At 44.9% G+C, this 134,932-nt stretch overlaps 4 protein-coding genes across 7 annotated transcripts; 2 read left to right on the plus strand and 2 right to left on the minus strand.

Annotated features, from left to right (window-relative positions):
- The first annotated feature begins 15,276 nt into the window (after window positions 1–15,276).
- Window positions 15,277–45,258, plus strand: CSF1R (colony stimulating factor 1 receptor). Its single transcript, XM_072824550.1, has 21 exons — window positions 15,277–15,520; window positions 19,768–20,025; window positions 20,465–20,749; window positions 21,978–22,114; window positions 22,782–22,941; window positions 26,467–26,653; window positions 29,313–29,428; window positions 29,619–29,739; window positions 29,847–30,034; window positions 31,757–31,872; window positions 37,171–37,297; window positions 37,436–37,540; window positions 38,036–38,146; window positions 38,788–38,950; window positions 40,953–41,044; window positions 41,171–41,268; window positions 42,310–42,432; window positions 42,516–42,627; window positions 43,162–43,261; window positions 44,144–44,252; window positions 44,349–45,258. Exons 1-21 carry the CDS (start codon window positions 15,472–15,474, stop codon window positions 44,493–44,495), a joined length of 2,904 nt encoding a protein of 967 aa, XP_072680651.1. The 5' UTR covers window positions 15,277–15,471; the 3' UTR covers window positions 44,496–45,258.
- Window positions 45,259–45,413: 155 nt separating this feature from the next.
- HMGXB3 (HMG-box containing 3) lies at window positions 45,414–92,607 on the minus strand. 3 transcript variants are annotated; one of them, XM_072824548.1, is made up of 21 exons: window positions 91,911–92,017; window positions 89,587–89,725; window positions 88,514–88,688; window positions 84,884–85,381; window positions 83,721–83,819; window positions 78,148–78,279; window positions 72,962–73,108; window positions 72,690–72,865; window positions 70,477–70,652; window positions 70,257–70,354; window positions 67,670–67,768; window positions 65,740–65,889; window positions 61,733–62,034; window positions 61,094–61,221; window positions 56,588–56,719; window positions 55,567–55,751; window positions 51,588–51,807; window positions 50,622–50,755; window positions 49,670–49,786; window positions 47,837–48,046; window positions 45,414–46,828 (listed from the first exon to the last, which is right to left on the minus strand). In XM_072824548.1, exons 2-21 carry the CDS (start codon window positions 89,721–89,723, stop codon window positions 46,361–46,363), a joined length of 3,783 nt encoding a protein of 1,260 aa, XP_072680649.1. In that variant the 5' UTR covers window positions 89,724–89,725; window positions 91,911–92,017; the 3' UTR covers window positions 45,414–46,360. The 3 variants fall into 3 exon arrangements, with proteins under 3 accessions (XP_072680649.1, XP_072680648.1, XP_072680650.1); XM_072824547.1 differs by lacking the exon at window positions 91,911–92,017 and adding an exon at window positions 92,333–92,607 and having other exon boundaries at window positions 72,690–73,108; XM_072824549.1 differs by lacking the exon at window positions 91,911–92,017 and adding an exon at window positions 92,194–92,307 and having other exon boundaries at window positions 72,690–73,108.
- A 281-nt stretch (window positions 92,608–92,888) lies between these two features.
- Window positions 92,889–99,046, plus strand: TIGD6 (tigger transposable element derived 6). Of its 2 annotated transcripts, none has more exons than XM_072824553.1 (2): window positions 92,889–93,071; window positions 95,689–99,046. In XM_072824553.1, exon 2 carries the CDS (start codon window positions 95,772–95,774, stop codon window positions 97,344–97,346), a length of 1,575 nt encoding a protein of 524 aa, XP_072680654.1. In that variant the 5' UTR covers window positions 92,889–93,071; window positions 95,689–95,771; the 3' UTR covers window positions 97,347–99,046. The 2 variants fall into 2 exon arrangements, with proteins under 2 accessions (XP_072680654.1, XP_072680655.1); XM_072824554.1 differs by lacking the exon at window positions 92,889–93,071 and adding an exon at window positions 93,292–93,372.
- A 6,609-nt stretch (window positions 99,047–105,655) lies between these two features.
- Window positions 105,656–113,253, minus strand: SLC26A2 (solute carrier family 26 member 2). The gene is made up of 3 exons (XM_072824552.1): window positions 113,120–113,253; window positions 111,763–112,499; window positions 105,656–110,216 (listed from the first exon to the last, which is right to left on the minus strand). Exons 2-3 carry the CDS (start codon window positions 112,468–112,470, stop codon window positions 108,696–108,698), a joined length of 2,229 nt encoding a protein of 742 aa, XP_072680653.1. The 5' UTR covers window positions 112,471–112,499; window positions 113,120–113,253; the 3' UTR covers window positions 105,656–108,695.
- Between the last annotated feature and the right edge of the window lie 21,679 nt (window positions 113,254–134,932).

Genomic DNA, 134,932 nt, shown 5'->3' on the forward strand with positions numbered 1-134,932 from the left:
AAAGCACTCAGCCAAGGTTGCAGAGCTGGAGACAGGGGAAGCCTGAGTCCCAACCCCTGTCTCCAGACTCTGGACCTGTCTGGTGCCCAGACCAAGGAGGGACTAAGTGAACCTGAGGGCTAGCAGAGGGCTTGGACCCCACACTCCCCACCCCCAACAGAGGGCGTGCAGGAGTCGGGGGAGGGGAGGACCATAGGTCACCTCTGCAGCTGGCTCCTGCCTCTCCTCTCAGGCGGGCCCAAGGGAACTGGTGAGCTAGAATTTTCCTCCCAGACGGATGAGCCACCTGGGCTGTACAATTCTTCCACCACCCCATTCACAGCAAGGAGCCTTGTTCCTGGAAAAAGAGGGAAAGACTAGAAGGAGCTATTGCTTGAGGGGCTCTGCGTCTCAGCTGACACACGGCTCGCAACCCCCTCTGCACCAGGGCACACAGTCTAACAGCCTCTTTGATTTCTTTGTTCGATGTCATAAGGATTAAAAATTGCTTTTATAAAAGTATTTATGTACCATACACGTGTATTAAAAACAATCCGTCATCAAAATAAATAATCTAGAAGGTCTTTCCTTTGTGTATTTTGCATCTTAGACTCCAGTAACATTGTAAATGCGTCTTTTCTTCACTCAGCAGCTCTGAGTATAGGAATTTATCTTATGGAAATCCTGCTTCTCACTGTTAACAGTTTAGTTATATCCTTCCAGGGCTTCCCTCCCCCGGCCCCGTTACATCTATGTATTTTCTGTACCTATCTGTGTAAATATATAATTACAATTTTAAATAAAATGACTGCTACCATTTTGCAACATTTTTGTTTTTCACTTAAGAACATGTCATGGCCACACGTGTTTCCAGGTCAGTGGTACATGTAGATAGCAATGCGTTCATTTTGAGAGTCATGCATAATTTAAAGCATGCCTGTGCCATTCATTATTTGACCAGTCCCCTATTGATGATGGGCATTTAGTGGTTCCAAGTTCTAAATTATGCTGGAATGACCATTGTTCATCAAGTTTGTTTGTTTGTTTATTATTTTTAAAGTAGGCCCCACAGCCAGGGTGGAGCCCAATGCGGGGCTTGAACTCATGACCCTGAGATCAAGACCTGAGCCCCATGAGATCAAGAGTCAGACATGTAACCCAGGTGCCCCCATAAAGTATATGTATATTTGCACACTTTGGTAAGTATCTATTTCCATAGGTTAAATTCCTAGACAGAGTTGCTTAGTAAACAAAATAAGCATTTAAAAGGTTACTGGAGTCTAAAAGTTGCCTTTAAAATATGCAAAATCATTAAGCTTCCGAGAAGCTAAGAAGATCAAGCATGCAAGTGATGAAAACAACATTATTTAATTCTAGCTAGGTGCTCTGACCTCCTGAGAGAAGTCTGGAGCCTCTTCCATTTGTTGGAAAAAGCCACAAACAAGTGGTGGAACAGAGTTCAAGACAGAGTGCAGTGAGTGGAGATCTTCCCCCTGGAGTGACCCGCCAAGGCAGGAACTTGCCTGCGACTCTATTCAGTGCTCCCATAGGTTGGCCGTCAGCCCACATCCAGAGGAACCCCACTTGTTGGGAAACCCAGCTTGCCCTGGCCACCCGGGCCCTGCCCAGGGCCCCTTGCTGTTTAGAGAGTGTGTCCCTGACAGTGGCCACATGTGAAGCTCATAGTCAGCCTGTGAGACAAGCTAAGGGCTCAGTCCCAGATGACGAAGCTGAGGCTTAGAGCCATCCAATGCCGGCCCAAGGTCACACACAGCAAGGCTCTTTCCTGCCAGTCTGGTGTCTTTCTACTGCCTTCTTCAAGGAGTTTCTAAGGCCACTTCCTGGACTCACAGGGAGCAGCAGACTGAGCCCTGGCATCAGGGTGCTGGCTGCCGCTCAGTGGGGCTCCTGGAATCCTTGGGTGGTTTCTTCTTGGAGTGGGATCCAGGAGCTTCTCTGAGCTACGACAGACTCCCACAGCTCAGAATAAAATCTGCCACGGCTGCCACAACGGCCTGATGAGAGGATCGCAGCCTGGGCAGGGGGCTGGCTCTTCTCAGGATCCAGCAGTGACATAGGGATACCACAGAAACCAGACTGTCTCCCTGTGACTTCCTCTCACTGGCTTAGCCCCTGGCCCTTCTCTCTGGGCCCTGGGTGGTACCATGCTTGCCCTCTCCAATAGCTCCTTACACCCCCTTAGGGTTCTTCTCTTCATAGGCGTGGGGGCAGTTCCATAGTCTCTTTCTGGTTTGGGGTTTCATGGTAATCACTGCAAGGAACTAGAAAAGTCATAAACAGGGGAAGTAACAGCTTCTGGAAAATCACTGAATTCTCAAGGGTGCTTGTTCCCCTTCTGAAGGCACAAGGTGGAAGCTTCCATGCCTGAGAGTTTCTCTTCTTTGTTATTGATGATCCTGAAGCATACCATGATCTTGACTCTCTTTCACTCAGACATCTTCAATGGCTCCCCATGGCCCAACAAACAAAATCTAGGCACCCTAGAGTGGTCTTCAAGGCCATCCTCGACCTGGTTCCAACGTCTCCCCCCGTCATTGACCCTCCAAGGACTGTCTACCCCCCTATGGACCACAAGCTTTCCAACCCTCCAACTGTGCATAACAGCCTTCTTTTCTCCTCAGGCTTGCCCACACTTGCTACCTCTTGTCTTTGGAATACTAGCCATCCTGACAGGTGTGAGGTGACATCTCATGTGATTTTCATTTGCATTTCCCGGATGATGAGTGACGTTGAGCATCTTTTCATGTACCTGTTGGCCATTTAAATGTGTTCTTTAGAAAATGTCTAGGCACCCTTTTTTTTTTTTTTTTAAAGATTTCACTTTTAAGTAATCTCTATACTCAGTGTGGGGCCCGAGCTCCCAACTCTGAGATCAAGAGCCAGTTCTGATCCCAACTCTGATCCCAACTTCCAACTCTGAGTTCCACTGACTGAACCAGCTGGGTGCTCCACTTCCACCCATTTTTAACTCAGATTCTTTGGTTTATTGTTGTTTTTGTTTTTTGCTGTTGAGTTATATGAGTTCCTTAATATATTTTGGTTGTCAACCTCTTATCAGGTAGATGGTTTGCAGATCTTTTTTTCTCATTTAGTAGGTTGATTTTTCATTTTGTTGACTGTTTCTTCTGCTGTTGCAGAAGTGTGACCTGTGTACTTTTATCGGTGTAGTCCTTGCCACTGAGGGTGCCCAGCCCACTATGGCTAAGGGCAAATGGGCCCAGATCAAAGCAATCTCCTCCAAGAAGCCTTCCTGATCACTCAGTGGGAAGTGGTTTTTCTTCCCAGCCCTTTGACAGCCTCAGTCTCTGAATGTCTTTATCTCTTGGTCTGTTCCATGCTATCTCTCTTTTCTGGGATATTCCCTACTCTCCCCTGCACCTCCCTCCAACTCCTGGTCAGCTTAGGCAGACTCCTTTTTACTCCCCTCTTCAGTGTTCCCAGGAATTCCTACCACCCCCTGAGTTCCTGGTTCCTCTCCTGGCTCTGCCACCAGGCTGTGAGCTCCAGAGCAGGGACAGGGGATGATGACAGCCATGTTCACCACTGTGTTCCCAGGGCCAGGACAGAATAAATGCTAGGTAAATATTTGGGGCGTACACTAGCCTGTGTTATTGTCTCACCGGATCTAAGTCAATGATCCCTCCCGCACTTCACCAGTGAAGAAACTGAGGCCTAGGGAGGCCAGGGACCTGGCTGGGGTCACACAGCTAGGAGTGGAGCATTCCTGGTCTCTCTGGCTCTAAGGCTCAGGTCATTCCCCTCTAGCCTTGCCTTTCTGAGAGCCCCTGCCATTGCTGAAGGCAGATGGTTAAGCAGATGGGTTCTGGAGCCAAGTTCTTGGATTCAAATGCAGTTCTGCTACTTACTAGCTATATGGCCCTGGGCAGGTCGCTTGCCACCTCTGAGCCTGTCTTTCCGCATCTGTGAAGTGGGATAATTATAGCTGTCTCCAGATGTGGTGGTGAGGATAAGATGAGCTGGTCTGTGCAGAGACTGACACAAGGGGAGTGCCCAACAAGCAGGGTGATGGAGAATGATCCCTCCTCATGCCCCTGTGTTGGTGAAATTATGCATAGCAACCCTCTTGGTCTCAAAGGCCCCCATTTGGATGATGGATATGGCAGCACAGATCCTGCGGCTGCTTAGTGCTCATGTTACCTCCCACTGAGACGGGCAGGGCCCTGCAGGCAGAAAGAGCCCTGAGCCTTCTCCTTCCCAGGCAAAGAGCAGAGCCAGATGCATGAAGTACCCAGTGTAGTGGCTTCTGAGAGCCCAGAATTCCCTCCACTGTCTTCTGCCAGACGTGGGCCCAGCGCTGGGTGAACAGGAAATGATGAGGAGACACGTGGGCCCCACCAAGGAGCTTGCTTTGGGGGTGGAGTCAGTCAGCAACCCCCTTGGAACAGCACTTGTGCTGGGTGCTGTGAACTCAGGGGCCAGGGAGAGGGTGAGACAGGCCGAGCTCAGACCAGACAGAGGCAGGGCACATCCACAGCAAGAAGGAGCCAAGTGAGATCAGCAGCTGAAAACCCAGCATGCAGTGCAGGGAGAGGGCGGACTGAGAGAGGAGAGACCAGCAGGGAGGAGATCACAGGGCTCCCAGAGGCCCTGCTTGAGTAGGGATGTGAGCTGCACTACTGGGCTGAAATAGGGTCCCATGGTATCCTACACCAGCTGCTAGTGCCTACCTGATCCTCCAGCCTGGAGGGAGGGCCAGTGGGACCTCTCTGGCCTGGGGTCAAAGCAGGACCAGTAGCCAGCTCTCCTGGTCCCTGGCTCCTGGCTCAGGCTCCTCCGCTCTGAGATGGGGGAACTTACCAGATTCGAAGGCATGGGTTGGGGCTGGGGTTGAGAAATCTGCACGGTGGGGGCCAAGTTGTCCTTGCCATGAGGTCTGGAGGTGCCAAGAGCCAGGAGCCAGGCAGGGAGATGAATTTCAGGCCCTTAGTATGTGCAGAAGCATGACAAGGCTCACACAGTTACTCTGGGATTTCCTAATCCTCGGGCTGACATGCAAACCCTTTCTAAAGTTCCTCTGCTGCAGGAAGGAGTGATGTCAATCCAGAATTCCTGCTCATCAGCCTCCCGGCTGCATCATTGAGGCTTCTGCTGGGCATCACCCCACTGGACCGCAGGCCACCTCCATCCCATGGCCGCTGGTGGTCAGCAGGCTTGCTGCTGGGGAGGACTCAGCAGCACTCTGTGCAGTGAGTGTGGTGGTCACTGGCACAGGCTCTGCAGCCAGGCTGCCTCGTTCCAACCCCAGCTGTGTCACCTGCTGGCTCTGGGACCTCGGGCAAGTGACCTAACCTCCCTGAGCCTAAGTTTCCTCATCTGCAAAATGGGAATAATTACTAGAACCAGGCTCATGGCTGAGCGGATGAAATGAGATAAATATGCAAAGAGCCTGATGTGGTGCCTGCCACATAAATGACAATCAGAGCATGTTAGGCCTCCAGAGACCATGTTCACAGGAGGGGAGAGTACTTTCCTGCTTGGAGTTTCAGAACACAGCCTTTATCCAGGGACTCATTCATTCTTCAAATATCTAAAGTCAGTGGATCAGAATGGTCACGGACACCATAGGCTCAGGAGGCAGAAATACCTTCACTAGCTGTGTGATCTTGGGAAAGTGACTTAACTTCCCTGAGCTTTGGAATAATAACAATACCTGCCTCTAGGGTTGAGGATTCAATGAGAAAACTTCAAAGAGCACGTGGTGTGCTGCTGATGCATAGTAAGCACCTGATAAACCTTTGCTAAACCTCATCTGCTAAGTGAGGAAAGTACCGGAATGGCCTGGGATGCATAAGGACACTTACCAGTCTGTCAGGGCTAGGAAGGCCTCCTGGAGGTAGGGGGTGGGAGGAGCGATAGGGGTTTGCTGGGTGGACAGAAATGACAGAGGGAGCAGCTTCTTCTGATCTGGGGACAGAGACAGGTTCTGCTGAGGTGGCCTAAGCCACCCCTCAGGGCCACCCACCGTGGCCTCCGACCCCCAGGCCAGCCGCGCCCCTTCTCTACCTCAACAACTTCCACCTGGGAGTGGTCTCTGCCAGACTGGGTCAGGGACTTTGTGAGAATGGCATGGAAGCTGGGCATCCGATCCTGGGCTCAGATGCAAACTTTACTGATATGTTAGGGGTTCTCAGGTTTCCTTGAGGCTATCTGTGGGCTCTTGAGAGCAGCGGCCACCACCATGAGTGAGCATCGGAGTCCCGTAGGGAGCGTGTTTCCTGTGCACCCCTAATTCAGCAGGCCTGGGATGGCCTTAGATTTTGCATTTTAACAGGTACTTCTATGAGTCTGAGGCTGGAGTCCCCAGACTACCTTGGAGGCTCCCATTAAAAGTCCATGGCCTACAGGGTAAAGTCGGAGCTCCAGGCCGGGTTGTCAGGGACTCTTTGCTTCCTACCTCCACCTCTGCTCCCTCCCTCTGGCTGGCCTGGATTTCTCACCCTCTCTGCCCCTACATTAGTCCTTCTACTAAATAACCTCTCTGCCTGGAGTACCCCTCCACGGCCCACTCTAAAGGCCTCCCAGATGATCGGTCCTCTTTCCCCTTATGACATCTGCACCCCTTTGGACCTCTGTCACCACATGAAGGAGCTCCCTCTAAATGTGTTGGACTTGAAAAAGTTAATGTCACATTGATGACCTCACGTATGTTAAAGATCTGATGAAAGTGAAGATGACCAGATGCTTTTGGAGACCAGGTCGGAGGAGGACTATTAAGGGATCAGAGTGCCCAACCCAGAGATGTGGTGTCTTCAGGGAACACAGGGCTGCCTCCACATCACGGGAGGCTTATCGAGAGGCAAGGAACACAGTTGTTTGGGGGTCCAGAAGGCAGAAGCAGAAGCGACAAGAGGTGCCCCAGAGAGGCAGTCTGTTCCTTGGTAGGGAAGCATGGGCTACAGCTTTCCAACATCAGGAGGCACGCGGGTGACCTGCCAGGGGACAGGGAGGGGAATGGTATTGGCCCAATGCCTCCAGAAGCAGGGAGTGGTGACCTTGGCTTAAGCTGAGAATCCCAAACTGGCTCTGAGTTTTCCCCAAAGTAGCCCTGACCTGAGATAAGTCACTTACCCTCTTTGACCTTCCTGTTTTCTTATCTTTACGGTGGAGATAGTGTGCACTTCGCTTCGTGCCTGTGGCTCAGGCCTGTATGAGAACGTGGAAATGAAAGTGCCTGGTAAACAATAAATGGCTCGCCCTGCCTTCGACCGACATGAAACCCAGAAGCCAGAAATGAAAAGCCCAACAGATTTGACTACATATAGAGTAAAAACTTCTGTGTACCTAAAGACATCAACAAAGAGAGTTAAAACGGTAGACTAGTGGAAAATACCTCAACATATGTGATGGTAGGGTTGATAGACATAATGCAGAATACAAATAGTCCCAACAAATCAGCAAAAGACAAAAGCAAATAGAAACATGGACAAAGGAGATCTAGAAGAAATACACTTTAAAAAACGTGTAGATAGCCAATGATCCGTCCAATGTCCTTCCCCACCCTGCAACCTTGCAGTGCCACGTCCATCATTTATCAAATGCCTGCATGTAGAGATCTGTTTCTAGGATCTTTATTCTGTACCATTTGTCTGCCTGTGGGTCAAGAGCAAACTCAACCACACTTTATCACAGTATTTCTTCATATCTAGTAGAACAAGACCTTCCATTTCTTTCATCTTCTTTAGAACTGTCTTGGCTATTCCTAGCCCTATGCTTTTAGTTCTCGTTTTCTTTGTTAAGAGTTAAATAATACAGAGGAAAACTCGCCCTATTAATCTACAGTTCTTTATAGTAGTCTATAGTGCTGCTTCTGTTTTGTTTTGTGTAATCTCTGCACCCAGCTTAGGTCTCGGACTCAACACCTGGAGCTCAAGAGGTGCATGCTCTTTGGCCTGAGGACACCCCTATGGTGCTACTTTTGACAAAGGTATATAGTCATGTTATCACTACCACAAGTAAGATATAGTTCCATCACCCCTCATCGGATGGATCATTTGCGAAGATCTTCTCCCATGCAGTAGGTTGCCTTTTCGTTTTGTTGATGGTTTACTTTGTTGCACAAAAGCTTTTTATTTTGGTGTGGTCCAAATAGTTGAGTTTTGCTTTTGTTTCCCTTGCCTGAGGAGCTATATCTAGAAAAGCGTTTCTACGGCCAATGTCAAAGAAATTACTGCCTGTGTTTTCTTCTAGGATTTTTATGGTTTCAGGCCTTACGTTTAGGTCTTTAATCCATTTGGAGTTTATTTTTGGGTATGGGGTGAGACAGGGGTCCAGTTTCATTCCTCTGCATGTAGCTGTCCAGTTCTGCCAACACCATTTGTTGAAGAGACTGTCTTTTCCCCGTTGCATATTCTTGTCTCCTTTGTCATCGGTTTACTGACCATACAAGTATGGGCTTATTTCTTGGCTCTCTATTCTGTTCGTTGTTCTATGTGTCTGTTTTTGTGCCAGTACCATACTGTTTTGATAATTACAGCTTTCTAGTATTCCTGAAATCTGAGTACTCCAGAAACCTCAAGCTTTGTTCTTCTTTCTCAAGATTGCCTTGGCTATTCAGGGTCCATACACATTCCATACACATTTTAGTGTTGTTTATCCTAGTTCTACAAAAAAATGTTGTTGGTATTCTGATAGAGATTGTGTTAAATCTGTGGATTGCTTTGGGCAGTATGGAAATTTTAATAATATTGGTTCTTCCAATCAATGAGCATAAAATGCCTTTTCATTTGTGTCATCCTCAATTTATTTCATCAGTGTTTTATAGTTTTTGGAGTACAGGTCTTTCACCTCCTTGTTTGATTTTATTCCTAGGTATTGTATCATTTTTTGGTGCAATTATAAGTGGGATTGTTTTGCTTCTGCTACTTCATTGTTAGTGTATAGAAATGCAACAAATTTCTGTACATTAATTTTGTATCCTGTGACTTTGCTTAATTCATTTATCAGTCCTAGTAATTTTTTGGTAGAGTCTTCAGGGTTTTCTATATATTATATCATGCTATCTGCAAATAGTGAAGGTTTTACTTCTTCCTTGCCAATCTGGATGTATCTTATTTCTTTTTCTTATCTAACTGCTGTGGCTAGGACTTCCAGTACTATGTTGAATAAAAGTAATGAGAGTGGATATCCTTGTCTTGTTCCTGATCTTAGGAGAAAAGCTCTCCCTATTGAGTATGATGTTAGCTGTGGTTTTTCATATATGGCCTTTATTACGTTGAAGTATGTTCCTTCTAAACCTACTTTGTTGAGAGTTTTTATCATGAATGGATGTTATATTTTGTCAAATGCCTTTCTGCATTCTGTTGAGATGATCATATGGCTTTTATATTTTCTCCCGTTAATGAGATGTAGGACCTTGATTGATTTGCAAACACTTTAACCATCCTGCATCCCTGGAATAAATTCCACTTGATCATGGTGAGTGATTTTTAAAAATGTATTGTTGGACTTGGTTTGCTAATATTTCTGAGGATTTTTTGCCTCTGTGTTCATCAGTGATATTGGCCTGTAGTTTTATTTCCTTGTGTCTTTGTAGAGTTGTGCTATCAGGGCAGTGCTGGCATAACACAATGGTTGGAAAGTGTTCTCTCTGCTACATTGTGGAAAAATTTGTGTAAAGTTGGTATTATCTCTTCCTTGTTTTGTAGAGTTTGCCAGCAAAAATATCTGGGCCTGGAATTTTGTTTTGTTTTGTTTTCTAGGGGTCTGTTGTTATTGTTAGAAGGTTTTATATAAATATAGGACCATTCACGTGAGATTGGCACATTGTGCCTTTCAAAGGAGTAGTCCATTTTCTCTAATCTAAGGAATTTATGGGACTAGGGTTGTTTGTAGTATTTTCTTACCAGCCTTTTAGTGTCCATAGGGCTGGTAGTATTATCCACACTTTCATTCTTGATATCAGTAATTTGTGTCTTTCTTGTTTGTTTGTTTTTTCTTGGATATTTTATTTATTTTTTTCAAGAGTTTTACTGGTTTTTCTCCAACATTTTTGTTCTGGATATCATTGATTTCTGGTAGTATCTTTAGCTTCTTCCTTATAGTTGCTTTGGGTTTAATTTGTTCTTTTTCTAGTTGCTTAAGATAGAAGTTCAGATCATTGATTATTTTTTTCTTTCAGTTTAAAATATTTTCTGATTTCCTTTGTGATTTCCTCATTGGCTCATGAGTTGTTTATAAGTGTGTTATTCAATTTTCAAATATTTGTGATTTCCCAGAGATCTTTCTGTTAATGAATTCAAGTTCAATTCTGTTGTGGGGCTGAAATAATTTGTAAAATTTAGTTATCGGTGTTTTTTATTTTTATTTTTTGTGAGCCAGAATATAGTAATTTTGGTGATTTCCCATGTGCCCTAAAAAAGAATGTGTATTCTGCTACCATTAAGTGGATTATTCTATAAATATCAATTAGGTCGAGTTGGTTTATAGTTTTGTTCAGGTCTATATCCTTACTGTTTTCTCTCTACCTGTACTATTTATTATTGAGAGAGAAGTGTTGCCAGAGATTTGTCTATTTGTTTAGTTCTATTGGTCTTGTCTGCTATAGTTTGAAGCTCTGCTCTAATTGAGGTGCATAAATATTTAGAATTGTTACGTCATCTTGGATAATTGACTCCTTTGTCATTCTGTAATGTCCTTCATTATCCTTAGATGTATTCCTTGTTCAGAAGTCTACTTTGTTTGATATCAATGCAGCATGCCAGCACTCTCTCTTTCTGTGTCTCTTTAAAAATAAATAAATAAAGTGGGGTTCTTGTAGAAAGCAAATAGCTGGAGTTTGCTGTTTTTTTTTTTAATTAAAGGTTTTATTTATTTATTCATGAGAGACACAGAAAGAGAGGCAGAGACATAGGCAGAGGGAGAAGCAGGCTCCCTGCAGGGAACCCCATGCGGGACTTCATGCCCGGACTCTGGGGTCACGCCCTGAGTCAAAGGCAGATGCTCAACCGCTGAGCCACCCAGGCGTCCGAATGTCTAGTTCATTCTTATCACCCCAAAAGGGAACATTGTCCCCATGGAGCAGTCACTCCTCATCCCCCACCCCCCCAACCTCCTCCTGGCAACCACCAGTCAGCTTTCTGTCTCTGTGGACTTATGTATGTATTCTGGATGTTTCATACAAATGTAGTCATACAATATGTGAGTTTTGCACCTGACTACCTTCACTTGGCATAATGTTTTTGAAGTACATTCATGTTGTGACATTTATCAGCACTTTATTCTTTCTTTTTTTTTGTATTATTTATTTTGTTTTTTAGTAATCTCTACACCCAACATGTGACTCAAACTCACGACCCTGGTATCAAGAGTTGCATGCTCTTCTGACAGAACCAACCAGGTGTCCCTAATTCTCTTTATGACTGAATAACATTCCATTGTATGGAGATGAAATGTTTTTGTCTATCCATTCATCAGTTGTTTCCACCTTTCACTTATTGTAAATGGTGCTGCATTAAACATTTGTGCTAAGGTATTTGCTTGAGTCTCTGTTTTTAATTCTTTTGGATATACCTAGGAGTGGAATTGCTGGGTCATATAGTAATTCTGTTTAACTTTTCTTTCTTTCTTCTTCTTCTTCTTCTTCTTCTTCTTCTTCTTCTTCTTCTTCTTCTTCTTCTTTTTTATTAAGAGTTACTTATTTGAGAGAGAAAGAGAGCATGCATGAGCTGGGGAAGCGCCAGAGGGAGAGAGAGAGAGATAATCCTTAAGCAGACTCCCAGTGAGCACAAGGCTTGATCCCAGAACCCTGAAATCATGACCTGAGCCAAAATCAAGAGTGGGCCACTCAACTGACTGAGCCACCCAGGCGCTCCTGTGTTTAACTTTTTGAGGAACTATCAAACTGATTACCACAGCAGCTACATCATTTTATGTTCTCACCAGCAATGCACAAGGGTTCAATTTTCTCCCCATCATGCACTTGTTATTTTCTGATTTTAAAGTTATGGACAACCTAGTTGGTATGAGGCAGTATCTCATTGTGGTTTTGATTTGCATTTCCCTGATGACTAATAATGTTGAGCATCTTTTCGTGCTTTTTGGTCATTTATACATCTTTTTTTTTTTTTAAGATTTTATTTACTTATTCATGAGAGACACAGAAGGAGAGAGGGGCAGAGACACAGGCAGAGGGAGAAGCAGGCTCCATGCAGGAAGCCTAATGTGGGACTCGATCTCGGGTCTCCAGGATCACGCCCTGGGCTGAAGGTGGCGCTAAACCGCTGAGCCACCCAGGGATCCCCTATGCATCTTTTCTGGAGAAATATCTACTCAACTTTTTTGCTCACTTTTAATTGAATTGTTGACCTTTTGATTCATGAGTTAGAAGAGATACATATATTATGGAGACTAATCCTTATCATATATGTGATTTGCAAATATTTTCTCCCGTTCTGTATATTGTCTTTTTATTCCCTTGATATTGTCCTTTGATGCACTAAAATGTTTCATTTTGATGGAGTTCAACTTATTGACTCTTTTGTTGCTTGCACTTCAGGTAACATATCTAAGAGATTTCCACACCCAGATCATGAATATTTACCCTTATGTTTTCTTCTAAGAGTTTTTCAGTTTTAGCTTTTGTATTTAAGTCTTTGATCCTTTATAATTTTTATATATGGTGTGAAGGGTCTAACTTCTTTCTTTTGTACGTGGACATCCAGTTGTTTTAACATCATTTGTTGCAGAGTTTTCTTTCCACATTAATGGTCTGGGCACCTTTGTTGAAAATCAGTTAACTATAGATATAAAGTTTTCTTTTGGGACTTTCAATTTTCTTCTGTTGATCTAATATGCCTTTCCTTATGCCAATACCACACTGTTTTTATATCTGTAGCTTTATACTAAGTTCTAAAGCTAGGAAGTGTGACTTTTCCAACTTTGTTCTTTTTAAAGATTGTATTGTCTACGTGGAGTCTCTTCAAATTCCATGTGGATTTGAGAATCAGCTTTTCCATTTCTGAGAAAATGGCCAGTGGACTTTTAATAAGGGACTGCATTGAATCTGCAGATCACCTTGGGGAGTTACTGCTATCTCTATGATATTAAATATTACAGTCTATGAACATGAGATGTCTTTCCATTTACTTGGTCTTCTTAACTTCTTTCAGCAGTGTTTTGTGGTTTTCAGGGTATATGTCTTGCAACTTTTTTGGTTAAAGTTATTCCCAATTATTTTTATTCATTTTGGTGTTATTGCAAATAAAATAATTTTTTAAACCTCCTTTTTTGGATTGCTCATGGTAATTGTATAGAAATAAAATTGGATTTTGTGTGTTGATCTTGTACCTTTCAACCTGGTTGAATTTATTAGCTCTAATAGGTTTTTTGTTTTTGTTTTTGTTTTTGTTTTTTTTACCATACATTCTTTAGGATTTTTCTATACATAGGATTATGTCATCTGTGAAGAGAGATCATTTTACTTCTTCCTTTTGAATTTGGGTACTTATTTTTCTTTGTGATTGCTCTGCCTAGAACTACCAGTACAGTGTTGAACAGAAGCAGTGAAAGTGATGTCCTTGTTTGTTCCTGATTTAAGGGGAGAAACTTTCAATCTTTCACCTTGGGTTAACTGTGAGTTTTTTATCTACGGTTTTAATCATGTTAAAGATGTTGCCTTATATTCCTAGTTTGTTGGTTTCTTTTTTTAAATCATAAATTTTGGCAAAGGTTTTCTCTGCATCACTTGGGATGATCATGTGGGGTTTTTTTTCACTCTAGCAATGTAATATGTTAGATTGGCTTTCATATGTTGAACCATCTTCTCATTTCTAGGATAAATCCCACTTGGTCATGGTGTACAATCACTGTAATGTGCTGTTTCTTTCCACATTAATGGTCTGGGCACCTTTGTTGAAAATCAGTTAACTATAGATATAAACTTTTAGATATAAACAGCTTTTAAGGTGTTTTTTGCTAGTATTTTGCTGAATATGTTTGCATCTATGTTCATCAAGGACATTTGTCTGTAGTTTTATTTTCTTGTGATGTCTTTGTCTAGCTTTAGTATCAAGATAATGCTGCTTTCATAGAATGAGTTAAGAAGGGTTCCTTTCTCTTCTATTTTTTGAATGAGTTTGAGAAGAATTGGTGTGAATTATTTGAGTATTTTGTAGAATTGATCAGTGAAGCCATCTGGTTGTGGGTTTTTCTTTGTTGGGACATTTTTGTTTACTGATTTAACCTCTGTACTAGTTATAAATCTATTCAGATTTTCTATTTCTTCTTGAGTCAGTTTTGGTTGGTATTCATGGTTACTCGATGTTAAAAACTCTTTTTTTTTAAAGATTTTATTCATTTATCTGACAGAAAGAGAGCGAGCACAAGCAGGGGGAGAAGCAGAGGGAGAGGGAGAAGTAGAATCCCTGCTGAGCAGGGAGCCCAATGTGGGACTCGACTCGATTCCAGGACTCTGGGATCATGACCTAAACTGAAGGCAGGCACTCAACTGACCACCCAAGTGCTCCTCAAAACACCTTTCTGAAAAAAAGGTATATATAAAATATATTGCATATACTTAAGTACATGGAAAGACTAATCATTGGAATTTTTTTTATGTTGGAATTTTTTTAGTTTCAAGAAGTAACTTCATAACCATGTTATTTAGAAATAAGAAGGAAAATACTAAGGGAATCCATTGAAAGGGATAAAAGCAATTGACTTCAGGAAAGGAAGTGGCAGAGGAATGCTATTTTTCTGAAGAAATATAGCTGCACAATTAGACTCTTTGTAAAAATAACAAACAAATAATAGGTGATGTAACAAGAGTTCTACAATCAGGCTGTCTAGATCTAAATCCCACCTTGCCATTCAGTAGCCGTGTAATTATGGGCAAGTTCAAGGTGTCTGATCTCTCAGAGCCTCAGGTTTTCCATTTGCAAAATGGTAATGGCAATGGTACCCAACATATAAAGGATCTATGGGAACTGGAGGAAACAGTGAATGTGAAGGGCTTAGCTGGGGAGTGTCCTGGAAATAGAAGCTTCTTCTACATCAGGCTGTCTCAGACCAAACTAACTTTCCTTTTGACTAAACCAGAACTGTCTGGTCACTCTAAAGACCCCCTACTTGTGTTACTGACTGACTACTTGACCTTCAGTGTGTCTCTTCTCCTAGGATCCTTTGGAGGCAACTTCAGAAGGGCCCTAAACTTAGCTAGCTCCCCCAAGCACAGGCTGGCCCTGTCCCAGACTCCAACTCCTCCCCCTGGGGGTCATGGCTTTGTTTTCTTCTGAAGACCCAAGATTTCCAAACTCTGTGGTTGCCTTGCCTTGCTAAAAGGGGAAGAAGAGGATCAGCCCAAGGAGGAGGAAGAGGAAAACAAGAGAAACAGCCAGTACAGCAGAGAGGAGTGTGTGTCCAGCAGCCCTGGTCCCTGCGGAGCTAGCAGCTGAGACCCCAGTGCCTTGTCTATCCCTCAGCCCCGCATCAACCTGCCGCCTCCCCACTGAGGCCATGGGCCTAGGGGCTCCACTGGTTCTGCTGGTGGCCACAGCTTGGCATGGTAAGAGCAAAATCGGGAACTCTTTGGGTTGGGGGGCGGAGATGAGTGACAGAGAAAGCCCCTGTGTAAGGACCTCGTAAACTCCTGCCTCTCCCTGAGTGTCCCCACTATATGCCTCCATCTCCTTAGCCTGGACTGCAGGTTTGTGGGTATCTGCTTTCGAGAGGCAATGGAGGGAAAAAGAAAGTGTGAGTGGGGTGGGACCAGCCCAGCCAGGGTTGCAAATCTGTCCCAGCTCAGATGTTGACTCACTGTGTGTCCTGAACAAGCCCCTGACGCCCCAGGGCTTCTGTGTGCCCATCTATTCAATGGCAGGTTGTTGGGGGGCAGTGGTGAGCTAGGCGAAAGAATGCTTTTCAAACTCAGCTCTGCACAGATTACCTGGGGATGTTGTTACACTTTCTCACTCAGTAGGTCAGTAGGTCCCAGGTACGAGATTCTGCATTTCTTACAAGCTCCTAGGAAATGCCAATGCTGCTGATCCAGACCTACAGCTCATTGGGAGGCCCTAGAGAGCTCCGAATGGCCCTCCAGCTCTGCCAGCCTGTGAGCCACAAAGTAGGCAGGACCTGACTTGGAAAGGGCCGAAGAGGCAGGGGTTACTCTGGGGAGGCTTGGATAAGGGGCTGGGAAGTTCGGAAATAAGAGGTTAGCCTCTCTGGTCCAGGGCTCAGGTGAGGCAAATTTGGGAGGCTACTAGAGGAGGACTCGAGTAGGGCCTGTGGAGAGGACAGTGCAGGTGGCCCTGGCCAGCACGTTCCCAGACACAGGCTGCCTGGCCTCAGGACAGGTAGCTCTGTGACAGACCCTGTCCCACCTCCTACCTTCTGGTAGCAGCAGCATTGATGCAGAAACTCTCATCCCAGGTGGGTGCCCAACTGGAGGTGAGGGGCTGGCGGCTTGGCTTGTAGCTACAGTTCTGTTTTATCACATGCTTGTTTGGAGGGACCTTGGGACAGGATGGTGATGGTGTGGGGTTGGGAAGGCAGACTCAGCTCTGGCCTCCCCATAGCAGGACCTGAGGAGTAGGTGCAGCTGGTCCCCATGAGGAGATAGCCCACCGAGGGTCTTTTGGTGGCCCAGGCTCTCTGGGCCTGAGCGTCTGTTCTTTGTTACTGAGATGTAGTTTACATACAAGAGAATGCAGATTCTTAAGTATACAGCCTGATGGGGTTTGACAAATGCATATGCTTGTGGACACGGCATCCCAATTAAGATGGAAACGATTCCCCTCTCTCCAGAAAGCCCCTTGGGTTTTATTTCACTTCCTTGTCCTATCTTCCTGTCCAGATTCTCACTACTGGGGGGTGGAAGGGTTGTTCAGTATCTAGACCCAGAAAAAGAAAAAATGGAAGGCAGCAGGCCAGGAGTCTCAGCTTTCAGCCCAGGAGGCTTATGAGTGAGAGGTGAGTGAGTGGGGGTGCAGGGGTTGCTGTGAGGGAGTCAAGGGCCGGGCTCTGAACACCCTAGTGATGAGGAGAGGCTCACTAAGATCCTGCGCTGAGGAGACCGCGATGTCCTAGGCCTTGGTGTGCAGTGTGGGGGAGGTGTTGAGGGAGAGGTGTGGAGGTCGAGGCACATCCTGGAAGCCGAGATGGGAAACAAGACAGAAGAGGACCTTGATCAGTGTCCACCAAGGCCCCAGCCCCCACCCCAAGGAGGATGAGCCTGAGCAGGCTTTCCTTTCCCGCCAGCCAAACCAGCAGGGGGAAGTGAAGGGCAGAAGTTGAGGGTGTCAGCCTGGCCCTGCATGAATATCCGGGACAACAGGACAGGACAAAACAGGACACATTTCTCTGACCACATTTCCAGGAGACCGAGACAGGGGCTAGAGGGACAGGGCAGGGGAGGGGAAGGAGAAGGCGCCACTGAGACCAGGCGGGTGCAGAAGAGGAACACAACGAGAATTACAGAATTCAAGACAGCGGATGGTACAGTCACAGGCTGTGACCTTTAAAAGTTAAAAATTGGGACTCCTGGGTAGCTCAGCGGTTAAGCGCCTCCCTTTGGCCCAGGGCATGATCCTGGAGACCCGGGATCGAGTCCCGCGTCAGGCTCCCTGCATGGAGCCTGCTTCTCCCTCTGCCTGTGTCTCTGCCTCTCTCTCTCTCTATGTCTCTCATGAACAAATAAATACAATTAAAAATAAATAAATAAATAAAAGTTAAAAATTTTAGGGACACCTGGGCAAAGTCCGTTAAGTGTCCAACTCTTGATCTCTGCTCAGGGCTTGAACTCACAACCCCCTAGATTAAGGGGTTGTGATCTCGGGGTTGTGAGTTCAAGCCCCATGTTGGACTTCATGGCTGGCATGGAATCTACTTTAAAAAAATTTTTTTAAAACAAGTTAAAAACTTTAGGCGTTAAAGTGTCAGGATCAGAACGGGGGGTTAGAAATGTCATAACTGAAACTGTAGCCCAGGACAAGAGCAGTTGAACGAGCCTGGGACTGCTATAGTTTCATTGAATTCTCCCAAGACCTCAGAGGTGGAAACACACTGTTCCCATTGGATGGAAGAATAGCCTAAAAGTCAGAGAGGTTAAGCAAGCTACCCAGCACAAGGAAGAACCAAGTTTCAGCCCATGGGGGTGTGACCCTACCATCCAAGCTCTTCCCTGCAGTAAAACCCCAGCTGGGGCCCTGCATAGCTGCAGCTATAATGGGGGAGCACAGGCTCCCAGAAATGGCGCTTGCTCCTCTGCCTGGTGGTCATGTGGCCCAGGAGGGATACAACCCCCGTGTTGGCTGTGGCAGTATTCACCAGTTCACTCCATTTTTTTATGCTGCTCAGAAGCTCAGGCAGTGAGGCAACTCACCTCTAGATGGATATAAAGTCAAAACATTTAATGAAGCCATCCTGAAATACTTCGACAGAGGAGATCTTCCCAATTCTGGAGTCCACGGTGGGGATGGGGTGGAAATACCCACCCAGAGAACTTTTGTGCAGGAGAGCGGAGAACCCTGAATTCAGCCGATACTCGGGGGGCAGCAGTGTCCATGGCCCTGTCACCGGAGTAGAGGGGTTGGATTCATTAGAGACACCCAGGTGGTCAGTGGCAGAGCCAGGCCCTACAGCCCAGCATGTTCCAATGTGCAGCAGGTGGCACTCCATCTCCTGGGGGTCTCTCCACTGGAGAGGGGACAGTAGCCAGGAGGGCCAGGAAACAGAAGTGAGAACATCCCTGGGACAAGGGCTGCAGGCTGAGCGGAAACTGGGGGCCAGGCTGGATGCCAGCAATGTGCTTCCGCCCACACAGGCTCAAGGGTGCCTGGCCGCCCCTCCAAGGCCTTGAATCAGCTCTCACTTCCCTCCTTTACCCCTATTTTAGGCCTGGAAAAATGCTGACACTGCAGAGGCAACGGGCCTTCTTCCCGGAGGGCCTGATATGGGTTTCAAGTTCTCTTTTCTCCTTCAAGAAAATTTTCCTTAAAAGAGATTGGCTTCCTAGTAAACACAGCAGTGCTGGTATACTTGGCTAGAGTGATGACCAACTCTTACTATTTATTTGGAGATAGGTGAGGTTCCAAAGGCTTTCTCCATGCACTTAAACCTCCTGGCATCCCAAGAAATGCATATAATTATTGCTCCCATTTTATAGGTGGGGCAAGTGAGACACAGAGCCTCTGAACCGTCCCATGGTGCTGCAGAGCAGATGTCCAATGGTGGGGGTGGGCATGACACAAGTCTCCTGGAACCCTTCTAAATCTGCTGTGCCAAGATCCTATGGCCTTTCTCTTCTTCCCCATACAAATTATGTTGGAGGACTTTGCTATGAACATTCCACTTATTTGTTTTTTCTGTTGCTTGTTTGCGCCCCCTGCTCTGAGCCAGGTCCTGGGTCTCGCACGAGGGATACAGCACATTTTATACATGAGGCTAAAGGGGTCCGCCCCTAGGGAGAAAGTTGCATCACAGCTGGGAAGGCTGAGGCTGGGGGAGACTCCGTGGGACAGCAGCTGACTGGGAGCTGAGAAAGCTCCCAGGTCTCTGTTTCTCAGAGGAGGGGCCTGCTGGACATCAGTCCCTCACCTGAGTAGATTTGAGGTGTGGGGAAGGGAGGGTGGCGGGGAGGAGGGCCCAAGCAAATGACAAAGGGGACAGGACTGCTCAAGGTGACCCCAAGTCACAGCTGAACCCCAGCCCCATACTTCCCCTGCCAGGGCACCACCCATCTCAGAGGCTAGGGTCAGCAGATCAGGGAGTGCCTCCTCAGGGCTCACCTCTATCCCCTCTTTGCCCCACCAGTTCGAGGAGTCCCAGTGATAGAACCCAGAGGCCCAGAGCTGGTCGTGGAGCCAGGCACAGCAGTGACCCTGCGATGTGTGGGCAACGGCAGCGTGGAATGGGAAGGCCCCATCTCCCCACACTGGAACCTGGACCCTGATTCCCCCAGCAGCATCCTGAGCACGAATAATGCCACCTTCCTGAACACCGGGACCTATCGCTGCACTGAGCCTGGAAGCCCCCTGGGGGGCAGTGCCACCATCCACATCTATGTCAAAGGTGAGGACTCTGAGCCCACTCCCAAGAGGCCTGGCCCAACAGGCCCCGCCAGGAACGGGCAGGAGGGCTGAGCCCTAATATTAATAACCATAACAAGCCAGCTCTACATTTATTGAGCGCCTGCCATTGACAAAGACCAGTGGCAGTGCTTCCAATTTCATGTAGTCCTCATAATAACCCTGGAGGTAGGTTCCATGACTATGCTCATTTCCCAGAGGCTCAGATGGGTTGAGTCATTTGCCCAAGGTCACACAGCACCAAGGAGTAGGGCTGAACCTGGTTCCAGCGCCCCCACTCTGAAGCATCGGCTGAGCTTCTCAGGTGTTGTGTGACCTCTGGCAAACGATCAGCTTCTCTGAGCCTCCCTGTCACCAGTGTTCAGAGACCACTTGGCCTGGTAGAGGAAGACAGTTGTAACCCCATATCCGCTCTACCCCAGACCCTGTTCGGCCTTGGAAGGTGCTGACCCAGGAAGTGACGGTGTTGGAGGGGCAGGATGCGCTGCTGCCCTGCCTGCTTACCGACCCAGCGTTGGAGGCAGGCGTCTCGCTGATGCGGGTGCGTGGCCGGCCTGTCTTGCGCCAAACCAACTATTCCTTCTCGCCCTGGTATGGCTTCACCATCCACAAGGCCCAGTTCACCGAGACCCAGGGCTACCAATGCAGCGCTCGAGTAGGCGGCAGGACGGTAACGTCGATGGGCATCTGGCTTAAAGTGCAGAAAGGTGTGTGGGGCTGGGAGGGACAGGCCACCGTGGAGGGCAGGGACAGAGAGCCGGTGACTTGCGAGCCGTGGCAGGGCTTGGGCCTGATGGGGAGTAATGGGGTGTCCCTCTTCTTTCACTTCTTCCTTCTAATTGCATCATGGTCATCTATAAGGGGCCCTTTGGGGCAAGACAAGCAAAGTGTTGGGCCCAGAGGCAGCCCAAAGATAATCTCAGCTCATGAGACACACTATGCAAATCATTCCACAAGGGGATAGGAGAGAGTGGGGAGGGGAGGCGCTCTGAGAGAGTGACATTTTATTGGAGCTGAACTGTGAATGATGGGAAGCAGGTGGCCGTGCAAAGCTCTGCTTCAGCAGAGGAAACAGCAGGTACAAAGGCATGAGGTGGGAACAGGTTCTGACTGTTCCAGGAACGGGAGGAGAGCCTGAAGCTGTCCCACATCCTCAGATCTGGGTTTCCCACTCAATTCATTGAACTTGAATTCAGTGTCTACTCTGTCTCAGGCACCGCGCTAGCCACCGGGGATACTGCTGTCCACCAGGGGTAGGGGAGACAGACTAGAGAGAGCAAATAACATGCTGACGGTGATCAACAAGAAACCAAGCTGGAGAAAGCTAGGTGTGTGTGGGATGGGGAGGCTCATTCAGCTGACTGGTCACAGAAGGCTTCTCAGAATGAAAGATCTAGAGGATGAGAGCAACCACCCACTCACAATGTGGAAGGAAAAAGCACTCCAGGAGGGTGGGCAAGTGTGCAGTCTGTGTGGCCAGGAGGCCGGTGTGGCTGCAGAGCGGTGAGCGAGAGGTAGCAGGCACTTGGATGGTCAGTAACGGGCCTGGGCTAGCATCCCATGAGTGATGGGAAGCCACCAGATCCCAGCCCAGGAGTTGCATGTGATCCAGTCCACATTCTTAAGAGCTCCTTGGGCTGCTGCAAGCAATCTGTGTTGTGCAGGGGTCAGAAGAGAAGTGGGGGCCTTCCAGGTGGCTGTTGCAGGCACCCAGAGCAGAGACCAGGGTGAGACTGGGGAGAGGTTGGCGATGCAGGGGAGTAGGCTTCTCAGAGTCCGTTTAAAAAACAGGACCTACTGTCTGAGGCCTCCAAGGCTGCCTCCTGGGTTTTGTGATAGGAGTGGGGTGGGGGCCTCAGCAAGTTTCTCCCTGTGGCAGGGAGCAGAGTGACAGCTCAGGCCTGGGTGTTTATGGGTCGCTTTCCCTGGCCTCAGTCATCCCAGGGCCCCCGACCTTGACGCTGAAGCCTGCAGAGCTGGTACGGATTCAGGGAGAGGCCGCCAACATCGAGTGCTCGGCCAGCAATGTTGATGTTAACTTTGACGTCTTCCTGCAACACGAAGACACCAAGGTCAGTCCCTGGGGTGACAGTGGGATTAGGTGTGCCCATCGTCCCAGCACACCAGGCCCTGCAGGACGGAGCCCCAGTCCTCCTACGAGCTGGCTCTCTGGACTGAGGGCACGGCCCAGGCCCTAAGATCTCACTGCCCGTCAATGGCTGATTCAGAACCAGGACTCAGGCTCACGCCACTGAATCTTGTGGGGGGAAGGAGGTGATACTCTACCACCTTGACCCATGACCTTTGTTTGCCCCAGTCTGTAGACAAGAGCCAGAGGTCAGTTCACTTCTGACTTAGTGAGGGGTTCCTAGGCCACCTCAAAGCCCAGGAATATAAAGGCCATTTCAAAAAGATTGGAGAGAGGGAAGCAGAGAGCATCTCCAAAGGAGAACGGCACTGGGCTGCTTCGAAGAGCCCCTTGCTGTCCCACTGTGCCTACTGTGTGCCAGGCACAATCCTACCCACATTTACAAGCAATAGCTCATTGTTCTTCCCTACAACCCTAGGAGTATGGGCTAGTATTAGTCCCATTTTGCAGATGAAGACACCAAGGCTCAGAGTTCAGTCTTTTGCCCAAGGAAAGGCAGATGGTAATCTTTAAGGGTTGATGATTTGAACGCAGGGTTTTCTAATCCCTAAACAATATTGGTATCCCATTTTCATTCTTTCTGGCTACAGCTCACAATCCCTCAACAATCTGACTTCCAAGGTAACCAGTACCAAAAAGTCCTGACCCTCGAGCTCGATCACGTAGGCTTCCAAGATGCTGGCAACTACACCTGCGTGGCCACCAATGTTCGAGGCATCAGCTCCACCTCCATGATCTTCCGGGTGGTAGGTAAGCATCAGGGTGATGGGGGAAGGCTGACAGAGATCCCAGCTGGGCGGGGGGGTGCAGAGAGAGTGTGTGAAGGGATTGAGAAGGAGGGAGTTGATGGCACAGAATGAAGAGACACTGTTGAGAACACCTGCACTAGACTCCCCTTATCCTGGGCCTGGCTAGGGAGCCACACCACTGGGATCCTTCCCAGGTCCTTCCCAGGTCCTTCCCCAGAATCCCTCACTCCCTTCCTAGGGCTCCTATTGTGCTTTTTTGTTTTGTGACTGATGTCCAGTAACTCCCTGTTGGATTGCCGTTCACTCCATCATTCATCCCTTCATGCCTGGAACACCCACATCACGTGGACATTGGAGCAGACGATGCTCACCCAGTGTGATCCATGCAGGAAGTATGGAGTGTCCTGAGGACACCAAGGGGACCCCCCAACCCTGACTTGAACAAAGTGGCCTACGTTAGGCTCAGAAAAATCGAGGCAGGTTAGCAAGGCAGAAGGGTAACAGCACAGCATGTGGAAGGCCTAAAGGGAAAGAGATCAGAGAGCATTTGAGACGTGGAGAGAAGTTGCCCATGGCTAGGATGTGAGTGGTGTGACAAGTGGCCCAAGAGAAGCAGAGACGGAGGCACCATCCAGATAGTAAAACGGGTGGGAGGTTTGCATCATATCCTGTTGGGAAGTCATTGAGAGTCTAAGAGGGGAGTGATGGGATGAGACTGTGTGGAGGGGTACGTGGTGGTGGCCTGCAGCCCATACTCCCAAGGCAGCATCCCAACCTGGCTCCGCCAATGACAGCACATTGCTTCTCTAAAAAACAGGGATACTAACAGTACTAGGAGTCACTGTCTCATAGGTCTGTTGTGGGAATTGAGTGAATCTATTTATCATTATCATCTATCTATCTATCTATCTATCTATCTATCTAATCACTCTGGCACAGACTAAATGCTGCCTCGTGTGCATAGGAGCTGTGATCTCAGAAGGCCAGTCAGATGTCCTGTGCATTAGATGGGAGATGGGAGTCTGGGCAGGCTAAGTGGGAGTTTCTCAAGGTCAGGACAGGCTGAATGACTTTGGTCTGGCCACACCTCATGTGTTCAATGTTATGGGAGATAGAGGGGTATTGGGGAGACCAAGCATGACCATCACCACCCTTATAGCACCTGCACTCCCCTAGGCCCCATTGCTGGGAGCTGTGTGGGGTGAAAGAGGGGAGGAGCTCATAGCATTGTTCCCCAGTTACGGGTTCTGAGCCTGTGTGTTTCCTAGTGTACGGGTACCACAGTCACTCAATGTTCGTGTTCGTGCACACTTCTGGGCAGACACTGCTCTCGATGCTGAGGGTGCGGCTGCAAAGGAAACATACATGGAGGCCCCTGCCCACATGAAGTTTGTGCTCGAGCTGGGAAAAGACAAGTGATGAGAAACACAAATTCTGAAAACTGAATCAGTTCTAGAGTTTGCCATTTAAAGTAGAGTGTGTCCTCAAGGAAGGTCTCACTGGCCAGCTCACATTTGAGCAATGACTTGAAGTTGGTGAGGGGGTAAGCCATGCAGATGTACTGCCGAACAGAGCTCCAGGCAGAGGGCAAGCGATGTCCTTGGCAGGACTGTGCTGGCCACGTGCAAGGAATAAGTCAGCCAGTGTGGCTGGGGTGGAGCTCGGGAGGAAGAATGGTACAAAGTGAGCCAAGACGTATAGTATCCAATTCCACAGGGCCCTGTAAGCTGATATAAGGACTTGGTTCTTTTCCCCTTGAGAGAGATGGGATGCCATTGGAGGATCTGAGTAAAGCGGTGTGACACAATCCGACTTGCATGTAATAAGATTTAACATGGTGCTTTGTGGAGAGTAGAAGAAGGGAGACGAGGTAGGAGGCTACTGTGATTGTCCAAGCTAGAGGTGGTGGTGGCTTGATTAGGCTTGATTAGGGTGGTGGAGGTGGAGGTGGTGGGAGGATGGATGGAGGATGGAGAGACTCATCCTCCTCAGATAGATGGCTGAGGGGAGAGAGAGAAGAAGACAGAAGCCTTGCCCTAAAAGCTCCCAGATTAGTTAGAGAGGATGGCTATCTGAAGGGAGAAGATGTATGAAGTAGAATAGATGTGGTGCCTAATGGATGTGTAGTCTAGAAGGGCAGCAGGAGTCCTGAGGAGGAAGAGCCCCCTGTGGCCTGAAGTGGTGGATGGGGACCCCCTGATAGGGATGAGCCTGGAAGGATGAGAAGGATTGAAATAGAAAAGAGGAAGTGGAGGGGGCTCCTGGTGGAGAAACTGGCTTGATAGAAACCTCCACGGTAGGAATGACTGTGGTGTATTCAGGGCCTATGAGAACGCCCAGATGGGTGGAGCAATATGTGTGTGTGTGTGTGTGTGTGTGTGTGTGTGTGTGTGTGTGTAGGAAGAGGGGCGACAGCTAGACGGGCATAAAGAGAGACCTGATTGAGGAGAGCCTTGACTGCCAATCTGTATGGCTCCAAGGGGAGCCAAAGGGACTTAGGAGCAGGCAGGTAAAAGAGTGAGTTTTAGATTTCATAGACGAGTAAGGAGAAGAACCTTTAGAGATCATCTAGTTCCAGGCTTTTTGTAAAGTCTTGGGGGATTTGAAAAAGTATTTCAGGAGCTTCCGTGAGAGGCATGGAGAGGGTAAGTGGGGATTCTTGCCATAGCTCCTCTGCCTGAGATTCAACCAAAGCAACTTGATTTTAATTCATGCAAGATTTAATTAGAAGAAACAAGTCAGGACTTTTTCAGGCATAGGTAACAGAAATCAACTTGAGCTAGCCTGATCACAAGAGGATTTTATTGGCCTTATAGCTAAAAAGCCCATGGATCTGAGCTTCAGGTGAACTGGATCTTGGTGTTCAGTTGATATGGACAAGAACCTGTTGCTTCTTGCCTCTCAGCTCAACATTTTTCTTGTGGACTCCTTCAAGTATCAGGCTTGACAACCCCCTGGAGTTAGGGCTTCTCCTTTCCCAGAGCTCCAACAAAAATCATGGAAGTAAGTGTCAAAGGACCCAAGGGCTCATGTGCCTACTCTAAACCACTCACTGGTCCAAAGGGGACACACTACTTTGACTGGCTGGCCTAAGTCACATGCCCTCCTTAGAGCTAGATGTGGAAGCTTCACTGCCTGAACTATAACCAGAAGAAGGGGAAATGAGTGAGGGTGTCTTTGCATTTTGCCACTTTGATTTTTTTGCCACTGAAAAACTTTCAAAGGTTATACCAACACAAAATATTCAATCTCTTGGTTATATAAATAAGGAGGCAGAGGTAGCAAAGAGGATAAGAATTTGTCCGAGTTCTCCCAGGGGCTCAGCGAAGTGTTTGGGTTTCTGTGGGGCTGTGGTGGGAAGGGAGATGCCAGAGCATGAGTCTTGGTTAGGGGTGGGGGCTGCACACCTGGTGCACACAGGAAGGGTCCAGCTAAATGGCTGAGTCAATGGGTGGATCACCAAATGAGCAAATAAACTGAGACATCTTCCCAGCAATGCCAGATCTTTACGTGTTCTGCTTTCCAGAGAGTGCCTACTTGAACTTGACCTCTGAGCAGAGCCTCCTCCAGGAAGTGACTGTGGGTGAGAAGGTCGATCTCCAAGTCAAGGTGGAGGCCTACCCAAGCCTGGAAGGTTATAACTGGACCTATCTGGGACCTTTCTCCGACCAGCAGGCCAAACTCAAGTTTGTCATCACGAAGGACACATACAGGTACCACCTGTCAGCTCAAATCTGGATGGCCCCACAGCCAGAAGGGGAACACTTCAGCCAGGAAGCAGGACACTGACTGGGTCATATCTCAGCCTTGCTAGTGACCTGGATCAAATAAATCCCTTCCCTTTTCCGGGTCTCACTTTTCCTGACTATAGAACCTCAATATCAGTCATCTGTGTTTGAGACTTTGATAAAATTGGCTTGCCCCTCTGTCCCACATCCTTGGAAAATCCAATGCCCTCCTCAAGAGTTCTACTATTTCTTGGGGTGTGTATTCTCAGGCTCACTGAAGATTCTTTTTTTTTTTTTTCACTGAATAATTCTTAATCCCATTAATTCTCTTCTTTTGTGGCCAATCCAAATATAGAAGACAGTGCTTCATGATTTCTTTTCTTTTTCTTTTTTTTTTTTTTTTAAGATTTTATTTATTTATTCATGAGAGACACAGAGAGAGACACAGAGACACAGGCAGAGGGAGAAGTAGGCTCCATGCAGGGACCCCGACGATGTGGGACTTGATCCCGGGTCTCCAGGATCACGCCCTGGGTTGAAGGCAGCGCTAAACTGCTGAGCCCCCCGGGCTGCCCCATGCTTCATGATTTCTACTCCTAGACACCCTCCTAATAATGACTACACAGGCAATCTACCGCATACATGGGTTTAGGGGGTAGACAGAACTAGCATCACACAATCACATATACATCAAAAGTTCTTTAAAGGGCTCATTCTTCTCTACAGGCTCAAAATGCTTCTCATAAAGTGTCATCTGACTCCTTTTCCCCCTTCTTTCCACTTCTAGAATCTGGCTTATCTCCCAAACACAACATGTTAGAAGTCTATTTTCTGTCTCCTTACGACCTCAGGGTGTCACTTTCCCATCCAAAGTGGTGTAACCAGGTTGTCTACTACATAAGAGTCTCGTCTATAGGAGGAACACCAGTAGCAGGTGTTAAAACAATAGCTTCTTTACCCACTTGTGTCTGAACAAGAGTACGGCACTCAAGAACAGCAAGCATGCGCTGTGCATGCAACCCATTCCTATCCCACGCTCTTGACAGACTTCTCTATTCTACTGTCGAGCTCTTTCCCTCAGGGTCCCCATGCAGCCTGGGAGTCCTTGACACCATCTCCAGCCAGTATTTTCATCATTAATTGACTTAGGAGAGGAGACATATTTGCCATTATTTAGGGATTTGCTAGATGTTTGCTAGATACTCCCTTAGCCAACTTCTAACTCCAGAACTCTCCGGAGTTCTTTTTCTAGCTTCTGAAGCCCAGACTTCATGAATGCCTGGCTTCCAGCTTGCCAAATTTCAGAATCAAAACAGAACAAAATGTTCAGCAGGACAAAAATGTTTCCTTGTCCTCCTCATTTTTCTCCTCCCAGTTCCTTTCTCATCTATTCTGGTCAGGATTTCTAGCTTCTCCTTGTCTAAAGCAGAAGTTCTGAATCTAGAGTCTATAGACCCCTGGGAGGGGGTGGTCCATGGACAGGTTTCAGGGATCCATAGACAACAGGGACATTGCAAAAAAGAAACTCTGGAGATCCCCCAAACACGGTAGTGTGGGGTCATCCAGCACAGGGCAGAAAAACCTGGTCACCAAACAGCCACCAAACTGAGCTCATGTGATGGATGTGTTCATTCATGATGGTGACTTTGAGTCACACAAAAAAGTTAAATTCTTCCAGCTTAAGAGGCAGGTGTGTAGAGGGGTTCTGTATGCCTAAGGTCTAGCTGAATGAGATTGCCCTTTGAATACCATGGGTATTAGCCCAGTGTAATTTATAATGATATGCTGTAGTTTATTTTTAAAAAACATATCTGTTACCTAAACAGTGCATGTCCATAATGGACAAATGCTAAAATAGAGCTTAAGAAAAGAAAAAAAAAAGGAAAAATTATCTGGAATCAGCTGAGGATAACTTGTTATTTGCATTTGCTTCTGGGTCTTTTCTGTAACAAAAGGCACCATTAAATTGGTATATAACCGCAATCTACATTGAGTTGGGCTCTGAGTCAAGTACCCCGAATATATGCCCCTTTCGTCCCCAGGCCAAGCCTGTGAATTAATAACCATCAGTGTAACCCTCACAGAAAGGGAAGCAAAGGATCAGACGTTGAGTACCTTGTCTAAGATCACACAGCTAAGAAACAACAGCACAAGAACTTGAACCCTGGTTTCTGCAGCCCTGGGGCTACATCCTGCCTCTCATCCCTCTCACAGTCCCTCTTGGCAGGGTTGGTGCTTTCGGGGCTGCAGCTAACCTGGGTGCTGGTGTTTTGAGCAGGGACTGCTTAACCCAGTGATGGTGGTGTAAGTAGATACATTCGGGGGCTGGGGGGAGGGCTTTGATGTGCTTTCCAGGGTCGGCACTTCACAGACATCATTTCTATGAAATCTCAGGACAAAAAAAAAAAAAAAAAAGAAGAAATCTCAGGACAAAACTACTTTGCAAATGAGAGAAGCAATTAAGGAATTGGGTTGCTGATTAGGTTTGCTGATTTTCCCATGTCTCAATGGCACTCAGCCTGTGCCTGGCTCAGCCAAGGCCTTTGTGTCCTGGACAGTTTACCAAAAATAAAAAAGCCCTTTAGGAAGGTTGTCCAAGTACCAGGACTGGGGTTCACTCCAGACAGCTTGCCCCTCTTTGCAGGTATACCTCCACCCTCTCCCTGCCTCGCTTGAAGCCTTCAGAGGCCGGTCGCTATTCCTTCCTGGCCAGAAACACTAGAGGCGGGGATTCTCTGACCTTTGAGCTCACCCTACGATGTGAGTGATGGGGCAGGTGCGTGGGGGTGGGAGCGGGAGTTCAGTTAGGGGGCTGGGGAGTAAGGTCCCTGGGCTGCCTGTAGGTCCCTGGGGCTTGCAGATGGACGATGGAGGGAAAGCAGCTCAGTGCAGGGGACTCGGGGCGTCTGGGGCTGATCCTTCCCTCTTCCACTCCTCTTTTTCTCCTCAGACCCCCCAGAGGTCAGGATCACATGGACCACTGTCAACGGCTCTGACGCACTGCTCTGTGAAGCCTCTGGGTATCCCCAGCCCAATGTGACATGGCTGCAGTGCAGAGGCCACACAGATAGGTAAGAGGCTCTGCTCACCTTCTTCACCCCAGGCCGAGGGGCTGAGGGGCCGAGGGGCCGAGGGACTGGGCATCCTGAAACTCTAAGCCACACTCTGCTCTTCTCAGATGTGATGAGGCCCAAGCGCTGGTCCTAGAGGACTCCTACTCGGAGGTCCTGAGCCAGGAGCCCTTCCACAAGGTGATCGTCCACAGCCTGCTGGCCATGGGGACCATGGAACACAACATGACTTATGAGTGCAGGGCCCTCAACAGCGTGGGGAACAGCTCCCAGGCCTTCAGGCCCATCCCCATAGGTGAGCCCTCACCCCTCCCAGGCCAGCGTGGGAGCTGGGCCCAAGAAACTGCCCCAGCCCCAGGGAGCCAGGGAGCCAGGGAGCTGGAGCCGGAGGGCCAAAGTGGAGCAGATCCCAGCCCTACCGAGTTCCACCTGTCTGGGTCCGACTCCAGCCACCTCCTGAACAAAGGTCTCCTGAAGAGGCAGGTGGAGGAGTCCAGAACCCATAGGACTAGAAGCACAGGGGGCGGGGAGGAAGAGCGGAGGGCAGGAAGCCATGAGGTCCGGAGAGAAAGCAGCCTGAAGCGTGGCTTCGCAAGTATGTATTTAGCATGAGCTGTGTGCCAGGCACTCAGGGATGCACAGGGGGACGGGGCATCCGTGCAGCTCCGAGCACGGGGACAGAGACAGGCAACAGGTGGACACAGCCCAACCACACCTCAGGGCCAGCCCCCTCAGCCTCCTCCTTCCCTCTCAGACACTCTTCCCTCCAGATACAGTCTCCTTCACTCCGGGCCACTGTCCAGGGGTGCTGATGGCTAGCCGGGCACTGACGCAGGCCGCGTCTGCTTAGAGGAAGGGGTGCCTTTCCCTGTCACACAAGGGCTCCGGCTGAGTGTGAGTGAGAGGCCTGCAGCCGCAGACACCCGCCGCACCTTCAGACTTCGGCCAAGCAGGACTCAGCACCACTGTGTGCCTGGCCCTGGCGGGGCTCTCTGGGCGGACAGCGCAGGGCGAGCCTGTGCCCAGCTCAGCGGGGGCCCTGCGGGGGCCTCGGAGCAGCTGCGACTAGGCCCAGACTCCACACGCAGCTGCCTGCGGCTGCTCTGCCTCACTGCTGGGGGGCGTATGTGGACAAATCTAAACGGATGGTGCGCTGAGTGCTTACGCTGTGCCAGGCGTCGTGCTGAGCACCTTACGGTCATTGTCTCAGCTCACACAAGCCTGGGAGGTGAGCACTATTTTCCTTCCCACCTGGGAGACGATGAACCAGAGGCTTAGGGAGAAGTCACAGACTCGACGTCACATGCCTCTTGAGAGGCAGAGGGGAGATTTGGCCTCAGACCCCCACACTATTGATCTGGGCAAGATGATGGACACTGTGTCCTTCAAACGTATTGAAAGAAGTAAGGTTATTGATCTGGGAAGAGGAGGCCCAGGGGCCATAAGCCAAGCTTTCAGACCCTCAGAAAGGCTGTGGTTCCAAGGGATGTTCGAGAAAGCAGTGGGGGAAATGCTGGGACGGCAGATTAGTCCAAGCGCTAGGTCTTTCTGTGTGAGCTGTCCGGAGGTGTGGGTGGTGAACGCCCATCCCTGGGGGTGGGGGTGGGTGGGAGTGTGTATGGTGTGCATGAGTGTGTGCATGCGTGCATGCGTACACACAGAAGCCACAGCTGGGCACTAGGCCAGCCTGCTGCAGAGGCTCCTTGTACTGGCAGGAGGGGGTACTGCAGCGACCTGAGGGGCTCCCCAGCCACAGAGGCTGTGACTGAGCAGGATTTGGGGCTGGGCGTGAGCAAAACTGGAGGGGCTGTCCTCCCTGCTCCTGGCTGGGGGAAGGTCTATAGGAATACTCCCTGAGGCTCTGGGGCCTTCTGGGTGAGAAGACACTTTGTTCAGTCAACAGGCATTTATTGAGCACCTACTGTGTTCCAGGCAGTGCAGTGGCCTGATCTCAGTGGTGGCAGGAGGTCTCGGAGGCCCCCTCTGCCGGCTTACTCCTCTGCTCCACCCCTTCCAGGAGCCCACATCCAGCCTCCTGACGAGCCGCTCTTCACGCCTGTGTTGGTCACCTGCATGTCCATCATGGTCTTGCTGCTTTTGCTGCTCTTGCTGCTTTTCTACAAATATAAGCAGGTGAGCCTGGGCAGGGCAGTGGCGGGGGGAGGGTGCATCCGGGCGCCAGAATGAGCCAGACCCTGGGACGGTGCCACCAGGTTGCGAGAATCCACCCTGTAGCCCCCCTAAAAGCTCCCTCATTCTGTCAGCCATTCAGCCAACAGCTCTTTAGTGGGCACCAACTGTATGCTAACATGAGCAGCCGGGTGCTGAGTGAGCCAAAACTCAGAGCCTCTGAGGCTCTTCCCTCGAGGGGTTCACTGTCTAGAGTAAGAGGTGGTTGCCTGTCAAACAACCAGAAAAGGGAGGGTGAGGATTACAGAGCCAAGGATGCAGTGGGGAGAGGAATGGTGTTCCGGGCGAGCAGGAACATGGGGGTCTGTCCCCCTGGGGGATTCAAGCACACAGAGAGGGCCTCACGGGGCCGGGTCTGTGTCTCACGTCGGGTGGTGGGCGGTCTAGTGGAGGAGGAAGGCTTGACCATCATCATCCCCTTCGTTAGTTACTGCTAACGGAAGCTGCCCTGGACGGCACATTGACGTTTAGCGCACTGCCTGTCACCCTGAGCTCTCAGTCAGCGATGGCAATTTTAGGGGCAATGTTGTGAAGCCTGTCACTTACCTCCTCTCACTGAATGTCCTCGACAACAGCGCGCGGATAGCATCGCTAAGCCTGTTTTACAGAGTTGGAAGCTGAGATTCCGAGAGGTGGAGGCAGCTGCCCTAGTCTACGGCTGGTCGGTGGCAGAGGCTGGGTTTTAAGAAACCATGTTCCTAGTCATCATGTGAAACACTGAATCATCTTATCTTCCCCTCCCGACAAGCTGGGAGCAGGGACTGTCTGGCAGTCAGTATTTTATTTCATTTTTTTGGCAGTCGGTATTTTAGAGTTAAAGGCGCTGAGGGCTGGCGAGGTTGAAGAACCGGCCCAAGGGTCCCAGGTGCCTCCCACATGGCAGCCCGAGGCCTCCTGCCACCCCGCCTCGCTGCCTTCCTACACAAAAGGTGGTGTCCCCTGCAACAGTGGCTGAGGCCAGGTCAGAGCGGGATGGATGTCTTCCCCTAGTGGGGAAGGGAGACTGCTTGGAGAAGGTGGTTGTCATGAGTGGGACAGATCTTGGAGAATGCAGGGTGTAGCAGGGGGACGGTAAGGGATGGAAACAGTATCTCTGGGGGAGAGGGCAATGTGTACCCGGGGGAGGGTGGGGTGGGGTGGGGACCACCAAGGCAAGATTTAGAAATGTTGGTGCCTAGAAGAGGAGGCAGGTTGGGGAGTCCAAGGAGTTGGGATCCATCCTGTAGGCTCAGAGCTATCAGTGGGTTCGAATAAGGGAGCAATGTGATTTAGGGGTGAATAACCCACGTTGCGGGCCTCCTCTGGGCCTTCTCTTCTGCACCCCTGCCTTGGGGGTTTTAGTATGAGAAGAGGACTTAGTGTGGATGGGATGAGGGGGCCCATGGGGGCCCATGGGTTCAGCTCTCATGCTCATGCCAACACCCAGCCTGAAGAGGCAGCTTTGACCACAGCCTCCAAGAAGCAAAGCTGCCGGGTCAAGACTTGAAGGATCTGGGTCCCGCTCTGAAACTCTTATTTGCCGTGTGACCTTGGCTGACTCACTGCCCACTCTAGTCCTCAGTTTCCCCACCTGTACCATGGGACTGGTTACCAGTCTTCCTCCTCTGACACTCCAAGAGCCTACTGATAGTCTGGTTTAAGAGCCAGGGGTTGGGAGTTGGATGGATGTGGATCCTGCCTCTGCCAGTCTCCAACTATGGTAACTCAGGGGAAGCTGGAGGTGTCTCTGTTTCTCCATCTTGCAATGGGTTTAATAATGGTGGCCGCCCCACCAGGTTGTCATGAGGATTTAACAAGGGACTGCATGTAGGGGACTTAGCAAGGCGCTGGGCACAGACAGTGCTCAGGACAGAAGCTGCACGCCCTTGTGCCAGGAGGAAGTGGCCCGGGGAACCCATGTTAGCTCATGCATCTTGGGATTGTAGGAGTGTCCCAGATTGGGCATCTCCTTGACCACACACCCACAGTGGTTGTTGGGCCCTGCTCGCCCACCTCTGAGGACAGGCCTTAACTCACTCCTGTGGCCACCTCTTCCTTCTCTGAGCAGCTCCAATTGTTGCAAACTTCTTCCTTTTATGGAGCTGAAAACTGCCTCCCACTGCCCCTCCTAGAACTGCCTCCTCAGCCCAGGACACTCCTGCAGAGATTCCAGAGTAGGGCCCAGTTCCCTCTCCAGCCCTTTCTACCTTGAGGTGCCCAGCTCCCCGGGCCAGCATTGGCTTGGGGACACCTTACCCTCTTCTCCATGGGACCATTTTTGGAACATGTGGTCCCAGCCACCTTGTTTCCCATCCAGGAAATGTAACTGCCCCCCTGAACCAATCAATCTAAGGCCAAGAAAAGGAGGGCATCCCATGGGACAAAACCTCAAGGGGTCAAGATGGTCATGCTCTTGCCTCTAGGCCCTTCCGTCTAAGTCCCCTCTGCTTTGCCCCATGGGGTTCTGAGCTTTGCGTCTGCACTGGGGACCCAGCCTGGCCCGGCCTCCCTGCCTGTGCCTGCAGTGAGGGGGAAGGGTTGGTTCTGCCTCAGGCCTGAGTCATCACCTTTCTGGCCCCTAGAGAGACCACGGGGGTGGGGCTGGGGGTGGGGGGGAGAAAAAGGCAGGAGTCAGCAGGCTGGAAGGAGGAAGGAGGCAAGGAGGAAAGGATGAGGCAGGGAGGCAGGAAGGGTTGGGATCCTGGAGTCAGAACTGAGCTCTGGGGCCTGGAGGCCAACTGGGGCAGTACTGGAGGGTCCCCAGGGTTTCCAGTGGGAAGTGTTGAGGTCCTACCTTTTCCTAAGACAGAGAACATCCAGCAGCCCAGAACCGGCAGGCCTAGATGGGGAGGGTCACAGGACTTGGAGGTTGGCCTGCCCAGCTCAGTCACTGAGGGGAAGTGGGGTGAGGCCTGGGCCTGGGCCTGTCCTACGGAGTAAGTGAGATGTGAGATGACGCACACCCAGTGTGCTGCCACAGGGGCTGCTCAGGGAGCACGCTGCCATTAGGGACAACTACTGCCATTAGGAAACCTGGCCCAGGTGGCCCGTCCCGACTTCCCTGGAAGGGCTCTCCGTCAGGCGGGCACCCCAAGGGAGAAGCCCTGGGCGGCCAAGGGCACAGAAGCCGAGCTGCAGGCTGCCTCCCAGGAAGGGGTCGGGATGCCAGAGACGTGGAGGGGGAGGTGGGGGGGGGGGCGAGCTGCGTCTTCCTCCAGGTAGAGTCTGAGATTCAGAGACCAGAGATCCAGCCAGAGGACATCTTCCTCCTTGGAGCCCCCCCTTTCCCCAACACCCCTGCCTGGCTGGGGGCGGGGCAGCGCTGGGGAGGGGGCTGACTCAGCTGCAGGGGCCAGAAGGAGAAGTGGCGAGGAGGAAAAACAGCTCTGGCCACAGGAGCCCCTGGAGATGGAAGTGGCCTGGGGGAGGTCAGAGAGTCCCCTCCACCCCCCCAGGGCTTTCTCTCCATGTTTTGAGCTGGGGAAGTCACCCCACACGAGGCTGGAGTCCTCTGTGACTCGGGAGCCTCCTCCTTTGCTCCTGCTTCCGACTCTCCTCCCCAAACCATGGCATGGATGTTAAGTTTGCCCGCAGGCTCCCTCCAGAGTCAGAACCCGGAAGTTCTTCTTTGTGTCTAACCACAGTCTCCTCTCCCAAACTGCCATCAGGAAGTTCTTCCCTACGGCTCTCTGGAGTCTTTTCATCTGGTGCAACTTGCAGCCCCCGGCTGCCTGCCTCCCCAACACCCATTCACGTACCCTTTAGCTCCCCCAGGCTGGGTGCCTGGAGAAGGAGCCCAGCTGCTAAGCACAGCCCAGCTGGTCCCTGTCCCCAGGGGCCGACCGGAAAGAGTGGGACTGCTGAGCCAAGGCCTCAGTGTCCTCTACCATCCAAGCCCAGCTTCCACTTTCCCCCTAAAGTCCCTCTTCCATCAGCACTTCTCAGGGGCACCCCCCCTGGCATGATGCCCCCAGGCAGCTGCCACCCTGGGCAGGAAGGGGAGGCAGCCATTCTCTTCCCCAGATCTGGCTCTGGCCTCTCCCTCCTGCTTTACCGATATAAAGTCCGACGTCTCCCTCACTTCCATCCCACCCTCAAGGGCTCCTCGGTGCAGGTAGGAGGGAATCCATTCACCTATCCCAGTGCTCAAGATTTGCCGCCTCTGGAACAATCCCCACCTCCCTGCAGCCCACGGCAGCTTCCAGCCCCGCACACTGGCTAGGACTTTGCCCACTGCAGGCCTCTGCACCTGCTACCTACTGAGCCTGCGACGGTCATCCGACCGGCTTCGCACCTCCTCTGGGGCCTTCCCTGACCTGCCCTCGGACCAGCACTCTCTAGCCCATTACCCGGTTTTATTTTCTCCACAGCACTATACGAAAATGTCAGACATATACATTTGGTTGAGGTGAAGGCCTGTCTTAGCCCCTTGCATGCAAACTCCGTGGGGGCAGGGGCTTTATCTTCTTCGGGTCTGAATCCATGGTGTCTGGCACTAATAGGAACCCGGTGAAATATTTGTCTGGAAATGTTATTCAGCCTTAAAAAGGAAAGAAATTCTGACACTCAGATGACCCTTGAAGACATTAGGCTCAGGAAAATAAGCCAGTCACAAAAGGACAAATACTGCACGATTCCAAATAAATGAGGTACCTAGAGTCGTCGGATTCAGGAGATAAGTGGCCAGGGGCTCAGGGGAGAGAGGAATGGGGAGTCACTTAATGAGTACGGTCGCTTAATGAGACGCTTAATGAGTCACTTAATGAGTTTTGCAAGATGAAAAGAATTCTGGAGACGGGTTGCACAAGAGTGTGAATGAACTAGTGAAGGGTCTACTCAAAACTGGTTGAGATGGTAAATTTTATGTTGTATGTAGCTTACCACAATTAAGAATAAAACTAGACAACATTTGGATGGGAGGATGGATGGATGAATGGGTAGAGCTCAAGATCTTCCCCTCCCTCCTGGCTCAAGAATTACCAAGTTGTCAGAGCTGCCAAGGCTCTCAGAGGTGACCCTGTCCACGCATTTCAATACAGGGATGGGGAAACAAAGGCTTGCCCAAGGGAAGGTCACATGGTGAGGCCAATCCAGGCAGGGACAGGGCTCTCAGTGCCAGCCCCTCCCACCCGCATCTCAGGCCACCCCTGCCTCCTCCTGCCTGCCTTGGAACTGCCCACACCCCTGTTCTCGGGGGTCAGGGATGAGATCCCAGATCCGCCTGTGGGTCCAGCTGACATATGCCTCCCCTCTCCCCTGCAGAAGCCCAAGTACCAGGTGCGCTGGAAGATCATCGAGAGCTACGAGGGCAACAGCTACACGTTCATTGACCCCACCCAGCTGCCCTACAATGAGAAGTGGGAGTTTCCACGAAACAACCTGCAGTTTGGTGAGATGGGATCTCAGCACCCACCATGCCCTCCCGTCATGGTGCACTGCAGGGAGCCTGTGGGCCCTCAGATGAAGGGCCCTTTGTCGTCCAGGGCTCTAAGTAGGCTATGTGTGTGTGTCTGTGTGTGTGTCACAGGGAAGACTCTCGGAGCCGGTGCCTTTGGGAAGGTGGTAGAGGCCACAGCCTTTGGTTTGGGCAAGGAGGATGCTGTCCTGAAGGTGGCTGTGAAGATGCTGAAGTGTGAGTGAGGGGCAGGGGCTTCGGGAATTTGGGGGAGTCAGGAGAAGGTGGGTATGCTAGGGGAGGGCCTGCCCTGGCCTCACAAGAGGCACCACCCACATTTTTGGCCTATCAGAGCCTGGGGGACAGGGCCTGAGATTGGGGGCAAGGACTCTTGGCCTCTTTTGTGAGCTCCAGCCTCCCGCTAACTCCTGGGTCAGGAGAGGCTTCTGATGGAGCCTGAAAGAGGCCAGGCACACAGAGGTCACCCTGGGCCATGGTCTGGCCACAGCTTGGTTTTCTGCCACTTAAGAGCAGTTCAGGGATGAGCCACCTCTCTTCTCTCCCTAAGTGCCATCTGTGTGTCTGCATTTTTCCTTTTCCCTTTTTTGGTCACTAATCACTTTGGGGCACTGGGTGCACCTGCTTGCTCTCCTGGGTGTCTCCCGTCTGTCTGTGTGACTCTCTATGTCCTGCTTTCTCCCGATCTATGGGACCTGTGGTTCCATCTTCCAGCCACAGCTCACGCAGACGAGAAGGAGGCCCTCATGTCGGAACTGAAGATCATGAGTCACCTGGGCCAGCACGAGAACATAGTCAACCTTCTGGGAGCCTGTACCCATGGAGGTGAGGGGTCCTGGCAGGCAGTGGAGCCCATGGTGTTGGAGCCTCTTGAGTGTCTCAGGGCCCAGGGCCACCTCACTCCATCCTCTCCTTCCCATCTCCTCCAAGTGACTGTAGGATTTCTATAGACCTCAGAGTTCCTCAAATTCCTGGACCAGGTGCCTGGATTGGTCAGAAGCTGTTTATGACGGATTGACAGTTCTGTGTGCTCTGATCAGTGGTTCTGACCTTGGTGGGTGTCTGAGTCAGCCAGAGAGGGGATAGAGTGCAGATCCCTAGAGTGCAGAAAGTCTGATTCTGGGGATCTAGAGTGAAGCTCCCATCCAAAGACACTTGGACACACCACAGATGGGCCTCAGGGCCCGTCAGGACTTCCAGTCTCTCCCTTCCTCTTCCAGAGCAGCTTTGACCCATGGAACCCATGGAACTACCATAGACTTCCTTTGAAGAAAGAATTCTTCAGCTACAGTTTTTGAGATTCCTCTGCTTTAGACAGATGGGATTACTGAGATGCAGAGAGCAGAAAAAGCTGTTCACAGACAGGATTAGAATCTAGGACTCCCGAGTCCCATTCCAGGGGGCCATGTTGCCCCACCTCATATTCCTGTCCATGTGCCCTTACCCCACTGTCTTGGCTGCTGTAGGCCCGGTTCTGGTCATCACCGAGTACTGTTGCTATGGTGACCTGCTCAACTTTCTGCGAAGGAAGGCTGAGGCCATGCTGGGACCCAGTGTGAGTGTGGGCCAGGACCCCGGGGCAGGTGCTGGCTACAAGAACATCCACCTGGAGAAGAAATATGTCCGCAGGTAAGATCCTGGCAAAGGACAGGAGCAGGGGTAAGCCCTGGGTGTGGCCGTAAAGCTAACTCAGGCTTGGGTGGCTGTGTGGCCTTCGCATTCCTATCTCTGCCATGGGGAGAAGTCACCCCAGATTATATGGGCCAACTCAGCTTTTCTACTACTTGTTCCTATCATCCAACAAATACTGGGGCATCTACTATGTTCTAGGAGTATTGAGGGCAAAGATGTGCAGCTCAGAGTCTGGTGGAGACAGGCATTAATAAAATCATCACTTTAATGTATATAAAAGATCAAACAAGATCCATTCAGGGCTCTGGGCAGAGATGGGCAGATCTTGGGGGCAACTGCCCTATTTCTCCCATACTGTCAGGGGCTGATGCTGTCAGGGGCTGGCTGCACAGCACCTGGACAGAGTCTGCTGTTTGTTGGGTGAGAAGGTGCAAAACAATGTGACTGTGGCCAGGTCCCTGATCTACTTGGGCCTCAGTTTCCCTGGGGTGAGCTTTCAGGGGGTTGAACCTCTCAGAGTCTTTCCTACTCTGTTATCCTATGATGCTGTGATTCCTGGAAGCCACCCGGACGCAGATGGACAAAGCCACATGGGGAACCAGAGAGAGGAAGTGGCCAGTTCCCTGTCACACATGAGTCAGGGGCAGAGGCGGAGCCTGGGCTAGAACTCTGTTCCCTGAACTCCTGGTCCAGTACTCACCTAAGCCCACACCACTGTCCTGAAGTCTCAGTCTTGGGGCGTGTGGGGCCTCAGGGTCAGGCTGCCGAGACAGGAGCAGAACGAGAAGGGTATACATTGGGTTCCTAACTTAGCCACTGTCAGCTGCCAAGCCTGGGGAGGCGAAAGGGGAAGGAGGCCATTTCATTCCACCCAGTATCCTCGAATATGAGGGCTGGCAGGATCTGCTTCCTCTTCTATTCTCTGTTGCCCCTCTGAGAGGGCAGCTCACGCTGGGCCCCTGCAGGCTGGAACCTCAGGCCAGGTCAAATCAAAATGAGAACTAAAGTAAAGTATTAACTTCTTATCTTCAAACATACAGGTGGGGAAAGTGCTCAGTGGAGCAACTTCAAGGGCAAATGGCATGTGAACCAATCTTGCCAGTGGGTTCCCAGGCCACATTAATGGAAGTATAGTTTCTAACCCAAGGGAGGGGATGGCTTTGCCATGGTCACAGCATAAATAAGACACTCCCTTCTCTTTCTGGGAACACTAGAGTATGGGTATTGTCAAGGTGCACATCTTCATCACAGAGGGAACAGGAGGGGGTGGAGAGAGTCCAGAAATCATACCTAGTTGGAATATTAGAAGCAGTAGTGACTATTCAATCTAAAGAAGTGCTTTCTTCAACTGCCAACTCAAAGCATGAGCTCATAGGCGTCACCTGAGACTTTTAGAAATGTAGGAGCTCAGGCCACCAGACCTGCTGAGTAATAAGATCGCTATTCATAGGCTCACAAATTAGTTGTGGTCTCAACTCAGGCTGCACCCTGGAATCACCTGGCCAGATTTCAAAGTGTGAATGACTGGGTTTTGCCCCTAGTTTTGGAGGTGGTCTGGGCACAGGGAGAGTTGACAACTCCCCAAGTGGTGAGAGACACTGTCCAGACAGAGAAGGCTCAAAGAAGGGGCCCTAGAATATGCTCAAATGCCTGCAGAGCTGTTATGGGGAAAGGGAGCTTAATTGTCTATGGCCCTTGAGCAAGAACCAGCGGGAGGAAAATCCCAGGGGGCAGACCGGCATGAGGGACAGTGAAGAGCTTTCTAGCAGGCAGAGAGCTGCCCAGCGATAGAACAAATTGTCAGCTTCCTCATGGAAGGCCAAGCAGAGATCAATGTTTACTCACATAGAACGTGGCATGGGATTCCCGGTCAGAAAAGGATGTTCAAGTTGACCTTGAGGTCACTGTCCTTCCCTGCCCATTGGTGAGGCCAAGGCCTGAGCTGAGTGGTGTAGCAATAAGAACTCACCCGCCGTCCCCAACCTTTTCTCCTGTACAGGGACAGCGGCTTCTCCAGCCAGGGTGTAGACACCTACGTGGAAATGAGGCCTGTCTCTACTTCTTCGTCAAACGACTCCTTTTCTGAACAAGGTGAGGAGGTGCTGGGCTGCAGGGTGGGGTGGGGGTGGGGTTGCTGTGCAGAGAAGGGCTGCTGGGGTCTGGGCAGGGAGGGGCAGGGGTGCGATGGGGCTGCTGTGACATCTCTCCCCACACCAGACCTGGACAAAGAGGATGGGCGACCACTAGAGCTGCGGGACCTGCTCCATTTCTCGAGCCAGGTGGCTCAGGGCATGGCCTTCCTTGCATCCAAGAACGTGAGTCATAAACTGGGTCTGAGCATGATCAGGTTGGGCAGGGGGGATGGCTGAACCTCTCCCCCACCCCTACCCCGATGAGGCTGGATGACTGAGGATGAAGGGGAGGAAAGGGGAGCATGTGATGGAGCTAAGGAGGAGCCAGAGTGGCAGAGAGCAAGTGGGCAGCGGCCACACTGCCTCTAGGAGTGAGTGGGAGAAACCTGTGCCTGCGAGTTCCTCCTCCGCAGGACAGGGAGAGCCCCAGCCTGCGCAGCCCCGTTTCCCTGGTGTGCAGCAGGCTGCAGAGGACCCCATTTCCAAGAACAGGCTTCATTCCTTGGTTTGGGTCAACAGTGTGAACAGGACAACCCATGTGTCCCCTTGTGAAGCACACGGTCTCGTGGGGCTGATAAAGGGAACTCCCTGAGTTGTTGTGAGAGTATGAGAAGGTGTTGTGAGGGTATGTGTACAACACACTCAACCCAAGAAGGGCCCAGTGAGTGGGAGCTGTGACCGTCCTCCTTACAGCAGATCTGGGAGTCCAGAGTTTGATTATTGGCTCTGCCATTTGCTGTGCGACTTTGAGCAACTATTGCGATTCTCTGAGCCTCAGTTTCTACATCTATAAAAATGGGCATAGTCACAGGGTTATAATGTGGGTTGATGCTTAGAGAAGAGCCTGGCTTGGTAGAGCCCTAGAGGTGGCAGGTGCTGTTGTTAGTAACCAGCGAGGGGGGCAGAGGCTGTTCCCAGTGCCAGGGCTCACTACTTCTCTGCCCGAGCAGATTGCTTAGCTCCAAGTCAAGACCTGGTGCTCAGGGCCAGAGGGCCACAGCAATTGGTGGTTTTTAAATACTAAACTATCTGACAGCATTAAATTTCCTCCGACCTGGGTCTCAGTAGAAGGTAGGGACAGGAGCCAGAGTAGAGGACCATGACTGATGCCCACCCCCTCAATGAGGAGCCCAAGGCCTTCTGGGGCCCTGGCTGGTCCCCCCCAGCACCTCAGGCTCAAGTAGGGGAGGGGCTGAGACTAACCCTGCAAGCGCTTCCCTTCAGTGCATCCACCGGGACGTGGCAGCCCGAAACGTCTTGCTGACCAGTGGGCGTGTGGCCAAGATTGGGGACTTTGGGCTGGCCAGGGACATCATGAATGACTCCAACTACATCGTCAAAGGCAATGTGAGTGCGGGGATGTGAGGGTGGGCCAGGCTGGGGAGCGGGGGTGAGCCAGGGTCCGAGATGACCGGTGTCTGCTGTGCCAGGCCCGCCTGCCCGTGAAGTGGATGGCTCCAGAGAGCATCTTTGACTGTGTCTACACGGTTCAGAGTGACGTCTGGTCCTACGGCATCCTGCTCTGGGAAATCTTCTCACTCGGTAAGCCGCTGGCCCAGTGCAGGATCGGCCTGGGGCTGACTCGTGTTGTTACCATGGTGTCCGATAACTCATGGAGGATGCCACTCAAGGATACCTGGTGCCCAGGGCGGAGCAAAGGCTGATGGGAGTGAAATGATGGGCAAAGAGTCTGAAAACCAAGCAGTGCAGCTCCCGTGAGGGCTGAGCAGAAGCTCACGCCACCAGGCATCCTCTCCAACCTTTTCCCTCACTTGCCTGCCCATGCAGTTGCCACTTCCTCGATGCAGTTTTCTCTTGTAATGTGCCTATCTTGCTTTTGGAGCACTAGGCCCAGGGACTTGGGCTAAGCCCTTCAACAAGCTCCTCTAACATCTTATTCCAAAGCCTGTGCTGGAATTCTGGGTGTAACTGCGAGGCCTGCGTGAAAACCCCCCAGTTCTATTGAAGCCTACGGCCTTTGTAATGCGCACCCCAGCCTTCCCAAGATGTATGTGGGTGTGGGGAGATGAAGGTGAGCACTGAGCATGGTCTCCTACGCGATCTTGGCCTTTGCAGGGCTGAACCCCTACCCTGGCATCCTGGTGAACAGCAAGTTCTATAAACTAGTGAAGGATGGATACCAAATGGCCCAGCCTGCATTCGCCCCCAAGAACATGTAAGTGAGGGACCCCAGGAAGGAAAGAAGACACCCCAGGCTTTGGCTGAAGGGGCTAGAAGTGCGCCTGGTCCCAGTCTCCCTATCGGGTGGTCCAGGGCCAGGCTTTACCTCCCCCACAGTGGGCCAAACCAAACCTGTTTCAGAGCGAGTTCAGGGTTTGCACTGGTTTCCCAGGTAGCCTAGAGGGTGTTCTCAGAGGTCTCCTAACTGGGACTGGTTACACAAATGATTTTTAAATCAGACTCTTATCATGACCTCAAGGCAGGCTCCTGTCATTTCTTCTGTCCTGGCAAACCATAGTGTCAGCCAGCCTTTCACTGCACAGCCTGCAGCCACTGCGGCCTCTCCACTGCCTCAGCACAGCTGGCCCACCAGGAGCTGCTGACCCCCCACCGCACCGCGGCCTCTGCACAGGCCAGCCGGCCATGAATCCACCCACTGCACTCCTCCCTGGCCACTCAGCACAGCCGCTCCCCGTGCCCCATCGGGTTCACCAGCCCCAAGCCCCTGCAGCCCGCCTGCCCTTAAGTCTCCCGTTAGCCACTTACTCATCTCTCAGCCCAGCCCTCAAACCACCTGCCGGCAGCAAGAGCGCCCCTTCTTAGCTCTGGGAGCTTGGGCAAGAGAACACTTCTGAGCTTTTTCTCCTTTCAGTTGTCAAATGGGCATGAAATAAATACCTCCCAAGGGCTACTGGGGAGATTAAGATAATGCAGGTCAAGGGCTTGGCACAGGTCTTGCGTCAGGCCCGTTCTCACTAGGTTTCAGGACCTCTGCTGGGCAAGACTGCAAGGTGTGGGGGGGGGGGTGTGTGTGCCTGCTTGCCGCGCACAGCTGTGTCACGATCCCCAGATCCATAAGCAGTTTCTGTCCCATCAGATACAGCGTCATGCAGGCCTGCTGGGCCCTGGAGCCCACCCGAAGACCCACCTTCCAGCAGATCTGCTCCCTCCTCCAGGAGCAGGCCCAAGCAGACAGGAGAGAGCCAGTGAGTGGGGTCAGCCTCAGGGTGGGTGGGTGGATCCAGCAGGCCAGGCTGGGCCTGAACCATCAGGACTGACCACCCCTGGCCTCTCCAACCCAGGACTACACCAATCTGCCAAGCAGCAGCAGTAGCAGTGGCAGCAGTAGTGAGCCAGAGGAGGAGAGCTCTAGCGAGCACCTGGCCTGCTGTGAACAGGGGGATATTGCCCAGCCCCTGCTGCAGCCCAACAACTACCAGTTCTGCTGAGGAGACGACCGGGAAGCACTGCTTTTCCCTTCCTCCAAGCTTCAACTCCACTGTGGATGGGGCACCACGGCGGGGAGCCTACGGACTCTGCCCTTGGTCATTTCACTCAACAGCTCGGCCCAGCTCTGAATCTCAGGAATGTGAGATCCACAGGAGTTTGGGAAGAACCCTTCCGGGACCTGGGCCATCACTGCCAGTCAGGGGCTAGGGCTGAGCCCCCCGCCCACTGTTCTCAATGCTATGGCCTCATGCTTGCTATGCCAAAGGGGAGAACCCCCAGCTCACCCTCTTAACCTTGTTCCCACTCCCAGGAACCCCCTTCCCTACTCTCCCTCTTATCTCATTGGAAACGGACCGGTTTTGTGCCTATCAACTTTGGGAAAACCAGGCTTCTTGGGCTTTGTCAGAGTAGGACGCCTCCTGTAGCTGAGTGCAATGGCAAGAGCAGAAGGGTGCTCAGAGACTTGTGCCTGGCTCGGGCGCCTCAGAGCAGGGTGGCTCCTAAGAATGAATTGGACCTCCTAGTCCGCGCCCTCTAACCTGGTCTCTACAGCCCCACTCGCTCTGGATCTGGTCGCTACAATGAGCCAGGTGGCAGCTAAAAGTTCGGGGTTCTGACCAGTCCCCTATCATTCTGAGCTGGAAGGCAGGGGCCCGTGTGGCTGGCCACACCAAGCAAGCAGCATGCACTCCAAGCTGACTCCCCGTAACTAACAGTTGCCCTGCGGGATGTCTCAGTCATTAAACTAACAGCATTAACACAGCTGGCCTCCAGTTCTCTGTGTCCCTGGGGGGCCTGTGGATTCCCCAGGGTCTCTTCCACCCTCCATGTCAAGTGACCAGCTTGGCACCTCAGATGCTCAACCACACTGCACCCCACACAATGAGCATGGAATTGACTCTTGCTTCACCAAAACAGATAATTTAATAAATTTTATTCTTGGCAGGGGAAGAAGGAGGGGAAAAAAGCCACCTACTCCACTCCTCTCAATAAATTAAATAACACACGGCCAATTCCCGTGCCCTAAGCAAACCTTAGGCACTTGAGCCAGTCCCGCTGTTTCCTTATGGCCCAGTCTGCTTCCCCTTCACAGAAGGGAGTTTTTCCTACTGCCGCCAGGTTATGTCATGCCAACGGGCCACATCCCCTCTGTGGTGAGGGTCCAGGGCCCAGAAAGGATGTAGGATGCAGCAGCAGTGGCCAGGGAAAGGAGGAAGGGGATCCTCTTCCTCAAAGCTCAGGGCAGAGAAGACAGTCCTGGAAGAGAGCTGTGGCTGTTTCTCCCTCCTCAGCTTCCCCTAAACTTGGGTGGAGGAAGAGGAGGAGGAAAATGCATCCCTCCTCTGGGAAAATCAAGAGCCCAAAGGGACCCCTAGAGCTAATGAGGCCCCCAAGGCCCCAAGTCAAAGGCAACAGGCTAAGGAAGTCATGTGGCTGCAGGGGCTGGAAAGAACATTCCCCAGGGGTGGCAAGAGAGACCGCAGCAGCCTCCCCACCTAGCGCCGGACTCCGCCGCCTTAGCCTACCCCAGGTTCTCCACCCTGACCCACAGGAGGCTCCAGGGAAGCCACCAGCTACCAGCACTCCCTCAGCCCTCCCTTCCTCTCCGCTGAGCATACGATGTCCCCCAAGTGTTCTCTCAGGGCTAGTAAGGAGTGTCCTGGTGCTTCTCCTGACCCCCAGAAGGTTGAGAACCACGGACCCCAGGCCCCACCGTGCTCAGGAAATGGAAGCTCTTTGGTCAGTCCCAGCATCAGAGGCCTCCCCAAAGGTGAACGTTCCCGTCAGTCCCCTGGATGGATCTGCCTTGGGCAAGGGCCTCACTATGGCTTGAGACGGTGCAGTCCCTGTGCAAGAGCCCAGCTTATACTGTCACTGCGGCCACCTCTTCTTCTTCACCCTCCTCCTCTGCCTCTGTCTTGATCTGAGCAACCCCAAGGCGGTAGAGGGTATCTCGGATGACCACCTCGCCAGGCTGGCAGCTCTGCACAATATCATGGATCTGCCGGTTGACAATTTCACGGCTGGTGAGGAAGTCCATGAGGCGGTTGTAGAGGTAATAGTGGGTGGCATTGTCAAAGGCAATGGGCCGCTGGCGGACACTGTTTGGTTTGCTGTCTGCTATGGAGGCCAGGATGGTCGCATAGGGTGCCAACTCAGGGCACAGGGCTGAAGAGTGGTGCCCAGTGCTGGGGTCACCAGGACTGGGCTGTGTGTCTACGTGGACGATGTGACGTGTGGCAGTCTTGGTGACTGGGTGCTGGACAGAGTGCTCAGCCTCCATCATGTCCACGGTATAATGCTGGTCCAAGAGTTCTGGGCAGGATACGCTCTAGAGATAAGAAACCACTCTGACATGAGAGAATGACTATGGTAAAAGCTGTATGGTGGGTGAGAGTGAAGGGGGGTGGTGTCAGTCAGCCCTACTGAAACCCTCAAGTTACCACATATGCTCACATCTCCTGGGGCAAGTCCCCTCTCCTCTTCCTGGGCTTCCGTCCCCTTGGGAGGACAGTGACAGTCACAGAGGCCACTTCCCAGAACAGATGTTAGATTACCTGAGCTGCTATTGCTTATTACCATGCCTAGTCACTTCAGGCTGGGCTGCAGGGGAGTGGAGAGCGGGGCTCTCACTGAGGCTCAGGTGCTTTTCAGCAGTGCCTGGCACAACCTCCCAGAGCCAGTGAGTCCCTGGGAATAAGGAGAAGGTAAGTGATGATAACGTCCCCTTCTTCCTGTTGCCAGTCCTCACGGCTCTTCCAGCAAAGTGCACGTATGTCTGGTAGGAATCACTGCCTGGTACAAAGCACTAAAATACTGAGATGAGGGTCCTGCCACTTATCTGCTATGTAACACTGGACAAAGTCCATCTCCCCTCTCTGGACCTTACTTTACATTTTCCTAAAAGGAGAGGGTTGGCTAGAGTGGCATTTTCTAAGCCTCTGGGCCTCTAGATCACAACCGGTATGCCATGCATTATATTCAGTCAGACCCAAGACCTGATTGATCCAGGCCTTTAGTATGCCAATGTGCATGACATCTCCCAGAGGCAGTACTGTTAAAGGCTTATCAGTACTTGGAAGGCAACCCCTTTGACCCAAAATATCTGTGCTTGGGACACCTTGGGCACTCTTAAGTGATATGTAGGGGACTCACACACACATACAGGGCTTGGTCAGTAAAAATCTGTGCAGTAAATGCTGGCTCAGAGCATCAAGACAAAATATTAGTTGAGACAAAGGATGCTAGAGATGGTTCCCAGAAGGCCTTCCCAAATAACCAGGAGGTGAGACATGGTCAGTCTGTGGGACTTATTCTAGCTTCTCAGAAGGGAACTTACCACAGGTGGCTCTGCGGGGCTAGAGAAACAGCCCTGGTTCCTCCCCCACATTTGGTTGGTCAGCTCGGGGTAGCAGAGGTCAGCACACAGGGCCACTGGTGTGGCCATGTCTACCACGTAGACAGGTGGCCAATGGCGGGAAGAGACAAGCAGATCCACGTGGTCGCGGGCACTCTCACCTCGCACAAGATACTTGGAGCCACAGATCACCTGAGCAGGGAGATGGAGGGCATAGCACAGAGTTAAGAAATCAGCAGACAGAGTTGAGTCTTCTTCCCAGAAAGATGAATAATCAGGTTTCATGACTAAAGCCATGGCTGTCCTGCCAGAGCCCATCACATTCTGCTTCCTATTTCTGTCCCTAAATAAAGTTGCCAACTCATCCCTGACTTCCTGAGAGAGTACAGCTGGGAGCATCTGGTCTTCAATCGAGGCCAAGAGGTCCCCAACCCCACCCTCCACACTGCCCTACTAAGTACCATCTAGTCCACAGGCTCCAATTCCTAGCCACACAGCCCCAGCAGCTAACAGCTGGTTAGACGTGGGGGTTCCTGGACCCTATCCCAAACCTAAGGAATCAGCCTTTGGGGATGGGGTCTCAGCATCTGGGCTTTTGAGCAGCTCCCCTCCAGACCCGGATATGTCGCCCAGATGGGAACCCCATGTAAACTAGTAAACACCTCCACTGATTGTGCTTCCCAGGAGCCACTTCATTGCTGGGGAGGAGGAGCTGTGTGTGCAGTGGGGACCCAGTGTCTCCCTCCACCTCCTTTCCTTCACCCCCACCAGTCTTAGTTATAACCTCTTAGTGCTACCGCTCGCCCATCACAGCCCTGAGCTCTGTAGCTCTCACAGCTGTGTGGTCATGTGCTTCTCATGAGCCAGTCCCTAGTCAACAAACACAGTCCTCTGCTCAGGGTCTGTTCTGCCAGGGGAAAGGCATCAAGCCTGCCCCTCAAACACGGCTTTTGTTGAAGAAGTTGATAATCAGATTCTTTCTTGACAGCCAGTTGCCATGCCCACTCATGCAGCTGAGTGAACTGAGGGCTCTGCTAGGAATCCCTCCCCCATTTGGTACCTGTTCAGTGGGTCTTCAACCCCAGTATCTTCCTGAACCTGCTTTGTCATACAGTGCGAAACCTTCCCAGAGCTATCCCAGTGCCTTACCCTGTCCACGCTCCACAGACTTGAGGTGTGCCCTCCTTAAACCAAATCAGAACTACCTCTTCCCCAATTCCTACTCAGAAGAGTCCAGTGGGTCCCTCACCACCCTCAGAAGGAAACCCAGACTGCTATTGCGGCCTACAAAGCACTACATGATCTGGTCTCTGGTTACCTCTCCAGTCTTCCTCTTCTGGGCTCACCATGTTTCCCTACTAAGGACTTAGTGGTCACCCTTCCCTCTGCTGGAACATTCTTTCCATAGCTCATCATTGGGCTTTCAACCTTCTCTGGCTGCGCCAGACAGGAGCTCCCTGTTGCCTTCTATCTCAGGGCTTTATCTTGTTCCTTCAGAGCTAGCCCCCTAGGCCATGGTAGCTCTATTTCTTCTCTAAGTGAGGTCAACTAGAGAGGAATGACATCTTCACTAGTCACCTCTGTACCTTCAACAACTGACACAGGGCTAGCATCCGAAAGGGTGCTTAATATTCACTGATGATGACCCAAGCTCCCTTCCTAGTCCAAAGGGTGGCATCTGACCCAAAATGAGCTATTCCACAGGCTGTCCAGTGACCTAAGTGCCAGCTCCCACAGGATAAGCTGATCAACCAGATTCTGTGTGGGCAATCTGTCATGGACAAATTCACCCCAAGCTCCTCGTTATCCACTTACCTGATGGGGGCACACCTTGTAGATTTTACCCCCCGTGAGATGAGGTGGGGGCTGTCTAGCTCTGGTTCCATTCTGTACAGATTCATAGAGAGCCAACAAGGAGAAGCAGAGCTGTTCCTGGAGCAGGACAAGATTAAAAACAAAGTAGTAAATGCTAAGGGACCAGGCTTGGTGTGCAGCACCAAATGCTCACTTCAATACCCAAAGCAAGAGAATAAACTGTCAAGGTCAGAGTATGCCTTGGAGCCTTACTAGCTTAATGTCTTAGGTACAGATGGGGACTCTGACGCCCTGAAAGGACCAGGTCCCAGAGAAAGCCAGCCAGAGTGATCAAGGTGCCAGAGTCTTTGAGGCCTGGGGGTCTTCCTACTTTTCACAGGGTAGGGAATGCTTCAAAAAGAAGCTAATATTTGAATCTGAACTTGAAGGAAGCATAAAATGTTCAAAAGAACATTAGTTTGAAGAAAAGTAAATAATGAATGGATAATGCACACACACATAGCCTCCGTCCCTTTCTCCCTACCCCTCTCTCTGGATATAACAATGCTCATTCACAAAGGGCCTGGAGAGGCGATAACCACACACTGCAAAACGCCTTCCTCACAACCTTGTCAGGTCAGTATTTTGGTTATTTCCACTTTGTAAACCAGGAAAATGAGGCTGAGATGAAAGATAACTTATCCAAGGTCATACCTAGACAGCGGGAAAACCAGTATTCCTGACCCCAGAGTCTGGACCCATTACCTTGGCCAGAAGAACTGATTGGAGGGAAAGGCCTTGCATACCTGTCATGACCTGGCTGCAAATGATCCCCCAGGTCTCCCTGACTGCCAGCCAAGCACCTTGTGTACCACAAGAGGCACTTGTTGCAGATGCTCATCTCCTTGCTCAGAAAGCAAACCACCAGTCTGCTCCCTAAGTCCCTGTCTGCACGGAAGCCCCCACCACTCACCTTGGAGTCCTCTGTCCCAAAGGGGATGCCACACTGCCTCAGCAGGTGCCGGAGCTCCTCCTCACTGTAGGAGCCGATCTCCTCCAGCTTGCAAGTGCCCTCGTGGAGCAGCCTCACCAGGGCACTACCATGGCCTGTAAGAGACGACCCTGCTGAAGGGAGGACACTGCCACCAGGCAACAGGGGTTACAGGGAGTCCCTCAAGTGTGAGGATGAGAACCAGGGAACGAGGCCTAAATCCGGCAAGCAGTAGAAGCAGGCTCTGCCCTGAGCACTGCCCTCGGTGCTGAGGGAGGTGGACTCCAGGTGGGTCTTCTAACTTCTGCAGATATTTCAAGTCTCTCAGAACTGGCTTTTTGACCTTGAACGTCTAGGATAGAGATCCAGCAGAGTGCCCTTGCAAAGAACTCGAAAATCGGTATGGCTTTTCATCTTTTAAGGTTTTTCAGAACCAAGATCTCAGAGGATTACCACAAGGGCAGCAACACGATGAGCAGTGGGTCTCATTTCAAAACTGTACCGCCTAACCAACAGTGAACTATGTGGAGATGTTAAAAAGGAAAATGAATTTTAGGCCCTAAAACATCAAGTATGAGGTGGGACCTCAGCATCTAAAGTTAGGAAGTACTGTTTGAGAACTAGTGGATCACAACATACTCAATACTTATAAAATCACCTCAGTGGGTCATATCCAGAATTTTAAAAATGAAATAGAACAGAAAATACATTCCACTTTGTAAGGAAAAGTACTGTTTTGTGAAAGGTGGCTGCGGCTCTTCAAAATTCTACACCTGACTTTAACCTCTAGGGAATTTCATGACCCCTTGTCATGATCTTTCTATTAAGAGCCCTCTAAGTGGGCCTTCCTCCACCCCCTTCTGCCACTGATGCTATCTGGCCATGGAAATGTTCCAGCCTCTGGACTGGGCCCTTCCCTGACCCGAGTGAGCCACCAGGTGATCTTACCAGGTACCGGCTGCACATCCAGGTTTTTGTCCTTCTCGGTGTTGACGACCACAGCGCCTCTCATGAGTGGTGGGAAGAAGGGGGCAATAACAGAGGCATCAAACTTGGTGATAGGGATGCTGGCAGGGAAGGCCACCTGCTCAATCACCTCTGTCTCCATCGTGGCCCAAAAGTCCTCCACGTTTACCTCACTGGGGCCCAAGAACTCGGGCCAGGTGAACTAAAAGGTCAGGATAAAAAGATCAAACTATAGGAGCCACAGAGTATCAGTAACACAAGAGTCCACCATCTTGATCCACTCAAGACAACAAAGGTGGAAGGTGTCAGCCAGCCATGCACTGCTGGGCGCCCCCAAATCTGATATCTTAGTACCTAACTGCCTTTTGGCCACATTCATCTCCCCCATACCATAGCTCTCCCCAATACTTGAACAGCTCTCAGGCCCTTCTGCATCTGCCTTTGTTCAAGTCCTTTCCCTGACCTGCAAGGAAAGGGGAGCTACCACCAAATACCTGTTACATGTTGGACACTGTCTGTCTGATTAACTACTGCACAAGTCTGGGGGCTGTCTGAGGTGAGACTACCACAGCAAGGGGTTGAAAGAGAATGTGACTGAAGGTCTAGTTCCAAAGGCCAAGCCCCCTGTTCCCCACCACCTACAGGGCTAGTGCACACTGTAACTACACAAGTCTCCCACCACACTTCGCAGTCACTGAGCCATCCTCTCCATAAAACAAGGGGGCAAGGAATGCCAACTGAGCGTACTGCTGTGTGCACAAACTGATGTGTGACTATCATCAGTCTAGGGGGTCCTTCTCTATGCAGTCCATGAGGGGAGAGGCCACCAGACAGTCTCCTCGTGGACAACTGCCAATTTGAGTTTAGTTCAGAAACTTGTTTCACCTCACTGACTTCAGAATACCCTTTACCTGCTTTTCCACACAGGCACCACATCACTTGCAACATACAAAAGGGAGAAATAGAGTAGACCCTGATCTCTAGAGAGATATAGCCAGTACCGTAGAGAAGAGACATGCATACTGAAAGTGAAGGGAATTCTACTCGATTCTGTGGGAAAGAGCCTTGATCAGAAAGGCAGAGGCAGATGCCAGTTAGGACTAGGAGAGGAGTTTTTGCAGGGAGGTGGGCATCTGTGGTCTCTATAGCTAGATGTGTTTTTAAAATAAAACTTGGGGGATCCCTGGGTGGCGCAGTGGTTTAGCGCCTGCCTTTGGCCCAGGGCGCGATCCTGGAGACCCGGGATCGAGTCCCACGTCGGGCTCCCGGTGCATGGAGCCTGCTTCTCCCTCTGCCTGCGTCTCTGCCTCTCTCTCTCTGTGTGACTATCATAAATTAAAAAAGTTTAAAAAAAAAATAAAATAAAATAAAATAAAACTTGGGTTCAGAGTCCCAGGAAATGCTAGTGAGCATGATGGCAATGCTCAGGAGCTCAGACTCTGGAGTCAGACAAAGGTCAAGTCCCAGCTCCACCCCTCCTGGCTGAGTAAGCTTGAATAAAACCCCTGGGCTTTGGTCCTTTCATCTACAAAAATTCACAGGGCTGAGGTGAGAAGTGAGTCAAGCCCTGAGCACAGCATAAGAACTGGCACATGTAGGGTGGGGGTGAATGGGTGATGGGCACTGAGGGGGGCACTTGACGGGATGAGCACTGGGTGTTATTCTGTATGTTGGTAAATTGAACACCAATAAAAAATAAATTATATATAAAAAAAAAAGAACTGGCATATGTAGTAATATGCTCAATGAATCCTAGCTGTGTCACTATTAACACTGCCATTAGATTGCCATTTGACAAGCACATCCAAAAGAGTTTGAAAATAGACTCTTGGTGAGATAACATAAAAAAGCAAAATTTTTTATAGTTCATTTTATCTATGAAGAACACTTAGAAGACTCCAGAAAGCATTATACTTACTTTCATATGTCTTGTTATGCACCAGCATCCTTCAAATGGGATATGTGAACAAGATATAGACTTTTTTTTTTAATTGGGAAGAAAAGGAGGAATATACATTAAATCTCTAAGAGCCTCAGCTGGCTATGCCAAAACGCATCCAAGCTTTTCTCTAGAGGGCTCACAGCACCCCTGGTGGTGAACAGGTGAGCTGCAGGTCCAGTGCCTAAACAGACACTTCATGTTGCAGTGCTCCTTCTGGGATGGAAAACTCACCCCCATCCCTCACACCTGCTACTACTAGCACACTCACAGGTACTCCATCCCTATGCAGGCAGACCAGACCTCCTGAGCATGATCATGGGAGAAAGTTCAGCAATCTATGCAATTTTTTAAAAAACACCATGTACCAGGTCAAGAAAGATTTCTATTATTCTCAGTTTAGTAAGTTTTTTTTTTTTTTAAAGATTTTATTTATTCATGATAGTCACAGAGAGAGAGAGAGAGAGGCAGAGACACAGGCAGAGGGAGAAGCAGGCTCCATGCACCGGGAGCCCGACGTGGGACCCGATCCCGGGTCTCCAGGATCGCGCCCTGGGCCAAAGGCAGGCGCCAAACCGCTGCGCCACCCAGGGATCCCTCAGTTTAGTAAGTTTTATCATAGATGGTGTTGAATGAGAACGAAAGCCTTTTTTACATCTACTGAAATAATCATATGGGTTTTTTTCTTTTAAACTGTACAAGAAAAAAAAAAAAAAAAAAAAAAAAAAAAATAAACTGTACAAGAGCAGGGCAGCCCAGGTGGCTCAGTGGTTTAGCACCGCCTTCAGCCCAGGGTATACTCCTGGAGACCCCGGATCGAGTCAGGTTCCCTGCATGGAGCCTGCTTCTCCCTCTGCCTGTGTCTTTGCCTCTCTCTCTCTCTCTCTCTCTCTGTGTCTCTCATGAATAAATAAAATCTTTAAAAAATAAAAATAAACTGTACAAAAGCAAATTATATTTGTATATTTTCTCATGTTGAAACAATGCTGCTTTCCTTGGATAAGCCTGTCATGATGGGTTACTTCCTTCACTGTTAGATATGATCGGCTATTATCCTATTCAGCACTGTGGCATCTATATTCATGAATACAAGCAGCTCCAATTTGTTTTCTTATATTAAAAGTCTGGCTTTATTTTCAAGGTTATCTAGCCTTATACAATGAGGTGGGGAAATATATCTGCTTTTGTCATCTATGATTAGAATCATATTTCTCGGGTAACTGTTAGAATTAATGTATGAAACCATATAAATCTGGTATTATCTTTATGTGAGCATTTTTTAGTTAAGAACCAAGTCACAGATCAAAATCTATCCACAGTTCTCCATCTCACTCGGTCTAAGTCCTCACAGTGGCCCACATGCCCCCATGGAGAGTCTGGCTTCCCGCAGTCTCTTGAACCTCACACGTCCTACTGTTTTCTCTGCCAGTCACGTGCTCCAGCCACATGGCCTCCTTGCTGTTCCTCAACCATGCACAGCAAGCCCAACTCAGACTGTTTCACTTCTTTCTCTGCCTAGAATATTCCTCCCCTGAAAGCTACTTGGACTTCAAATTTCTCCTCAAATGCCACCGTATCAGAGAGGGCCTCCTTGATTACCCTCTAGAAAACAGGAATCCCCCTCTTTACCACACTATTCTCTTCTCCTTACCTCCTTTACTATTACTATGCTACTTTTAATTACTACATACTGTTTATACAATAGACATTAATATAATATATACAATTATTAATAATGTTTGTTTCCTGTCTCCCCAAATCAGAATTTGAGCCCCATGAACACAGAAACTTTAAGGGTTTCTTACTGGCATGTACAAGCATCTAAAAAATGCACCTGGTTCATGTTTAATAATTCGTTGGAAAGTAACAAATGCCTCTATTTCCATCCAGCCTTCCTTAGATGAAAAAGCCATTCGCCTCCCCCAGGCAGGACTAGAGCCATCTGCTCCTGGGACAGCATGTAGGAAGGTGGCTGCCGAGTGAGTGTGAAGACAGTTCTAAAGGTGGCCAGGAGGCACTTACTTCCACACTCTTCAGTGCCAACACGTTTTCTTCATTCCTCTGGGCCATTTCCACTTTGGGGGCAACACCACAGATGCCACAGATCATGTCATTATAGTCTCGGACAGTGAGGCACTCGAAAGCCCAGTAGCCATTGCATAGCAGCTCCTGCAGCTGGCTCAGCTCGTCTGAAGTCAGAGTCTTTTCTGCAAGGAGAGCAAGAGCTCTGAGAAGGTCACAAAAAAGACCCCTAGGTCACTGGGGATGAGCGAGGGGCCAGGCCAGCAAGAATAGCGACTCTTCAAGAGTGCTCCTCTAAGGACACTCAAGAGCACCAACCACCCCAAGGGTCAAACACCCTGGCCTTCAAGGGCTTGGGTGGCAACCCCTAAGGGCAATTCCAGTCAGTTATATAATTGTCTTGCACTAACACCTATCAGGCACCAGACTGTGCTGACAGCTTCAGATACGTTATTTCACTTACCTCACACCTTTACAAAACAAGCTATTCTCATTCTCAATTTATAATCGGAGAAATTGAGGCACAGAGAATAATTGGCTCAAAAATCATACTGCCACTAAGTGGCAGAGCCAAGACTCAAACACATGGCTGTCTGACCCTAGAACCTTTGCCCTACTCCATCTGAGCTCATAGCAGGCAAGGTGCAAGGGAACTGAAGTCTACAGGGTTAGGAGGGAAAAGTATCAAAAGAAGGAAAGCAAGTAGAAAAACAATTTCTAATATTAAGGAGGGTGGTCTCCACCTTCAGGTCTCAATATAACATGCAGCAAGGCCAACTCTACTTATGATCCTTTGATCATAGAGTCAGCTTACTTTTGTGCTCAGGGTCTCTGGATGGATGGAAAGACTCACACTTTGGGTATTTGTAAAATTCAAAAGGAGGAGTGTACCAGGGAAGCCAAGAATGTCTCCTTTTCAAACTATTAGACTCTTCTCTAAGGTGATTCAACCAAAGCCCATCACTAAAAGTTCCCAGGGAACTCAGGACTAGTACGGGAAAGGGAGGAAGCCAACCTGTACCTGTCTGTTCCTGCACCGACTTCAGAACAGCACTGATGGACACCCTGGGGTCCTCTCCCAGCTTGATCTGGTTCCGGATTGCAAAAAGCAAGTCCAAGCTCACTAGTAGCTTGTTCCCCACATTAAAGAGACCTGCAAAGTTAAAAAGAGGCAACAGAGAAACTCACTGTAAAACATCCACAATGGCAAAAAATTAGAAATAAACTAAATACCCAGTAATAGGGGAACAGTTACATTAATTATGATACATTCCTAAAACAGAAAATTATGCCTCGTTAAAAAAGAATAGGGACGCCTGGGTGGCTCAATGGTTGAGCATCTGCCTTTGGCTCAGGGCATAATCCCAAAGTGCTGGGATCCAGTCCCACATCGCGCTTCCTGTAGGAAGCCTACTTCTCCCTCTGCCTATGTTTCTGCCCAACTCTGTGTCTTTCATGAACAAATAAAATCTTTAAATAAAATAATAAAAATAACATAGACCTAATTGCTCTGACATGGAGTTGTCCATAATACACTGTTAAATGAAAAAAGCCAGCCATGAAATCTGTAGAGAAATTTAAAAAACAAGAACAAAAATCCTCTCTATGGGCCACCTTAGCCCTCACGACCACCAGGGCCCACTCTTCCTCTATTTCTTAATGACTGCACTGTGGGTAAAGGCCAGGAGCACACTCCAAGCCCAGAGATGTGTAGGAGATATAAAAAAGCTACAAAATCACCCCTAACCAAACAAATCCCAAGATAAAAGACTCAGAGGGATTTATATGCAGTCAATTTAAGACAAATAAAAGAGGATGATTTTATAAATACAAATTTTTTTTGCACAAAGTACAATGCACAAATTTGCACAAAATCAGGTTCTGGAATGTGCAACCATGAAAGAAGAGTATGGAGGAGTGGGGAAAGCCTTTCTGGGAATGATACCAAATGCTGAAACCATAAAGAAGATCAAATCTGATTACATAAAAATTAAAACAAAAACAAAAAGCAAATAAAATCCCCAAAAGACAAAAACACTTTGTGTCCAAAAAAAAAAAAAAAAAAAAAACCCACAAACAAGTTAAAAGATGATTGATAAAATGGGAAAGAACTCAGTCAACAAAATATTCCAATGAATGGAAATATTTACAAAATTCAAAGAAATTAAAAAAAACAAAAAACAAAAAAACCCCATATAATCCTCCTTGTAATCAAAGAAATGCAACAAATTAAGATATGATACCCCAGGTTTTACCCATCAATATGGCAAATTTCAAAAAATATTGATCTACAAAAAGTTCCTAAAGCTGCTAAGTGAGTTTAGCATGATCACCAGATAAAAATTCAATAGACAAAACCCACTGTGTTTCTACACTGATACTGAACAGTTAGAAACTGAACCACATCATTTAGCATTGAACACAGTAACTTAAATAAAACAAAACATGTAGAGGATCTACATGCTGAAAACTACAAAACACTAATGGAAGAAATAAAAGAAACTCTAATAAAATGGAAAGGGATAAGTTTTTAGGGATTAGAAGACTCAATATTTTTAAGCATGTCAAGTTTTCACAAATTGATCAACGGATTCAACGTAATCCCAATTAAAATTCTAACAGGATTCTGCAGATACTGAGAAGCCGATTTTAAGATTTATACAGAAATGCAAAGGAACTAAAATAGCCAAAATAATTCAGGAAACAACAATTCAGTAAGAAGGCTGGAGGTCCCACACTGATTCTAAGATCTACTACATGGCCGTAGTGATAAAGACCAGTGTGGTATTGGCAAAAGAATAGACAACATGAACCAAAAGAACAGAACAGACCATAGAAATAGACCCACACATATATGATCAACTGTTTTTCAACAAAGGAGCCAAAGCAATCCAGAGATGGCTGACCAACTCTGTTAATTTACGAGTCACTGAATTGTACACTTAAAATGAGTTTAACACTATATAAATCATAACACAATAAAAAAAAGTGGAAAAAAATGACCCAACTACATTCCATAAGAAACTCATTTTTTAAAAAACATGAAACTCACTCAATGCAGAAAAGACTACCTTTCAACAAACGGTGGTACAACTGTATGTCCACATGCAAAAGAAGAAAATAAAGAACTCAATCTGGGTCTCCCACTAACAATTAACTCAAAATGAATTACAGACCTAAACACAAACTACAAAATAATAAAACCACCAGAAGAAAACATAGAAAAAAATATTTATGATAATCTTTACCTACACAGAGAGACCTTAGATCATTAAAAGCATAATCCCTAAAAGAAACACTTGATGAAGTGGTCTTTGTTATGACTAAGAACTGTCCTGTGGAAAATTCCATTAAGAGAATGAGAAGTCAAGCCAGAGACCATAAGACAACATTTGTAAATCACTTATCTGACAAAAGACTTATGGATCCAGGATATATAAAGAATTCTCCAAAAAAAAAAAAAAGAATTTTCAAAATTTGATAGTAAGAAAACAATCCAATTCAACAGGCCAAAGATGGAATAGATACTTCACCAAAGGAGACACATGGATGGCTAATAAAACCATGAAATGATGCTCAATTTCATTAGTCATTGAGGAAATACAAATCAGAACCATAGTGAGATTCCACTTCACACAACTATCAGAGTGGCTTAAAAACAAGAACCAAAAAATGGACAATACCAAGTGCTCACAAATGGAGCAAACCAGAACTCTCACTAACTGTTGGGGTAATGCAAAATGGTACAAACATTTAGGTAAATAGTTCGGCAATTCCTTTAAAAAAATTAAACCTACACTTAGCATATAGCTCAGCAATTTGACTCCTTGGTATTCACCCAAGAGAAATGAAAATTTGTGTTCACAAAAGCTGGTATGTGAATGTTTATAGCAGCTATATTGGTTAAGTGTCAAAATCTGGTAACAACATAGATGTCTTTCAACAAGTGAACAGATAAACAAATTGTGGTATTCCACACTGTGGAAAACTACTCAACAATGAAGAAGGAACTATTGATACATTTAAACAATATAATATAGATGGCTCTCTTTTTGAGAGTGTGCATGAACATGTAGAGTAGCAGAGAATTCCAGAAGACTCTATTCTGAATGTGGAACCTGATGTGGGGGCTCGATTCCAGGACCCTGAGATCATGACTTGGGCTGAAACTAAGAGACACTCAACTGAGTAAGCCACTCAAGTGGCCCCAACATGGATGACTTTCAAAGGCATGATGTTTAATCAAAGAAGCCAGATTCACTTAAAATGCTACTTACGTTGTATATTAACTATACTTAAAAATTTTGTCATTTTTAAAAATCATTTTTAAAAAATGCTACATATTATGATAAATGCCATTCAGAAAAGATGGAGCTATAGGAATGAAGAACATTATCAACTGGTTGCTAGAGGCTCAGGGGGAGGGCTCAGGGGGAGGGGTAGGTATGATTATCAAAAGCACAGTACAGGAGGGTTCTGGGCAATACAACTCTTCTATCTACTTATGGCGTTGGCAGTTACACATCTAGGTGCATTTGTCAGAACTCACGCAACTGTCAAACGACGAAGTAAACTTCACTGTATGTAAATTTAAAAGTAAAGCTAAAATTTAAAAAACATAATCCTGTGTACTACTGCACTAGACAGACTGAAGGGAAATGGTGCTCTCATTAACTGCTGGCAAGAGCATAAAATAGTACAAACTAAATAGAGCAACACAAGACATTAATTAAGAGCATGAATTCAAAATAAGGCACCATAAGGTTCTGAAGACAAATAGAAAAATATTCTTTCATCTTCAGCGCTCAATTCTACATGTAAAATTCAAGATCCAAATTCTGACAGTGTTGGTACATGGTGAATGTTCCATAGATGTTTGACACTGATGAATGTATAGGGGGAATGGGTGAACACATAGCAATTCCATTTGGAGCACTTATCCAAAGGAAATAATTAAGGCCTACACACCATGAGTGAGAATTCTAAAATGGAGTCCCACACAGCCCTTAAAAATGGTCATGGATTTCTCTACTTGCTGGCATAGGAAGATGCCTATGCATGTCACCGCTAAACTTAAAAAGAATATTCCAAAATGATGAATAGCACAATCCCACTTTTGTTGAAACAAAAACTATAAACCCATTAATCTCATACTTCCTTATATTCTCTATAGATGAAAATAACACATCTGAAAGATTAAAGAGCATAATGTTAAGTGTTTATCTCATAGCAGCACAATTACTAGTGATTTTAGTTTCTTTTTTAGATTGTCAGCATGTCCCATTTTTTCCACAATGGAGATGTTATTTAGGAATGAACTTTGTTTAAAGATCCCAGATTAAGAGTCCTAACACTTGAGAAATAAATATCATCTACTGGGGCTGAGATACCCAGGAGGAAAAATTCCCTCTCCCTCAGAAGCCCCATCTGAGAGAAGGTCCAGTGCTCAAAGGAGCAGAGGTGTGACCCACAGAGGCTGTTCCCAAGCCTGCTTTGGGACCTTTGAGGAAGAAAGGCTGACACCCACCTGTATAGATGTCCATGAAACTGTGCAGGGCCAGACAATGAGGATTCAGACACACCTTCACCTGGGCAGTCACCACCTGCAGCCGGCTGGCTGTCAGCAGCCAGCACTCCTGCGGCCCAGCCAGGGAGCTAGTACCAAAACATCACCAACAGAAGAACAGAAGGGAAATCAACATGATGCAGTTCCTGGGCTCAGGGATCAATGGCAAAATTCTCAAGACTCTAATGAGGTAGGCAAATGAAGGTGCTGAGTGGGGCTTGTGTTCCAGGGTTTTCTAGGCGGGTATTCCCACTCTGTTGGAACAAGGTCTGTGAAATCACCCCTAAAGTTAACGTAACTCTGGATTTATTACCCAATTTAACCAATCCCCTTGAACTCCCAAATCCAAGCTTTGTGCTGGATAGTCCAGATGTAAATAAAATCCTAACTTGGTGACAGTAACTTTCAGGCATTTTCCAATAGAAATAATAGATAATTACTATTATTTTACTTTAGCAATTCAAAAGCAAAGGAAACTTAAGAGAAGCAGAGAATAACACCTTCAAAGGCTATAGTTTTACAGCTGTCTGAAATAAGGTACAATATGGGCCGAGGAAGACCGGGCACTACAGACAGGGTAATTCTGAAAGGGGTGCTTACTTTTGTCCCCCTTTGAATAATGGGCTGCTACAGAGTAGGCACTGCGTGGACGGAGACTCATAATAATTCGACCAAGACGTTTGCTCGATGGTGACTGTCTCCTCACTCACGTTGGACAGAATGAGTCTAGAGCTGTTGAGTTCGTGAATCAGGGCGAAGACCTCGGCCAGCTCTGACTCGTTCTCAGGAATCTGCAGGACTTTGCGCAGCAGCTGCAGCGTGGACTGGCGCTGGATCTCCCTTTGGGCCAGGCTCAGCGGCTCTGTGGCACTCAGCACATCTGGGAGGGGGGAGCTGACCTCCTGGGAAAAGAGCAGACTGAACGATCAGCCAGCACCGAGACTCAATCAGAGAGGCTACAGGTAACAGAGGGACGGGCCTGGCCATGGTGGAGGGGAGGAAACCAAGGCTTCAAACCAGCTCAGTTAGTAATTTGCTTTGTGACTCAAAGCAGGTGCTTTCTCTCTCTGGCGCTGGTTCTCTCTCAGTGAAACAAGAGGATGACACACACTGCTTAGTAACAGTTCTAAGAGTCAGCTTCCATTCACCAGGGATAGGGTTTGGAAAAGAACACACCCAGGTCTCACTTCTGGACATGCCACCTAAGAGCTACACCTGTGTGACCCAAAGCAATATACTTAAATCTTTCTGAGCCTCAATTTCCTTACCTATGAAATGAAGGATGAAATACTAGTTATCTCCTATAGTTGTACAGAGTAAATAAAATATTGCAAGTATAGTACTTGGGATAGTACCGGGGAAACAAGGAAAGCTCTACGAACAACAGTTTCAATATGTAAATAAGTAGCTGCATTGCTTCAAGTATTTCTCTAACACCTTTATCTTGCAGGTACAAGGGAACTATTTTAAACACTAGTCAGAGGCTTTCAGGAACAAGGTTCTGAAATGCTCATAAAAATAGGTCCTTTTTAATGGAGGTTCCTCCCTAATCCCTTGTACAAATGCAGTAGGAATCACTCCCTCCCGGATACTCCCAGCATCCATTCTTTTACTGCAGAATTCACTGACTCACAGTTGGTGAGACTATTCCCTCATCTTTGGTGAGTATAAGCATCTTTTCCGTGCTTGTTTACACATTCTCGATACCAGCATAAGAGCACACAAAAATGCTAATTCATACCTGCTGGACATATTACATGTTGCTTTGCAGAAATTAATTGCTTAATAACAAGAAGGAACTTTCTATTAACTCTGCACACCTACAAGAACTCTTACCTCATTATAAGTTTGGCTACCTATCTTTATTCCCACACTAGACTGTAAACTCAAGAGAAGGGACCACCTCCTATTTATCTCTGTATCTCCAAATGCCTGACCTATAGTAGGCATTCAATGTATGCTTGCTGAAAGAAAGAATGAATGGCTGCAGAGAGTTGACACGAGGAGTTGCCCCGGAAGATAGTGTGTTCCCAGTCATGACTATGTGAACCATGGACTGGAAGAAGAGTTGGCAGGAATACTGTATCCCTTTGCTCGGAGTCACAGATCCAAGATGGAAAGGGATGAATATCATTCCTGTCCAAAGTCTTAATTACAGCCTCCAATTACAGCATGGGCCATGCACAGGAAAATGTATGGCCACCAGGGGACTCCAAAGAGCATGACAAAGGATCCGGGGTCTCTGACCAGTGTTTTAGTTTATGAAAAACAGGACTTACATTTTATTTCTCTAAAATTTAGTAAGCTGAAAAGAGACAGAATGTCAGAAAATAAATGTCCTGCGGGTAGGCAGCTATTAGCCGAAGACAAGAATATAGATACAAATCTCATAAAGTAGGATTTGAAATCAAATGGCCAGAAGTCCTGACCATTCCCATCTGACCTGGAAAGGTAGGTCATCTCATTACCCCAGATCTAGGGACCATCATTCATTTCCATTCTGCATACCACATCAACAGCTACAATCAAATAGGAGAAAGGAATGTTCAGAGCCTCTACTTATACAGAACTCAATTCCATTCTATAATCACTGATCCACACATTGAGTATGCACATTCCAGGGTCAGAAGGTACAATGAAGGGATGCCTGGGTGGCTCAGGGTGTGATCCTGGGGTCCTGGGATTGAGTCCCGCATCGGCTACCCTGCAGGTAGCCTGCTTCTCCCTTTGCCCATGTCTCTGCCTCTCTGTGTCTCTCATGAATTAAAAAAAAAAAAGAAGAAGAAGAAGAAGGTCTGGGAAAATAGATATACCTGCCGTAAAAGAGATTATGATGTCACAAGGAGCTAAGAGGAAGTCAAGACACAATGTGGTCAACCTTAAGTGAAGAGTACCACATTAGAGCATGGAAGATCCAGGAAGCTCATTGCCAGCAAGGGACAGCCAATGGAGCAAGAGAAATCTAATGGAAGCTATGGATCTATTTTACATGCTATTTCAGGGATTTACACTTTTTTTTTTTTTAAAGATTTACCTATTTGAGAAAGAGGGTGTGCTTGCATGAGCACAAGTGGGAGAGGGACAGAGAATCTCAAGCAGATTCCGTGCTCAGCGCAGAGCCCAATTCCACGACCATGAGATCAAGACCTGCACTGAAACCAAGAGTCTGATGCCCAACTGTGCCACCCAGGCGCCTCAGGGTCTACAGACTCCTTAAGGCTCAATTCTGAGTCTTCTCTGGGTCTGATGGCCCTGAGAATAAAATATCCAGACGGAATCTACCTTGCCTGCCTTTTTTGTCAATGGAGAAACTAAAACTCTGAAGAGGGAAGGCATCCAGCTCAGGGCCAGGTCTCTCAATTCCTGGTCCCTGTGTTTCTTCTACTAGGCCATCAGTGCCCACATACTTTACCTCCACTTCACTTTCTCACAAGGACAACCTCAGACCACCACCTTGAGCATGGAAACAAAGCCAGGACCAGGGGGATGAGATTCATCAGTCAGGAGTTCCCCCTGCCCCACCCCTCCACATGTATTGAAAACAGCTTGAAATAGTTCCTCACCACCTCAGTAGTCCTGTCCACTCCCAAACCCCCAGAAGTCTCTCTCCTGACATAACATCTGGGCCTCACTCTGGCTCAAGGACATTCAATGTGACCCTATTGCCTAAAAACCAAATTGCCTGGTCTAGCACTAAGGATCTTCCACAATATGACCCCAACATGCCTTCTGAGCCTTATTTTCCATACTCCTCCCTAAATATCCTTCTCTTTTAGGTGACTGGACCACCCTCTCTAGCTCTTTACTTTTAACCTTGCTTAACCCGGAGTATGGCATGCCCTCCCCTTCCATCCAAATCCTGCCCACCGTGCAAAGTCCAGCTTAGATGTGGAGTGGCCAGGCTCCACCTTGGAACCTGACCTGGTCTGGATGCCATCCTGTGTTGCTCCAAGGCAGATGGGGAAGACTGTCTTCTCACCCCCATCCTACTCATTCTATCTGCTGTCTCAGGTGCTACATTTTTCTGTTCAGTTCATGAAAGTCACAGGACCTCTGAAAACACCCATTTTTCCTGGTTCTGATAAATAAAACACCAGCCCTAAGGAGCCAAGTGGAATGTGTTTTACTATCCACAAACAGCTTGGTCCAACTTCAGAGAGATTTGCCAAGACTGCTAGAAGTAAAGCTCTGTGTTAAGCCACAAGCTCTGCAAGGAACCTGAGAAGCAGTGATCTAATCTACAAAGTCTTTGGGTCAGCCTTCTCCAATTCCCAAAATAGTCTCTGAGCTAAAGAATGTAACCCTTCTATCCCTCTCTTCTTCAGAACCCTCCTTACAGCCTGTATTCCATTCTCTTTGGAGAATGAACTCTTGGTCCACTGGGCTAGAAAGTTCTCAGAGATTAGGGTACCTAGGCAACCTAAACCAAACTTAACAATAAAGATAAGCAAATCTGGAGAGAAGGTGGCTAGGCTCAGAACTTAACTGGTTCTAATTCTGGTGTTCTAACTATCATCACGTACTAAGAAATCATCTTACTTCTACTAAAACAGGTGCACTAAGAGCTCAACACAGGGCTAGGGAGTGTGTCCAGGGAAAGAACTCACGAGAGCCTTGGTGGTTTTTTCAGTCCGGTCTTTGGCAAGGTTAAAACCGCAGCTGGGACAAATCCTCGGCTTATGTCTGTTGGTGTAGACATAGTTACAAGAGGGATTCTTGCATTTTCCCCGGCCTCTTGAAGTAGCCAGGCCCAAATCCTAAAAAAAAAAAAAACAACAACAACAACAACAAAAAACAATATTCAATTTTACAAAAGTGACACCTGAGCAGAATCAAAACCAGGATGACCAGCTATCAGTCAATCAAAGAGAGTGACAACTGCAAAAGCCGATGTGGACTAACTTCCAAAGGGCCTTGAAGCAAGATCCTTTTCCTGTATTAAGTTGAAAGTTACCCCCTTTCGACTTAATGCAGCCTGCGTAATTTTGGCAAGTCCTTCTCCTCCATTTGTGAAAGAAACAAGTGATGAGTGGACTCTTAAGAGTCAGGTATTCAAGGCCATTGGCAGAGTGAAGTACGCCTGTTCTAACAGCAGGCTGGTCACTGTGGTGAACTAAAGAGTGTGCACCCTGCCTGAAGACAATCGTGACCTTTGTACAACCTAAGCTCAAATCTCAGGGATCTAGGCTTCTATGACAAACAGCTATCTAATCAACCAAAAAGAAAGGTCCTGAAAGTTGCCCCGGATGGTAACCCTAGTAGCCTCCTGTAGCCAAGGGACAGGGAAGTAAAAGTACAGATGGCATGGAGAAGGTAGTAATTAGGTCTCTGGGAAAAAGAAACCTGAGCAGACATCCAGGGTAAAGGAGATATTCTTTTTTTTTTTTTTTTTTAAAGATTTTATTTATTGATTAATGAAAGACAGAGAGGGAAAGACAGAGATGTAGGCAGATGGAGAAGCAGGCTCCAGGCAGGGAGCCTGATGTGGGACTCGATCCTGAGACGCGGATCACGCCCTAAGCCAGGGGCAGGTGCTCAACGGCTGAGCCACCCAGGCATCCCTAAAGGAGATATTCTTAAGGATCAGCGCAGACTATGCACTAATCCACCATTCTGTGCTGTCTTGCTACTGTGGAAGCATCAGCACAGGGCCTGGCCAGAGTAGGTGCTCAGGAAATATTTTTTGAATGAATGAATGGTTCTCCATCTGTCTGCCTTCATCAGATAAGAATTTTCAAAAATCCAGCTGCTCTCTCAAAACCTGTGTATCTTACTCAACTCAGAGAACCGCCTACCTGATACCTAAAGGACCAACAAAATTAGAGGATATTAAGAGCAAACAAAACAAAACCACCCCCCCCCCCAATATGATATCTAAAACAATGCAGCATTTTACAGATGGTGAAAACTGAGGACCAGAGAAGCAAAGAGCCTTGGCCAAGGTCACATGGCATGCTGGCAACCAACAGAGCCAGAACCACTTTAGGACTAAGTCCTTCGAGTGTTTAACCCACTGCTCCATGTGGCTTACCTTGCTGAAGAATGCCCCAGAGTCACACAAAAATAAAAGGTGGGTAGGGAGGGAAAACCTTGGTAAGAAATGCCAAGTGAAACAAAGTTGCTTTACCAAAGTACTTCTCAAATCCTTTGATACATCAGTACCGAATGTGACACTGTTTTAAGGAGGAAAAATATAACTTTCTCAAGCTTATCTGTGGAAAACACTTTTGAGGCTGAAAGTTCCAAAGATTGCTGAATGCTAAAGCTGGACTGGATTCTCATCTCCAATTACTCTCCAAGAACCTTCCATGGCTCAGTTGGCCTACACTCTGTAGATCTCATCTGGGAAAAATATAGCTGATTTACCCAGCAACTATCATTTTTTAGTAATAGAATCTTCAGAACCAATGATCTGTCCCTGACCCTACTCTCACTCCCAACTACCACTCCCCACCTCCCTCACACTTCTACTCACCCTCTGCCCGAAAACCAAAACCACCTCCATGTCAACTCACCATCACCTGTGGCTGCACTTACCAGTGTTACAGTGCAACTGTACTTGTATGGAGGAAACATATCAGGCTTGACCTCTACAACTTTCACCTGAGACGTCCTACTGGCTGGGCCATTTGGTAGCTGTGGATCAGAACAAGTGATTTAGTGTTTTTATATAAAACCTCAAACTGCTGAGGTGCTGTGTCCTGAAACAGCTTGAGGAAATAGTTTCCCAGGGATGAGTGGAGCTATGCACCATGAGAACCCTCTAAGGTGCTAGTCAGCATCACCAGCCCACCACAGGTTGAGTATCACTTCCAAGTCCAGGGTTGCCACACTCTTCTGTGCAGCGTCTAACACAGTATATTAGAAATATTGTGAGTCAGATTTATAACCACTACCAAGTGAGAAAAGCTCATAATAGTTATACATGTAAATATGTGGTTGAATAATGTTGGCACAAAAAAACATCGGAAAGATTGTTTACTAAATATAAAATCTCACGTAACTTAACTGGCTTAAGACTAGCAAAGGAGGGCAGCCCTGGTGGCGCAGTGGTTTAGCACCACCTTCAGCCCAGGGTGTGATCCTGAGGACCTGGGATCGAGTTTATTTTTATTTATAAATAAAAATAAAATAAATAAATAAATAAAAAATCTTTAAAAAAAAAAAAAAGGACTAGCAAAAGGACTATGGCTTTTAACAACCCAATGTTGTCAGTCAAAAGGAAACTATTTACAGAGAAGACTGAGAGTTTACAGAAGTAAAGGGAATCTCAGGGCTGGAAATCTACAAAGCAGTGGAAAGCTGACTAGATCACCAGCCTCTACACCTAGAAATCCCATACAGTCCCAGTGCTGACACCACCTCTGGGTAACAAATAGATCAGACTTCAAAGTAAAAGCCACTTGATGTTCTTCTTGGGGCAAATCTGGAACAAGGGAAATCTGCTCTACATTGCCTGGTAGAGCACACAGCAAGGGAAAAGGCCAGCCTGATTTTCCTATTCCAATTTGGTCTAACAGGGTTTTTGAACTACAGGTCACAATCCACTTGAGGGGTCATGAAATTAATTTAATGAGTTAAAGCCAGCATTCTACAAAAATGGAAAATACCAAAATGACTGGCTATAATCAAGGCATAACTTCCTTATACTTCTTACATATGTAGGAATATGGATAAGTTTACTGGGCTGTGATGTGAAATATACTACTGAGGGTCATGATCTAAAAAAAAAAAAGAGGTCTAGTAAAAAATGCTGATTTAGGGAATTTTGATAATTATTCTAGTCACAAATGGAAAAAGAACTAAGAAATAAAAATCTAAGAGTAAGTGTGCTAGAACACTGAATTTTTGGCACCTGGGAAACCTCTAAAAACTCTATCATTAAAGTTGAATGAATTATACTGGCTATAAACTAGAATGCAGAGTAAGAGCTGTTTTTTGGTTTTAAAAATTTCTATTAAAACACAAATAAATAAAACATACAATACAAAATACACACACAAGGGGTGCCTGAGTGGCTCAGTTGGTTAAGTGTCTGTCTTTGGTTTGGGTCACGATTCCAGGGTCCTGGGATTGAGTCCCTCATCCCGCTGAGCAAGGAGCCCGCTTCTCCCTCTCCCCGCCCTGTTCATGCTCTGACTCTCTCTCTTAAATAAAATCTTTAAAAAACACAAATATAGGAAAGGACTCAGGATGCTCAGAATGGGCACAGAATGCCAACAGTAGTTCTGGGCAGCAGGATTTCATGGGATTTATTTTCTTTCTGCCTTAACCTAAATTTTCTGTATTTTCTACAATAGCCATGCATTCATTTGTTTCAAAAGAGGCTAAAGGAACAATATAACTAAATGCAATATCTAGTCCTAGACTGAATCCTGTACTAAAGTGGGAAAATGCTATAAAAAACATAACTGGGTAAAACTGATGAAATGGGAATGCAAATGACAGACTGAAGTATTGTATCAATGTTTCAGCAACAGAATATCCTGATTCTTATGAAATACACACTGAAATATTAAGAAGCAATAGGCCATGTAACCTCCCCTTAAATTACATGTATTTTAGAAGTACATTGGAGCACAAATGACAAAGTGATAACAAACGACAAAATGGACGATAAGAGAAAATGACTACAGGTAAAAAGTACATGGCTGCTCTTTGTACAATCTTTATGCTACTAACTCGTTTCCTAAGTTTCAAAATTATTATTTTTTAAGGTTTTATTTATTTGAGAGAATGAAAGAGAGAGAAAAAAGTGGGGGGGAGGGGCAGAGACGGAGAACCAGGCACCCTACTGAGCAGGAAGCCCACCAAAGGGCTATCCCAGGACCCTGAGATCATGACCTGAGCCAAAATCAAGAGTGGGATGTTTAACTGACTGAGCCATCCAAGCACCCCTCAAAATTATTTCGAAAGCCAAAGTTTAAAAACATGCATTCATTTTATAACAAGAAAAAAAAATTAACTAAAAATGAGTGACTCACTCATGCTCAGCTTCATTTCAGAGGTCTACCAATATAAGAACAGGCTTTTTGCTTATAGCTTTGATACACTAAATAGAAGCCCTGTTCTCAGAGCAGTAGACCCGCAAAAAGGCCCACCTCTGGACAGTAGTAGATCTTACCTTCACCTCACTGGTGTTAGATGGCTGTTGGAGCGGCTGGCCCAGCTGCTTCAGCGTGCTTGGCTTCAGGCCACAAGTCCTCACAGAGGGGGTTTTATCTGAGACAATCAGGAACCAAACTGGTGACTTAAGTGCACTGAGTCTCCATCCTCAACAATTCACATTCCTGTCCCTTTCCCATTGGACAGTCCCCCACTCCCAGGTTTGTCCTAGCCCTTACCACTCAAGGGGAAGGGCTGCCTGGCCCTGGGCAGTCCCATGCTGCTGCCTCGGCCCACGTTAGATGGGGCTGGGAGAATTGCTCTCATGGGTCTTGCTGCAGCCAGTAATGAGGGCTTGCCCCGAGCTTTGCCTTTAAGCTCTGGGGCTCTGGCCCCGGGAGTGAGCAGCTCAACTCTGAAAAAAACAAGAAGGCAAATCTAAAAATTTCAAACCAAGGGAAAGAAAACGAAAGTACAATATCCAAATAGCATTTTAGTAGAGGAATAGTATAGTAAACCGTCGGGCTTTAGCCATACATTTCACGGGATCATTATGAAGATTAAAAAAGCACAAAATAGTGCCCACAATGTAGAATACCAATAGTTATCATAGCTATACGACCTGACCTGCCTCAAATTAGTATTTCAAGTATATCAGTCTCCCACAAGAGGGCAGCTAAAAGACCCCGCAGAACAAAATCCATGTTTTCTTTGCAGCTTTCTTTGTAGCAGAGTCTACATGACAGAAGGCCTCAATACACATTTGCCAAGTGACTCAGTTACCCAAAACAAAAGGTCTGAACTGCATGGCTTCATTCTCTAAAGATTCAGAACCATCCCAAAGTATACATTAAATAAAAACAGGAAAGACGTAGAAGTATGTAAGTTATGCTACCATTTGTGTAAAAAAGGTAGGAAAAAGTTATACCTACAAATACACATCTCCACATACGTATACATGTATGTGTGTAAAATTATGTCTAGAAAGCAGAAAGGTGGAATATTTTTTTTAAGATTTTGTTTATTTATTCATGAGAGAAACAGAGAGAGAGAGAGGCAGAGACACAAGCAGAAGGAGAAGCAGGCTCCCTGCAGGGAGCCCAAAGTGAGACTCGATCCCGGGTCTCCAGGATCACGCCCTGGGCTGAAGGTGGTGCTAAATTGCTGAGCAATTACCCGGACTGCCCAGGAAGGTAGAATATTGACTGTGTCAGAAAAATGGAAATGGATGAGTGAAGGACAGGCTAGAATACAGATTTGTTTCAGTTTATATCCTTTGAGTTTGAACCATGTGAATTTATTTCCTATTCAACAAAACATTTTAAATCAAATAATATACACCAGAATTTCTAAGTCTTGGCACTACTGACATTTTGGCCTAGATAATTCTGTTCCCAAAGGCCTGTCCTGTGCACTTTAGGATGTTTAGAAGCACATCTGGCCTCTGTCAACTAGATACCTGCAGCACCTCCTCCCCCACAGTTGTCACAATCTCAAAAGGTCCCTAAACATTGCCTCAATGTCTCCTGGGGGCACAAGTGTTCCCTGTTGAGAACCACTGATATAAACAAATAAGGGCCATTAGTCATAAGACCACAACGGACGCTGAGAAAGGGCCACATGAAAAATCCAGTCAGGCCTTTAAGGAGGGAAGTAGGAGGAAAAATAGTCCACATTTATGGGCCTCCTCCTATCTGCAAGGTACTGGGCTGTGCAAGCTTTACACATAATCTTTTCTGTAAGATTGTAAGTCTGTAAGGTCAGCCATTTAAGATTAGATTTGTTCAATACCCAACTCAAGATTTTTCAGAGGAGAGAATGGATATGAAGGGACAATGTCCAAGGTCAAACAGAAATCAAGGGGATCTTGGGTGGCTCAGCGGTTTAGCACCTGTCTTCAGCCCAGGGCGTGATCCTGGAGTCCTAGGATCGAGTCTCACATTGGGCTCCCTGCATGGAACCTGCTTCTCCCTCTGCCTGTGTCTCTGCCTCTCTCTCTGGGTCTCTCATGAGTAAATAAATAAAATCTTAAAAAAAAAAAAAAAAAATCAAGAGACTGATCACAACTACAATTGAATTCTCTGACCACCAGGACAAGAGTCATTCTGTAAGATGACTTAATAAAGCTTTTCTTTCCAAATCTAGTAACCACGATGCTAGTTTGTAACACCACCCTCAGCGTGTACCAAATGGACTCTAATAATTGTTTTAGGGAAAATGACAAAAAGAGATGTACAGGAATGTAATAGCAATGCACAGACAGCAGAGTGTAAGAGGAAAGGCAAATCATCCCATGGTTCTAGGCCTTGGTTTCTTTATCTCTAAAATAAGAACCATTATTTGGGGTCTCCTGTCTCTCAAGAATGCTGTAAGGACATAGGACAAAACATGGCTCATTTCCCAACCTGCCATTCTAAATACAGTCCTATAATATATGAACATATTAGTTTACCCTGTAGGCTTCTTAGGAGCAGGGAGAGGACTGGAAGTGCTAGTCCTCTCAGCTGGTGGTGGTAAGTCTGGTCCAGGACTATCGTTCTCGGTTGTCCCCAGAGAGACCTCAGGCTGCACACCACTCTTGACCACCGACGTCTTCATGGCTGTTGTACCACGATTCCGAGGAGCTTCCTTGACCAAAACATGGGCATCTGAGATGATCACTTCCTCCCACTCATTCTCCTCACCCACTTCTCTTGGAGGAGCTACACTTAGGAGCTGGCTTACAGCTTCTGAGTTCTCCAGAGTCAGTTTGGAGGCATTTTCCTTTGGGGAATTTTGCTCAGTGTTGACAGGCTGATGATTTCTTTTAACCACCGAACCTTTGGAGGAGATACCAGGAGCCAATTCCACTTTGACTTTGGATGGCTTTTCCTAGAAAAAATAAGACTGCTTGTATGCACACACCATTTTACAGTGAACAACACATCACAAATATTCTCTCATTCGATCCTCACAGCTATGTATGGACAACAGATTAAGAGATGAAGACCAAGAGAGAGCAACAGGCTAATGTAAGGGCCAAGTACAAAACTGGCCTGAATCTAAGTCTCCTGACTACAGGTCCCTTCTACTACAGTATTCAACACGCAGGATAGGATAAAGCTGTTCTTCCCCTAACAAATTTCTCATCAAATTTCTCTTTAAGTGGGAATCCCTGGGTGGCTCAGTGGTTTAGCACCTGCCTTCCGCGCAGGACATGATCCTGGAGTCCCGGGATCAAGTCCCACATCAGGCTCCCTGCATGGAGCCTGCTTCTCCCTCTGCCTGTGTCTCTGCTTCTCTCTCTGTCTCTCATGAATAAAGAAAGAAAATATTTTTAAAAAATTTCTCTTTAAGTTTCCAGCAAATAAATGCTGATATTTTGAGCCTGATCTTTGTTCAAAGCCTGCTTCTCCACATCTAGAAAGAAGCTGACATGTTGCCATACTGGGTCTAGAAATCCTAAATTGTCATCTTGGTGGTCCCTTTATGAGATTCAGTTAATCCCAATGTAGTCAACTCTCACATAGGGAGACTCAAAGCCTCCAATTCTTTTGGGAAAACTTCTATTTTTCGTTCCAGATTCTTTTCAGGTGAGTCTTAAGGCTAACTTACACACATACCACAAACTTCTCCCTTGGTCAAATTAATCCATACATATTAATTACTTGCTAGAAAATATTCAAACTCACTAAAAATACCAGCTGCTATTTCAGAACAACCTATTTTAAAAAATTCCTTGGTATGGTAGCTTTCATTCCATCAGCTCTGCTGTGGAAATATACTATTATTTATACATATACCTGTACACATACACATATATTTAAATACATATATATAGAAAATTTTTTAAAAGTCTGTAGTTGTCTCAAGAATACGTCTCAGAAAGGTTTTTAAATTCCATGTGAATAGCAAAAGGCACTATAAACAAGGAGGTATAAAACATAAAAGCTGAGTTCTACCTAGGTGGTGCTTCACCTCTAACTACTTATGTCACACAAGACAAACGTCATTAGAACCCCCCATTCTGCCACCATGAAATAGGAGACAGGCTCTCAGAGTTCATCAACAACAGTGCAATAGCCTTTTGGGTGGCCCAACTTGTGGTGCAGGATTCCCCTGACACTGCATTAGATTAAGATCTGTGGCTACTGAAATTAAATGTCCCTATTCTCACCCAGTCACTGACTACCAAAACCCCTTATATTTCCAAAGCCACCTGGGCAGGACAGTGCTTCTAGTTAAGAACAAATAAGGATGACCTTTAAGAAATCTCCAGTAAAGGGACGCCTGAGTAGCTCAGCGGTTGAGCATCTGCCTTCAGCTCAGGACATGATCCTGGAGTCCTGGGATCGAGTCCCACATCGGGGTCCCTGCATGGAGCCTGCTTCTCCCTCTGCCTGTGTCTCTGCCTCTCTATTTCTGGGTCTCTCATGAATAAATAAATAAAATCTTAAAAAAAAACCAACCTCCAGGAAAGCATTCTCAGATTCTAACACACAATAATAATCCATGAGAATAAGTAATACAGAGAAAAATTCCCAGTAAACCGCACAGAGCCTACTGACCACTGGAGAAGGGAAAAGTCATCAGAAAAACAGGAGACAAGTTAAACTAAATCCCTGTAAAGAAATCTCTGAGCAAAGCACGGCCCACTAAGGAGGCTATTTTAGATAAAAATCCTTTGCAGGGAGACTGAATAATTTAAGAAATCACAGCAAAAAAATTAGCTAGTGAGCTAACATTTCCTTAACTCAACCTACCCTTTTTAGATGTCACTTTCTTTCAAGATGGAAGGTAAATGCTACCAGTTGCCCGCTTACAGAGACCTCAATTACCATTATTAGAGAGCTAAAGGAGTAAGGCCTTGAGCTAAAGAACTTTATATGCCATCTTTTGTTCCATCCAATTCATTGGGAACTGTGCCGAACGTTTCTTGGGTTAATTTTAGCCAGTATGAACTCTGGAACAATGCAAGAAAAGGTGAGTCATTTCCTGACGGGCATGAACACATTTGGAGCTTTTAGAAACTATTTATACTTGCTGCTTCAAAAATCAGACAAGAAATCTTAAGATTCTGCAGCTAAACAGCACAGCAATGCCTGAGAAGTGTGATTTAGTGGAAAAGCACTGACATAATTAGCTATGTGACCTTAACAAGTCACTTCTCTTGAATCTATTTTTCCTCAGCTAGAGATCTGGACTTGAACTATCTGATAACCAAAGTTACTTTTATCTCTAAAATTCTTTTTTTTTTTTTTTTTTTTTTTTAAGATTTTATTTATTTATGAGAGACACAGAAGGAGAGGCAGAGACACAGGCAGAGGGAGAAGCAGGCTCCATGCAGGGAGCCTGATGTGGGACTCGATCCCGGGACTCCAGGATCATGCCCTGGGCCGAAGGTAGATGTTCAACTGCTGAGCCACCCAGGCGTCCCTATCTCTAAAATTCTAAGTGCACTAATGCTAAATGTTACACTTTTTCTTCTTACACTCACCTATTCTGATCCTATGAGATTTAGTAAGTAGGGCATCTACTCTTTACAGGGTAATTCTTTTTTGTTTTTTTTCAAGATTTTATTTATCTGAGAGAGAGGAAGGGAGAGACAAGAACAGGAGCAGAGGAGGAGGGGAAAAGGGAGAGAGAAGCAGGTTCCCCACTGAGCAGGGAGCCCATTGCGGGCCACCCAGGTGCTCCTACCAGTAATTTTCTTTTTTAAGATTTTGTTTATTCATGAGACACACAGAGATAGAGAGAGAGAGAGAGAGAGAGAGAGAGGGAGAGGCAGAGACACAGGGAGAGGGAGAAGCAGACTCCATGTAGGGAGCCCGATGTGGGACTCGATCCCAGGTCTCCAGGATCAGGCCCTGGACTGAAGGCGGCGCTAAACTGCTGAGCCACCCGGGCTGCCCTCCTACCAGTAATTTTTAAAAAACCTTTGGAGAAAAAAATCTGGCTTAACACGTCAAGATGAGGGACAAGTAGCTAAGAAAAAAACTGGTTTCACATCATGAGTTTGATCTCAGAACCATGGCTCAAAAGTTATTTCAGTCAAAGGGGGAAAAAAAGACATAAACAAAAAAGTCAAAGTAAAAACAGAACCTGAAGGAGACACAGCCACAGGATCAGTTAGAACCCTTCCATACAAAAGCACAAGAAATAAGGTCATCTGACAGACCTGCTGAGCACCTGTGAAGAAGGGCCAAGGAGAATCCCGACTATCCTAGTCAATCTCTCTACTGCAGATGAGGTTGGGGAAAATAATTAGGGTAGGAGGAAACCAAGTGTTGTACAGCAGCACAACAGAGATGGTGAGCACAAGAAACTCAACAAAATCTCCTCAAACACACTGCCACTAGGTCCTTCCTGCCCTTGAAGAGATAGTGTGAAAAGCAATAATAGAGACAATTACATTGGTGCCAATAGTCACAGCAGTGACCCCTCTACTGAAGGATTTCTATACTAGGAATATGCCATCCACTTTAGAGAGATAATCTCATTTGATCCTTCTGTCAATCCTCATGAAGCAGGCACAACTATTAATTTCCATTTACAAATGAAAGATAAACCAAATAAATAGACATAAAGTGACTTGTCCAAGGTTTCACAGCTAACATCCTTGGGAGGCTGAAGTTTAAACTGAGGAAAGCTGACTCCAAAAGCTTCCCCCCCCTCCCCCCAAAGATGCTCCCCTCTCTTTTTATCACTTGAAATTTCTAGGGTTTTAGGAACTCAGTGCCAGGAACCTGGTGCAGACACCAAATACATTTTCTTTTTTTCTTTCATGTTTGTTTATGTCTGTATGTATGTAATCTCCACACATGGGGCTCGAACTCATGACCCCAAGATCAAGAGTCTCATACTCTCCCAACTGAGCCAGCCAGGCTTCCCCAGGGGTGTATTCTTAATTATGAACCTATTCTGTCTCCTGGAATTAGTGATGCTTTAAACTCCCAACACACAGCCAGAGGGGAAAAAAAGTCACCACCCTAGTATTTTACAGAGATGTTCTATGGAAACTGCCTCTGAGGAACTTAATAGATATGCCACTATATAAGTTTTCTCCACACAGCTAAGTCTGGACCATGCTGAGTTAGACACCTAACAAACACAAACCTAGTCTAAGTTATTTTCACAAAAACAATGCCCTCTTTTTTTCTACCTACCTAAATTCTACTGATCTTTCAAGATCATCTGCTTTATAATCCAACCTTGACTACTCTAGTTCTTTTGACCCTAATAATTTAGTCTTAAACAAAAAATGTGGCAAGTATGTATGATTTATATAATCAGTGCAAAGCATAAAATAAGTAACAACATGTTGAACTGAATTTTACAGGGCGTAGCTCTGGTACTCATTTATTTATCAAGCATCATTTACTTAGAAACAGAGACAGAGGTATACATTTGGAAAGTTAATAATGAAAGACCTAAATATCAGGTTAAGGACCTTTGCTTTTAATAGGAACTATAGGATACTGAAAGGACTCAGCTAAAAAGTGAACAGATGTGAATTATGTATCTAAATAAAACTAAACAGTGTAGAGGGTAGATTATTAAAAATTTAACCCTAACAGGAAATGAGTAAATCAAAATGGTGTAGTCATTCACAGAAGTTATAGAGCAATTAAAGATAATGGTCTTGAAGAGTATTTAATTACGTTAAGTTAAAAAAAAAAGGGCAAGCTACAGAACTTGTAAATTCAAAGAAAGAAAGACTGGAAGAAAATACACCAAAATGACAATAATTGCTTTTCTCTGGATGGTATAACATTATAGGTAATATTTTATTCTCGTTTTTAAACAGTCTACAATAAAACTAACTTGTATAGTCAAAAAATAAAAACAAATATTTAAGTCCTCTGTTCTAAAGGGGAACAGGGAGCCTACTTTGTGGGGCTTCGAAAGCAGCAATGGCCAATGGACCTTACCTTTGGGATCCACTTCCCTCCTAGGAAGTTACCACAGGTAGGGCACTTAGGTGGTTTGTGCCTGGTAACATATGTAAAGGAGCAACCCGGGCTGGTGCACGTCCCATGGCCCCGGCGGGTGTATGTAGTGGTCTGTAAGGAAAAAAGCAAGTCAGAATCAACACCACAGTATAACCCCTCTCAGATCCTGATGACCATTATAACCCCAACAATGCCAGGAGGATGCCAGCTTGCAGAAGAATCGTCCATTCATGACATCTCAAAAGGTCAGAATTGGAAAGGTACTAAGATACAGTTAATTCACTTTTCAGAAATAGAGAAATTGAGTTCAAATGAGAGAAGACAGCTGCTCAAGGTTACACAGATAGGTATAGGAAGAATAAAGATAGCAACAACCACTACTAATTAAACCAAGGACCACACAGTGCTAAAGGCTTTACCAGTATCTCATTTAGCACTCTCAGCAATGCTATCAAGTAGATATAATTATTGCGATTCAAAGTGGTTAAACACTTTGGCTCAAATTTTACAGTGAATCAAGGGCACACGTAGACCTAGAACCTGAAGTCTTTGCTTCTTGGTCCAAGATTCCTTCCACATACTCCACTACTTGAAAACCAAGGACTTAGGGTTCAGAGAGATAAAAATAGATCATGGCCACTTTAAAAAAAAAAAAAAGGGAATTCCAATAGACCTCAATAATTTATTTGCATATGAATATATTCAGCTAGTGGCTCTCATTCCCTCCAATGACTTCTCTTTGAACGTAATGATTACAACAGGTTATTACATTTCAGCTACAAACAGAAATTAGCCATGCTCCATTTCTTGATTAATGCTGCAAAGAAAACATTTCCGTCTCAGATTTGTTCTGTCACTTATGAATGCTTTATCAGATATTAATCCCACCTTCCCTAGCCTGGCCAAAAAGCAAAAGCCTCTCTTAGGGAAACACCAAGCTACTAGTAGGCTATCCCTGCCAGAATGCCTAGGGAAAAGGTGATGGTAATAGCAGCAGCAAGTCAAGGATGAGGGTGAAATGGTGTGGCACTGAGGAAAGAGATTGGGCTTTGAGTTCCAACTCTACCACAGACACACTAGATGACCTGGAGGTATGTCACTTTAGCTCTTGGGCCCTGGGTTTCCTCCTCTGTAAAATCATCTGCCCTTCCTATTTCATGGATGTATCCTGAAGAGCAAACAAGGTAAGAAATTAGGAACCATGTCACTTAAACTGTACAAGATTCTATAGGTTTGTGAGAAATTATTGCTAGGATATAAAACATCTCTATCTTTGTTCACTGTGGCTCCATATAGAATATTCATTCTGAACACCACCAGAAAGCAGAGTAAAAACTTAAGTTAGGTCAGTTCTATCAATAAATTACCATGAACTTGGAAAGACTCCTAAATAGCAGCTTATAGAAATAGCTTTAGAAAAAAAAAATGTCAGTGTTCCAGGCTGATGTTTCATTCTTAAGTATTATTTATAAAAGCCTTCTGGAAAAGTCTGGCTGACACTTATTAAATCATGAAAGAACAATAATAATTTCCAGGAAAGCAAAGGCTCAGGAGAAACATGTAATTTCTCCATGAATGAGAATGCAGTGGCTGTTCCTGTTCAAGATATGACAACTTTCTCATCTAAAAATATACTGTTTATCCACAGGTTTTAGAAGATAATCTATTGCAAGTTAAGGATGTACACTATAAACCCCCAAAAAACCACAATAACTAAAACAAAGTTAAAAGCTAAAAAGCCAAGAAGGGAGTTATTAATAATATGGATTCATAAGAAACATTCAATTCCAAAGAAAGTAAAATAAAACAGGACAAAGAGAAAACAAAGAGTAAAATGACAGATTTAAACCTAACTATGTGTTTATACATTAAATATATATGGCCTAAATACCACAATTAAAAAAGAGATTGTCAGATAGGTCTTGCTTTTAGATCTAAACTGTATTACTGCCTACAAAAAAAAAAATAAATACAAAGATAAGCTGGAAAAGTAAAACGCTGGAAAAAGATACAACTTCCTAATAACAATAATCAAAAGAAAGCTCATTACCAAAGTAAATGAGATAGCAGGCAATACTGCCAGATAAAAAAAGTGGTCATCTCATGATGATGGAGGAGTCGATTCATCATGAAGACATAACAATCCTGAAACGCATGGGTAGCTCAGTTGGTTAAGCATCTGCCTTTGGCTCAGGTCATGATCTTAGGGTCCTGCCTATTGGGCTCCCTTCCCATGAAGAGTTGAGTCTGCTTCTCCCTCTCCCTATGCCCCTCCCTCTGCTTGTGCTCTCTCTCAAATAAGCAAAATTAAAATAAAAAAAAAAAAAGACATAACAATCCTAAATGTTTAGGTACTTAACAGAGTCAAAATAAATACATGACAAAAAAACTAATAAAAATGAAAAAAAAGATAAAACTTATTAATAGTGATAGGTGGATGCCTTCTCTCAATAACTGACGGAAGAAACAGACAGAAAATCAGTCAGGATATAAAAGAGCTGACCACTATCAATCAACATGACCTAACTTGACATACATAGAACACACTACTCAACAGCAGAAGATAACATTCTTTTTCAGGGCACACAGAACATTTATCAGGACACACCACATTCTGGGCCATAAAATAGGTTTCAATAAATTCAAGAGGATTCAAGTTTTATAAACTGCAGAGTTCTGACTATAATGGAATTAAATCAGAAATCAATAAAAGGGAGTATCTTAAAAAAAAAAAAAAAGAGAGAGAGAGATATCTGGAAAATCCCAGATATTTAGAAAGCAAATAATGTACTTTTAAATAACGTATGGGTCAAAGAATAAATCAGAAAGTACTTTGAACAAAATGAAAATGAAAACATACCATATTAAAATTTGTGAGATGCCACCAAAGTAGTGCTTAGAGGGAAATTTATAGTACTAAGCAGCTGTATTAGGAAAGAAAGGTCTTGAATCAATGACCTCAGCTTCTATCTTAAGAAACTAGAGAAGAGGAGTGCCTAGGTGGCTTAGTCAGTTAAGTGTCTGCTGTTGGCTTATGTTATGATCTCAGGGTGTTGGGACCAAGGCCTGCACACATTGGGCTCTCTGCTCTGCAGGGAATCTGCTTCTCCCTCTCCTTCTGCCACTCCCTCCCACTCGTGCTTGCTCTCAAGCTCTCTCAAATAAATAAAATCTTAAAAAAAAAAAAAAACAACTAGGAAAGAATAAATTAAGCCCAAAGGAAACAGAAGAGAGATAATAAAGATCTGGGCAAATATCAGTGACTACAACACAGAAAAACAATAGAGACAATCAATGAAACCAAAAGTTGGTTCTTTGAAGGTCAATATAATCGATAACTTCTAGCCAAGCTTGTCAGGAAAAATAGAAATGAGACCCAAATTACCACTATCAGTAATGAGAGAGGTAAAATCACTACAGTCTACAAATATTATAAGATAAGCATTTATTAGAATTTTAAAACCCAGCATTACCGTATGATCCAGCAATTCCACTCTTAGGTATCTCCTGAAAAACTGAAATCAGGGACTCAGACACGTATCCACTAAAGTTCACAGCAGCAATATGCACAATAGCCCAAAGATGAAAACAAACTCAATGTCCATCAATGTCTATGAATGGATAAACAAAATGTAGTATACACACACAATGGAATATTATTCAGCCACAAAAAGTAATGATCTGATACATGGCACAAGACAGATAGTATGCTAAGTGAAAAAAATGAGACCATAAGGATATTCGCATGATTCCATTTACATGAGGTACCTAAAATATGCAAATTCAAAGACAGAAAGTAAAACAGATGTTACCAGGAGCTGGGGGAGAAGAATAGAGTTACAGTTTAATGGGCATAAGGTTTTTGTCTGGGATGGTGAAAACTTCTGGAAATAGGTATTGGTAATGACCCCACAACACTGTGAATATACTTAATGACCCTGAATTGCACACTTAAAAAAATGGTTAAAATGGTAAACTTGTGTTATGTATATTTCATCACAATTTTAAAAATAAGGGAATGTTTTGAACAATTTTATGTTCCCTGAAAGACAAACTACGAACGCTCACTCAAAAACAGATAATTTAAATCTATATAAAATTATTTAAAAATATATAATCTAAATAGTCCTATATATATTTTAAAAATTGGACTTGCAATTAAAAATCTCCCCACAAGAAATCTCCAGGCCCAGATTTGACCTCAAACATTTAAGGAAGCAATAATACCAATACTACACAACTCTTCCTGAAAAGTAAAGAGGATAAAGTATTTCCTGACTCTTTCTACTAGGTAATAGTAGATACTAAAACCTGATACTAAAACCAGACAAACATTATACAAGAAAATTGGAGACCAACATCCCTCATTTTGTGTCTAGAATATACACACAAAACTTCTGAGAAAAGTTTTAGCAAATTAAATCCAACAATATGCTAAAAGGATAATACATGATTGCTAAGTGGCATTTATTCCAGGAATGCAGGATTGATTTAACATTTGAAAAACAATGAAATTAACCATATTAACAAACTAAAAAAGAAAATTCCTACAACCATCTCAGCAGACCTAGGAAAAACATTTGACAAAATCCAACATCCATTCCTGATAAAAGCTCCCAGCAAATTAGGAATATTAGAGAATTTCCTAAACTTGAGGAGGATATCTATGAAAAACCTATAGCTAATATTACACCTAATGATTGGTGAAAGACTGAATGTCTTCCTCCTAAGATGAGGAACAAGATGACAATATCTGCTCTGACCATTTCTAGTCAATATTGTACTAGAGATCCCAAACAGTACAGTAAGAAAAAAGAAATAAGGAATCCAGATGAGAAAGGAAGAAATAAAACTGTCTTTATTCACAAACAAAACTATGTAGAAAATACAACAGAAACTACAAATGTTAAAGTTGTGAACACAAGTTTAATATGCAAAATAAAAGTTGTAGAATGTAAGTTTAATATGCAAAAAAAGTCAACTATGTTATTATATATTAGTAGTGAATAATCAGATATTGAAAAGTTTTGAACTACCAATTATAACAGCACTAAAAACCTTAAAATATTTAGGGAGAAATTTCAGCTCAGATGCTGCAGTATGTGATGAGGAAAACCATTAACTGAGAATCAAAAGACCAGAGTCCTGGTTCTGGCCTGTTTTGCAGCTCAGTGTCTTTGAATCATAGAGTCCTTCCCCTTCTCTAGGCCTTTTTTCTAATCTGTACAATAATAGGATTGAATCAGATCAGTGGCCCTCAATTTTTCTATACCACATATACTTCTGAAAATTTGGTAAGAGGCACTGAATCTATCCCAGGTAAATGTTCTTAAAGAGAAAAATTTGTATGTATCTTGAGGAGTTTAAGATCCTGCAGAGCTCCATTCAAAGACTCTCCTCACCACCCCCACACCCACTAAAGAATACCTGGAGCAGGTGATTTGAGACCTTTGGCAGTCCTATCTCCCTCAACGTCATCAAGACTTTTAGAAAATTACGAGGGGGAGAATTCTTACAGAGCCCTTATCTCCATTAACTCTCCACACACTGACCAGTTTGATGGAGGTGGGGTTCTCCACAACTGAGTAGGCAGGAAGAGGCAACATGATGAACTGTGTGGCTGGCACAGAGGAGCTACTCTCACTGGAATCCTGTGGGCACAACGGAGAGAAGGACAGTTATGGAATGAAGAACACCCAGGGCCGCCCACAACACAGACTGATCGAGTTCAATAATCACAAACAATGTGCTTATCCAAAAAGATGAATCTATCTCAAAACTTTAAGAACAAAAATAAGACAGAGTAAACTGTTATCGCAGAGAATGCGGACTATCCTCATTTTAAAGATGAGAAAACTGAGGTCTTAAGAAACTTAAGACTCCTAAAAATCACATAAGCAGTTAGTGAAAGAACCCAACTGTTCTGACCCTGCCAAGTGTTCTTAACATCCTATTGATCTAGCTTAACTAGGCAGGTGGCATGCTTCATTATCATAAATAGCACTAAGGCAGGAACAATAAAATGGATTTAGGTCTAACACAGATTCCTTTGCATGGGGCTACAATGCTCTCGTACTTATAGGTCATCCTATATTCCTCTTGACCGGGGCAGAACTCCTCCTCTCTGAGGATGCCACACTACCCAGGGTAATAGAAGGCGTGGTGGTAGCTCCCCTGCTTCTGGGGGGACCAGGCTGTGGGATTGCTGAAACTGCTCTTTTCCTTCAACCGGGAATGGCTGGACTTATGCCACTGGAGAGACTTCCCTCTTAACTATCGTTCTTATCAACCTGGCCTTGAAGAGAGCTTTCTTTTTCCTACCCACTCTGCACCCAGGAAGACTATTTGGAAATTCTCCTACTAAACAGTTCAAGGTGCCATTGTGTCTGCTGACACAATCTTCAGGGAACATAAAATCCTAATAGCCTGAGAGATCCTGGCTTTGATTCATGGATAGCCTGTATTATTTAAATGCTGTTACATACTTCAGGTACTCTCATGTGAAGAAAGTCCTGGCTATGCTGGGCAAAAGGAGTTGGTTGAGTGCTTAAGAAACTGAGGAGAACTTTAAGTAAGCCCAGGGGCAAAAGGTTCAAGAGGACTGTAGTCCTACTAGAAGTCCACACCAGTACTCTTAATCACCACTGCACAGTGCTAGCTGCCTTTGTAGTAGTTCCAGATAAACCAAAAGAGACATCAGTACAAAGTCACTTACCCTCATGACAGTTACCACTGACATGCTCTCCCCAACCTGGGGGTGGGGCACAGCCAGGCTTCCAGAGGGGAGGTCTGGTGAGCCATTCACTAAGGTCTCTTCAATTACCAGGCTTGTCTGGTATGGTTGGTGGCTCTCCCCTACCTCCAGGGAAGCCTCCTCCAGGAGCACATCCTGGCTGAGGATCTCTGAGGTGGTGATCTCTTGTACGACACCCGGCTGGGCAAGGGCTCCCACCTCCTCAGCTAGGGCCTCCACAGCCAGGCACTGCTCTGCCATGCCCGCATGGCTGGGCACTGCCTCCGGGGCAGTGTTGGACACAAGCGATGGTCCTTTAGGGGACATCTGGTTCTGGGCCACACAAAGCTCTAGCTGAGGGCAGTTGCGGTCCTCCTGCAGGCTGCTCTTGGGGATGATGATATAATCTGAGCGGGGGAGGATCTTGCGGAAACCTGGGATGTCCGGAACAACAGCAGTCAGTGCAGAGAGCTTGGAGTTCTGAGGGCCAGGAAGCCGGTGAGGGGGAGACAAGCAGAGATAAATGTAGTTAAGACCACATGCACATATATTTATGATTACATTTTTCAGTTTTTGGATTATTTTCTGCAAAAGGGACCAGAAAGACTCCTCTCTTGACCTAAGATTTTGAGAGGGTCAGCCTCTGCCAACAGCAACGCTGTCTTCCTCTGAACCACACTTAAGCCCATGTAGCTTACTTGCTCAATCACACAGGAGCTCATAACAGGGATCAGACTCTGGAAAGGGCAATGATCTCGGCATTCGAAACTGGGAGCTGGAATCCCAAATCTGCACAGCCTTGAGCAAATACTTTCCACTTTTATGTCTTGCTGCCCTATCGGAATATAGTTATTTATGAGCTCCTTTCCAGCTCTGATACTTTAGAATTCCAAGGTAGTAGAATGTATAATGTTCAGTAAAACCCCCAAAAGCATAAAATACAAGCCAATAGGCCATACTGGACCTCAAGACAGAAAGCAAGGGTTCTGATAACACTGGTTTCTCCCAGACTTACAGAGCAGAAAATGAACTGATCTCTTCACGAGAGAAAGGATGTATGGATGGGGATATCTGACAAGGACCTGAATATACTGGGGGATACAAATATTAACACTGACTAGGATCTTAAAGTTTAGAAAATACTGTCCTGACCTTAACAATGCTATTAAGTTGGGTAATATTACTATTCCTATTGAAGCTCAGAGAGATAAACCTTCTCCAAATACAAAATCAGTAAGTCGTAAAGCTAGGATTCCAAGCCAGGTCTTCTAAGGAGCAAGGAAACCAGGTACTAGAAGTGCAACCTTTCATGGCTAAGGAAAAGGTACTTTTGTTTTTTATTTTTTTCAAATTAAGCTTCAAGTTACCCAATAAGGAAAACAGAAAAGTTCAAAGTCAAGTTAAATGAAAGCTGAAATTAAATGGAAATCATTTCAGATGCATCTTTTAAAAGGAACACTAAGTCCATTACAAAAGGATCCTTAAATACATCAAAAGCAAGAAGTCGATGAGACTACTTAAGGTACAAAGGAAGCACTCAGAGATGAAAGTTGAAAGAAGCACTCAGATGAAACATAAAAGCAGACAGGCCAAATCCTTTATGGAGCCTTTACTGAAGAGATAATGGAGAAATGACATTCTCAAGTCACCCTTTGAAGCAGACAGGTCAGAACAAGATTAAATGGTAGCAAATGCATAGAATGATCTGGACTTAATCAACAAATCCAGGCACCTAGACACCACGGCGGCCTGAATGACATGGAACCACTGGTCCAGCAAGAGACTAGAAGGGCTGCCGAGAAACCAGGCTGCCAGTAGGTCTCTGACAGGCTCCCAAAGTATGCAGGCTAGAGGGTCTCACCTTCATACCAGGCAATCTGAGAGAGGTCAAACACGGCACCCCAAAGCCTTACCTAGTCTTGGCATATTCAGACGCTCATTAAATCACGCCTTTTCTTATTATATGGTCACTGGACACTTAACCTACTAAAGAGTGATATTTACTGACCAAGGCAATATGTGCCAAGGGCTCAGCTAGGTCCCTTATATTATCTATTTTAAACATTGTGATACTATTATTCCCCACTTTCAGATGAGGAAATGAAGACTCAAAGGTTAAATGATTCTTCCAAGGTCACAGTTAGTAAATATCAGAGCTAATTCATTCATGTCTTGATAATAGCAGTAGAGATAATAGTAGCTATAAAGTCCCAGACAAGAAAAAAATCATTGTAGATGATTTATATAAAAAACGTCTTATAAGTATTAACCTACATTAGTGTCTAGCTTTAAAACGGTTATCCCTCTGGGAAAATGTAACATTTTCTTGTACCAGGGCAGAAGGTTGCTGACTTTATGATGGGGAAACCACAGAGAGTAAGTGCACTTTTCCTAGACTTCACTTGCCCTCCCCTCTAAACTGTCCCCCAGATTCAGTTTAGAAACAAATCATCTGGGCAGCCTGGGTGGCTCAGCGGTTTAGCACCTGCCTTCAGCCCAGGGCCTGATCCTGGAGATCCGGGATCGAGTCCCATGTCAAGCTCCATGCAGGGAGCCTGCTCCTCCCTCTGCCTGTGTCTCTGCCTCTCTCTCTCTCTCTCTCAATAATAAATAAAATCTTTAAAAAAAAAAAAAAAAAAAAGAAACAAATCATCTAAAGGAAGGGGTATGGACTGGTATCTCCAAGACTTTAGATAACACAAAACTTTTCCAGAAGAGGAATGCCAAGCCAATAAGAGCAAGTCATTTAAATGGCAGTGGCAGATGGCCTCCACTAAGGGAAAACACAACCTCTTCTGCTATAACATAGCTGTTGCATTCCTAAAGAATCTGTGCTCTATATTATCAAAAAAGAAATCAGAGGGATCCCTGGGTGGCGCAGCGGTTTGGCGCCTGCCTTTGGCCCAGGGCGTGATCCTGGAGACCCGGGATCGAGTCCCACATCGGGCTCCCGGTGCATGGAGCCTGCTTCTCCCTCTGCCTGCGTCTCTGCCTCTGTCCCTCTCTCTCTCTCTCTCTCTGTGACTATTATAAATAAATAAATTAAAAAAAAAAAAGAAATCAGAAATAATATTTTAAATGAAAAGAGGAGTTAAGGTTAACCTTGCAATAACAAGGTTGTTTTTCCTGCAGGAATCTCAGTCTAACAAAAAACCAGCGGTACAAATAGTTGTCAGTGTTATGTTACTATTAACTAGAAATACAAAATGGCTGACAAACTGGAACACCTCCTCATGCATTCTTTATTTCAAGCCTGTCTCCTCCATCATCTTCGGCTTCTGGCATAGTGCATAACCACCAGTGGTAACTGAAGAACATCACATTATACAAGGCAGCTGTATCTACTTCCAAGCTCCCCAGCCCAATTGCTGATTACATTTTTAAAACTGACACCAATCAGTAGAACACATACTCATGACCTTCAATGAATAACATGAACCCATGGTGCAGGAGAAATGCCTACATAAGCTACTCCATTAAGATAGGTAAAACTGACTCAACTCAAAGTTTGCTCAAGAAGAGAAAAGGAAAAAGGAAAACAGGGGGTGGGGGCTTCCCAAGGCCTTCCCTACTGACCCAATGGAGAAATTAGCTGGGAAAAAAATTACTTACAGGATCCAAGCCTTCTTTCTCTAGTTTGGCTTTCTCCAGGTAATAACTCCTTTCCGCCACGCTGAGGAGCCTCCAACTTTCACTAATCTTCTTATTGATCTCAGACTGAGGGAGGTGGGGGAGTTCCTGCTGCACTTTCAAGTAGATGTCGTAATAGTATAGAAGGTAAGCCGACCTAAAGGAAACAAGGATTTCTTAAGATTTTCCTTCATTCAACCAGTAAGTAGTTCAATGGTCAGGTCTGAGAGTGAAGAGGCAAAAACCTAGCTTTTCATTTCAAAGCACTTATCTAAATATGGGCTGAAGCAAACAAAGAAAAGCCCCAGATAGTATATAGGAGGTTTCTCCCTCCAGAAACCTGGAAGCAAAAGCTTGTCTGATTTACTTTTCCATGGACTACTTTTTCTGCAGGAATGATTGGCTTTAAAGGTCAGTATGAGCAGATACACATGTGCCCTGTCATCCCACTATCAGAAAAGGTTACTCATGGAGCTAATCAGTCTGGTTATGGCCCCCCCCACACAAGCTTTACTCCTCTACACAGCCTCTGATCACCTCACGGGTCAACAGCACCTCCCGAGAGCTGAGAAACGGAAGTAAATTAACTACCAAAGTAACCCAAAAGTGGTGACCTCAGCAAGAAGTTGGAGTGTCCAGTTAAGAGGGAGATTAGAGCTAGAACATGGATAATCTTTACACATATCACTGGTACTACTCATAACGCTGTACATGAATTTCATTAATTCTCTATTTTCAATCCTTAAATGTTGACAATGTTAATAATAAATAACATACTTCATTTGTACACAGCTTCCACCATTTGTATTGTACAATTTCCTATGAGAGCCTGAAAACATGATCAAGATCCAGCCCAGGAATGGCAACTGATGGTATCAATCAACCACTTCCTATTCCCCATCTCCCTCTCCCCACAACACCAATGCCCATCCAGAGACTTCAACAACAGGCACAGCACCCTCGGTGAATCCAGACACAGCCTAAAGTCTTCCTCAACACAGTTCTCCAAGCAGCTTGTGTTTATAAATGTCAGCTACCAAAAGGTGTTGGCTAACCTGGGTTTCTTGGCCTTTTCTCCATGTATTTTATACTTTTTCTTCTTCTTGGGTGGCCCAGGGGAGGTATAACAGTAGGCTTCCTCAATTTCCTCCATCACGACAGTTACCTCAGTACCATCATATGATGCATCCATGGCTAGAGGAAAAGTCAAATACAAACAGGTTTCAAGAATTTATCCTAAAGGTGGCAGCCACTTGATCCAATGATCCCCTATCCCTGCTAGGGCCTCAAGGTTGTCATCTCCCAAACTCAGCAGATCCTAAAAAGCACTGGGAGTACTTAAGAAACATACAGAACCCAGGGTTCCACCTCAGCTCTTCTGAATCAGAATCTCCAGAGGGTATGGAACTCTATATGCTTAAGTACCTCCGGTGATTTCTCTGACCAGGCAAATTTAGGATCACTAGCTTTGACAGCTCATTTGCTTATATTCACTCACGAGATATAGTAATTCTTCAACTCAAAGATTAGGCCCACAGTACAAGAATTCCACATGGTAACGGGTGAAAGGAATACTTGGCCAGTAGTCAGAAGTTCTGGACCTTCTCTCATGTTTAATTACCTTAAGCAAACTGCCTCACTGATTCATTCAGTTATTCATAAGATATGAAGTGCCTATATGTAAGACATTTCTTTACACCCTGCCAGCTTGTGTGACTTTGAACAGGTCCTTTAGCTATTTCAGGTTCAATTTTTTCACATATAAAAAGATAGGTATCTCACCCATCTTAGTACAGATTTATGGTGACAAGGCTCAAAAGATATTATAGATATAACTCTATTTGAGAACAGTCAAGTGCTACACAAAAGAAAGGGTTCACCAGTAAAGATTAATAACTTATGGCTGAGGTGCTTAATGACCCGCCTAAGGCCACCACACCCAAACAGGGACTTGAAAGACAAGATTTTTTTTTTTTTTAATTCAAAAAGCCAACTCTCTAAGCCTTCTTTTGTTATACTACACTGCTCCCTATTTCCACTGGCAACCCTCTAAACCAGCACTGTTCAATAAACTTTCTGCAACGATGGAAATGTTCTGTATCTGCGTTCTCCAATACAGCTATTAAACACCTGAAATGTGGTTAGTGTGATTGAGAAACTGAATTGTTTTAATCGTAATTAATTTAAATTAGCCACATATGACTAGTGATAATGGTACTGGACAGCTTAGGTCTAAACAGTAATCTGACAGACCAGCATTAGTTCTCTGGCTTCAGAAACAGAAAATCTAACAACAGCTTTTCCTAGGAAAAGGAAGGCACACACACAAAAAACCCCTGAATGACTAGTTCAAGAACAGTTAGTCTATTTGTGGCCACATTCTTAGTTGGGGTTTTACCCAAAAGACTCAATCCTTGAAGGGAGAAAGGTTTCCAGAAACCACTTCAATTTTATGAGACAGAAATGATACACTGCAGTTGCTCTTAGGATCTGTCAGAAAAGAACTTAGGATTCTGGAAAGACAGAGTTGCGGCAATAAACACAGGATAGATCTGTGTATTACAAACCCACTCACACCTCATTTAAACCTCACTCTACAAATGAGGTATCTGGTAAGGTGAAATGAGAGAAAGAGCACTGCTTGATAACTCGGGAGACCCGGCTCCAAGGCTCAACTCTAACCATGTGATCTCAGACATGTCTACATCCCACCCTGAATTTCAATTGTTCCTCATGTGAGACCAGAAGGCTGAAATCAGTTGCTCCTAAATCTGGGGGAGGCAAGAATACCTCTGAGAATGTTGGGAAAGCCAAAAACTCTCCCCTAGCAAATGCAGACAAACAATAACGTGACCTACAGTTTTAAGGATCTCTCCCAGTTAAAAACACGTTATTCCTAAGGTTCTTTCTTGTTCTGCGTCATCTCTTCATGATTTTCCTTCCCATTTAAGACAAATAAATCCTGCATTCCGCCAGGGTGCAACCCAAGAAGAGAACATAGCCCACAACTTGGTTGGGTAAGCCATAGGCCAGTGCCTTCACAGGGGAAGGGCTAGAGTTCAAATCAAGGCTATCCAGGGCGGGATCTGTGCTTTTTCTCTGCCCCTAACAGTCTTGCAGGGAAGCAGTTAACTGCAGGAGCGCATCTGTAAGGGATGACATCTCGGTTTTACCACCCAGAGCAAAATAATTTAGGAAACATGGTCATTACAACCGCCTTGGGGTGGGGGTGGGGGTGGGGGGCAGGAAGGGACGACTCTGGATTTCTGCTTGTTTGACTACCCCCATTTTCAGCCTGGTTATGAGATTATTTTTCAAACCCTAGGCCTCAGTACAGCAACGCCCAAGAAGGCAGAATAATACAGAGGTTGAAACCAACCGAGGGCTTTGAAAGGCGAAAGCTGAGGATTTAAGTTGCACGTTTCTAGAACACCCACACAGAGCTCTATGACCTTGAGCAACCTATTTGCTCTAAGCCTCGGTTTTCTCATCTGTAAAACAGGATTAAGGGCAGTACATGAAATCTGAGGCGCTTCCGCTGTTCCAGCAGAGGCTCCTCCAAACCTCGGGAGGTGGCCTTTGACAGTCGGGCCGGCGGGGGCCCGGGCTGGCCTCTGGGCGAGCTCCTGTCGCGGCCCGGGTCCCGGATGTCCCGCACGTACCGAGCGCGGGAGTAGCCGACTAGGCGGCCGCTCGCGTCCGTGGCAGGGGCGACGGCACAGGGCTCGGAGCGCCGCGGCAGCCGCCCGAGGTCGCCCGGCAGGTCGGCGGCACCGTGCGGCGCTCGAGGGCGGGCCTTACCCGGAGGAGCGTGCGAGCCGCGCGGCTCACATTCCCGGAGGCGCCCGGCCCGGGGGCTGGACGAGGGGGCTGGCCGGCGCGCTCGCGCTCGCGCTCCCCGCTGTCGGCGAGAGGCGGCTCCGGTCGTGACAGCGGCAACAAGGAAGTGGAGGCGAGGGCTCGCGCGCGCATCCCGGGGGCTGGAGGAGCCCCGGCCCCGCGGCCCCGCCCGGCGACACACGGCGCGGAGTCGCGACAGCTCCTCTCGCTCCCCCTCGTCGGAGTCGCGACGTGGGGTCGCGGAGGGCGCGTGTGGGGCACGGGTTCGCCCCGCAGGCTCTTCGCCGACGCCTGCCGAGGGCCCCGGGGATCAAGCCCCGGGGAGCCCGAGGGAGACGGCAGGACCACGGGCGTCCCCGCAGCACCGGTTCGGCGGCGGCAGCGGCGGCGGCGGCGGCGGCGGCGGCGGCAGCGGCGGCGGCAGCACACCTCGGATCGCCAGGGAGACCCTTCCCGGCGGCCCTCGCGGCGCACCGGAAGCGGCCGGCCGCGCGTGACTGCGTGCGTCCCCTGGCGCATGCGCGACAGTGCGGCCCTCGTGGAGGGACGGGCCCCCGGGCACTGCCTAGACGCCCGAAGGGGGCTGATGAGGCGGACGGACTGTTTCCGGCTAGAGGTTCCGGGACGAGGAGGAAGCTGCGGCCGCCCGCGGTGGGACGCGCAGGCCGCTTAGCCCCGGGCGTTGCCGTGGGGCGCTCAGGTAACCGGGGCGGGGCTGTGCCGAGCGCGGGAGGTCGAGGCCCCGCCTCGCCTCTCCGGGCCGCGTCGGGCCCCGGGGAGCCCCCGCAGCACCCGGTCAGCGCGGTGTTGGAGGCCCGACCCCGACCCCGGCCCCGCCCAGCCCGCCCCTGCGCGTTCAGGATGCGGCTCTCGCAGCTTAGTGCCGCATCGCGCCGTCCGCCCCACCGTCCCACACACACACTTAGGTGGGGAGTTCCTCGAGTGATTGAAACCGCGCCCAATGACCAAGTGGAGAGGCTCTGCAATCAGACAAGGATGCTGTACGTTTCTCCCGCCAGCGTCGCAGACTGTTCTACGTTTGGACAAGTCCTTGCACGACCCCACCCCACCCCCACTGTCTTGCAAGTGTATTTCCAATCTGCATACTTTCCTCCTTGGACCACTGTCCCCAGTCTCCTAGTCACCACTATCCCCCCTCCTGGATCGATGCAGTGTCTTCCCACCTCCCCTCTTGGCGCTCTGCAGTCCATTCTCCACGCAACAGGCCGATTGATCTTTTTGCATCTTTTTTGCGCCGTAACTGATTCAGTCAGTCCCTGCTCAAAACCTTCCAGTGTCTTTTCATTCACGTAGAATAAAATTCGAACTTCGCTTGACTTACCAGACGCTGGCCTGGCTCTTACGTCATTCTCTTCTCAGGTCACCTCTCCATATTGGTAGTTCCCAGAACAAGGTGTGTAGTACTGTATGTTCAGAACGCTGGCTTCGTGCTGAGTCTCCCTGGATTTGAAAATCCCAAGTCCTGCCGCTGTGTCAGCTGTATTAAAGCATGTAAAGTAACAAATTCTGATTACGAAGTAGATCTTCAATAACTGGTTTCCATCCCTTCAGTTGGTTCCCAATCTCTGTAAAAATGGCACGACCATCCATTGATGGCTCAGTGCTCCGGCCAGAAATCTGGCAGTTATCCTGAACTCCTCTTGCAGTTGACATCTAGTCCATTAGCAAGATCTGCAAAAACATAGTCCCTAACCAACTGCTTCTTACCATATCCACGATTACTGTAGTCCAAGCCACCATTATCGCACATCTGGACTCCTGCAGCAGCCTCCTAACTAGTCCCCTGCTATTTCTCTCAATTCCATTCTTTACCTAGTAGTTGTCTTTCTTCTTCCTTAAAATCCTTCAGTAGCTTCCCTTTGCATTCAAAGTACTGTATCCCAACTGTCTGTGGCCTACTAACCTAGCTTGCCTTTATCTTCAGATTTAGGGCCACCTCGTAGGAAAATGGATTTTACCTATTAGGTTCTCCATTTTGCAACCAAAGGACTCTTCTAAAGTGCAAATCTGATGGCATCATTTAAATAAACAGACCTCTATGGCCTCTATTGTCCCAGGATCAAGCTAGAATTTCTATGATCTGGCTCTTGTGTTTTCTCCAAAGACTTTTTTCCCTGGACCATGCCATCTTGTTTTCTATACTACTTTGTTGCCTTTACACATATTTCCTTCTATCACATGAACTCCCACTTGTTTATACTTTAAGGTCCGACATCAGTATCATTTCTTCTTTGAAGCACACTACCCATCCGTGTCCCACCCAGTTGATCATCCTCATTTCCGTATTCTAGTTCATAAGGACTCTGTAACCTCTTATAGTTTTCATGCACTCCAGTGTTCATCTTCCCTGCTTCCCGGATAGGCTTCTCAATGGTGAGCAGTATGCTCCTTCCGTCTTTGGTTGGCTGGCATCGAGCACAGTGCTTTGCACACAGAGGATGCCAAGAATGGATAGATACTTGTGTGGAGGTGGTGGTAGGAGTCAGCCCTTGCAAAGGGGCAGTCACAGCAGCTTCTCTTGTCCTTTGAGGACTCTCATGATAAAATGTCTTCACAGGCAGTTACCAAAACTGCTACTGCCTGATTATGTTTACTTCCTTCATGGTCATATAACACTCTATAATTATCTTATTTATCTGTTCTTATTTTGTTTATCTTACTCCAACGTATTGTATGTTTCATAAGGGCAGGGACCTTGACTGTGTTGTTCATCACTGTATCCTTACCACTTGGCACCTATAAATATTCACTAAATGAATGTGTGGCTACCAGAAACATTCCCTCACTGAAAATCCATCCAAGCCAAATAGTGATAGAGCTTTGAAGATCTGATTTGGGTGGAATATCCAGCAGGATTATGGAATTGCAGAAAAGGCACTAATTGAGTCACGAAATCTGAGCTGTATGAACTTGAGTAAGTCCCTTCTCTGAGCCTCAGTTTCTGTTATAAAATGACCCAGGTAATAACACTTTGAATTTATACAGTGCACTGCTGTTTGTAAACCTCTTTTACCATATATCATTTCAATCTATTCCCACAATAGAACTGACATTATTTTTATAGAAGCTCCAAAAGTTTAAGTGAACTAGATCCTCTGTAAGATCTCTTCTATTTCAAACACTCCTTGAGCCTATATAAGTAATCCTTACAAAAAGTCAGTTGTATAAATCCTATTTTCTCTTGGCTTTGGCCTTATGTTATCATTTCCTAGTAGGATTTTGAAAAATATGACATCTTTTAGGGGGAATTCATTATCTTTGGTTCCTGACACGTACGCCACATTTTGTCTCCTCAGTTTTCTACACTTGCAGCAAAACAAGCCAAGAGGAGGAACACACTCAGCCCTGGTAGTTGTAACCCAGCACTCATTCTGTGAATATGGCAAACAAGGGGAACAAGAAACGTCGGCAGTTCTCCCTGGAGGAGAAAATGAAAGTTGTGGAAGCTGTAGACTCGGGAAAGAGGAAAGGTGATGTGGCAAAAGAATTCGGTATCACTCCTTCTACTTTGTCTACGTTCTTAAAGGATAGGGCCAAATTTGAAGAGAAGGTACGGGAGGCATCTGTAGGACCCCAGCGGAAAAGGATGAGGAACGCTCTCTATGATGACATTGATAAGGCTGTTTTTGCTTGGTTTCAGGAAATCCATGCCAAAAACATTCTTGTGACTGGTTCTGTCATTCGGAAAAAAGCACTAAACTTGGCCAACATGCTTGGCTATGACAATTTCCAAGCAAGTGTGGGCTGGCTGAACAGATTTAGGGACCGCCACGGAATTGCTTTGAAAGCAGTCTGTAGAGAGGATAGTGACAGATTAATGAATGGTCTAGGAATAGATAAGGTTAATGAGTGGCATGCAGGGGAAATTATAAAACTGATTGCAGACTACAGCCCAGATGATATCTTTAATGCTGACGAGACAGGAGTGTTTTTCCAGTTGCTTCCCCAGCACACGCTTGCTGCTAAAGGGGACCATTGTAGAGGAGGCAAGAAAGCAAAGCAGCGGTTGACAGCACTCTTTTGTTGCAATGCTTCCGGGACTGAAAAAATGAGACCATTGATTGTTGGTAGGTCAGCCAACCCACACTGTCTCAGGAACGTCCATTCCCTCCCATGTGATTATCGAGCCAACCAGTGGGCATGGATGACGCAGGATCTGTTCAATGAGTGGCTGATGCAAGTGGATGCCAGGATGAAGCAGGCAGAGCGCCGCATCCTCCTGCTCATCGACAACTGCTCTGCTCACAACATGCTGCCCCGCTTGGAAAGGATTCAGGTGGGCTACCTGCCCTCTAACTGTACTGCCGTCCTGCAGCCACTGAATCTCGGCATAATTCACACCACGAAAGTGCTGTACCGAAGCCACCTCCTGAAACAGATCCTCCTCAAGCTCCGCAGCAGTGAAGATCACAAAGAGGTGGACATAAGGCAGGCCATTGACATGATTGCTGCAGCATGGTGGTCAGTCAAGCAGTCCACGGTGGTGAGATGCTGGCAGAAGGCAGGCATCATCCCTATGGAACTGATGGATTCTGACACAGAAGCAGCAGTCAGTGAACCAGAGGTAGCCATTGAGAAGTTGTGGCACTCCGTGGCTATTGCCACTTGTGTCCCCAATGAAATCAATGTCCAGGACTTTATCACTGCAGATGATGACCTCATCATCTCGCAAGAGCTGATAGACGCAGAGGTCATCCCAGGCATGGAGGTTGGTGAAAATACAGATGAAGCCGGAAGTGAAGAGGAAGAGGAGGCATCTTTAGCACAGCAGCCAAAAATCACCATCACAGAGGCCATCTCAAGTGTACAGAAACTTAGACAGTTCCTTTCCACTTGCATAGGGGTTCCTGATGCCATTTTTGGACAGCTGAATGGTATTGATGAATACTTAATGAGAAAAATGACACAAACTCTTGTTGATTCCAAAATTGCAGATTTCCTTGAAACAAAATAATATAGGCATTTCCTACCTCTATTCATTTTGAAAATGTAGTTTACGAGAATAAAGTTTTTTTTTTTAAGATAGGCTATTGAACTTAAAATGTAAGCAATATTATAATGACAACATTCCAGTCCTCTGAAATAATCAGGAAACTTCCTTGAGTGGAATCTGTAAATGAAATTTGACTAATGTGTGTTATCTTTTGATTAATCAAGTGGTTCCCAAAGTTGTCTGCACCTAAGGATCTCTTGAGGATCTTTAAAAAATTTCCAAAGCACAGGCCTTATCCCAGACCAATGAAATCACAATCTATGGTGCTGGGTCACAAGCCTTAGTAGTTTGTAAAACTCCCCAGGTGATTCCAATGTCCAGAAAAGTTTGGAAATTACTGTGCTGACCGCAGGAAAATCAAGCACACTGTGGGTCTGGAGCTCAGTGGTTTCCAAATGTTAGCTCACTTGGAAGGTTTGCTAAAACCCAGATTGCTGGGCTCTACCTCCAGTCTTCTGATTCAGTGGGTCTTAGATGGGGCCCCAAAATTTGCATTTCTAACCAGTTCCCAGGTCATGCTGATGCTAATGTGGTCCAGGATCCCTACTTTGAGAACCACTGGTCTAGCTGGATTCTAGTACTTCTCCCTTCAGCCAACCAACTGAATACTCACACTCACTAGCAAAAGAAAAAGAGGGGAGCATTAGCTGTTCTTATTCCGGATCCACTAACTCCTTTCTACTGATTTGGTAACTCTAGAATCTTCTTAGCTTTTCTCTTGGATGCCCCACCAGCTAACCAAGTAGTGAGTAGAGGTACATCTGTCTGTGCCCAAAGCATTGACAGGAGCCACCGAGCATATTAACACATCTCGTAATGCTTGAGGCTTGTTAGCCAGAGGGAGCTGGGGCACAGGAGAATTTGAGAATTAAGGAGAAGGTATGATACAATGTGGGGGGCCTTGTATATCAGAATCCTGGGAGAGAACATACAGCTTTGTGTACCTCTCTGACTTTCCAGACAAGGTGAGAGGGAAGTTTGTGGGAGAGAGGACACGTGTGACAGGATTTGGATTGGTCCCTGTTTGGATTATTCACGCTGCTCTCCACACCTGTGGATAATCCAGCCCAGATTTTGTGATTAAGATGAAGGCACACTGTTTGCCTTTGTTAAAATCACTTCACCTTTAATTCCTTTATGTTTGTTCTGCATAGACGTCTGCAAGAGCAGAGTTGATTTTAAATTATTTAGAACTACATAAATTTATAATCAGATTTATATTAAAGTTTTTCTCCTATAAAGAAGTCATTCTTAATATCCTTTATAACCCTAGTATCTGTTCCTAATATGGAAGATAAGTGTCTCTTTCATTTTTAGAAGATACATACAAATACCTGTCAGTGTTGTAGTATAGTTTTTCCTTCCATACAGGTTAATTTTGTGGTTACTTCAGGAACCCATTGCAATTCAGTTATTTTTCTTTCTGTAATCATTTAATCAAAACATATATAAGGCAGATATATCATAGAATGTATGGGGCAGCCCGGGTGGCTCAGCGGTTTAGCGCTGCTTTTGGCCCAGGTCATGATCCTGGAGACCCAGGATCGAGTCCCATGTCGGGCTCCCTGCATGGAGCCTGCTTCTCCCTCTGCCTGTGTCTCTGCCTCTCTCTCTCTCTCTCTGTCTCTCATTAATAAATAAAATCTAAAAAAAAAAAAAAAGTACGGCTTCCATGTTGAACAAAACAACAATCACAAAAAGCATATTTAAATGGATTTTTGAAACCTTATTTTGTATATTTTTCCTTTTAACAAGTATAATTTTAATTAAAAGTACTACACATATTTTAAATCCCTAACACTTCAGAAAGGAAAATAGTGTCTTCTGGCTAAGTCCTGTGGTTCCACTTATTGACAGCAACTTCACTACGTTGCTGTGTCATCGTTTTGTGTCAGGATTACTGACACAATTTCAAATTCCTTTCTTCACCTTTCTTCTGTTTGGCACATAATGTTAGATCTATTGACATCCTGTCATTTCCCCTGCCTGAGTGTCTGTAGTAATTCTCAAATGCCTAAAATAAATAAATAAATACAAGACTAATTATTCAGTTGAGTTTTAGCACCCTCTAGAGTTGGCTACAACCTACATTTCCAGCTTGCTTGCTCAGTACAATTCAGTGTGGGCACTGCCCCCGATAGGCGGTTTTCTTTCACTCTGTACCCACGTGTGCTGGCATGATTTCACTTGAATGCCTCCCCCTGCTCTCTACCAACGTAGGTCCTCCACAAAACCCCTTCAAGAACTGGAGTTCTCTTTCATAGCCTTTTTTGAAGATTCAGTACCTGTTTTACCCTTTTCTCAACTCCTTGGCACTTACAGTCTCTACCAATTTTTATCAATGAAAAAATATTTTTTTATCAATGTTTCGTGGCTCTTGGACTAGACTGTAAGCTCCATGGAAGCAGGGACCTTTGGTTATAACCTTAATGGTGCCTAGCACTGTGCTGGGCCCATCACACGCACTTCAATAAACATTTGTGTATAAATTGATATATACATATAATGCGTCAATGCCACCTTTTTATAAAACTGCATGAAGCACTGATTCTATTAGAAAATGACTTGAAGATAGGGTAAGGCTGTCCTCTATTTGAAAGAATTTGCAAAAATTTTCCATGGATATTATTGCCTCAAATAGTATTCCAGTCCAGATTATCATCTGTTTTTTGATAGTGAATAGTTCCAATATATAAAGTTAAGCCTATTTCCTTCCACATAAAGTCATTGCAGGATTTACACACATAAGACTTTGGGGGCGAAAGCTTTAAGTGCCTTGCACATAGTAGTACTCAGTAAATATGTGCTTAAACTTGCTTAAAAAAAATACCATGTTCTTGATTCATTTAATATATCATAATGAATTAAACCCTTGTAGGTGGAAATTATAGCCAAAAGAGAGAGCTTCTGTAGTCTGGTTTACACTGGCTAAACGTTTTACTTTGATTCTGTTGGTACATTATGGTTTTGTTTGATACTTTGTTTTTTAAACTAAAAGAGGTTGCTATTATCCCTTCTGAATCAGCTGTTTCATCAGGCCTGTATAGCTTCTCCCTGACTCTCTGGTCCCTCCTTCCCCACTTGATTTATTTCGCCCCAGTTGACCAATTCACTCGGTAGGCCAACATTCTGGAACTAGGCATCTACCTCAATTGAGCTATTATGAGGAAAAGAAAGTATATCTGGCAACAAGCAGTATTCTACAAATGTTATGTCATTACTATCCATCCTTATTTGGAACTTTACAAGTACTATCTAAAGGCAGGGCCCTCCCTTACCAGACTTTCCTTTCACTAACAGATTTTGGGGTTTAGTGTTCCAGAACCAGCAAGCCTGATTATTAGATAAAACTCAAGTTTTCTTTGCCCTGTTCTTAAGATGGGCTCTTTCATTAAAAAAGAAGAAAGCTGAGAATTGTTGCCTATTACATGCCAACCACCATTTTACTCCTTGTCATTCAATCTTTCCAGAAAATTGTAATGCAAAAGGACGAATGGGCTCAGATAATGAATTCCAAAGTTGCATAACAATTAAAGAATTGTTCAGGCTACCAGAAGCCACATAGTTCTTTGAAGTGGGATGTGGTAGCATATTCTGGCCACCAGAGGGCAGAGGGAGACTATATAATGGAGGCCACTTAGCCAACTCCAGAACCCTTGGAAACAGCCGCGTGTAATTTCTCTGACATGGTAGAGATTGAAAAGGAAAACAAGGAAAGATAGAAAAGATAGGATGTGAGGCTTGTTCAGGCAACTAAGAAATAATCGTAGCTTGGACTATCTAATCTACCCCATTACACACCTATCCCTCCACCGGGGAACGGGGAATTTTTCCAACCTATTGATAACCACAGGCCATGTAATTGACCCTGGAAAGATAGACATGCTCTGCAGATGAACCAATGTTAGAGCACTAACTATCCACCAAAAATATCTATGCTTGGACCTTATACCCACTGCCGGCCATAGAGGTTTTAAGGATGAAATACAGGGGCCCATCTTCAGCGAGTCCAGTTAGTAGGTGAGATAGAAAGGAAAAAATAATAGAGTGGTAAATGCCATTTTAGAGAATATGGAGAGATGAAGTCCAAACGAGACTTTGCATGAGAAGAGGAATTCAATAGGAAATATTGCAAGAGCAAAGGGACATTTAGTAAGAAGTATTTGGAAGAGGAGTAAAAAGTTACACATACAGGGCTGGAAGGCTACCCCTGGCAGAAGGAACAGGATATATATATATATAAAGGCCTGGGATATTTTTAAATGGCCCATTTGGGATCATCCAAGGTTGAGCAAAGGGATGTGTGACAGGACAAAAGATTAAAGATGTAAGCAAGGCCAGAGTTTTTAAGGTCTTGTTGGCTATAGTATTGATTCTGAACTTACTCTGAAAACACTGTAGAACCACTTAGAAGTAACAAAGGTCTTTTTTTTTTCTTTAAGAAAATAATTGATAGTGTGGGCTGGGTTATAGATAAATAGATTAACTAGTAAGGCTGTGGAATTGTCCTGAAGATAAATGAACATTGAGGGCAAGAAAGAGATGTTAGATTTCAGACTCTTACCAGGTAGATGGACTTGGTGATGGAGTTGAAGAGGAATATTCTAAAATTTTCTAGGTTTCTGGCTTGAGTTGCTGGGTCATGCCATGATCAAGACAGGTTAACGGAGAAAGAGAAGATGAGTTTGAGGATGTGTTGCATGTGAGGTGCCTCTGGGCATCCACCTGTTATTGGACAGCTTTGAAGATTTATATATAGATACACTGACTGGTGTTCTAGAAAGACTAGAAATGTTTGGCTGCCATCAGCACACCAATAATAAAGCAATTGAAGCCATAGATGTGGATGTAGTCATCTAGAGAGAGGCTTATATGCAAAGTATTCATGACACGGGGGTCCATGAACCAGCCTTTTTTATAATCGTGTGTATATACATGCACATGTGGCATTTCTCTAAGAAGAGCCATACTTTCATCAGTCTCAATCAGATCTGAAAATTCAAAACTTAAGCAATGATGCTGAGGAGAAAAGAGGCCAAAGACACAAGCACTGAAAGGACAGGTGGGGAAGCAGAGCCTTCCAAGGTAGCTGGAGAGATGCCAGAGACTGTGAGGCACATCACAAAGCTCTGGATCCCAGGTGCCGCATGCACACAGGGGGAGTATATAGGATGGTAAAATTGGAAAGGCTCTTAGAAGACCATTCAGTCCAACTCCTTCATTCTATTAGGTAGGTAGCCTCAACCTATTCATGGGGGGAAAAGTGGCTCAAAATTCACTTATCAAAATTCAGAGTTAGGAGTAGTAAATCATTAGACAGTTTGGAGTTTTCTGATTCCAACATGGTATAGAATAGTAGTCATGCAACATGAGAACTGGAAAGGTCCTCAATCTAAAGCTCCTCCCCTCTTCACTGATGAGTCCCCAAAGGGTTAATGTATTTACTCAGAACCACAAAGCAAAAAGGAAAGAAATGTGTGTTTTTGTGCATTATGTCTTTCTAGAAGGACAGATCCTCTTGTTAGAGTTGGGAAAAATTAATAACTGAATCACTCTGCAAATATAAAGAGATGGTATTTCAAAGCTTACTGGTGACCTGAATGTGTTTCTTAGTTGCACTTAAATAATTTCGACACAGAGCAATATTTTATTAGCATAACAATTTATTAGCAGAAATTAAAATGACACCTCTAGATCTCAACACATGTTGGATCTTACATAATAAACAACACAAATATATCCTTCCAGAAGAAAAAGACCTGCTATTAACCAACTCCCCCCTCTCCTGCAACAAGCTGCAATCCATCAACTCATCCTCATCCCATAAAGGGTTAAGCCTGATTTATATGGAATGGCATCAAGGCACTTGCTTTAATTAAAAAAGATATATGTGGTATAAAATATGTTCCTAAAAGTCATTAGCTGTGAATAATTGAAAAAAAGGGCAGTATACTGAGTACACAGAACTGAGACTTTATGTTCATTCACCTGTCACCTGATAATGTCTTGTTTTGTATATAAAATTGCAGAGACAAAAAGGGTAGCATTTCATATAAATTGATTTGTTCCCACCAATTTTTGAGAAATCATAGTAGCATCAGAACTTAAATAGTAATTTCCCACCAGATTTGAATGAAAAAGACATGAGCTTTTTGATTCCCGGTTTCTTATTATTTTAGGGTTAGGGGATGGGAAAGAGGGGGAGAGAACTTCCCTAAAGTAAGTTTATTAAAGCTGCCGTTAAAAATCTCTTCTGGCTAAGGCTGCTTATCTATCTGCCAACTAAAAAACCTTCAGTTAGAAATTCTGTCATTGGTATTTCAAAATAAGATTATAATTATTTGGCCTTTTTCAGAGCCATAATTCAAGTCCAAGAAAGGTACAAGGTTCCAGTGTAGACTTGCAAACATGGTATCTCAAATAAGGGCATTTAGTGTCCTTCATTATTCTAGTTTTCACAATTCTCCTCCTTCTTTTATATCACTAAGAGAAAAATAGAATACACACCAAAAAAATCCACTAGTTAGTATATTGCTTATTTAACTTTCCCAACTGTATTTAACATGTTTACTTAAAAAATAGGTGCAAAACACTTTTAAAAACAATAGTCCTTGTCAGGATAAAAATGACCTTATAAAAATAAATCTTCCCCTACTCCCACATCTAAATTCTCCTTCCCTAGAGTTACTAATGTTAAAAAAAAAAAACAAACAACACACACACACACAACTAAAATGTACCTTTAACTTACAGTATTTCAATAATATTTTACTTTAATAATAGGCTATGATAACAAAGCAGTAGATTTATTATTTTGGCCTGTTTCATTATATTTTTCTTTTTCTTTTTTTAAGATTTTATTTCAAAGAGCGAGCACAAGCAGGGGGAGGGGCAGAGGGAGAAGCTGGCTTCCCCTTGAGCAGGGAGCCTGACAGGGGAATTGATCCCAGGACCCTGAGATCATGACCTGAGCCGAAGGCAGACACTTGACTAAGCTACCCAGGAGACCCCCATTCTACTTTTCATTTTTGTATTAACACTTGATGATTCCAATCTTGATTATCTAATAAAATCTTAATACAAACGGGGGAAAAAGCCAAGTTAGTTCAAAACTGAAAAGGTTCCTAGATCTAATTTCCTCCTCCTTCCAGTTTTTTAAACCCAGCTTCAAATTAAGGCATCACTAGAATAGATAAAGAAAACAGGGGGAGAAAAGAAAAACATCAAAGAACAGAAAAACTAAGCAAAAAGCCTAAACTCTGTTGACTGGGTTTTTGCGATCTCACTGTAGAATCATTCCCTAAATAGATCAGGGGCATCCATGCCTCCTTGTTTGCCTCAGTTGCCTGTCTCCTGTTCAGACCTCGGTCCAGGCTCAGCTTGGCTCCTCCAGAAAGCTCCTCCAAGTGCCCCGGTGTTACCTAGGAGAGTTACCATATGGCCCATCTACTAGATTTGGTACCATAGTCCCAGCACCTGGCCCAGGACTCTAGACCCCTGCATGGGTCCTCAGTAAGTAGTGAGGTATTATCTACACTGATGCAAAAAAGATCCTATAGCTCATCTATAGCAATATATAGAGGAAAACAATTCATTAAGAACAGTAACAAAGACCATAGAGCTGAAATTGATCATTGTAACTTCTAGACTCAATTTTAGTTCCCAAGAAATTCACTGCCTTTTTCTCATTTTTATAATAAGATCAGGGCTAACACCCAGACAATGTGTTTGTTCTTCAGTGACAAACTATTTAAGTATACACCTGCAGAGAATAACTGTTCCTGTTAAAACATGTTCATTAGCATTAGAATAGTCTAATGAACTCATCTAACATCTTGATACATGTTTAAAGATCACCATTTATCATACTGTAAATTTACCAACAAATTCTGGCTTCAATGACTACTACTGTTTCAAAGCTAAGTTGGACTATTCAGATTTTCCTTTGGTTCCACTAAAAAAAAAAAAAAATAATTGTCAACTAGACATTTGTCCCTTTTACCACCATCAGAGGCTACAGTCACTCAGTCTATGCTCCAGATTAGGTCAACCGGGCCTTTGCCCCAACTCTGGGGTTCCACATGCTCCTCAGCTCTTTCATCTTTGGTGAATCCACCCTCCCTTTCTAGAAACCAAAACCAGTTCTGACCCTGCTGTCAAACTAAGGTGTGGCTCCTATTTCTGATCTCCCTACTGCTACATGGGGCTAAAAAGGGATTGTATCCTGTTCAACTTAGTTCTCTCCTTTAGCCCTCTTTTGGTCAAAGAGGTTTTTTTCTTTTAAAACATTTTATTTATTTATTCATGAGAGACACAGAGAGAAAGGCAGAGAGAGAAAAGAAGGCTCCGTGCAGGAAGCCCAATGTGGGACTCTATGCCGGGACCCGGGAATCACGCCCTGAGCCACCCAGCCATCCCCAAGAGTTGTTTTCAACAGTATATTCCTTTCACTCCTCTTGAATGTTATCCTTACTCTGCACATTAGCATACTCTGTCTCTGGCTCTAAGTTTTTAACCATCAAGAATATATACACTATGTTTCAATTAAATGACTATTTTAAGATATTTAGAATTTTATACATGTCAATAAGCAATGAGAAAATGCTTTAGACTCTAAAGTGTAGCATAAGCAAGATATTTTTGTATCAATAAAGTGTGTAAAGTATCAGCTTTTGAACTAAAGTCCAAGCCTTGAGCAAGAAAGAAAATGAAAATAGTTTTGTTGGTGAGTTAGATTTTGGCTTTAGGTTGATTTCTTTAAATACTAGCAACCAACAACGTGTCACAAAAGGTGGACCACAACCTGAGCAGAGAAGTGAGATATAAATTTCTGTGAATCTTAAATGTTTTTACAAGTGGCTGCCAAAAGCAGAATCTCCTGTATGTTCGGGTAGAAGAGGAACAAACCAGAACATAATTCAAGAATTTGCTTAATTGCATAAAACTCCAGAATTGTTAATATCCATATATGGACAGAAATGTCAGGTAAAAGATCCTGTTACTCCATTCTAAGGCATTTTCTAAATTTTTTGGATCCTTTTTTTTATTTTTTCTGTGCTAGTGTTTGCTAAATTATAGGGTCATCTTTAATATGTACTCATTTACTTTCTCACATGGCATTCGACATCTGGATTCAAACCTGGAGGGTGAGGGGGTGGATAAGAGGGATTAAAAATAACTAACCAAGACACTATAATTGTACTATTACTATTCCTAAAATTGGATAGAAAGGGCAAATAGTGGCTAAAAACAAAAGGAAAAAACCCACAAATACAAACAGCAGCTAATATTTCTGAAATTCTAGATTTAAATTCTAAAAGGATGTCAAAATTTAGTACTATTATACTTAATCATGAAGTCAATCACCTTCAAGACAGAAATCCAGCTTTTCTATTGAGCAACTGCTTTGTTTTAATAGAAAGGCATTTTCCATGTAAACAGATGGACAGAGTTCTATCAGTAGAAAAGCAACACTTGAAGGTTTTGGAACCAAAAAGAAAGTTAAATATATTTAAAAGTGTCCAACTCCAATAGATGCCCAACAGATAGGGCTTGCTTCTCATAAATATTTAAGTTGTTTAGAATGTAGTAACAAGTTAAAAAATTATTCACATTTCTGTAATTATTATTTTGCTTGCTTTAAATAGTGTGGGTAAATGTTTCAATCTTGAAATTTTTTATTTATTTATGATAGAGAGAGAGAGGCAGAGACACAGGCAGAGGGAGAAGCAGGCTCCATGCACCAGGAGCCCGATGTGGGACTCGATCCTGGGTCTCCGGGATCGCGCCCTGGGCCAAAGGCAGGCGCCAAACCGCTGCGCCACCCAGGGATGCAATGTTTCAATCTTGAAAAATTATTCTCCTAGTCCTAACTTTGGAAAACTTTTTTTTTTTCCTTGACTATCAAGGTCCACATACAGAATAAGCTTTTAATGTGGGACATTCTTGCTTTTCAAAAGGAACTGAGTAAAGATGAATAGTAGCTTCTATTTGAGAAAGACTGTCAATCCCCAGTGGACCCTTGCTAAAATGCCATGGAAAGGAAAAAAAATTCACTGCTAAGTAAACAAATTCTTTTTTTTGTTTTTGTTTTTTATTTTTTTAAGATTTTTATTTATTTACTCATAGAGACAGAGAGGCAGAGACACAGGCAGAGGGAGAAGCAGGCTCCACGCGGGGAGCCTGACATGGGACTCGATCCAGGGTCTCCAGGATCACACCCCGGGCTGCAGGTGGCGCCAAACCGCTGCGCCACCGGGGCTGCCCAGTAAACAAATTCTTAAGGGAAACCGTCAATCATCTCTTTTTTTCAATCCATCCTTACAGTAGCCTCAAGCTCATTTAAAATGCTGTCTAGAATTGTGTAGTCAGCATTCTGCCCTTTACCAAGCAATCTTGTAGCAGGTAATGTGTAGCAGTATAAGACAGATTCTGTGGGAAACACTAAATGAACGAAAGCTACAACAGAGGTAATAGTAGAGAAGAGTAGAGAAATACTCAGTGACAGGGACAGACTGAGATCACAGGAAAGACATGGAGGTGTCCTAGTATTTGGCCGATTATGAAGAAGAGCTCTTTGCTTACTTACTCTAAATAAAGAGGCATGAATAAAAACATCAAATGTATTACAAAGAATGTTCTAAGTAACATGAGGCTGGCTGATAGGATTTCACCTATCAGCCCACCCAGCCATCAAATTCCTAATAAGACTATGCCTGTGGAGTTCCTAGCCCTAGGAAAGGAATGGTGCTCTCCTACTAAAAGCCAGAGATCCTACTGCCATAGGGGAGCAAAGACTGGGACCGGAGAAGTACAAGTAAGAACAAACCTTTTGCCACAGAAGTCCCCTGACCTGCTGGTATCAGAGCAGGTACAACACTATTTCCCTGCCTCCTTTCTATTCTCTCCTAAGAGTCACATCAAGTAGCCTCTAGCACTTCTCATGTCAATGTCAACTTTACCTCCAGGAGAAGGAAGAGTCCAAATGCTTTATCTTCTAAAACAGCATGGTAATTGAGTTTGAAGCCTACTTTACAGTTCAATTCAATAGGTATTTATTTAATTTCAAGAATACCTCATATCTGCAAAAAGGCCTAAAACCACAAAATTGTCTTCTTTTTGATTCTGCCTAACTATAAGCTCTACTGCATTTGTGTCTCTACAAAGGCCATCAACTTCAAAGGAATAATATCTCTCCATAGGTTAAATTTTCAAGTACAACATTTTCCACTGTGGAACCAGAAAATATTACATACTTCAAATCTTAAGCTATTGGCTAGACATCATTCTTCTTTCCATCTACTTTCTCAGTCAATCACTGGAAAGGCTTAGACCATTGGGAATACACACTCCTTTCTGATTCTGAGATTCTTCTGCAAAGGCCATTGCTTCATACACACTATAAAAGAGAAGGTTTTCTTCTTCCTTTTTGCAATACTCTCCACGTGCCAGGGAATCCCTCACAGAGGGATTGCACTGAGCCAGCAGAACCTGGATGCCGATGGCTTCATAATCTCTACGAACCTCTTTCAGCGTATGAATCCCCGCTGTATCTAAAAACTGTATTGCACTGCAGTCAATCACTATGGTTTGAAGCTCCAAGGGATCATGGGAAAGTTGCACTGAAACTTCATCCTGGACTCCACTGAGAATCACTGTTTCCTTTGTGATCTTTCTCTTTGCGGCCTTCTTCTGAGCTGCCTTTACTAAGACTGGGTTGAGTGTTTTTTTGTATAAAGCAGATTTAAAACATTCTTTGTTTATGTAGTAGAGAGGGGCTACAAAACGGAATATCTTGATTCCCGGCTTAGTCTGCAGATTCTTGTAAGCAGACATGGATTCAAAGATTTCAGACTCTTCCACCAAACCAAGCAATGAAGTCTTTGGCTTCTGAGTACGGAGAATGACACAAAACATAGAAAAACAAACCCCAATAAGCAGGCCTATTTCAGTACTTATCAGTGCAGAGGACAGCATGGTAACAAACCAGATAACCGTATCCATTCTGCTAACCTTCCACATTTTGGGCAGATCCTTAAACTTACGTAGGGCTCCCCGGAGATTTACAATGGTGATTACACCAAGGACACTTTTCTGAAGGGAATAGAATAAAGGAGCTATTACTAGGAGGACCAACAGAAGAACCAAGGCTGTTATCACACCAGAAAGCTGAGTTTGGCAGCCTGTTGATTCTTTAACCAAGGTCTTTGCAAGAGCTGCACTAGTAGTAAAGCAGTGGAAGAAGGAAGGGATGATATTGCAAAAGCCAATGGCATACATTTCCTGATTAGCTTTGACTGAGTAGCCATGTTTTTTGGCAAACATCTCAGAAAGTGATACAGTAATAGCAAAACCAATGATTGAAATAGCTATTGCATCTACGGCCAAACTAGGTATTAGGTTCCAGTCCGGTGCTGTGGGTGGCATAAACCCTGTGGGAATAGACCCAGCAATACTGGTATTATATTTCTCATTTAGTTTTCCAAAATGAGAGGCTAATGTGGCTGCCACAACAACAATGAGTTCAGTAGGAATTGGTGCCTTAAGCTTGGACTTGAAGTGCTCATTGAGTTCTTTGGTTGGCAAAAGAACCAAAAGGCACAAAAGGCTGGTGATGAGATCACAGATATTGGTCTTATGGATGTTTTTGAAGATATGTATCCACGTAGTGATGAGCGAGCCCACACCATTACTCCGAGGAAGGCTGAGCCCAAGGAGATACTTGGCCTGAGATGTAAGAATAGTGAAGGAGGCACCAGTGACAAATCCACTCAGCAAGGCATCTGAGAGGTAGACAGAAACAAAGCCCACTTGAAAGAAGCCCATCGCTACCTGGAAAGAAGGATATACAAGTGTTAAATATAAATGGAAAAGAGCTTCCAAACACTCTAATAAATACCCTGGCATTGCTTTGTGTGGAGGCATACCATCAGAGCATCGCAAAATGTCGGAGGTAGAAAAAACACAATTGTACATCAGTTTTACAAAGAGGGCTCTCATTTTACAAAGGGAGGGCTCATTTCACTGACACTCAGAGGGCTAAGCAACTAGCCCAAAGTCACACTATTACTCCGCCTGGATAAGACAAGTAGTTAGGATTCCTACTGTCTTATACAATCTTTCTTAAATGTGGATAAAGTTCAGACCTTTTTGAAAAGAAAAGAATTCTTAAAGACCCACAAGAAATTATAGAAACTCAAATTGGAAAAATTCTCCTAATTAAAAAACCATGTATTTTCATTAAATTACAAATCATTACTATAATAAAGTGAAGTTTTAACTGATAAACAAAACTGGATTCATATCAAAGAATCACATTTAAAATTATTATAGAACACACTTCTTTAGCCTCACGCAGAGAAACTCTTCTCATTCAGGGTATATGTGCTTATTATGCCAAACTACTTCCCATACTAATTCTGTATCCTCAAAGAGAACTTTTTTTTATTTTTTCCTTTTTCCAATGATTCCTCAGAACTCTGCTGAGCCCTTCTTCATTCTTGATGAGACATACTAATAAAAAAAGAACAAGAGATCCTGCAGAACACCAGTCTTCTGCACATCCCCCACTTCTCCTTTTCCTCTTCACCAGGCACCATATAAAGTGAGCTACTCTTCCTCTGCCCATATTGGAACCAAATGCCCATATTGGAACAGAGAAGAGGTTTAATGCTGGCAATGACTCCTGGATGCCAAAGACAGGGGCATGATAATAATGGCGGGTTAGTGGATTCTATGAGAGACTCGAAGAGAATCTCATTTTCTAATCCTTTCTTTTGGCTGATTAATATGAAATTGTGGTTCTCAACTTGTTCCCCAGAAGTCCAAGAAAATTGCTCTCTTTGGCGAGGGTCACTCACTAGAGCAACAAACCTAAAGGCAGGCAGGAGGCGGGGTGAAGTATGGAGGGGAGACACCTATAGTTTGAGACCTCCTCCACTCCTCCCTTTGCCATCCTTTATCCTGTTACCCTTCTCCTGCTTGTTAATGCTGACTCTGCCAATAACCAACCACAAATAAACTCAAGCAAACCCAATGTTTCTCAGCATATAAGATTAAGGAGTTGTACTAAATGATCTAAGGTCCCTTTCTGGTCAACATTTTTACAAGCAAATAATTACAATCTGGCTGACTGAAATTGATTGGCTAAGAGGTAGCCTAAAGTTGAGAAAAGAGAAGCAGCCTTATCTTACCTGTAAAGCCAAATCAGGGTTAGAATTTTGGCTCTATCCTTCATATATCCTAAACAGTCAGTAAATGATAGCTTTGATTATTATGATCTCAGACATCCCTTGCAGACCTGAGATTTCATGTACAGTGATTTTTTTTTTTTACAGTGATTTCTTTTGCTAGCAATAACCACTTGTTCGTTTCTTACCTGATAAACTCCAGCCATAAAGGTCACAGTGCTGCCAACTGCAATTGCATAGCAACTTCTGTCACATATCCAGTCTGATGTCTGGTTTAATAATGTGCTCCCATTCAACACCAGTCCTAAATCAGAAGGCGCATTATCGGCAGTGTCATAGCCAGCTTTGTGTAGTTCTCGGTCAACTACCTCACCAATCATAAGGCACAATATTCCAAAAATGCCCACAGAAATGTGACGGGAGGTACCCAACAGGAAATAAATGATGCTGGCAAAAAATGATGTGTACAGACCATAGATAGGTTCTTGGCCAGCCAAGAGGGAATAAGCAATGGACTGGGGCACTAATAAGATGCCCACAATCAAACCAGACATCACATCCCCTAAAATGTTTTTCTTCAGATCATATTTTGGGAGCCATCGCAAAACAGGAAGGAAATCAAAAATCATATTTTTGGCTTTGGCTGGACTGCACTGGCAACTCTTCTGCAGTTTTCTAATGACAAATTGCTTGAAGTTAGTACTTGATTTCTCTCGAGGCTCCATATGGATCCTACGATAAAGTGTGCATTGATCATTGGCTTCAAATTGCTTGAAGTCAGTACTTGATTGCTTTCCAAGCTCTGCATGCATATTAGACAGAGGACTGTGTTGGTCATTTCCTTCAACTGAATTCTTGAGTGACAGATCATGTTGTTGTTTACTTTCCAAAGACATTTCTGGAGATAGACACTTCAGCCTCTACCCTGAAAAAAAACACCAGAATTAACCAAGTAATTCTCAGTGTTCACACATTTTAACGGTTCTATTAGTCATTCATGAGAATTAAGAGGAGTTCAGTTTGGAGGTAGTTATCTCATATTTACTTTCTTTATTTGACCCTCATATGTCTTGATGGGAAAACAAAACCAAAAAAACAAAAACAAAACAAAACCAACAAACCATAATTAGCCAGTCAAAGCAAATAAGTCACTGGGTATAGGATTTCCCAAAAGTATAAACCATGAAGAATTTTTCTCCATCTTGTGTTAGTTAAGTAAGAGTCTCTCCAGCTCCTAGAGGAAAGGATATCTTGTTCATCGTTGTAATCACCAACAAATGTATAACGACTCTGAGATAGGAGGCTTACAAAATATTTGAATGAATCGAAGAATAAATTAACACACAACTTTATGACTTTAGCCAAATACAGATAAGATATATTAGATGGAAGACTCAGAAAATTTCCTATTTTGGAATTGATAGAAAAATACACCCTTTACTGTAAAATTAACCCACATTAATTTTAATAAGAGTAAAGTAATGTTACTTGATGGTCTTATTAAGTACATAAAGAAGAAAAGAACAGATTTAGATGACCACTTACCCTGAACAAGTCAATCAAATTTGTGGCTACACACAGCAACTCTTCATTCCTCAATGCAACTCGTCTATAACTCTCTTCTTACTTCCTACTCAGGCCAAGCTAGTTTGAATACATTTCTTATGTCCTTCTATTTTGGAACAGCTTTTAGTGATTCCTGGGTCAAAAGGCTTTTCCAAACCTAAGATATGCAAAAGAGGCATAAGAAAAAAACAAAATCCAAATCTTGCCCTACATGGCTGCTATCTGGGACAGAAAAAGATAAAAATTAATGCTAGAAAGTCTAACAGTGATGGAAACTGTAAGAAAGAATTGAATTGAAATACTAAAAGTGAAAAAGACAGTAACAGATGAAGAATGAATGCCTCTGACAGGATCATCAACATGCTTAACAGAGCCATAGAAAGAATCCATGAAATTGAGGACAAGTCAATAGAAATTACCCAAACTGAAAAAGAAAGAGAAACACAAAATTAAAAAAAATCAATGACAACAATGTAAGAGAACATTCAAGAGCTATGGACATATTAAACAATCTAACTTATGTTTAATTGGAATCCCAAAAGGAAAGGACAAACAGTGGTCAGAAAAAATATTTGAAGACATAGTAGCCAAGAATTTTTCAAAATTAAACACAGACACCAAACTATAGATCCAAGAATCTCAGAGAATACCAAAAAACAAAAATATAGAAACGAAAACCAAACAAAACCCCACACCTACACATATATTCAAGCTATGGAAAATGAAAATAAAATCCTGAAGACAAAGATAACATCCTGATGACAACCAAATTAAAAACACACATTAAGGGGCACCTGGGTGGCTCAGTGGTTGTCTGCCTTTGGCTCGGACACACACATTAAACAGGGCACCTAGGTAGTTCAGTCAGTTAAGCATCTGCCTTCAGCTCAGATGATGATCCCAGGGTCTTAGGATTGAGCGCCATGTGGGGCTCCCTGCTCAGCTGGGAGCTTGTTTCTCCCTCTGCCCCCATGCCCCGACTTGTGCTCACTCTCTCTTTCAAATAAGTAAATAAAATCTTTAAAAAACAAACAAACAAAACACACAGGAATAAAGACAAAAATTATAGCAGACTTATTTGAAACATCAGAAGATAACAGAGTAATACCTTTATCACAGAAAAATAACTGTCAACCCAGAATTCTTTACCCATAGAAAATATCTTTGAAGGAGATAAAGGAGAAATAAAAACTTTCTCAGACAAACACTAAGAGAATTTCTAGTAGACCATCACTACTATATATACATATATACAAAGGACATATATATACACATAGATACATATATATCAGAAACTATGTCTACACAATACACAACAAAGAAATAAAGTCCAGGAATGGAAAACATGGAAATTACATACAATTCATTTTTTAATTTAAAATATATTTAATTGCTTTAAAAGATAAACATCTAAGCAAAAATAGGAATGTATTTTGTTTATAGCATAAGCAAAATAAAATATATAAAAATAGCACAAAAAGTGGGTGGAGGAATTGGGAATTGTAAGGTCTTAAACTAGATGTGAAGTGATAGATTATTATTTGAAGGCAGGCTCTGATTAAAGATGTATATTGTAGGGGCACCTGGGTGGCTCAGTGGTTGAGCATCACCTTTAGCTCAGGTCGTGATCCCAGGGTCCTGAGATTGAATCCCACATCAGGCTCCTGCAGGGAGCCTACTTCTCCCTCTGCCTATGTTTCTGCCTCTCTCTGTGTGTCTCTCATGAATGAATAAATAAAATTTAAGATTGTAAATAAAATCTTTAAAAAATGTAAAGATGTATATTATAAATCCAAGAGTAATCACTAATTTTTTAAAGGTATAAATAGTAAGTCAATTGTAGAGATACAGTGGGATCATAAAAAATTCTCAATCCAAAGAAAGCAAAGAAAGGAAAAAAGGGACCAAAAGTCAATGGAACACATTGAAAACAGCTTGCAAGACAGTAAAATTTAAAACAAACATAAAAATAATTACATCAATTGAATGGTCTAAACATGTCAATTAAAAGGTAGCAAATGTCAGATTAGATTAAAAAAATAAGATTCAGCTATATGCTATCTATAAGAAACTCAACCAACCTTCCTTCCTTCCTTCCTTCCTTCCTTCCTTCCTTCCTTCCTTCCTTCCTATCTGAGAGAGCTGGGGGCAGGGGTAGAGGCAGAGAGAGAAAGAGAGAATCTTAAAGCAGGTTCCACACCCAGTGTGGAGCCTGACACTGGGCTAGATCTCACGACCCTGAGATCATGACCTGAGCCGAAATCATTCTCTGTCTTAAGAATCAGACACTTAACCAACTGTGCCACTTAGGTATCCTAAGAAACCCACTTTAAAAACAGATTATTAAAGTGAAAGGACTTGCTCAATATAGTAATTTATTTAGCTTGTAAGTGACTGAGCCAAGTAATAAAATCCAGATTTTAGGACTCTAAGCATAGCTCTGTTAGAGCATGGCACTATTCCTATCACCTATCTAATTAGCTTTCTCTAACTTCAGATACTTCCAAACACTTTAGAATTCAGCTATCCTTCACATCTCACTATTACCTCCCTGCTACCATAAACTTACCACTGACAACCATAAACTTGTGCCCTCTCCATTTGCTATACTCTTGGCCATGGTCCTTTTCTACTTCAAGCTTTCAAAAATTTAGGTATTCATCCACAAACAATCCTAGAAGTAGAACTGACACAGCCATCAGTCTGAACCCAAAAGTCATCTAGTCTCCTTTATCTGTCCTATTCACCTTCTAAAATTCTCAACACTATATTTCTTTTTCACACATATCTTAAAACCCAAAGCAACATAAAACTACACTTAAAAGTGCCTTAAACTAAATTGTAGGTATGACCTTCATAATAACGAATTTCTTTGAGAGCAAGCTCTACTCTCATTCATCTTTGTATCCCCCAAAATGTCCAGGTATGTGCTTTCTAAAGTAGGAACTACAACATCTGCTAAGCAAATAACTCAAATACAGAAAAAGTAGGATGCAAAGCAGTATTTATTTTCAAGTGGAAATATCTACTTCAGAACATATTTTCCAAATATTCCTTTCTGCACAAAAATCCTCTTACTTCCCAAACCAGTTACTGCTTTTAATTACAGTATTCATCAATTATTTCATGAAAATTAAGAGATGACAGTGTTTATTCTTGGAATAAAGCCTACATCCAGACATCCATTTTAAGGAGACTGAAATACAAACTATTCATCCCATGAAGTTCAATAAAGGCAATTCTACTGTATTGATTGTCTAGGGTAGTTTCTCCCTTTATTAACACTGATAACCGAGAGTGAGAAAAGGAAAGGCTCAAGGGGAAGACACTTGGACTTTCCACATTACTTTGCAGAAAAAAACATAACATTTGAAAAATACATTTACATATTCATACATAAAGTACAACAGTAGGTCAAGCAGCACAAAAAGGAAAGATATTCTGTCCTTTCTTCTTTGACTATCTAGAAAGTGGACTGATCCATATGAGTAACCAGCAGCACTGGCATCATTCCCATGTGAATGAGAAGCTAGAGCACTGGACTAGAAGAGAAGTTGCATCTCTTCTTCTTCTTCCTCTTTTTTTTTTTTTTAAGATTTTATCTACCTATTCATCAGAGACATAGGCAGAGGGAGAGGCAGGCTCCCTGAGGAGAGCCCGATGCAGAATTCGATCCCAGGACTTCAGGATCACGACCTTAGCCAAAGGCAGACGCTCAACCACTGAGCCACCCAGACGCCCCAAGAGGTTGCATCTCTTCCATATATGCCCAAGAGTGGTCAGCCAACTTTTTTTTGAAGATTTGGTTATAAGCAAAACAATGTCTACTTTTGGTAATTATAGCATATCATTTTAACTAATGGTGCTTATATAGCAGTTTTGCAATTTGTGAAACCGAAATGCCTTTTCAGGGGACAATTGTTTTCAGAGGACAAAAGTAGAGTCTACCTCTGAAACATTATGGTTCCGTAGTTAACGCTTTGTTTGACCTGTATGTGTGTGCCACAACTTACTGCTACATAAAACTGAAATTGCCGACTACTATGATCACAGCATCTACACAGGGGAGATATCTCCAAGAGCTGGACTAGTTTAGAAATGCTTCAAGGGAAGAACCTGTCTCATGTCTTACCTGGGCTCTAAACTCTAGGTCAGAATTGAAAGGAGAGGACTTGGAAAATGTAGAAGGGAGAAGAAAACTCAGAGATAGTTCTGAGGTTAGAAAAGAATCAGAAATTAGAATGTTTAAAGCACCAGATGTACATGGGGAACTGGTAGAAGAAGGAGCTGCCAAGGTACCTGGGAGAGATTCTGAAGGGTCCTATATGCCAGGTTAAAAAGGTAGACTTTAATCTGCAGGCAGTACAGCATCCCTAAAGGTTTCTGAGAAGGTTTCAGATATTATTCATTTGATAAATGATTATGTATTATCTTACTACATCTTCTGGTCTGTTACACTCTTTAATTATTTTCCTACTAAGCAATTAATATTTTACTTTTTTTTGCCTTTTATGAATACAGAAATAGGCTTAAGATTGTTTTAGAAAAAACTAAACCATAAGCAAGTACAACTAAGGGAGAGTCTCCAGTCACACAGTGCCATCTGATCCTCCAACTTAACTGTTTGTTGCCAGACAAATCCAGGGAAGATCATAGCTTCCATTCCACTCTCCATCCCACTCACAGGTTCCTGAGGCCAGGATGGCTGGCGCCTAAACTATTCCGGGCCCCTGACCTAGATTAAGAAAACACTGAGAGCATAGGAACTCCTGGAAGAAAAGGAAAGACTGGTCCCCAACAGATGAAAATTCAGACCCATCTTATCTTTGTTCTATGAGTTTGCAACCCTTGCTTATTCCATAAATGTTCATTAGTGCCAACAAGTCTTCCATGGCTAGATTGGTTAACTTTTCTATGTGAGCTCCTAGAGACTGGGTACTGGTCTTCCACTATATTATATTTACTAAGCACCTACTATAAGCTAACCAATGTGCTAGACACAATGCATCAGAACCTAGACCCCTGGGATGCCTGGATGGCTCAGCAGTTGACGGTCTGCCTTTGGCTCAGAGCCTGATCCTGGTCAGGGGATCGAGTCCCATATTGGGCTCCCTACGAAGAGCCTGTTTCTCCCTCTTTCTGTGTCTCTGCCTTTCTCTGTGTCTCATGAATAAATAAAATCTTAAAAAACAAAAGAACCTAGATTCCAAACCGAGAAGTCAGTCTTTCTTTTCCCTACCCCACTAATCAATCCTATCCTATATATAATCCATTAGTAAGTCTTGTCTGTTCTACTTCAGATAAGATATTCTTCTTCTTCTCTACTGCCCAAACTACCTGGAATCTAATCACTTTTCACTCTTCACCACCATCACATCTTATCTGGGCTACTCTCTAATAGCCTACAAAATCTGAACCCTGCCTACCTCTCCACCTCATTTCTTATTGGCTTTCTTGCTTTTCCTGGAACATGCCAAGTTGATTCCTTTTTTTAGGGTCTTTGAACTTGCTCAAGTTCTCTTTGCCTGAAACAATCACCCCCAGGTCTTTGGAGGCTGTTTCTCATCCTTCGGGTCTCAGCTGATGTATCATCTCCTTAGACCTTCCCTGGCCATTCCAAATAAAATAATACTCCATCCCATCATTCTCTAAACCCTTACCTGGCTTTATTCCTTCATAATACTTTCACAGTGACTTCTGAAATTATATTATGTATTTATACATTAAAGAAACTATTACAGTCTTTCTCACACATACTGTATCCCCAGTGCCAAAAACAATGCTTAGCACATGATAGATCAGTAAGTTCCTATGAAAATAAATAAGAAACCCAGGTTTTACCCACAATCAAAGGGTTAAAATAATTATTAACAGATAATCGATAAAACCCTCAGACTGGGCAGGGATGGAAGAGGTTTGACTTTTCAGTGTACAACCAGACAAGAGACAGTAAAGGAGAAGAACAAATCTAAGATGAATCTGAGGTGGACCACACAAAAGGAAGAATTATGTACAGGAATATGGAAGAGGAAATGGAAAGAAAGGAGACAACAAAAAGCTTGACTTTAGGTTTCATAGGTTTGAAATTTCTATTATGTCCAAATGAGGATGTTCACTGAGCACTTCGAAATGGAGGTGTCAAGTACAAGAGAGAAGCCAAAACTGGAAAAATAAATGAAGAAAGGAAAAGTATTTTGATCATTAGCACATAAATGGTATCTCATTTTTCTCTGAGTTCCCATTGTGTAGATGTTCAATAAATGTTCAATATATGCTTTACCTTCTCAACTAGATTAAAAATCATTCAAGGAGATGTTTCACACATTTTGCATACTCTCATAATTTGTAGCATAAAACTTGGCACACAGAGAAGACATTTAATAAATATTTTGTTAATCGGCAAACTACTCTCTATTTTTAAAAAGTTATTTTAACAAAAAACTCCAAAAAGAATTACCTTTGACTTTTAAAATCTGATTTTTGTTTCTCGAAAAGATAACTGATACACTGCTGGTGGGAATGTACAATGGTGCAACCACTGTGGAAAACAGTCTGGTATTCCTCAAACAGAGAGAATTACTGTAGGACACAATTCCACTCTCAGGTATATAACACCTCCCCCAAAAATTTAAAAATTGGGACTTAAACAAATACTTATATGCCACTGTTCATAACAGCATTACTCACAACACCCAAAAGGTAGAAACAACTTAAGTATCCACCCACAGATGAGTGGATAGATACAACTGGTACAACCATATTGTTTAGCCACTAAAAATGAATGTAGTTCTGATACTCCTCATCTACATCATGGATGAACTCTGAACCTGTTATGCTAAGCAAAAGAAACCAGACACAAAAGGACAAACACCATATGATTCCGCCTACATGAAATATCTACAACAGGCAAATTTATAGACAGAAAATAGATTAGAGATTACCAGGAACTACATAGAATGATTTCTTGCTTAATAGTTACAGTCTCTATTTTAAGTTTTAAAAATATCGACTGCAGATAGTTACACAACATTGTGAACTGTACTTGATGCACTGAATTGTAAATTTAAAATGGTTAAATGGGACACCTGGGTGGCTTGGCAGTTAAGCATCTGCCTTTGGCTCAGAGCGTGATCCTGGAGTCCTGGGATCGAGTCCTACATCAGGCTCCATGGAGCCTGCTTCTCCCTCTGCCTATGTCTCTGCCTCTCTCTCTCTCTGCATCTCTCATGAAAAAATAAATAAAATTAAAAAAAAATAAAATGGTTATATGGCCAATTTTATGTTTAATATATATTAACGTAAACAAAAGTAGGAGGAGAGGAAGCATAGTATTAGAAGTACAGTATTATGCTAGACACAAAACGGTACAGTATCACTGAAGATAGGCTATGATAAATTAGGGATTCCTACTATAAATTCTAGTGTAATTCCCTTAATAACACAGAGTTATGGCTAAAAAACCAACATAGGAGATAAAATGAAATCACAGAAAATATTGAATAACCCAAAAGCAGAGAAGGGGAATAACAACTATATATAGTAACCTAGATCTAAAGTTTTTGGAAAACTTGAAGTTTTAACATTAACCTAATATTAACGTGAACAAGTCCTCCGCCGAAAGACTCTCTTCACTTAAGTGGAAAAATCTCAACTAAACTAGGCTGTAACTGGCGTGGACTGTGTAGTTTGGAAATAATTTTCCAGTACCCGTGCTGCTTATAAGCATTGGAATAGTGACTGGAACCAAAGCCTGTCTGATTCACACCTACTCTGTCTCTGGATTGCTTATTTTGAAACTTTTCAAATCTTCAGAAAAGTTAAAAGAATGATACATGGAACACTGGTATATTCACAATTCACCTATTACACAATTTAACAATTCACCAATTGTTAATGTTTTGCTACATCTGCACTTTTGCACTCTCCAAACGTACTTGTTTGGGGTTTTTCCGTTCAACAACTTGAAAATTACAGACATATTTCAGCCTTAAACACTTAATGGAACTAACTTTTTTTTTTAAGATTTTATTTACTTACTTATTTACTTATTTTTTATTTTTATTATTTTATTTATTATTTATTTATTATTATTTTATTTATATTTTATTTATTATTTTTTATTATTTACTTATTATTACTTATTTACTTCTTTATTTTATTTATTTACATGAGAGAGAGAGAGAGAGAGAAGCAGAGACATAGGCAGAGGGAGAAGCAGGCTCCATTCAGGGAACCTAATGAGGAACTCGATCCTGGGACTCCAGAATCATGCCCTGGACCAAAGGCAGGTGCCAAACTGCTGAGCCACCCAGGGATCCCCGAACCAACGTTTTTTAACCACCATGCTATGCTGCCTCTTTCCAAAAGAAGCATTCAATAACAACATGAGATCAAACCATTTGGATACACCCTTCAAAACCTGCAATGGCTCCCCACCTCCTCCTGCATATAGTCTAAAAAGTTTAGTACAGGCTTCTCTCTATCAATGAGCTGAACTTGCCTTTCTTTTGCTTCCTTTCATGCACTACTGTTCTAGTCACCAATCCACGAAAATATTACACATCCTTTGTTTCTCTGGGTCTTTGCTCATGTTGTTCGTTCATCTGGAATGCCTTTCCCTTCTATCTCCATCGATCTTAGTCCTTTTCCTAATCCTTTAAGGTTCACCTCAAATGCCACAGGGCAAAGAGGTTAAAACTTCTGTGGCTATGCTGCCCTGACATATTCCATATAATCCTTTAGCACTTAAGGTTCCATGTCTTTCAAACTAGAGTATACATTTAAAGGCGTCCTCGTTCCTACATAACCCAACACCTGACACAATGCCTCTATTGGTGTGTAGGTGGTATACCTATATTTATTGAAATGGACAAACAGGTGAAGTTTCAAGTAATTGGAATGAAGACAAAAAAGTCTATCTATTTTCCAGTCATCACAAATAATCAACAATGTTCTTTTATGTCTGTGATGCAAAAAGAAGAACCACCATAAGGCTTATACAGTAGTACAAGCACTATGACATATCATTTCTGGTATAAAGCCCAATGTAAGACAGAAAAGTAAAATACCCAAGAGGAAAATAACAATGTAAAACCACAATCGAATTATTTAATAGTTCCTTCACAGTAATTCACTGCTTTCAAAAAGATTTTATATACATTTCCCAACTGCCTCCTGAATAAATCTGAGAACAGATTATGAATCCTTTCCTTCAGTCACTTGCTCAACTAGCAGGACCAGATTCTCAACCTTCATTTTCCAATTTCCAAGGCTCCCTCTCTTTCTAAAATACCACTCACCCCTAAATTCGTTTCTTTGCTAAGAAGTTTTAAGAGCTAGCTCAAATCAATATTTCGTGGTCAAGTGCTCAACTCATTTCTGAATCTTACTAATTTTAATAAGTCAAGGTAACAAACTGCCTGAAGCAGTTTACACAACGTTATTGAAGCAGGTGTGGTAAAGGAATAAGAGTGAAATTACTTTTATCTTTCATATGAACACACATGCATTGGTAACATTTTCATTTACCTTTTCTATCAGGAGGAACAATGTAAAATTTACCTCTGTAACTACACTTTGGGTTCAAATTCATATCCCAGCCAAGAGTCAAACAAGCCAAGCAGGTTCCTCCCTCCATCTACTTTTGCTGGCTCTAACTGGAATGCTGCTCGGGGCTAGGTTCATGGCTTTGCCTCTTGCTTCTTTTAGGTTTCTGCTCAAATACTGTCCTAATTGGTCCCTTCTCAGACACAACTTATAAAACAGCACCACTACCAAAACCATGCCTCCCTCCTGGGCCCATCTCTGTCCTGCATTCCTATCCCCCACCTCCCCTTACTTAGCTTTATTTTTTTCCATGGCCCTTCTCACTGTCTCACACTATATACATCTATCTATCATCTATCTATCTATCTATCTATCTATCTATCTATCTATCTATCTTCTATCTATCTATCTATCTCCATGGCCCTTCTCACTGTCTTGCACTATATACATTCATATTCATTCATTCACTCATTTATAGTTTCTCTCTCATGGGGCAGGAACTTGCAGTTTTGTTCACAGCTGTATCACCTGTGCCTTGAACCATATATACAGCACCTAATAAGTGCTTAAACATTTGTTGAGTGAATGGATGATAGGTTAACAGCTATGGAGTAAAGAGAAAGGAGTGAACCCTGTCTTTCCACCTCCATACACCATAACTAAGCTACATCAAGAAATTACAGTTTGGTAAGCACCTGCTTGGGGATTTACGCTCACTAAAAGTAATGTCAATGTTCAAAATGCTCACCCCTCATAAATCTAGTCTAAATCTCTCCAAAGCCCTAACTATGTTAACTCTAGACCTTCCCCTGGGAGGCAGCATATTATAGTACAATGATATTTAAATGCAGAGATCTGTTAAAATTCAGATTCTCAGGCAAATTCAGGAATGAGATGCAAGTGGGCACCCTGGGTGACTCAGAGCCAGTGAGGTGACGTCCATAAGAGAATCACTGGGTATATACTGGAATCAGACAAATCTCTATTCAGATCCCAGCTACACTATCCAACAGCTGTATGGCATTGGTATAAAAGTCCCATTTTACTCACTATCAATTTCTCACCTGTAAAATGGGGATAATATTATCTGACTTGCAGGTTGTATAAAACTAACATGAGTACTTAGTGCAGTGTCTGGCATATAGTATTTGTTCAATAAGAAAGCTACTAAGTCTGTCCTTTGAGATTCTTAAAAGGAAAAAAAAAATGTGCTCATTTCTTCCAACAGGATTGGCTCTCCATTTCTAACTCGATTTTCACTTGGTCGTACGCAAAAGGCCGAGAAGCAATCTTGCCTGATTTTCAAAAACAAGAACTTCTGCTTAAGCCAATACTGGATCTCACATGAGTTCCAGATTTTACATAAAAGTCCCTAGAGATAAGGAGGGGTGGGGGTGGAAAAACGGTACTAGGGTGCCAGAAAGTTTTAAGTCCTGTATGCTTCTAACTCACGTGGTCCCCCAATCTGTGCAAAGGAAGGGGCCCAGCTGATAGTCTGAGTTTGGGGGAGCTGGGAGCAAGTTCCATCTCGGCAAATGACTTGCTGTGTAACATCAGGCAAGGATCTGGCCTTCTCTGGGTCCTTTCAGCGTCTCTCCATCTTACCCAGCGAAAGAATTCCAATTTGGCCTGCACGAGACTGCAAGAAGTACAGTTCCCCGTTTGTACCTAACCAGGCATGTGGTTTTAAAAGCCAAGATAATGAAGTCCTCTCGCGGGTCCGAGCCTCTCAGTCTCCCCATCTGTCCAAAGGTGGGAGGCTGGGTGGAGCTGGTGGCTCCAGTCTCCTCGGTCTTTCTCCCGGTTATCTGGGTTCAAGACGGCTGGACGGAAGACTCCGGCAGAAGAACAGCACCGGTATCCGCGGGGGGCGAGGGGCGCGGGGCGGGGGGCGGGGTAGAGGCCCGGGGAGCGGGGAGCCCGGGCGGGAAGGCGGCGGCGGGAGACCCGGGCTCCGCCCCCGCCGCCTCCGCCGCCGCCCCCGCCGCCCGCGGGGACAAGCCCGACGCACGCCCACCCGCGACGCCCGCGCTTCCCGCCACGGCCCTCGGACGCGGGCCAGGATGCCCCCAGGGGCGCCGCTGCCGGCGCGGGGCCGGCACTGTCCCTCCCCTCTCACCTGTCGGTCCTGGGCCTCCCGGCGCGACGAGGCCCCGCGGCGCGTCCTCCGCCGTGGCGGGAGCGAGGGGACACGACGGCGCGGGCAGCGGTAGCCCGGTGCCGGGCCGGCCTCGCTTTAACCTGCCCGTCCCCTTCCCCGCCCATCGCCCGGCCCCGAGGAAGGCGGGGCCCGGCCGGGCGGCACCGCGGGGAGCGCCCGGCGCACCCGCCGAGAGGCGCGGAACACCCAGCCCGGACGACCGCTCGGGAGGTGGCGGTCACGTGGCCCCGCGGGCGAGCGACGCGGCCGCCAGCCAATGGCGCGGCCCGGCCCGCGGGGGTACCGCCCCCTGGCTGCTCTCCTCCTCCCCATTGGCTGTCGTGAGCCGCGGAGCCACGAGTCCCCGAATCTTAGGCAGATTCCTCCTCCGCGCTCGCGCTCGCGCTCGCGGGGACGTGTCACCCGCTCTGCACCTTAACTCTGGGCGCGTGGGGAGGAAAAGAGACCCGTCGGCGGAGACCCGGAAGCTCTCTGTCTGGAGCTGTTAAGTGGTGTGCGTTGCGCGGGGCGAGGTCCTGGTCCCCGACTCCTTGGGACCCCCTTCCCTCCCGCCTCCGCTCTGCAGACGGCGCCTGAAGGCCCAGGAGGGGGAAGGGGCGGATGGGAAGTTAGGCGCTTTGCCCCCAGGGCAACCCACTCTCCACTGAAGGTCCCAAGAGCCGGAGTTGCCTTTTCAGATGTGAATAAAAATATAAGAATAAAAAATATATATATATAAGAATAAATATGAGATATGATTCCAACCTCTTTTAAGATCCTCAAGTGGCTTTTCTTGACATTTGTAGATCAAAATCAAATTCCTCCCTATTCTTTCGAGGCCCTGAATGCTCTGGGCCCGCCCTGGCACCTTTCTCCTCCTAGGATCTGTCTTTCCCTCTCTGCTCTCCACCATCCTGGCCTCCTTTGCCCGCCAAGCTCGTTCTCTTTTGGGACTCGGAACACTGCTGCTTAATGCCTGGTTTCTTTCTTGTCTCAGGTCTGGGCTAAAAGTTGGAGCCCCCCCCCCCCCCCCCCCCCCGGAGGCCCACGTATCCTGCCAGTCACATCCTATGGTGTCATCCTGCTTTAATGATCTGCCCCCTAGCTGGGCGCTCTCTGATACCGAATTCGTGTTTATTCTTTTCTTCCTCTTGTTGATAGCCTCCGGGGCGGGAGGGCGGGTGCCACTAGCCTTGAGTGGAAGGTCAAGAACAGCTGCGAAAGAAGAAAAATGGTTCACTTCCTTTCTTTCCCTTTCCAGTGAACCTCGTCACAGTAATTTTAAGGAACTCCGTTTCTTGTCTAGAGATGATCCTCATGTTTCCATCAACCATCAGATCCAGAGCTTCCAGAAGTCACAAGCCGTATTGGGAATCAGAACACCTGGATTCTACTCCTCTTGCTGTCCCTTGTAACCAGAGTTAAGTCAATAGACATGATGAGTGTTCTCATGTCTCCAATATAGTTAGTTGATTGCTCCCGGCCTCCCAACTCACACCTCATGTACCCCTCCTTCCAAGTCCTGGAGAGGGTCAAGTAAAACAACGAATGTAAAGTACTTTGCCGACTCCCTGTAGGCTACAAAACATACAATGGCAACAGATGCTGATTTCTGGATGTATATTTCTGGATGCACAAAACTCTTTCCATTTATTTTATTTAATCCTTATAGCCACTTTCAAGGAGGTCCTGTAGGTGAGGAAATGAGACTCAGAGGTGTTAGGTGACTTGCCCAAGGTCCCAGCTAATAAGTGACATAGATATGATTTTAACTCAGTTACATCTGACTGCAAAGCCCACTTTTAACCACCACACCCACTATTTTGGTCAAATGTAAAAATCGACCTTGCATCCTTGCATGTAATAGACACCAATAAAAACTGCCGTCTATTTAATAATGGCTATGGTTTTCTTTCCCTTATTCCATATTTTTAATCCACATTATGGATGAGGAAACTGAGGGTCCGAATATTAAGTTATTTAAGAGGTCACACAACTGGTAAGTAGCGGATTTTGAGGTGGGATAGAGATGGATTTTGGAAATGCCAGATGCCAAGACACAAGAACGGGTGCTATGACCTAATGCAAGGGGAAGGTGCTAGAGAGGAAGTTTAGGCAAGTCATTGGTGCCTCTCTCCTTCCCAGTTCAGCATCTCCAACTGCAACTTAATGCAGTGGGCCTCTGTGCCTCCCTTCACACACATGCCCAGGGCCCCTGGAAGCGGACTTTGGTCTGCCATTCCTACCTTATCCTCGTCAATGCTTAGGTCCCTGCAGGAATCTAAGAGGCAAAACAGATTACCAAATCCCTGCTATTCTGCTTTTCCTCAATAACAGGAGGTCAGCTGCCCCAGCCAGCCAGAACCCAGATCTGTTTATCCCTCCCATGTAAGCCTGGATATTTTCCTCCTGTTGGTCTCAGGGTTCACAGAGGTGCTGGCAGCTGGAAGGTCACGTATTATAGCCATTACTCTGTCCTAAACTGCTTTCCAAAGTGTAACTAAACTTGAGGGTGTTGTGGGTCAACAAGTAAGTCATTTCAGGTGAGAGGCCACGTCAGGATTTACCTCTGCAGCACTTTCTGACCAGTCACACTTCCCAGGTAGGACAGGTCACTTGCTCGGAGGCCTTGCTATAGTGGGCCCCAGACTGACTCCCATTATTGAATAGGCTATTCCCGATTTGCTATTCTGATTTATTTTCACTGCTATGGGTTAATTTTACTTTTTTAAAAATGTGATTGTTCTTGAAAATGGGTAACATGTATAAGTAAATAAATTCAATAGATCAAAGAGTTTAGGATGAAAAGTAAGTCTCCCACACTATCCATTCTTACCCCATTGTTCCTTCTGGAGTCAAACACAGCACCGGTTTCCTGTGTTAGCTTCCGGTTATTCTATACCAGCAGTTCTCAATCCTGGCTATACATCAGAATCTCCTGGAGAACTTTTTTATTTTTAAGATTATATTTATTTATTCATGAGAAACATGGAAAGAGGCAGAGAAATAGGCAGAGGGAGAAGCAGGCTCCCTGTGGGAAGTGTGATGTGGGACTAGATCCCAGGACCCCAGAACCCCAGGATCACAACCTGAACCAAAGGCAGACGCTCAACCACTGGGTCAGCCAGGTGTCCCTCTCTTAGAGAACTTTTAAAAGATAACAATGTTTGGGTCCCATTCCCAGATATTATGATCGAATTCTAGTAGAATGCCTGAGCTCAGGCATTGATATATTCTTAAAAAACCCAGGAGATTCTAATGCCAACACAGGATTGGCAAACCAGTGATCTATGCATATACAAAACTATTTCTTTTTATTTTTTTTTATTTTTTTTTATTTTTTTTTTTACTATTTTTTTTTAAATAAAAGGGACAATATACACTATTTTACACTTTTAAAAAATTAATATTATACATTGAAGACTGTTCCATATCAGTGCATAAAGAGCTGCTTTCTGGCTATCTACTGCTGAATAACGAATCACTCCAAAACTTTTAGTGGCTCATCATTTTGCTAATTTGCAGTTTCTGTGGGTCAGGAATTTGCTAAGAGCTTGACTGGGTGGTGTCTCATAGACCTATAGTCAGAAAGTGGCCAGGTTGGGGACAGGGCATAGGGATCAAGCTGAAGGCTGTCTGGGCCTCTCCTTGTGGCTCTGTGTGGGCCAGTTTGTGCTTCCTCACACTATGGCAGTCTCAGAGAAGTCTCTGTTTAAATGACAGCTAAAGGCTTCTAGAGCCAGTGTTCCACCAAAGAGGACACTGGATAAGCCTTTTACAATCCAGCCTTCCCGCCTTGAAAGGCTCATAGCTTCACTTCTATTGCACTGAGTAGGTTGAAAATCATAAAAGCCTGACCAAGGGGTGCTGACTATGTGGTTCAGTTGGTTAAGCTCAGATCTTGATCTCAGGGTCTTGAGTTCAAGCCCTACATTGGGCTCCATGCTTTCTGTAGGCATGGAGAAAAAGAAAAAAAGAAAAAGAAAAAAAGAAAAGAAAGAAAGAAAAGAAAAGAAAAGAAAAAAAGGAAAAGAAAAGAAAAGAAAAAAGAAAAGAGAAAAGAAAAGAAAGAAAAGAAAAGAAAAGAAAAGAAAAGAAAAGAAAAGAGAAAAGAAAAGAAAGAAAAGAAAAGAAAAGAAGAAAAGAAAAGAAAAGAAAAGAAAAGAAAAGGAGGGAAGGAAGGAAGGAAAGAGCAAGCGAGCCTAACTAATTTCAAGGGTAGGGCAGTAGACCCCAAATCTCCATGGGAGAGGTGTCAAAGTCACATTATAAGAAGGAGTGGGATGGGAAATATTTTTTTTTAAGATTTTATTTATTCATGAGAGACACGCACAGACAGAGGCAGAGACATAGGCAGAGGGAGAAGCAGGCTCCCCACAAGGAGCCCGATGTGGGACTTGATCCCAGACCCCAGGATCATGCCCTGAGCCAAAAGCAGACACTCAACCACCCAGGCATCCCTGGGATGGGAAATATTATGGCTATCTTTGGTCACAGCAGCTGAATAATATTCCAATGTTTGGGTATACTGTCATTTATTTAAGCATTGAGGGACATTTATGTTGTTTCCATTCTTTTAATATTACAAAGGGTGCTTTGAACTATTATGGATGTTTTCCTTCTGCTCCCTATCCCCACTCCTTAGAAGGGGCTTGGTCTTTTGATCACTTACCTCTCAGGGCCACTGTGCAGCAGGACAGGAAGTAACCATTCTCAGGCTCAAGAAGAGATCCCCTCCCTCTTTGGACCTTTGAGGGAAATTGTGCTGAACTGTCCCAGACAAGGAAAGAATGGAGAGCCAAGTCATTGGGGGAAAGGAGATTTTTGAAAGCCTCCCTAAGGTTGATGTGGGCTTGGCCTTGTAGGACACTTGAGTGGCAAGGATCTAGACCTTTCTCTACCCTGGGCAGGCAGGAAATCCTCCCACATGGGTTGCCCTGGAAGGCTGGAGGACCTTTGAGCCCCTGGGAAGAGGAGAATTGTGGGCCTTTCAGGGGCCATACCAAACTGAAAGAGGGGCACATTTATGGTATCAGGGTGAACGGAAGGCCAGAGGGCTGTTCCCTGGCTGCCCTGAGTTAGACTGACAGACTTTCACATGAACCTGGGGTGGGCAGCAATCATAATAATTATCCAGATTAATATCTTGCCAGCACTGTGGGATGGGGGCTTGGAACAGAGAACATTTAATCTGGAGAAAGAAAAGACATGTGACTCTTAACCAGGGTAAAAAAGCATAATTCACTTTTCCTACAAATATTTAGGTACAGAAAGTAATCTGTTATTTGACTTGTCCCAGCAATCACAAGCCCCAGAGTTCCAGATTTGTTCCTTCACAGGTATGTGCCAGGTGCTATGGGAGACGGTCATTCAAAATAGAACATGATCTTTGCATTAAAATATTGACTTTCCCACTACTTCTTTACTTAAACTTTTACTTAAACTTTCGTATTTTGGGATAGCCAAGGAAAATCTTCAAAGATTAGTAATGAAGTTGTTCTGTCTTTCAGGTCAAGTTTTTTAATAACAAGGTAAGAAGATAACCAGGCAAGTATGCAAAGGTTTCACCACAAAAGTATTCATTGAGAATACCAAAAAATTCGAAAGAGCCTAAATAACCAACAGCTAGAAATACATTAGACAAGTTATGATTCAGCCACCCAACAGAAGTCTATGAGGCCATTAAAGAAGAATATTTAATGGCACAGAAAGATGTTTGCATATGTTATTAAACAAATAAAATACAAGATTACATAGTCACAGTTACATTATGAACATATTTATATGATTAGAAAAGAAGGATGTACATCAAAATGTTTCTCTGGGTGGTAACCATTCTGTTCTTTTTATTTGCCTGTATTTCCTCAATTTTCTACAACAAGATGTATAACTTTATAAAGAGAAAAATAACAAGAATTTTTGCTTAGAAAAGAATAGGAAAATAGATATATTTGCATTACTTCTGTTTTCTACAAATACCACTGCCTCATATTCCACTATATTATCATTATTAAAGGTTACATTTATTGAGAACTGGCCATCAACCAAGTTCAATAGATACACTGTCTCCAATCCTCACAACAGTGCTATAAGTATTGTTATCCACAATCTGCACATGAGAAAACTGGGACTAGAGATTAAGTAATCTGCCAAATGTCAAAGTTTGTGAATGATATAGGAAGAGGATTCAAACTCAAACCACTCTGGATCCAAAGCCCAGGTATACTCTCCTATTTGTTGCCTTTCTACTGCTATGGTCACAGGGCAGGTATTTAGGACCTAATTTTACTTGTCTTTTCAGGATTCCCTAGAGTTCCTAACTATTTTTGAGTTACAGATTCCTTTCAGAATCTGACCTTTGAGAAAATGAACAGAAGGTTAAAATGCACTTAGGACAAACTTCTACTAGACGCATCCACTGACCCATATAAGACCCTGAAAGTCAAACAAGGAGAACATCATGGACTAGCCGAGTAGCAAGGATCGACCAACAGGTAACCCAAGGAGTTGAATAAAGTTACTAAGTCAACAGATGACTGGACAATTAGGAAATGATAACAACTGTAGGTCAAGGGTATGAACACGTGAAACATGGAAGTGAGCCAAGCTAAGTATAAACGAGGGTGGAGACCAACCAAACTATTTCTTTCAGCAGTTCTAAGGATGTAGCCAGAGAATGGCCTTCTCTTTTGTGGCCTCACAAGGACATGGGGTTTGGCAAGCCTGGAGAGGAAAGGCCTTCAACCAAGAAATGGAGACCAAGTCAACATTGGACACCAGTGAAATGTTCTGAAGGGGGCCACACAGTGCCAAGTTTCCTATAGGGATCCAATAACACACAAATTACCCAGGCCTACCCCATTCTTTCTTATGTTTCTCTTTCCCAGTCAGCCAGGATGTCTTCAACAGCCTTCCTCTTGCTTCTATGCCCACTCACTTCTCTTCAGTCTCTCAACCTCCATCCTAGACCTGTTCTTTTCCTCTGGGAAGATTGAGACAGCTTCCTTACTGACTTCCTAGCCCCAGACTCATCTTTCTAATGCTGGTGTTTGAAACCTCTTTGCCAAGTCCTCAGCTTGTATACCTTCAAAGACAGGGAGCACACTATCTTCAAGTTAATCCAGTTCGTCTTTGAAAGTTGTGATAACTAAAATAAATAAATAAATAAATAAATAAATAAATAAATAAATAAATAAATAAAAAGAAAGTTGTGATAACTAATGACAATAGGATAACTACTTTTAAATTGAACCATATATAAATTGTTGTTTGTGTAGGACAAAAATAGTCAAATGGGATGATTTCACAGAGTTCACCTTAATATGCACTGGGTAATACATAGCTGGGCATTATACTATAAATTATCTCAATCTCCACTACAGTCATGGAAAAGCATTCTAATTTTAGAGAAAAGCAAAATGAGGTCCAGGAGAAACTCAATAATTTACAGAAATAGTAAGTGACAGGCCCAGGGTCAGTCTCAGATCTGACTCCTCAGCTCTACCTCTTACACACTCTGGGTATTGCCTTCTTATAATAACCTATTCCTCTGTCCTCCTCCCTGGATCCTCTCTGAACAAACTGGCACACTCTCCATCCCCAACATCCTTTCAGAGCTTCCTCCCAACTGAATATCTCTGGTTCCTTCACTATTGCTATTTATAAGAGGGATAAATGGTGGGGAGCCCATGGAGACCTTTCACCCAGCACTAGAATTTGTGGAACTAATATGCTGATCATTCCCATTCAAAATGATCCCAAATTTCAGAGTCCTATTCTTTCCAAAAAAAGTGTCTCACAAAACACCTTTCCACAATGCATCTTCTTGACCAAGTTGGTTCCTTGCTATGTCCTATTTCTTTCCTTATCCCCTCCTTTTACCTTCAAATTCAGAGTCATAAAATAACCCATGGACCCAGCAATTACACAGCCTGGGTATATACCCAATAAAACTGAAGGCTTATCTCCATATAAAGACTTGTGCGTGGATGTTCATAACAGCCACAAAGTGAAATAACCAAATGTCCATCAACAAATAAATGGATAAACAAAATGTGGTATATCTATACAGTGGAACATTATTCAGTCATAAAGAGGAATGGAGTTCTGATACATGTAACATGGTTGAACCTTGAAAACATTACGCTATGTGAAAGTAGTCAGACACAAAGGGCCACATATTGAATAATTCCATTTCTATAAAATGTCCAGAAGAGACAAACCATTAGAGAGAGAAAATAGATTAGTGGTCACCAGGGGATGAAAAAGTAGATCATTGGTGGCATATCATAACAAATATACTAAACAAAAAAACAAAAATGCTGAATTGTACAATTTAAAATGGTGGATTTTATGTTATGTGAATCAGTTCTCAATTTAAAAAATTTTTAAGTCACCTATGATTTGAGTCATCTAACTTTTCAAAACTTTTCACTTTTTTCACCCATGAAACATGGATCCTGGAATAGAGATCATTCTAAATAAATGGTTCTAGGTAGTCTTTCAAAAGAATCCTTTAGCAAGGCTTATGGTCAGGGATGGACAAGTCAGCTGTTTCAGGTCAGTCATCCCTCTGAGCCCATCTGGAGTCATGGATCCAGATGTGTTTGAGACACATTATTAGATGTTTCTGTGAACTGGGAAATCAACAAAACCTTGAAGGAAGACAAGACTTTTTCAAAGTCACAGAATGAATCAGTGGCATTGCTGGGCCTACAGTCTTGTTTTCTTCTTTCTAGTAGCATTGTTTCTTTTTCAAGACTAGACTACAGAAAAAAATCTTCCCTAACCCTACTGCTAGTCCCTGCTCCCAATAAAAGAAGTTTCAGATTTCCTTCTGCTGATACCTGAAATCAGAACCATTTGGCAAGCAAGTTAGGAGGTCACCTGCTGCAAACATCTGCTTATATGTACCTACCCAACGATTAGAACTGAAGTTTTTCAACAGGCTCGATTTCCTCATTCTGGCATATTGAAAAATGAAGCGAAAGTAGATTTCTTACAAAACTCTTGCTTCCTTGATGGGCACTAAGGAGGGGACTTGATGGGATGAACACTGTGTATTACACTATATGTTGGCAAATTGAATTTAAATAAAATATTTTTAAAAAAACAGTTGCTTCCTAAGCCAGTTGCAACTAACCCAATATAACCCGTTGGTATATTATGATAAAATACTTGGGCTGGGCTTTTTTGGAGATTTTAAGAAAAGGTAAAGTTTTACTCCTATCTTCAAAGAGCTTGAGTTTGGTGAGAGGACAGATGAGCAGAAGTAATACAACCTAGAATGAAGAAACTCCTATTGGAATGGAAGGAAACCAATAGCTTAGGGGTTCCAAATAGAAAAAGAGTCTAATTGAGGCATCAAAGAATCCATGGAGGGAATGGCATTTGAACTGGACAAACAGGGGGCATGGCAGGTATGAAGGTGCAAAAACCAGAATGAAAAACAGTAGGGTGGAGCTTATAGTGTTTACAGAGAAATTGTGAAAAACAAAGCAGAAAGAGTTTTGGAGCCACATTCTGGATTTCTGTTAATGCTGAGATTAAGAAAAATTGCTGGGACACCTGGGTGGCTCAGTGGTTGGGTGCCTGCCTTTGGCTCAGGTCGTGATCCCAGGATCCGGGACTGAGTCCCACATTGGGCTCCCTGTGAGGAGACTGCTTCTCCCTCTGCCTATGTCTCTGCCACTCTCTCTCTCTCTCTCTGTCTCTCATGAATAAATAAATATATCTTAAAAAAAAAAAAGAAAAATCGCTTACTTTCTGATGGGAGGGGTGGGGGTAAGAACAATCTCATATACTCTGGTATAGCCTTGGAGAGCAAAAGTAGCATTCTTTATCTAAATGCTTAGAGAGCTATAAGCTGGATCTCCCTTCTAGGTTTTTCTTGTTTGTTTGCTTTTTGTTTTTTGTTTTTTACTAAAAAATATAATGATGTTCATTACAGCATTGTTTATAATACATGAAAATTATGAACAACCTAAATGTCTAACTGTAAAGTAGTGGTTCTCAACAGAGGTGATTATGACTCTAGAGGACATTCAGAAATGTCTGGATTTATTTTTGGTTGCTGTCACAATTTGAAGAATTCTAGTCTAGTAGAT

This window comes from Canis lupus, chromosome 4 (assembly GCF_048164855.1).
Source record: "Canis lupus baileyi chromosome 4, mCanLup2.hap1, whole genome shotgun sequence".
Lineage (NCBI taxonomy): Eukaryota > Metazoa > Chordata > Mammalia > Carnivora > Canidae > Canis > Canis lupus.

What these genes read in the sequence shown, in the direction of transcription:
- CSF1R (XM_072824550.1), top strand. Translation starts at nt 15,472, where the DNA reads ATGGGCCTAGGGGCTCCACTGGTTCTGCTGGTGGCCACAGCTTGGCAT. An exon ending in ATCACGAAGGACACATACAG is followed by an intron (nt 26,654 to 29,312) that starts GTACCACCTGTC and finishes CCCTCTTTGCAG; the next exon opens with GTATACCTCCACCCTCTCCC. An exon ending in GGGAGCCTGTACCCATGGAG is followed by an intron (nt 38,147 to 38,787) that starts GTGAGGGGTCCT and finishes TGGCTGCTGTAG; the next exon opens with GCCCGGTTCTGGTCATCACC.
- HMGXB3 (XM_072824547.1), bottom strand. Translation starts at nt 89,723, where the DNA reads ATGGATGCATCATATGATGGTACTGAGGTAACTGTCGTGATGGAGGAA. An exon ending in AAAAAACCACCAAGGCTCTC is followed by an intron (nt 62,035 to 65,739) that starts GTGAGTTCTTTC and finishes CTCTTTTCCCAG; the next exon opens with GAGGTCAGCTCCCCCCTCCC. An exon ending in TTGGGACAGAGGACTCCAAG is followed by an intron (nt 49,787 to 50,621) that starts GTGAGTGGTGGG and finishes GTCCTGCTCCAG; the next exon opens with GAACAGCTCTGCTTCTCCTT.
- TIGD6 (XM_072824553.1), top strand. Translation starts at nt 95,772, where the DNA reads ATGGCAAACAAGGGGAACAAGAAACGTCGGCAGTTCTCCCTGGAGGAG.
- SLC26A2 (XM_072824552.1), bottom strand. Translation starts at nt 112,470, where the DNA reads ATGTCTTTGGAAAGTAAACAACAACATGATCTGTCACTCAAGAATTCA. An exon ending in TTATGGCTGGAGTTTATCAG is followed by an intron (nt 110,217 to 111,762) that starts GTAAGAAACGAA and finishes CCTTCTTTCCAG; the next exon opens with GTAGCGATGGGCTTCTTTCA.